The sequence below is a fragment of the Podarcis cretensis genome (genome assembly GCF_951804945.1).
Source record: "Podarcis cretensis genome assembly, chromosome: 4".
In the NCBI taxonomy this organism is placed as follows: domain Eukaryota; kingdom Metazoa; phylum Chordata; class Lepidosauria; order Squamata; family Lacertidae; genus Podarcis; species Podarcis cretensis.
In genome coordinates this window covers 4,023,364-4,167,542 of record NC_137173.1, presented here as the reverse complement: position 1 = coordinate 4,167,542, position 144,179 = coordinate 4,023,364, and the positions used below count along the sequence as shown (strand labels likewise).

The 144,179-nt window shown below is 45.1% G+C and overlaps 2 protein-coding genes across 10 annotated transcripts in view; one reads left to right on the top strand and one right to left on the bottom strand.

Moving 5' to 3' along the window:
* LOC307214694 (disintegrin and metalloproteinase domain-containing protein 21-like) overlaps positions 1–49,679 on the bottom strand; it is a 59,314-nt gene extending 9,635 nt beyond the window's left edge. Inside the window, exons 1-18 of one of the 5 annotated variants that reach the window (XR_013838249.1) lie at positions 47,695–47,976; positions 42,586–42,662; positions 40,787–40,848; positions 39,993–40,071; positions 39,439–39,515; positions 38,505–38,706; positions 37,895–37,963; positions 36,029–36,100; positions 32,018–32,190; positions 31,484–31,562; positions 29,524–29,681; positions 28,011–28,176; positions 26,223–26,300; positions 25,279–25,353; positions 23,718–23,786; positions 23,251–23,340; positions 20,391–20,583; positions 18,780–18,885 (exon numbers count right to left, since the gene is read on the bottom strand). Coding sequence is in view for 4 of the 5 variants with exons in the window: in XM_079973574.1 (XP_079829700.1) it covers positions 18,780–18,885; positions 20,391–20,583; positions 23,251–23,340; positions 23,718–23,786; positions 25,279–25,353; positions 26,223–26,300; positions 28,011–28,176; positions 29,524–29,681; positions 31,484–31,562; positions 32,018–32,190; positions 36,029–36,100; positions 37,895–37,963; positions 38,505–38,706; positions 39,439–39,515; positions 39,993–40,071; positions 40,787–40,848; positions 42,586–42,662; positions 47,695–47,824 (1,955 nt within the window). In the remaining variant the exon portion in view is untranslated. Of the gene's footprint in view, positions 1–18,779; positions 18,886–20,390; positions 20,584–23,250; positions 23,341–23,717; positions 23,787–25,278; positions 25,354–26,222; positions 26,301–28,010; positions 28,177–29,523; positions 29,682–31,483; positions 31,563–32,017; positions 32,191–36,028; positions 36,101–37,894; positions 37,964–38,504; positions 38,707–39,438; positions 39,516–39,992; positions 40,072–40,786; positions 40,849–42,585; positions 42,663–47,694; positions 47,977–49,549 lie in introns of those variants that run through there. The other 4 variants (XM_079973575.1, XM_079973574.1, XM_079973576.1 and 1 more) reach the window with 4 other exon arrangements.
* A 9,412-nt stretch (positions 49,680–59,091) lies between these two features.
* SLCO2B1 (solute carrier organic anion transporter family member 2B1) lies at positions 59,092–128,339 on the top strand. 5 transcript variants are annotated; one of them, XM_079973772.1, is made up of 18 exons: positions 59,092–59,315; positions 60,963–61,018; positions 61,106–61,281; positions 94,857–94,926; positions 96,001–96,093; positions 100,543–100,680; positions 100,795–100,957; positions 102,943–103,152; positions 104,391–104,489; positions 105,643–105,773; positions 111,051–111,159; positions 116,946–117,110; positions 118,376–118,568; positions 121,212–121,371; positions 122,601–122,770; positions 123,661–123,725; positions 126,678–126,798; positions 127,393–128,339. In XM_079973772.1, exons 5-18 carry the CDS (start codon positions 96,025–96,027, stop codon positions 127,535–127,537), a joined length of 1,938 nt encoding a protein of 645 aa, XP_079829898.1. In that variant the 5' UTR covers positions 59,092–59,315; positions 60,963–61,018; positions 61,106–61,281; positions 94,857–94,926; positions 96,001–96,024; the 3' UTR covers positions 127,538–128,339. The 5 variants fall into 5 exon arrangements, with proteins under 5 accessions (XP_079829898.1, XP_079829896.1, XP_079829895.1 ...); XM_079973770.1 differs by adding an exon at positions 64,694–64,778 and having other exon boundaries at positions 60,963–61,281; XM_079973769.1 differs by having other exon boundaries at positions 60,963–61,281.
* The last annotated feature ends 15,840 nt before the right edge of the window (positions 128,340–144,179 follow it).

Sequence of the window (144,179 nt, the reverse complement as noted above, 5' to 3'; positions counted from 1 at the left end):
GGAGAGAGTAATTTTTCACACATATCCCACTGCTGATGATTCAGATGATGAATTTGATTATTCTGATTATAGTGATATTGAAAGTGACACAGAAGCTCAGAGAGTTCTGTTGACACAGTCATTGAGAGAGGTTCTCATTTAGTATGCTGCTTCTAAATGAGAAAATAACTGAACAAGAAATTGAGGGTGCAATTCAAGATATGCAATTGGGGAAATCTCCAGGGCCAGATGGATTAACCTCCAGATACTACAAAGCTTTGAAGGACTGGATAACACAGCCGCTTAAGGAGGTTTGTAACGAGATATTAGAGGGGAAAAGGGCACCTGAGACGTGGAAAGAAGCTTTCATTACACTTATACCAAAGACTGAGGTTGATAAAAAACAGATCAAGAACTACCGCCCTATATCATTACTTAATGTGGATTATAAAATTTTTGCAGACATTTTGGCAAAAAGATTGAAGAAGGTGCTGGTGGAGGAGATCCACAAAGATCAGGCAGGCTTTCTCCCGGGTAGACATATATCTACCAATGTAAGGAATATAATTGACATTATAGAAATGTTGACGGTGAATATTAACACAAAGGCAGTTTTAATTTTTGTGGACGCGGAGAAAGCCTTTGACAATATATCTTGGAAATTTATGAAGAAGAATCTCCATGGGATGGGGGTAGGCCAAAAGTTTGAAAATGGTATAAGTGCAATTTATTCTGAGCAAAAGGCAAAGCTAATTGTAAATAATGTGGTCATGGATGAACTACCTATAGAAAAAGGGACACGTCAGGGGTGCCCAATATCCCCATTACTTTTTATATCGGTCCTGGAGGTTCTGTTAAATATGATTAGGGGGGACCAGCTGGTAAAAGGGATTCAGGTCGGAGCCAGACACTACAAATTGAAGGCCTTTGCAGATGACTTAGTATTGACCCTGCAAGAGCCAGACACTAGTACCAAAAGAGCTCTAGAATTAATTCAAGTATTTGGCCAGGTCGCAGGATTTAAGTTGAACAAACAAAAAACCAAGGTACTGGAAAAAAATTTAACAAATGTTGAAAGAGAGAGATTCCAAGAGGAAACTGGGTTTGTGGTGGCAAAGAGTGTAAAATACCTGGGGATTAACATGACATCTAAGAATGTAAACTTATTTAAGGATAACTATGATAAGTGCTGGACTGAGATAAAGAAAGATTTAGAAACATGGTCAAACCTGAAGCTTTCCTTGTTAGGTCGAATTGCAGTAATTAAAATGAATGTATTGCCTAGAATGTTATTTTTATTTCAGACATTACAAATTGTTGATAAACTGGACTGTTTCAAGAAGTGGCAGAAAGATATATCTAAATTTGTCTGGCAGGGCAAAAAGCCCAGAATTAAGTTCAAGATACTTACCGATTCTAAAGAAAGAGGGGGGTTTGCCCTGCCGGACTTAAGACTCTACTATGAATTGGCAGCTTTCTGCTGGTTAAAAGATTGGCTACTTCTTGAAAATGCAGACATTTTAGACTTGGAAGGATTTGATAATAATTTCGGTTGGCATGCGTATATTTGGTATGACAAGGTTAAAGTGTATAAGGGTTTTAAAAATCATATTGTTAGGAAAGCACTATATAACGTTTGGATTCGGTATAAAGATTTATTGGAAAATAAAACTCCCAGGTGGCTTTCACCTATGGAGGCCAAGGAGGTAAAAAAACTTAATATGAGAACTAATTGGCCGAAATATTCTGAAATTTTAGAACAAGAAGGTGGTGAACTTAAATTACAAAGTTATGAGAAAATAAAGTCCAAGGTACGAGATTGGCTCCATTATTTTCAAATAATGGAGGCTTACAAACAAGACAGGAAAATTGGTTTCCAGGTGGAGAAATCGAAACTAGAAACAGAACTGCTAGAACCCAATACTAAGAATTTATCAAGAATGTATAACTTGCTGTTGAAGTGGAATACAATAGATGAGACAGTGAAATCAGCTATGGTTAAATGGGCACAGGACATATGTCATGACATTATGTTTGCTGACTGGGAGCAGTTATGGACCACAGGCATTAAATTTACGGCATGTAATGCCCTACGAGAAAACATTATGAAAATGATTTACAGGTGGTACATGACCCCAGTCAAGCTTGCGAAGATTTACCATTTGCCCAATAACAAATGTTGGAAATGTAAAGAGACTGAAGGTACCTGTCAGGGAACTGCCATCGGAAGAACAGGTGGTGGGAGGGCTCCAGGAGGATAGAAGAGATTCAGCAGCCGAAGAGGGAACCAGTAGGGGGGGAGCAGGAGCTTCCAGGGACAGGAAGTCGGAGGGGAGGCTCTGGGACACTTCCAGCAAGAACAGTGAGGAGGTATCAAGGCTCCCTTTAGCGACCCCCACCCCTCGCCGGAAGCTGTCACGCAGGGAATCTAGGAGACGCGTTTCCGTCAAGCAGCTTTTATGCTGGAAACGTTTCCGCAAGCGCCCACTGTCGGATTCTACCAGTGACTAACGGAGCCATGTCCAAGGGCTCCGCTCAAGGCAGAGCTTTGCTAGGTTAAGCAAACTCTGAGGGACCAATCCTTTTACGCACAAGTAGCTCATTGTCCCATCACAGCAATCCGACAGTCCCTGAAAGCGCTTGTGCAAGGAGAGGCATCATGAGCAACCCAACCGGAGCCGGAGAAGGGGGAGCAGCTGCAGCCGTTCCAAGCCTGGAAGAAAGGTACAGGATGTTGGAGATGCAGTTAGCCCTGCAAACGGCTAGGCTGGAGGAGAGGAGGGCTCAAGATGCTGAGAAGGGAAAAGCCACCCAAGTCTCAAGGAAGGTGCCGGGACTGGTGCAGAAATTTGGGGGTGATCCCAGGAACTACCAAGCCTTTAGGACAGAAATGCAATATGCCCTTAATCTGCAGTTTGATGATTTTCCTGATGAGGAATCGAGGGTGGGATTTGTGATTGGCCATCTAGAAAAAGGGGCGAGAGATTGGGTGAGGCCCCTGATGGCAGCCAATAACGAGGTCCTAAAGGACACAAGGAAGTTTTTTCGCGCCATGAATCTGATGTTCTCCAGTGAGATTGAGCAGGGAGTGGCGCGCAGACAGTTAATGGCGTGTAAGCAAGGGAACCGATCTGTCCGTGAGTACTGGACTGAGTTCACCATGTTGATCCATAAATTAAATTGGGATTTGTCTGCGGAACCGATACAAATGCTGTTCGAAGAAGGATTATCTTCGGCAGTAAAAGATGAACTTTCCCGGGCGCCCAGGGCAGAGTCTATGGACCATTTGACTAAATCTGCGCTGGCCATAGGAGCACGCCAGGAAGCCAGAGCCCTGGAGAAGCGGGAAGGGAAAGAGGAGCGTTGGAGGGATTTCTGCATTCCAGAGATTCCAGAGCAGCCTTCCCAGCCAGCAGAGCCGATGGAAATCGGAACAGCGCGCGCGCGCGCAGTTTCAAACCCCAGCGAAGGGCGGAAGAAGGAGGGGAAAGGCGCCAAGAAATGTTTTCTCTGCCAACAGCCAGGTCACTTTGCCAGGGTTTGTCCACAGAGAAAGGAATGGCAAGGAATGGCGGGAGCTGTTGGGGAGGAGGCGGAGGGGGCTAAGGAGTCAGTAAAAGCCAACGCCTGGCTGGGACCATCAGGGCACAGCAGCCAGACCAAGGATCAGTGAATGTGCCCACGCCGGAACCGCCAAAACCAGCGCTAGTAATAGAGGTGTTGTTAGAGCTGGCAAACGGACACCCTCTACAAGTTAAGGCGGTATTAGACTCAGGCAGCTCCTGCAACTTTATGAGTAAGGAGTTTGCAGCCGCACACCAGATACAAACCATCCCTTTAAAAAATCCCCTGCAGGTGACCACGATTGATGGGAGGGCGCTGTTGGGAGGAGAAGTAAACCAGCAGACTGTCCCCATGACAATGAGGGTGGCAAGACACACGGAACTGATAGCGTTTAATATAGCCACTTTGGGAGGAGCGCCCATCATTTTGGGGATGAGCTGGCTAGCGCTGCATGATCCGCTTGTGGGATGGCATCAGAGAGTGGTTTCCTTTGGGTCAGCACATTGTATGGGACACTGCACGGAAAAGGGGGGCCAAGTAGGTACCCAGGCCACGTTAGCAAAGATAGAAGCAACGGATCAAGGTAGGGTACCACGACAATATGCAGATTTTGCCAACGTCTTCAGCGAAAGGGAAGCAGATAAACTACCCCCGCACAGACCCTTTGACTGCCAAATCAACTTACTCCCAGGAGCACAATTGCCAGTGGGCAAGGTGTATGCAATGTCAGACAGGGAGATGCAGGAGTTAAGGGAGTTTATTGACAAAAACCTCAAGCGTGGGTTCATCAGAGAGTCACGAGCGGTGGGGGGTAGCCCAGTGTTCTTTGTGGACAAAAAAAATTCAGACAAACCAAGATTGATTGTGGACTTCCGGGCCCTAAACGCAGTGTCCAAACCCGTGACTTTCCCTGTGCCCAGAATTGATGACATTCTGACCCGGGTGAGAAAAGGGAAGATTTTTACCAAGCTGGACCTGAGGGGGGCGTATAACCTGATACGTATGAGAAAGGGAGATGAGTGGAAAACCACTATGTTCACCCCCTTGGGGGCCTTTGAGTACTGCGTTATGCCTTTCGGCCTCCAGGGGGGATCGGCAGTATTTCAATCATTCATGAATCACGTCCTAGGACCATTGCTTTACAAGAACTGCGCTGCGTTCTTAGATGATGTACTGGTGTACTCAGAGGATGAAGAGCAGCATGTGCGAGATGTACGAGAGGTACTGAGCAAACTGCAAGAAAACCAGCTGTGGGTGAAACTGGAGAAGTGTCAGTTTCACACCAGGGAGGTGGAATTCCTAGGGTACCGGTTGTCAGACAAGGGGCTGGCCATGGATCCTAGCAAGGTGCAAGCGGTACTGGAATGGAGGCCACCGAAAACTAAGAAAGATGTGCAAAGGTTTTTGGGGTTCGGAAACTTCTATCGGAAGTTCATCAAGAACTTTGCCCACTTAACAGCCCCCATCACGGATTGTCTCAGCAGTAAGAAGAAATTTGTCTGGACGGAAGAAGCGCAGCAAGCATTCGAAAGTTTAAAGAGGGCGTTTGCTTCGGAAGAACAACTCTTACACGTGGATCTGCAGCAGCCGATGAGGGTGGAAACCGACGCGTCTGACAGAGCGGTGGGCGCCGTACTCCTACAGCCGGGACAGGATACGTCAGAATGGAGACCGTGTGCCTTCTTCTCGAGGAAATTGAACAAATCCGAGAGGAACTATACCGTGTACGACAGAGAATTACTCGCCATCCATGAAGCGTTCAAGAGATGGAGACACCTGTTGATTGGGGCGCAACACAAGGTTCAAGTGCGGACAGACCACAAAAATCTAGAATACTGGAGGACAGCCCGAGTATTGAACCAGAGACAAGTAAGATGGGCGCAAGAGTTCTCCAAGTTCAATTTTGAAATTCGCTACGTGCCAGGGGCAGAGAATGTCAGAGCGGACGCTCTCTCCAGAAAACCTGAGTACTTAGAGGGGGAAAGAGGGGCGGAAGAAAGACATATCATCTCGGAGGACCACTGGGTTTGTGGGGCGGCATTGGTGGGGCAAAGAGAACTGGTAGAGGGTATTGAGAACGATGAATATGCCCAAGAAAAGCTTAGGGAACTCAGGGAGACAGGTGAGAACACAGGGGGTTTTGAGGAAAAGAACGGAAAACTATATTACAAAGGGGCACTCTACATACCAGATGGGGAACTAAGAGGGCGGGTGCTCAAACAGTTGCATGACAGCCCCACGGCGGGGCACTTCGGACAGCACAAGACCATGTGGTTGGTTACCAGGGAGTTTTGGTGGCCCAAGGTGAGGGAAGACGTGCGGGAGTATGTCAGGGGATGCGACAGGTGCCAAAGAGCAAAGGGAGAGAGGTTGGCGCCAGCAGGGTTATTAGAACCCTTACCCACCCCAGAAAGGCCATGGGAGATGGTATCCATAGATTTTATGACCGATCTACCGAGATCCAAAGGGAAAACCGCGGTCATGGTGGTAGTAGATCTACTAACTAAGATGTGCCACTTTATAGCTTGTTCGCATGCAGTCACAGCGGAAGAAACCGCAAGGTTGTTTGTGAAGCATATTTTCAGGTTGCATGGCGCCCCCTTGAGGGTTTTGAGCGACAGAGGGAAACAATTTACTTCCAGGTTCTGGAGGAAACTAATGAGCTTGTTGCATGTGGAGGTAAGTTTTTCCACCGCCAGGCACCCAGAAACAAATGGGCAAGCAGAAAGGGCAAACGGGGTTTTGCAACAATATCTGAGGTGTTATGTAAAAGACAGAGAAACTGATTGGGTAGATAAGTTACCTCTGGCAGAATTTGCCTACAACAACGCGGAAAACGTGTCCACAGGGATGAGTCCCTTTCTGGCCAATTATGGGTGTCACCCTCGAGCCTTCCCAGCAGAAGGAGGGGAGCACTGGAGTGTACCAGCAGCGGAACGCTTTGTGGAAGAAATGGAAGCGATCCACCGGCAGCTCCAACTCAACTTGGAGAAAGCCAAAGAAGCATATAAGAAACAAGCAGACAGAAATAGGAGGGAAGGTGAAACCATAAGGGTGGGAAACCGGGTGTGGCTATCCACCCAAGGACTGCCGTTTAAGGGAGGGTGTAAGAAATTGAGACCCAAACGGTTGGGACCCTTTGAGGTCATACAACAGGTGAACCCAGTAGCCTTCAAACTTAGATTGCCCAGTCACATGAAATTGCACCCCGTATTTCACAGATCATTACTGTCACCGTACCGAGAGGGACGGGAGTGGGGGGAAAGTGAGAGGGGGGTCACCCAAACACCTGTCATTGAAGAGAGAGAACGCAACATGGAAGTGGCAGGAATAATTGATTCCAGGTGGAAGGGGAATCGGGTGGAATACTTGGTAGAATGGGAGGGGGAGGAAGAGTCAGAAAACACGTGGGTACCGGCGGAAGAAGTCCACGATGAGGTTCTCATAGAAACGTTCCATCAGCGTTTCCCAAGAAAACCGCAGCCGATGGAGCGATTTAGGAGGGAATACTTCGGTACCACTGATGAGGAAGGGGTGTTTGAAGGGTTCCCAGAGTCAGGGAGTGAGGAGGTGGCATACTCCGACGAAGAAGAGGAAGACGGGGAAGGAAATGGGAGGCAGTGGCTAGAAGTGTTTGAATCATCTGAGGACGAGGAGAGTTCCTTCCGAGGCTTTCCAGCCCCACCGCCTGTAGAAGGGGAGGCGGGAGGGGATAGAGGGGGGCCTGGAGGGGAGGTGGATGTCAGGGAACTGCCATCGGAAGAACAGGTGGTGGGAGGGCTCCAGGAGGATAGAAGAGATTCAGCAGCCGAAGAGGGAACCAGTAGGGGGGGAGCAGGAGCTTCCAGGGACAAGAAGTCGGAGGGGAGGCTCTGGGACACTTCCAGCGAGAACAGTGAGGAGGTATCAAGGCTCCCTTTAGCGACCCCCACCCCTCGCCGGAAGCTGTCACGCAGGGAATCTAGGAGACGCGTTTCCGTCAAGCAGCTTTTATGCTGGAAACGTTTCCGCAAGCGCCCACTGTCGGATTCTACCAGTGACTAACGGAGCCATGTCCAAGGGCTCCGCTCAAGGCAGAGCTTTGCTAGGTTAAGCAAACTCCGAGGGACCAATCCTTTTACGCACAAGTAGCTCATTGTCCCATCACAGTACCTTTTTCCACCTTTGGTGGACCTGCCCAAAGATTAAGGCCTTCTGGCAAATGATTTATAATGAGATTAAGAAAGTGCTTAAGTGCACCTTTAACAAGAAACCAGAGGCATTTCTCTTGGGTATGGTCGGCCAGCTGGTGCTGAAGAAGGATAAGAATTTCTTTTTGTACGCTACTACGGTAGCGTACAACTGCTGCTGCTCCTGCTTGCGTGAGTGTTGGGAGGACCGCTCCCTCTCCTGCCAACTCCATCCGGCCTAGGGGGCGGGGCCTGCACTCGCACCCACAGCATAAGAGGCCTGAGAGAGGCTTCCGGGACACGGCTGCTGCTGCTGCTGCTGCTTGCGTGAGTGTTGGGAGGACCGCTCCCTCTCCTGCCAACTCCATCCGGCCTGGGGGGCGGGGCCTGCACTCGCACCCACAGCATAAGAGGCCTGAGAGAGGCCTCCGGGACACGGCTGCTGCTGCTGCTGCTTGCGTGAGTGTTGGGAGGACCGCTCCCTCTCCTGCCAACTCCATCCGGCCTAGGGGGCGGGGCCTGCACTCGCACCCACAGCATAAGAGGCCTGAGAGAGGCCTCCGGGACACGACTGCTGCTGCTGCTGCTTGCGTGAGTGTTGGGAGGACCGCTCCCTCTCCTGCCAACTCCATCCGGCTTAGGGGGCGGGGCCTGCACTCGCACCCACAGCATAAGAGGCCTGAGAGAGGCTTCCGGGACACAACTGCTGCTGCTGCTGCTTGCGTGAGTGTTGGGAGGACCGCTCCCTCTCCTGCCAACTCCATCCGGCCTAGGGGGCGGGGCCTGCACTCGCACCCACAGCATAAGAGGCCTGAGAGAGGCCTCCGGGACACGACTGCTGCTGCTGCTGCTGCTGCTGCTTGCGTGAGTGTTGGGAGGACCGCTCCCTCTCCTGCCAACTCCATCTGGCTTAGGGGGCGGGGCCTGCACTCGCACCCACAGCATAAGAGGCCTGAGAGAGGCTTCCGGGACACAACTGCTGCTGCTGCTGCTTGCGTGAGTGTTGGGAGGACCGCTCCCTCTCCTGCCAACTCCATCCGGCCGAGGGGGCGGGGCCTGCACTCGCACCCACAGCATAAGAGGCCTGAGAGAGGCTTCCGGGACACAACTGCTGCTGCTGCTGCTTGCGTGAGTGTTGGGAAGACCGCTCCCTCTCCTGCCAACTCCATCCGGCTTAGGGGGCGGGGCCTGCACTCACTGCCACAGCATAAGAGGCCTGAGTAGCTACCGGCAGCAATGGACAAAATGGTTTTAAATGTTTTAATCGCTTTTAATTTGCAGCACTTTAAATGGTGGTTGTTGTTTTTTATAATATTATATTATTTCATTATTTTATTTTTGCTTGGGGTGGGATAAGCACTGAGTCAGCACTATTGTTCCTTGTTTTGCTTTGTTTTGTTTTGTTCTGTTCTGTTTTATTATTATTATTATTCTGTTAAATTATTATATAGTTTGTATTTTGCCTTTTAAGGGGGAGGGTCATGGCTGCCTGGGAGTGGGCCTCAGCCAATAGATTGGGTGGGGCAGGTTCCACAGGGGGAGATGTATTGGGACACCCGATCTCAGTGATCATGGGCAGGAGGAGGAGTTATGCTAAGACCAGACCATGTCATTACCGAGGAGGCAGGTTTAGTCGTTGTTTGAGGACTATCCCTGCCTCCAGGTCTGGTCCTGACCGGAAGGATACAGTAATCAGCAAGGGAAACCCACATGACCTGAAAGTGTTGCTGTGCAATGCCAGGTCAATGATGAATAAAACCACTGCCATCCACGACCTGATTGTGGATGGAGGATTTGACCTGGCATGTGTGACAGAGACCTGGTTGGATGAGGCAGATGGGCCTGTCCTTGCCGCTGCTTGCCCACCAGGTTTCTCTTACGCACAGCAACCCAGGTCATGTGGGCGGGGAGGGGGGGTTGCAGCGATTTTTAGGAAGTCATTAGTCTGCACCAGGCGTCCTATTGGGAAGACCCAGTTTTCTGAGTGCATGTTCTGGAAGTTGGGCAATAGGGGCAGTACAGGATTCCTACTGGTGTACCGACCTCCCCGCTGCACCAAGGATTCCCTGCCCGAGCTGCTTCAGGTCGTGGCGGATATACTCCTGGAGACACCTAGCTTGGTTGTCCTGGGGGATTTTAACATCCATGCCGACACGACCTTACAAGGGGCAGCTCGGGACTTCGTGGAAAGCATGGCCTCCATGGGGCTGTCCCTGAATAAGTTTGGCCCAACTCATAGCCACGGACATGCCTTAGACTTGGTGTTTACCTCTACGGATGTTGGTGATCTGACATTAACTAAAAGCGAAACAAAAGAAGTGCCATGGTCAGATCACTTCCTGGTGCAACTGGACTTCTCCGCAACCCTTCCCCTCCGCAGGGAGGTGGGACCGATTCGGATGGTCCGCCCCCGCCACTTAATGGATCCAATTGGCTTCCAGAGAGTGGTAGGGGATGCTTTATCCCAAGTTGATGGCCTTTCAGCTGATTCCCTGGTGGCACGCTGGAATGCGGAGTTAACCAGGGCTATTGACTGTCTGGCTCCGAAGCGCCCTCTCCGATTGCAAGGAGCCCGGACAGCCCCGTGGTTCTCCCCGGAGCTGAGGGTGATGAAACAATCGTTGAGACGGCTAGAGCGCCGGTGGCGGAAAACTCATTCTGAATCAGACCGGACACGGGTTAGAGCTCAACGTCGAGCCTACCAAGTGGCAATGGCGACGGCGAAGAGGGCCTTCTTCGCCGCCTCCATTGCATCTGCAGAAAACAGCAGCAGGAGACTTTTTCAGGTGGTTCGCAGTTTATCGGAACCACCTGTACCACCGGGGCCTGGTAGGGACCCCAAGATCTCCTGCAATGCTTTTGCAAAGTTTTTTGCAGATAAAATCGCTCAGATTCAGAAGGAAGTAGACTCCACAGTGGGAGCAGGGCCAGGGCGGGAGAGTGCTAGAGTTCTGTCTGGTCCTGTTATATGGGATCAATTCCAATCTGTTACCTCCGAGGATGTGGACAGGCTGCTTGGACGAGTGAAACCGACCACCTGTCTTCTTGATCCTTGCCCATCCTGGCTGATAAAAGCGAGCCGGGAAGGGCTGGGCGATGGGCTTTGCGGGGTGGTGAATGCTTCCCTCTGTGAGGGAGCCTTCCCAGACCCGCTGAAAGAGGCGGTCATTAAACCGCTTCTTAAAAAAACATCTTTAGACCCGGCCAATTTGGCCAACTATCGCCCAGTCTCAAATCTTCCATTCTTGGGCAAGGTGATTGAGCGGGTGGTTGCTGAACAACTCCAAGCACGCCTGGAGGAAACGGACCATTTGGATCCCTTCCAATCGGGATTCAGGCCTCACCATGGGACTGAAACTGCCTTGGTCGCGCTGGTTGATGATCTCCGGCGGGCTAGGGACAAAGGTGAGAGCTGTTTCCTAGTTCTGCTGGATCTCTCAGCGGCCTTTGACACCATCGACCATAACATCCTTCTGGACCGTCTAGAGGGGCTGGGAGCTGGGGGCACTGTTATACAGTGGTTCCGCTCCTTCCTCCTGGGCCGTGTTCAGAAAGTGGTGGTGGGGGATGAGTGTTCAGACCCTTGGGCCCTCACTTGTGGGGTACCTCAGGGTTCCGTCCTCTCCCCCATGCTTTTTAACATCTATATGAAGCCGCTGGGAGAGATCATCAGGGGGTTTGGACTGGGTGTTCATCAGTATGCAGATGACACCCAGCTCTACCTCTCCTTTAAATCAGAACCAGTGAAGGCGGTGAAGGTCCTGTGTGAGTGCCTGGAGGCGGTTGGAGGTTGGATGGCGGCTAACAGATTGAGGTTGAATCCTGACAAGACAGAAGTACTGTTTTTGGGGGACAGGAGGCGGGCAGGTGTGGAGGATTCCCTGGTCCTGAATGGGGTAACTGTGCCCCTGAAGGACCAGGTGCGCAGCCTGGGAGTCATTTTGGACTCACAGCTGTCCATGGAGGCGCAGGTTAACTCTGTGTCCAGGGCAGCTGTCTACCAGCTCCACCTGGTATGCAGGCTAAGACCCTACCTTCCCGCGGACTGTCTCGCCAGAGTGGTGCATGCTCTGGTTATCTCACGCTTGGACTACTGCAACGCGCTCTACGTGGGGCTACCTTTGAAGGTGACCCGGAAACTGCAATTAATCCAGAATGCGGCAGCTAGACTGGTGACTGGGAGTGGCCGCCGGGACCACATAACACCGGTTCTGAGAGATCTGCACTGGCTCCCAGTACGTTTCCGAGCACGATTCAAAGTGTTGGTGCTGACCTTTAAAGCCCTAAACGGCCTCGGTCCTGTATACCTGAAGGAGCATCTCCACCCCCATCGTTCAGCCCGGACACTGAGATCCAGCGCCGAGGGCCTTCTGGCGGTTCCCTCATTGCGAGAAGTGAGGCTACAGGGAACCAGGCAGAGGGCCTTCTCGGTAGTGGCGCCCGACCTGTGGAACGCCCTCCCATCAGATGTCAAAGAGATAAAGAATTACCTGACATTCAGAAGACATCTTAAGGCAGCCCTGTTCAGGGAAGTTTTTAATATGTAATGCTGTATTGTTTTTAACACTGATTGGGAGCCGCCCAGAGTGGCTGGGGAAACTCAGCCAGATGGGCGGGGTATAAATAATAAATTATTATTATTATTATTATTACGGCAGCAAGGATTCTTCTAGCAAAGTATTGGAAGACACAAGAGTTACCCACGCTGGAGGAATGGCAGGCAAAAGTGATTGACTTTATGGGACTGGCAGAAATGACCGGCAGAATCCGCGACCAAGAGAAAGAGACTGTGGAAGAAGACTGGAAGAAGTTTAAGACGTATCTCAAGAAATATTATAAAATCGAGGAGTGCTAAAATGCTGAGGGAAAGGAAGACGTAGAATTGCAGCGGTAAACTGTGTTTGATTTTAGGGTGGAATTGAAAAGGAGAATGAATTTATATTTAATTGGCTAAGAAGGGTTGCTGAACAATTGTTTAAAATTAAGGATGCAAAAAGGGGAAGGTATGGGGAAGTCCGGGAAAAGAGGTTTATGGAAATAAGGTAAAGAAAATATGACTTTTTGTGTTTGTTTTTTATGTTGTTTTTGTGTATGTTAAAAATTTGGAAATCAATAAAAATTTTATTTAAAAAAAAAAAGAGAGAGAGGTTCACACACAATGGCTAGACCTTCACAGGTGGAGGATGAACCACTGTTTACTATTGGAACTGGTTCTCCGAAAAGTCCTGAGACTGAACCAGTCAGCAAGGAGGATCAGCACCTCATACGCAGGTCTGAGAGAATAACAAAGGGCGTACCACCCAAGAGGTATTCAAAAGAGTTTGCTAGTTCAGCTGTTGCATGTGTTACTATTGTTGACAACTCAAGACAGGTTGAAGCTGTGTCTAAGTCAGAGACAAAGACACAACAGGGAGTTGCTAAGTGTAACACAACATTCCCTAACCAAGGTAATGCAGAAGCACTCATTCCTTGGAAATCAGACAACCAGAGAGTTACATTGGTGAAACCAGCGGCGGATAGTTCCAAGGGTGGAACTGAAACAACAGGGGATTGTTATATGTATAACAACTGTTTGTTTTCTTCTCTGGATCAAGCTTTGTCCGCAGCTAAAGATGATTCATATGGGGGAGGATGTCAGTATATGGAAGCATCACCGCTGCAGACAGCCGGATTGTTGACACAACATGATGTCCTTATCTCTGGGAAAGAATTTCCCAGGACGTTCACAGGCTGGATAAGTCTTTGTGAAGAGTGTAACTTAAAACCTTCCGAGTGCGCATGTGCAGGAAGTTTGTCAGACTTGCTGGAAGAACTGAACTGAAAGGACGTGTTTTTCTCTAGTGCTGTAATGTCAGAAATAAACTGTTGGTTTCTGCTCTCTTCACTGTGCAGCGAAAGTGCTTGTCACGAGACAGGTGTTTACATTCCACAGTCAATTGCTGTTGGGTTTTCTCACGGGAAAGGGAGACTGGATGTGACGTACACTGGTTTCCTGTTTTTTTCACTGTTCTTTGCAGTTCAGTGTCTGTTGTTTCTCTCCGTGCTTCAGAGGAGAGAGGATGCCTTTTCTGCTCCGGCAGAGGCAAGATGTTTTTCTGTAATCTACCAGCTTTGAAATGTAAATAAAGCAATGATGGAGTATGTGCCCATATTCCTCATCATTCCGCTGTGCACGGGACACTACAAATCAACATTTTTGGTTATCGGGCCCAGAAAGACGCAGTCATCTGAATGCCGGCAAAAGGATCGGAATGCAAAGGGACGGATCGGACGCTATCTCTGCGCGTCAAGATGATTGATGAGGTATGTGCTACTGCTCCGGGCAGCCTGCCAGCATCTAATTAATGGCTTTATGGCTGGACTTTGAACTTTTATGTCCGTTTGCCGGGCACAGGCAAAGGATAAAAGGATCGGATTCCTATGCTGGGGAAATCGAAAGTAACTTTTAAAAAGTGCTTTTGGGCTGAAACAGCTGCAGAAAATAGTGACGCAGCACTATTTAAGGCAGCAGAGGGAAAGCAGAGTGGCACAGGCTCACAGGCAGAGGCTGTTTTGAACTTGCCTTTGGAATGAGGCTTGAAGCAGCAGAGACGCAGCTTGTATAAAGCAGCTTGTTTAAAGCAGCAGAGATGACGCAGAAGGCTAATGCCAGAGTCATGATGGCTAGCTGCAGAAGGCTGGCTGAGGCAAGTGGGGAATCTGAAGCCAATCAGCCACATGCTCAGCTCAGAGTAGCCTGTGATACTGCCATGATTCAGAATGAAGCAAACCGCCAGGGTGATAGCTGCATGGGTAAGGGGGAGACTTCACAGTCGTCATCCCAGAGTGCAGTGGAACCACCAGATGGCGCTAAAGCTTTGAAGGCAGTGAAATGCTACTCGTGTGGACGTCTAGGCCATATGAAGAGGGAATGCAAATATCCCAGGGCCAAGACAGAGCAGCGCAGCGAAAGCTCATCGCATGGAAAAGGCAGAGGCAGAGGCAAAGGTCCGGTGTCCAGGACAACGCAGCACAAGGCAATGGTCTCACGCTTCACTCCAAAAGTTGCAGAGGTCCAGAAGACATCTAGATCTTTCTTCGTTGTTGATTCAGCTGCAACCCATCACATGTGCAATGATAAGCGGCTGTTCGTGTCTTTTACACCGCAGGAAGGTGCGATTCACCAGGCGGATGACCACACAATCCCCAGTAAAGGCTACGGAACTGTTGTTCTTCACAGTTTGGACTTATCGATACAGAATGTGCTTTATGTGCCAGATGCCAAACATAATCTGCTCAGCGTTGGACAGATGAATGAGCGGAACATTGACGTTTCCTTTAAGAACAAAAGGTGCATCATCACAAAGAAAAATGATTATGTATTGTATGCTGAATATGTTGATCGTTTATATGTTTTGTATTATGATGATGTTGTGCAGGATGACACTTGTTGCATTGCAGGTTCTAACAAAAGTTTGCATGCAGAATGTATTCATGATTTTCATCGAAAATTTGGTCATTTGCATTTTGAGGCAGTATCTAAAATGCCTGCCTTGGTTGAAGGTATGACTATTAAACCCTGCAGGTACCACATGAAGTGCAAGGCATGCGCAGCAAACAAGGTGAAAATGGCTGCGAAAGGTAAGGTGTCTAGTAGGCAAGCTACAGAACCATACCAAATTGTTCATGCTGATTTGGTTGGACCACTAGCGCCCTCTTTGGGTGGAAATAGGTACTTCATGGTTCTCATTGATGCATTTTCCAGGTATATTTATGTGTACAATCTCAAGCAGAAATCAGAGGCTTTTCCTAGGTTCAAGGAATTCTGTGCTTGGTTGGAAAATGTGCATGGTAAGAAGGTAAAGACTCTTTTCAGTGATCGCGGAGGAGAATTCACTTCTCAGCAGTTTGAAACTTTTCTGACTGAGAAAGGAATTCAACACGATTTGTCTAGTCCTCGCTCGCCATGGCAGAATGGGCTTGCGGAACGGGCAAATCAGACGTTGCTTCAAGGGTTAAAAACCTTGCTGCATGATGCCAATCTTCCAGAGAGTTATTGGGCCGAAGCTCTCTCATGTTTCACTTACAGTTATAATCGCAGGTTGTCTTCAGCAATTGGTTGTACCCCGTATGAGAAGATGTTTGGCAAAAAGCCATACATCAAACACATGAGAATTTTTGGTTCTGACATGTGGGTTCACTCACCACAAAACTCCAAGTTAGACAAGCGTGGTTTGCATGGTATCTTTCTAGGTTATCAGAAAGGTTCTTACAGAATAAGGATGACTGACTCTAAGACAATTAAGCTCACAAGAAGTGTTGAGTACAATGCCAAGTGGGGGGAGAATGTGGGAATTTTCCAATGTTATCCTGATGACAGTGATGAGACTGAGGATAGTCAAAAGCAACCACAGCAACCCACACCCACTGATGAAAGTACTGATTCTGAGTCTGAAACTGAATCAGGTGATTCAGAGGATTTCAAGAGTGCGAAAGCCTCTATGCGACCCTCTGAAAGCTCTGATCAAGAATTGGAGGAACCATTGTTCACAATAGGTCACTTTTCTCCTAAGAAGGAAGAAGAGAGTGTTGAAGACCTAAGGCTAATTCGCAGGTCACAAAGAGCCACAAAAGGCAGACCTCCAAAGAGATTTGCTGATGAGTTTGCCAAGATAGCAGTAACAGCTGTTAAAAGCTCCAAGAAGGTATTTGAACCTTCAAGTTTCCAAGAAATCCAGGATTTGGATTCAAAGGAAGCTGAGCCATGGTTAAATGCCATGAAGGCTGAGCTTGATTCCTTGGAAAGGAACAAAACATGGGAACTTGTTCCAGTAGTTCCAGGAATGAAACTGCTTGGAAGCAAATGGGTCTTCAAAGCGAAGACTGATCAAAATGGCAAGATAGTCAGACACAAAGCCAGATTGGTAGCCAGAGGTTTTGCACAGGTACCAGGTGAAGACTATCACGAGACCTACTCACCCACAGTGAGGTATGAGAGCATTAGGCTTATGCTCAAGCTAGCTGCAGAGGAGAATCTACACATTAGTCACCATGATGTGAATACAGCTTTTCTGTACGGATCTCTAGGTGAATCTCTTTATATGCTTTCACCTGATGGCGTACAGGTAAAACAGGGATATGTTTGTGCTCTGAAAAAGTCCCTTTATGGTCTCAAACAAAGTGCACGGTGTTGGCACACAAAACTCACTGAGGTATTGTTTTCTCTAGGTTTTAAGCAAGGGAAAGCTGATCCATGTGTATTTGTCAAAGAGGAGGGGCAAAAGAAACTGTATTGTTTGTTTTATGTTGATGATCTTTTATTCTTTTGGGAAGATGTCACAATGTACAATAACGCCCTAGCTCAACTGAAAGAACACTTTGACATGAAAGATCTTGGTGAGGTAAACAACTACCTATCTCTGGAAATAGAAAGAGATCAAGATGGTAACATTCTAGTACACCAGTCACGGAAAATTGCTGATGTGTTAAACAAACTAAACCTGATGGATGCTAACCCTGTAGACACACCGATGATAACAGGTTATCAGGTAGATGACACTGAAGAAGCATTTTCTGACACTACACTGTACAGAAGTGTGCTAGGCAAGCTAAACTTCATTGCCAGATGTTCAAGACCAGACATTCCTGTTAGCTGTAATTTGCTAAGCAGACAAGTCAACAATCCTACTGTTAAGGATTGGAAAGCTCTGAAACGCATAGCGCGGTATTTGAAAGGCACTATGCATTACAGACTGAGATTTAACAATCAGAAGTCTGGTGGTCTTGAGATATTTGCAGATGCAAGTTTTGGAAGTGACACTACAGACAGGAAAAGCACATCTGGAGTTTGCTATATGTACAATCAGGGTCTATTTGATTGGTCATGCAAGAAGCAAACAACAGTTAGCTTAAGTACTTGTGAAGCTGAACTGAATGCACTGTCTTATTCACTTAAAGATTGTGAATGGTTGTTACAATTGTGCAAAGACATGAAAATTCCTGTCAAATGTCCAATCCAGGTTTACCAGGACAACAAAGCATGTTTGGCTTTGCTGAATTCTGAAGGTTGTAAGCAAAGCACGAAGCACTTGCAATTGAAGTTGCAACATGCTAGGGAACGTATTCAGAAGGGACTCGTAACGGTGTCCTATATGCCAGGTAATGAAATTCCTGCTGATGTATTGTCCAAGATTGTATCAAGGGATCAACACTGTACCTATGTGCAGAAGTTGGGTTTGTACTGATATTGTACGAACACGCTGCCCAGTGATGTTCACAGAAAGGGGGAGGATGTTGGTTTCTGCTCTCTTCACTGTGCAGCGAAAGTGCTTGTCACGAGACAGGTGTTTACATTCCACAGTCAATTGCTGTTGGGTTTTCTCACGGGAAAGGGAGACTGGATGTGACGTACACTGGTTTCCTGTTTTTTTCACTGTTCTTTGCAGTTCAGTGTCTGTTGTTTCTCTCCGTGCTTCAGAGGAGAGAGGATGCCTTTTCTGCTCCGGCAGAGGCAAGATGTTTTTCTGTAATCTACCAGCTTTGAAATGTAAATAAAGCAATGATGGAGTATGTGCCCGTATTCCTCATCATTCCGCTGTGCACGGGACACTACAAATCAACATAAACATCATGTAAATATATTTCTGACTTATTTTCTTTCCCCTGCGGAAGCAGGAGGGAGAGGGGTTGTGCATTTTGCCCATGCTTGGGAAAATGTCGCCTATCAAAATCTCCCTGGTCTGTCTGGATATCAGCTAGAGGAGGTTACCGGTAAGCAAGCTCTGAGGACAGTGAGAGGGGCCAGCCTCTATGGAGGGGGCTTGCAAACCAACACATTCTCCATGGCAGCCGCTGTGCTGTAACATTCCTTCTCCACACAGGTGCATCTGGCACCTTCATAATACAGTTTTTGCCACGCACTGACGATGAGCATCTTCACCATGGCCTTTGACATTTGGGAGATACAGACACACACACATTGGGCCCATCCTATTGTGACTGCAATTTGTCCTAAACTGTTTTTAATGTTATGGAAAATGGAATGAGTAATCTAAGAAAATAAGATACCTGCCCACAGGTATAACCTACTCTTCATAACATTTCCTGTATTTTAGTCCATCCTTGCCACAGTTGCCAGCCTGGTCGCCTCGCATATTCACTTTCTTGAAACAACTCAGCGGGGCCTGTTTTGCACCTGCAGAGAGGGGAAGGAGTGAAAAAATGAGGACTGGCAAGAACTAAATTTAGGCATATAAAAGAGGCTATCTAAGTGTTTAATGTTAAGATCTTGCCACAAATGTTATTTGGAGCAGAAGTGTGTACATTTAACAGTTTTGAGGCTCCAGAATCTGTCCAAACAAAATTTCTGAGAACTGTTCTCAGCCTTCCAAGATGTGTGCCCAACAAACCTTCACAATTAGAGACTAGACAAATTTCTATTGAGTCTCAGATCTGGATATATAAGTTAAATTTCTGGTTAAAACTGTTATTCATGCCTGAAGGCCTGGCCCCCCGACCCTTACCAACCCTTACTGATACATTTCAGTAACAGTGGAAGAAGATAGTAATGAGAAGATAGTAATGAGAAAGTACTAAACCAAATGCCATTCTTGCTATGAGTTATGCAAAAGCCAAAGAAAACATATGCCAATGCATCTGAGATTTCGAGTTGCAAAATTATATTAAGTTTAGCTTCTATCTTTCCAACTTTTAGAGGGTGGGCTCTCCTTGATGATCATCTGATCAAGGTGACTATTCCAAAATTCAGGCTAAATTTAATGTGCTCCCATCTGCAGTACTGAAGGGTAGATACTACAGTGTACCATACCATGAATGCTTATACCCCTGTGAAGCAGAAAAAATAGAAATTGTAGGACATGTTTTATTGTACTGTTCTTTCTATCAGCTTTCAATGTTCACCTTAACTGTTATTAAAATGTTTACTGCAAACCTGCACTTGAGTGTGTTACACATCATCTGGGCTTTCTGCACCTGGGACCCTACAATGAGCAGAAATCTGTGAATTTGGCTGAGCTGGAAATTCAGTATCCATAAAGTTGGCTCACTGAATTTCCTCACCAACACTTGTTAGCAAGCTGGACTGAAAATTCTCAAGAAATTATTCTATTGTAAGTTTTTGGAAAACAAAACTTTTTTGAGTTCCTCCCCAACTGTTGAAGACTTTCCCTGGAGAATATTCAGGAAACCCCACACCTCCACATTTCAGCATTTGTTAATGGGGTGGGGGATTTTGAGATAACTGTGGATTCAGTTTCAGTATTATTTAATACTATTTTAATATTGTTGAAGGAATCAGGGGGCCCAGCCCCCTGCTCCTTCAAATCAACCTCTTAGCCCACCACTACTTTCAGCCACCCATATTAACCAACAACAAAGTTGCATTAATCATTATGTGGCCTGCAATTTCTCAATGGAGGCTTTTAAAAGAATGTTTCTGTTCCACCCACCCTCAAATGATTGGAGAATTTCAACTCTCTCCTCATTATGCCAACAAACAGCATGGATAAATTTGGGAGAACCCTAGAGTCTGACATCCACTAAAGAAAGGCTAAAGAGAAAAATTACTCAGGACACACAACGTAGCAGAAGATTCCCGAAGCCCTCTTCCCAGATGGCACACATGTGTTAAGGAATAAAGCAGATTTTTCCTTTTCTTCCCGAAGCAAAGGTTAATCTTGCCTTGGCCAAAAAGAGATGTGCAGTGTTTGTGGAGGTCAATGCAATTCCCCATAAAACAGCTGTTACTGTTGCTACATGGCATCCCATCTTGTTTATGGACATCTGGCGGGCAAACAGGAGAGCTCCCATTGCAGTACTCCGGAAGGTCACACTCGGAAACAGCTTCTCTGCACACTGTTCCCTCTTCTAACAACTGTTGGAAACAACAATTGAAGCTTCTCATTCTGACTCTTCAACAGAGGCGTGTCATGTTTTCCCTTCAGAAACTGAAATTACTTGTGGAGCTAAATTACACAAATTAAAGTCCCAATGTTGGTTGCATTGGCATTGACAAAGCAACTCAGGCAGGGGTGGGGGAATAAAATTCTTTCCTTATCTGCCATTTCTCTGCTATAACACTGGCTTGCCCAAGCAGCTCCCTCAATGAGGTTTAAAACTCGTGCATGTCCTTGGAAATGCATTGAAAATATTTGTGCCTGCAGTGTGCATGGGTGGACAACTTACAGAGGAATTTAAAGTATAGGAAATTGCAGGTGGGAAAAATGTCAAATGCTTCCTTCCCTGTCATAAATGTCATTTTCTATCTGCCTTGGTGAGTCTGAGCGCAAAGCACCATGTTAATGAACCGTCAGGTCTCATTTTTAGTCCTTTTCTTGAGCTCAGTGAAGCTCCTGCAATGCCTCAAATAGGCAAAACTGGACTTCCAAGATTTCCTCTTTCACCGTAGAATAAAAACCTACTCCCATGTCCCCTGGTGCTGAAGCACGGGGTTCTGTCAATAATGTACAGCTTCTGGTGGTTTGGCTGCTGTCACAAGCCCATTCTGCAATCTGCTGGAAGCCCAAGTATCAAGGGGAATTATGCTGTGTGCAAAATTGTGTGGGAAACCCAGCCAAAGACCATCTTATTAAATGGTCAGACAAAGCTGAAGTGAATTCTTGCTGTAGCCATAAATTGCTCTTGGAGCTCATGGGGCACAGTGGATAGTGACATGAGAATTCAAGGCCTAACAGCCATTCATTCACTAGGTGGCCTGGGGCAATTCACCATTGCTTTCTACTCTTCAGGATCATTGTGTGGCCAAATAAGATGACATCTAGGAAGTACTCTATGTATTCAACGTACAGCCTAAATGTCGGGGCCAGGGGTTTGGGAGTTTTCTAAAAATGACTGAATTTTTTCCTTGAAAGGGATAAAATTTCAGACAAATGGGGGGCAATGACAGGGGAGCCAAGTCCTCTCATAAATTCTGTGGGTCAGGGGACCATGTTGAGGAAAGGCAAAATTCTCCATCCTGGTATGGGGCACCTCACAGTGGCCACAGGTGAGAGCCACCATTTTCTTTCCCCCTCCCCCAATACCTGAGAATGACACTATGTGGAGAAGCTGCTGCTAGACTGCTTGCTTGCTCACGAGTAGCCTAACCAGTCATCAGCCAGGATGGCTGGATGTTGACTATGGTAGGGTTACCAGACTTCCCCGGATTTGCAAATCTGTCCCTGGACAAATTCTGTCCCTGGAATGGCCCCAGATTTGCAAATCTGTCCCCAGAAAATGTGGCAGCAGCAGCCTCAGCAGCCCGGAGCCAGCCTGGTAGCGCAGTTAGCTTTGGCTGTCTTCAGGAGCTGCTTACTGCCGCTGCCGTTGCCACAGGGGAACCGGGGACGTCCAGTGGTACAGATCTCCTGCCCCCTGCCCCCTTTGTTTTGACTGATCGGGGGAGGCGCGGGAGTTGCGGGCACCATTGTCCAGGAGGGGCGCCGTTTCTCTGCTGGGCAAGGTGCAAAGCCCTTCTTTCACACCCTGTGAAACATAAATGCGCAGAGTTTTTTAAAAACTGGGCAATGGTGCGCCACCCGCCTGTAACACTTGAGCCTCCCCCAATCTCCTGCCCCCTTCCCCCTTTGTTTTGACTGATCGGGGGAGGCTCAGGAGTCCGTTTGCCCAGGGCTTTGCACCTTTATACAATATGCATGTGTGCTTGGGCCAAGGGTCTTTTGCCTCACCACCCCCACTACTGACTCCCTGTTGCTACTCAGCTTCAAAAGAAAAAGGAGGGGTAAAAAGGTGTCCCCGGATTCATTTTTTTAAAAATCTGGTAACCATAGACCATGGGTGTGTGTGGAAAGAAGCTGCAAGACTCTAGCCTCCTGATGATTGATGGCTTATATGCTTCAGAAAGAGTAGAGTGGTACCTCGGGTACTTAATTCGTTTCAGAGGTCCGTTCTTAACCTGAAACTGTTCTTAACCTGAAGCACCACTTTAGCTAATGGGGCCTCCTGCTGCCGCCACGCTGCTGGAGCACGATTTCTGTTCTCATCCTGAAGCAAAGTTCTTAACCTGAAGCACTATTTCTGGGTTAGTGGAGTCTGTAACCTGAAGCGTATGTAACCTGAAGCGTATGTAACCTGCGGTACCACTGTAATGGAAAAGGAAGACCTAAGAAGGTAGAGGCTGGCTCCTGGGGGGGGGGGGTATAGTAACTGGTGGTAAGCGGCAGGCTGCTTTATCTATCCTCTCCCCTCTTCTCAAGCAGGGCTTTTCTGGGCTGATGGGAGTACGGAGCATGGAGAGCAGCCAGCTCCTGAACAGGAACTGGGATACAGCACAAGATGTTGGCATAGCATTCCTCTGACAAGGCTGGCTGGGGGTGGGATGGGTGGGCATAAACACCTTCATCCCAAATCCATAAGAACAATGCTATATGATGATGTAGCATTACTCTGACAGGGTAAAAAAAATTTAGTGCTCCACTTTGGGCAGAAATATCTATTGGGCTGGCCATGGGTGGGTGCGGGAGTGGAGTTCAGGGCATCCCCAGTTATTACATTTATTTGAAATATGCTGTTTTTATATTACCTTACATCTCTCGCAGCAAAGTCCATAAAGACATTCAATGCCTGGTGATAATTTACAGTCCTTTTGGCAACAGCCATTCCTTTGGCATTCCTGCAAAAGAAGGAATTATCTCTCAATACTGTACTTTAAATGCAGTCTCTTAGACTAACTATGCCACCGGGTGTATTCATTTATTACATTTGCCAAGCTGCCTTGACCACCAGATGGCCTCCATCCTCAGTCTAAACTTAAACTGCAGATTCCTTTTGAGGCAAGGGCTTGTCTTTTTTTTTTTGCTTATATGAAGTCAAGAAACTGGGGGATTGTGGCCAAAAGCAATTTTATCTGACTTCCCAGCAGGTGTACCATATTTTAATCAAGAGATTGTAAAATGTTTGGTCACCATTGCACTTGTAAGGAAAAGGAAAACGTTTTAAGGAATACAGACATTCCATATCTTAGCATTATAACATTAATCTACAACTTACACTGGGCCCTTGGAATTCTGGAAAGTTGCTATCCGTTAATGAACTGATGATCCCTGATTCACCCTCTTCCTATAAAAAATGAAAGAGTTGTGGTATGGCTCATAGTATCTACTTTCAAATATCAGAAAAACACATATTAGTTCCTGAATGCTTCATGGTATAGAAACAAGACACTGCAGTTACCTTTCTTGATCTAAACATTGAATGAAGGAGTAGGCAGTGCAATTAAGCAACTTTAGGAAGGTCACAAAACCAGGAAGGATTACAGATATTTAAAAGGATCAGCCCTAAACTAGAGGGCTGACATATCACAAGCGACACTACAAAATTCAAGACAGGCTATACTGAAGAATCTGTAAGAGCTAACAGATGAAGTGGAAGAAATAGTGGGGAGAGCGGCATGTGACTAAATGGGTCAGAGGTGCAACAAATGTACCATTGAGTTTACATTTCTTTTATTTATTAAATTTGTATACCACCCTTCATCCATAGATATCAGGGCAGTTCACAACATAAAAATACAATATAAAAAAAACAAAATATGTATGTAATATAAAAGCAAAAATTAAACACACACACACTAACCAATACCCCCCTCTCCACCCCTTCCCACAAACACATTTAAAAGGGGTATAAGGTGTTAATCAGCCCAAGGCCTGGTTAAAAAGGAACATTTTTGCGTGGCACCTAAAGGTGTATAATGAAGAGACCAGATGAACCTCCTTGGGGAGAGCATTCCCAAGTGGGGGGCCACTGCAGAAAAGGCCTGTTCTCATGTTGCTACCCTCCAGACCTCTCTCGGAGGCGGCACATGAAGAAGGGACTCAGAGTATTATTATAGTCTCCCCAGCCACTCTGGGCGGCTTCCAACAGAACACTAAAATATAATAACCTATTAAATATTAAAAGCTTCCCTAAACAGGGCTGCCTTCAGATGTCTTCTTCTAAAAGTTTGGTAGTTGTTGTTCTCTTTGACATCTGGTGGGAGGGCGTTCCACAGGGTGGGTGCCACTACTGAGAAGGCCCTCTGCCTGGTTCCCTGTAGCTTTGCTTCTTGCATGGAGGGAACTGCCAGAAGGCCCTTGGCGCTGGACCTCAGTGTCTGGGCAGAATGATGGAGGTGGAGACGCTCCTTCAGGTATACTGGACCAAGACTGAGGATGATCTCAGGGTTCGAGTCTGTTCATATGGGGAGAGGTAGTCCTTGGGGTATTGCAGTTTGTAGCTGTTTAAAGCTTTATAGGTCAAAACCAGCACTTTGAATTGGGGCTGGAAACTAACTGGCACCCAGAGAGCAGTTGGGGCAGGATTAAATACATTGTGGAGTACTGGGATATCCAAGTTCCCATACTGATGACACCCCACCACAGCTGGAATGGCTCTCTTAACCAGGCTTGCCTGATCGCAACAGAGTCCCAACATCAACGTTGTCAAGTTGTTTTAACATTTTTTTCAAAAAGCCATTTACATTACATGAGTTAACATAGTAGCAAACATTCAATGTAGCATTATGTGTGACAAGAAATGACATAATTTAAATAATATTTTACCAAAAACTTACAGACATAACTTTAGACCGTGAGTCATCAGCAAACAAATATTGGTTCTCTGATCTTTGCATCCACTGTCTAAAAAACTAAAAGGGAGTTACAAAACACTTTACTTCATTTACTCTTTTACACTGCTGTCTGGCTTCTACCACTGAATCAATTTAAATAAATCTAAATATTGCAAAACCTCTGAAACATGTATTGGCTGACTAAATCACTTTCTTTTAAATATATTAACGTAACCTTTACAAGATACAGAAACTATCATTCATTGTAAAGCCATTACTACAATTTTCATTAACTTGTGTGAAGCAGCTTCTGAGGCAAGTGCAATGCTTTTAATCTTCCAAGCAAGATCATTAAAGGCAAGGCTAATATATTTAAAATAAAGTGATTTTTTTTCCCAGTCAATGCATGTCTCCTCTCCTGTGAAGATGTTGGCTGCTGATGTAAGTCCAGCTCTGTATCTGTTATGTTAACATTGGCAGAGTCACAAAGCAGCCCCAAAGTTCATTCACAGCTTCCAGGGGTGTGTCCTGTAGAACTTCTTGGCAGTGGCTTAGTCACTCAACATGTTGACTGCTTTTTTACTGCTAAGGGAATTTTCATGAGGTTTTCATGACAAACAAATCCCATCATGAAACTTTGGAGACTGCTAGTATGGTCCACAGAGCAGCTGATATTTATGTGGAAACATGTAAATAAAGCAGAACACTTCAATATCCAGCTGGGACAAAACATCTTTTGGTTATCGCATGCTTCAAAAAGCAGCCAAACTTCCTTGTAACTTCCTTTCATACAGGGTAAAACTTAATGGCCTACCTACGTGGTGTTTAGCCAGCTGGAATTCCTCATCACACAACCAAAGACACTACTACTACTGGGAGACCCAAAGACATGTAGCAAAATTTGATGTAGGAAACAGTGTAATTCTATTAATATTTTATCCACTCACCTGAGACTGTATTTTGGCCCCTGAAAGTTTTGAAATTGGCTGCAGAAATATATTCAGGATCCCTGCCTCTTCTAGTTCCTGATAAAAGAAGAAAAAATATACTGAATGCTATAGCGTAGCAGCTCTTTCATTGTTGTTGCCTTGAGAGATTTGCAAAACAGAACTTTGTGGGGATGATGGGTGTCCTCTGTATCTGTGCTTTTCAAACCTTCCGCCTCTCAGGGACAGAATGCCACTGCAATGAACTTCTCTTTTAAAGTCACCTTAAGTTGCATATGAATATACAACCCCACACTCAAGAATCCTGTAAATTATAGCTGTGTAGGGGGTAAACTACTGGGACGCGGGTGGCACTGTGGGTTAAACCACAGAGCCTAAGACTTGCTGATCAGAAGGTCGGTGTTTCGAATCCCCACGACGGGGTGAGCTCCCGTTGCTCGGTCCCAGCTCCTGCCAACCTAGCAGTTCGAAAGCGCGTCAAAGTACAAGTAGATAAATAGGTACCGCTTCAGAGAGAAGGTAAATGGTGTTTCCGTGCGCTGTTCTGGTTCACTAGAAGCGGCTTAGTCATGCTGGCCAAATGACCCGGAAGCTGTACGCCGGCTCCCTCGGCCAGTAAAGCGAGATGAGTGCCGCAACCCCAGAGTCGGCCATGACTGGACCTAATGGTCAGGGGTCCCTTTACCTTTACCTAGGGGGTAAACTACAGATCCCAGGATTCTTGTGAAGGGTGCTTTAAAGGTATGGTGTGTACAGAGTCTTAATGTATGTACTTAATAACACACACCAACTTACTTAATACCTCTTGTAGGAATATGTGTCGCAAGGGCAACTGGAACCTGTGCTCAGCTACTTCTTGCTATCTCCCTAATTATGATTCACATCATTCCTTGCCCTATCAGCTAAAGAAAGTGGGTGTAATCCAGTAATTGTTTTTCAGGGGGAAATGTCTTGACTCAATAAAACTGAAAACTGAGGCCCCTTTCTCAGTGATGTGGGAGCCATTTTTCTATGCAGCTGTGAAGTGTGGGTGGAGTATTCAAAGACATTTTCTTGGCTCTTTCATACCTAACTGGCATGTTTTCATATAATAAATATACCCATTCTAAGAGAAAGACCTACGCTATTAGACCTGCCCATACCGTTGCAGGAGAAAGGGCTGTTATGTTTTTATAGTTATTTCTGTGTTTTGTGTTTTTTAATGGATCTTTTAATACTATCTTAATTCTGTTAGTGTCCAATTACATTTTAATGACTGTCTTTTCTATGTTTTTCACTTGTTCTATTTTATCTCTATTTTATCTGTGACAGACTGGGGAAAAGGTGGGATATAAATAAATAAAATAATAATAATAATAATACTCCCTACCCGGAAGAGATTACACCATAGAAAAACAATTCTCACCCTACTCTTGTTCTCTCTGTGTGAGAAAAGGCTCTCAGACTAGCAGTTTTAGTGAAGTAATTTGGTCCTGAAAAGTAAATGATCTAGGCTGCATTCCTATGTGCATTTCCTTGGGGAATAAGTCGCATTTAACGTAACAGGACTTATATCTGAGTAGACAGTATAAGGCTATGCTTGTCTAAATAAGCTCTGTTAACTTATTTAAGTATGAAACAACAGTAGCATTGATTTGCTAAGAATACAGAACAGAAGGTTTCGGAGCAGACTGAAAATTTAGAATCGGTCATTGTCCTCCTGAGCAATTCCACAGCTCGGAAAATATATACATCCACACTTTATTAATTCTTCTGTGCACATCTTTCAGAACAGTCTTAATGCCTAACCTCATCATGGCCGCAGTCACACTCTTCGTCATCCTCAATGACACCATTTCCACACTTCTTTTTGATAATTACGTTGCTAGGTATGTCAATAAGACATTCTTTTCCTGGTTTTCTTATTGCATCATAATATACCTTCCTGCTGCAGTTACTCAGCCTTGAGCATGTTCTGTAACAGAGGAGAAATTATTATCCAGTATGATGAAATGATTTATTAAATATATTTACTATACTAATTTGTATCTTGCCTTTCAGGGTACAAATTCTTCTAAGGTGCTGTACAACAATAGATAGAAACAAAAATAGTTAAATTATTTCAAATCCTCAAAATATTGAAACACACTAGGAGAAAATGTATAAAACCACTTATTCCTTAATACAGGTTACAGCCAGATGCTTAGACTAAGGAAGCCAGGAATAACTGCACCATGCTGCTACTCAATGAGGAATACACTGTAAGCCCCACTCACCTGCCATCTCATACCGGGCTCCTTTGTTCTAATGGCTCATTGCCCCTCACAGGAGGCTAGTCTGACTTAATTAGCTGTTAACATACCCTGATTCCAGATGATTTGGAAGTATTTAGTACACATCTCAATACACAAGGTCTAGCTATCACTTCACACAGGAGACTAGCTTAGCTTTTGACACCCCAAGCCTTAATTACCATATTTTTCGCTCTATAAGACACACCAGACCACAAGACACACCTAGTTTTTAGAGGAGGAAAACAAGAAAAAATATATTCTGAATCTCAGAAGCCAGAACAGCAAGGGGGATCGCTGCACAGTGAAAGCAGGAATCCCTCTTGCTGTTCTGGCTTCTGGGATAGCTGCGCAGCCTGCATTCTCTCCATAAGACGCACACACATTTCCCCTTACTTTTTAGGAGGGAAAAAGTGAGTCATAGAGCAAAAAATACGGTAAATTCTGTCATCTACTGGACCCAGGAATTTAAGGTGTCTAGAACCCACAAACTCATAACAATACTTTGTAAAAAAAATAGTTTTTTTATTTCATCTATCTGATAGTTAAAGAGAATTCTTATCTTGCTTATCTTCTCCAAAGAAAATCCACAAAGGAGCTTAATGTGTATGTACTGTAGAAGGTTCTTCCAGTGGGAAATCTACCAAGAAACTGTTCAGTTCTCCACAAAATTATTGAGAATGACGTACTCTAGCATAGCTCCCATTTATTTCAAGAGGGATTACAAAATAACTTTCAGGTGGAACTGCCTACAAGTTACCTGAAGCACATAATTAGCAGCTTTGTCATCATGCTTGTTGATGAAAAGGGCAATTAAGATCAGGGTTGCAGCGGGGGAATGAAAGTCGAGCACACAACACTAATGGGATACTTAATGTAATCTGTAGTTTGACTCTAAGAAGGATAGCCGAGCAGAAGGTCTTTAGTGGCAAGAAATGAACTGAGCAAAAATATAACGTGACCAGCTTTTCTTTCCAAACCCAGACAAAAACACTAGAAAGAAAGAAAGAAATCAATTAAGGACTACTCACGGATTGCCGGTTGCTGCCATTATACACCTGCCAGGCTTGGTGCAATTACAGTCACAGCCCCGAGCTTTGTTTAAGGGTGTGTCATCATGGCCAAAGCCAAGAGAATGACCCAACACATGCGCAATTGTTTCAGCATCAACTTTAGGATTTCTGTATGTCTGAGATACAATGAGGAAAAGGAAAGAAGGGACTGAGGTAATCAGAATATCAAACACTTTCAATAAATACATACTTCATTTACATCCTTTGAGTATATTTCAACTGCTTTAAAAATATGTAAATTGGGTTCTACCCTACAACTATATTTTTTTTGGAAGATGATTTCAGCATTTGTGCTATTGAAAGGAAGTTGTTTTTCTCTCCGCCACCCCCCATGTTATGCCTTAATACATTTTGTGACCTGGATTTGTTTTGTCCTCGCCACTTTCCTCTTTTTCAACAGCCCACTCTGCCCCCAGTCCCAAGTGAGTAGTTCACATGGAGGCCTGAAGAAGAGCAGCTGCTTCCTCCACTCCCTCAGTGGGATCAGCCATGAGACAGAAGACCAAAAGCCCCTGCTGACCTGCCTGTCCCATTCCCACCCCACTTCCTAGACCAGGGGTCTGCAACCTTTAAGACAAAAAGAGCCACTTGGACCCGTTTCCAAAGAAAAAACAACTAGGAGCCGCAAAACTCGTCATTATAAAAGTAACTTTTTGTCACTTTTTTATTATTTCTTTGTTTGACCCCTCAGAATTACTCCTCCTCATAGAAATAAACGTTAAATTAACAAGTTACCTTTTTGTGTGTGTGTGTTCTTCACTCCCCTTCAAAACAGTGACCAGCGTACATGCCCCCTTTCAATGCAGTGACCAGCGTACATGCCCCTTACAATGTAGCGGGCGGGCGGGCAGGAAGGTGACGTCGGGACGGTGCGTGACTAACACACGCACTGCCCCCATGCGACGTCACAGCGAGTACAGCGCCCACCACAGTGGGGAGTGTCGGGGCGCACAATGCGCCTCCTCCCCTCGCTAGTATCCGCCCCGGAGCCGCGGCAAAGGTGTAAAAGAGCCACATGCGGCTCCGGAGCCGCGGGTTGCAGACCCCTGTCCTAGACCAACAGCCACCAGATTTCATCCTCCTTCCCATCAGCATCAAGTTTGACAGAGGAGACACAAATTTAGTCATCCACCACCTCCTGTGAACCTTTCCAAACTACACAGCAGTCCCCAATGATGCCAGCTGTAGTACCAGCACAGGCCTAACCCCAAACCTGGGCTGCTCCCTTCCCAAACAATCCATGCCCAAGGTCTGATGCCAGACATGGTCCCATCCTCTCAGACAATCACTCTTTTTCCTCCCCATCACTATCACTCAGATGGAGCTAGACGGGGCCTTACCCATGGCACCGCAGCCTCATCACTTGATTAGAAGCCCCTGTGCTTGCCCATGCAGGCCACATCCATTTCCCTAACTATGGCACTGGGCCAGGTTAGATCCAGCTGCTAATGATGGATGGACATTGAAGGCTGTAACCAAGTGCCTACTCAGCAGAAGTCCAGTAAAGATGTTTTCAATGGGGTTGCACTCACCCAGAAGGATCAAGTGCACTGCTTGGGGGTAATTGTTTTTTGCCACTGGATGTAGAACTAGTCATATTGCCTTATACTAGCTTCAGCTGGTGGCCCAGCTGCAGCTCTGTCTGGATGGGAATAAACTCGCTTCAATGATCTAGGCCCAGCCAACCTCATGGCTGGATTACTGCCATGTGTTGTAGCCATAATGGCTCTGCTCTGCTTCCACAGTCAGAGGCAGTATGCTTCTGAATAACAGTTCTGCTGCTACACTCAGGTCCACTGGCTTGATCCAGCTGCCTATTCTTATATTGTCATGAGACATTTGTGTAAAGCAACTAATAAGTTAATTAAATAATAGTCAAAAATAAAAGACAAAAATAAAGATACTGATAATCACCTACATGAATAGCAGACACTGAAACTAGAGTGTAAAGACAAAACCGGTCCCCCCAAGAAAGTCCAGCAGGAAACCCTTTAGCCCTATAACATAACAGAAGATATTACTGTACATGTTATAGTTATAAAACACTGCAAAAGTTACAGAGCAGCTATCTTGCCCAAGTTCATGAGCAGAACATTTTAATCTTCCTTTAATCTACAGATTTAATGTAAGCATCCTCTCTGTATATATTTTGTAAGAAGCTGGAGTATGAATGAACAATAATAATCATGAATAAATAAGCTAAGACCAAAGACAAGGGAAGGGTCCTTGCTAGGGTTCCTACTATAAACTGATACAGGTGCAAAGGAATTTTAAAAAATGTTTTGCCCCCCATTACATGTGTATTTGCCACTCTGGGCTTCTTTAGGATAATGATAATGATGATGATGATGATGATGATGATGATGATGAGATAATGTAATAATAATCTGGCCTTTTCATATTGTTGAAAAAGAAGGCAGACAATTTCAAGAAAGAAACTGTAGAGTCTTACGTAATTATTCCTGAATGATCAAAATGAACATTTGGCTGAAGCTCAGAGATGGCATATTGGTAAAATGCAGCTAAAGTCACGCCAAGATTCTCAGTATCAATTGTTATGTAGTCTCTTTCTGTCCACAACTCCAATCCTACCAAATAAAGGTGAAGACCTAATGGCAAGTATATCTGAAAACAGAAAACACTAAATTGGGCAGTTATAATGCATAGTATTGTTGCCAAAGTGCCTCCATTTTGGCCCACCACCTCCAGTTTTCCCTTTCATAGTTGTTATGGTGTCAAGAGCCAACAGCAATGTTGCCTGGTGGTCAGGAACAGTGCCCATCCCTCGCGGCTATGATTAAGCAAAGAAACCTAGAATTGTGGAGTTGAAAGGGACCTGTTGAGGAAGAACAACTCTTACTCAAGTTACAAGAAAGGAGATTCCGACTAAACATCAGGAAGAACTTTCTGACAGTAAGAGTAGCTTGACAGTGGAACGGATTCCCTCAGGAGGTGGTGGACTCTCCTTCATTGGAAGTTTTTAAGCAGAGGTTGGATCTCCATCTGCCAGTGAATGCCCAACTACACTCAGTTTTCTCTTGCCTCTGTATAATGAAACCGAAGAGGACATTATCACTTCCTCCCAAGGTTCCCAGGACTTCCACTTTGTCCAGCAGTTCCTTCTTGTTGGTGAGGACCAGGTCCATGAGAGATTATCCCCTTGTTGCTTCTTCCACCTTCTGGGAAAGGAAATTGTCAGCAAGGCAATGGAGGAATTTGTTGGACCTTATGTTCTTGGCAGAGTCTGAGTTCCAACAGATATTGGCGTACTTGAAGTCTCCCATGACTACTATCTCTCTCCTTTTTGAATATTTGGTAATCTGCTCTAGGAAGGCATCATCTAAGTTTTAGCCTGGCTTGAGTTCTACTGCAGACACCCACAGTAACACCACGATTTCCCTCTCCTACAATTTTTACCTATGCACTCTCAATCTGCCTTCCATGCTCCAAGTCATGAATTGCTTCTCAAGTGTACACCTTTACATATAATGCTACTCTTCTTCCCTTCATGTTTGGTATATTCCTTTTAAATAAGTTAAACCCCTCAATTTCTACATCAATACAAATGTCACAGCACTTGGATGCTGCAGAACAATGTCTTGTTTGCATTTGGGTGTCAAGGAAATGGGACATTAGGGTTTGAACTAAACGACCCTTTGAGTCCCTTCCAACTCTACATTTCTTTGAAGGATCACTCTGCCAGTTTTCGATGACGTATACCAAAACCTTATACACAGCCTTTATAACAATTTTCAGAAATCATCCCTGGCACTTTCAACCCACTTGAATCCAATGGAACTTCTTTTACAGCAGACAATTTTTAATATACTTTTGTTTTCCTAAGGTTATAATTGTTTTTGGACTCCTGTATTTGATGTATTATTAAGAGCAATGTCTCTTGGAACTTCTAGCTGGGTGTACACCCTGCATTCATGCCCACTGAAAATCCTACTCTGGTTTGGGGATGCCTGCTCTCCCAGTCATCGGCATAGCTGGGGGGCAGAGGGGGGCAGCTGACCCCCTAGATCAAGTAAAACAATAAAAATATTTAACTACCGTATTTTTCGCACCATAGGATGCAGCGGACAATAGGACGCACCTTGTTTTAGAGGGGGGAGAACAAGAAAAAAAAAATCTCCCCCTCTCTGCCCAGCGCCCCTTCAGCGAAGCGGCAGGAGGCGCTGCGCAGAGAGGGGGAGAATTTCCCCCCTCTTGTTTTCCCGCTCTAAAACAAGGTGCCGTTTAAGGTGCGTTCAGGCGGCTACCTTGGAAGCCTGGAGAGCGAGAGGGGTCGGTGCACAATGACCCCTCTCGCTCTCCAGGCTTCAGGTTCCTTTCGACCTGCTCTTTGGGGCTGGCGGGGGGAAGCCCACCACCAGCCCCAAAGAGCAGGTCAGGGAGCAGTGGAAAGGCGCGGCGGAGAGGCTGCTGCCATAGTCCTGTGTCACTTCTCCAGCTGGGAGAGAGTAAGTGGGGTTTCTTTAGCCCCACGCGGCTCTCCCAGCTGGAGAGGTGACGCACAGCTATAGAGGCTCCTGCCATAGCCGCGCGTCACCTCTCCAGCTGGGAGAGGGTCGCGGGGGGCTGCTTTAGCCCCCTGCGCGAGCTCTTCCGGCTGGAGAGGTGACGCACGGCTATAGAGGCTCCTGCCGTAGCCGCGCGTCACCTCTCCAGCCGGGAGAGGGTAGCGGGGCTATGGCGTCTTTGCTCCATAGGACGCACACACATTTCCCCTTCATTTTTGAAGGGGGAAAAGTGCGTCCTATAGAGCGAAAAATACGGTAATTGACCAATCACATTGGTTCTGCCACCCCCCAACAAAGTCCTCCCCCCTAACAAAAATCCTGGCTACACCTATGCTCCCAGTCCTTCTGCTTCTGCTTCTGGTTGCCCTACTAAAGCCTGAGAACAGCTGGTCCAATTTTTGCATGTAATATGCTGCCAAGCATACTTACTGTGCTTCTTCATTTGTTTCAACAGATTAGGGACAGGTAACAATCCCCCTTATCTCTTTGTCTCTCTCCCGTCACTTTTTCGTCCTCGCTTTCCAACACATTCTCTCTCTCTGTCTGTCTCATTCACCCCCACTCTTTCAAAGATAGCTTTCCCAATTTATATTTCTAACAATGGTTCAGAGATTATTGCTTTGTAGTATTTTCCTCTTGTCTTCAAATTCCCTTTTGGGGTTAAGTTCTGTAGTCTTGTGTCTTTTTTTTCTTCTCTTCCAAAAATCCTGATAGTGGTACTCTAAATCACCCTAATCCCTCAATAATTTGAATGCTGATGCAGTTCTGTTTTTATAATGCTGTTGCTTTTTAAGTGTTTGTTTGCAGTATATTTTATGCTATTTTACTGCTATAAATTCTTTATTGTATTATGTTCTATTACATTATTTGTTATGGTCTTATTTGTAAGCTACCTTAACAGCCCTTCACGACTGAAAATTCATGGTATGAAATAAAGTGAAAAATAATAAATAGTAAGTACCCTACCTTCACAGGCTGTCTCTACAAGTGCCTCCCACTTGCACAAATGGAAGGACAAAACATTACGCTTAGAATACTGGGGCACAATAATTCAAATAGGTCATTTTTGACTGAATCTCTCAAGAAAACGAAATCACAAACAAAGGGATCAGAGACTCCCTGGTCAGTTATCATTCCGTTTCACATCTTTCTTTTGGAGAAAACAATGTAGTTAAAAGAGGTTAGCTCCAGTTTAAGGCACACCTGAATTTTCTAGTCTTCTGGAAGTGTACCTGTTTGTTATTTAGACTGGATATGGTCTGAAGCTACACTTACTATATGCAAAGAAAAACATTATTTAAAAATACTATAAAATATAAACAATAAGTTTAAGGATAAGAAATAATTCTAGGGCACCACTAAATTGATTTTAAAAAACACAAGAATATTTGCAGGGTCAGGATGCGTTAAATTAGGGCCAAACAACCATTAAGAACTCTACCTGATGAACTAGATTTCTAACTACAAATCCAGAAGAAAATCACATTTCTGTGTGTAATGAGACCTGAATTAGAAAGATCCTAAGACCCATCTTTGCTGCCAGGGGCGTAGCTAGCTGCCCCGGCACCCGGAGCGGCATTGGCGGGGCAAGTTGCGCACGGAAGTGCTGCGGTGAGTCCGCCTGGCGGACGCAAGCCCCACACTGCTGTTTCAGGCAGTGTGGGGCCCTGAGCCACCGCACCACTCCCAGAAGAGGCATGTGGCTTGGGCACGCTGCAGGCGGTAAGTGCTGCCCCCCACAGTGTGCCATTTATTCACGCCGTCAGGGATGACACCCGGGGCGGACCACACACCCCTGTTTGCTGCTACCATTTGTGTTTGGGTGGACACACCAATCAAAGCTAAACCAAAATATTGGATATCTGATTTGTTTTCTATTGGGGCAGCAATCAGTGCTCCATGAGATTCACAGAAAAGGTCTTATAAAATATACTCACGCTGTGAACATCAGAGATCATACGAAGCATTATCAACACTAACTGAGTTTCATTGCGATGATTGAGAATAAACTAAAGGAGAGAAAATGAAAGACAAAATGTTTAACTATGACATGGGTTCTTCAGATGCATTCAAATTCCCTCCTCATCATTAATACTCCTTTGGATAATTTTCATTAAAATATCGTATGTTGAGAGTTTCATAAACCTAAGATTCTAAATGAATACAAATACTCCATACTATTAGAAACTACAATCAATATAAAAAAAGGTGTGGGATATATGCATCTTTCAACAACTATTGAAATAAGTAATATAATTTCCCCCTTCAATAAACTAGGTATCCTAATTATTCCATTTAGCTAGCCAAGGATAACTATACACATCCTAATAACTCAAACTCTCAATATGTTTTAACTGGAAGTCTGTAGTCCTGAAAACAAACTTGAAAGAGACCTGTAATATTTATGTTGATTGGTGTGGGGGTGGGTGTATGTGTCAGTGTATGTATATGAACACCACAACACACACGATGTTGTTTAGTCGTTTAGTCATGTCCGACTCTTCGTGACCCCCTGGACCAGAGCACGCCAGGCACTCCTGTCTTCCACTGCCTCCCACAGTTTGGTCAAACTCACGCTGGTAGCTTCGAGAACATTGTCCAACCATCTCGTCCTCTGTCGTCCCCTTCTCCTTGTACCCTCCATCTTTCCCAACATCAGGGTCTTTTCCAAGGAGTCTTCTCTTCTCGTGAGGTGGCCTCAGTAGGTTTTTTTTCAGTAGAAAGTAGTCCTCAGGAACGCAGAAGTTGCCAGTCAAAGATGCTCAATGTCAATAACCATTAAAACTATGCTTATATAGAAGCAACCCCTAAAGCCCACTGAGGAATTTCCTGGTAACCTTGTCGCTGAAGAAGCCCAATGGGTGAAACAAGGGTGTATCCTGACAACTATTCTACTATTAGCTGCCTTTTGTTACTAATCGGTTCCGTTTGTCACACTTTCAGACATAGGATGACGCAGAAGGAAGATATCAGAATGAAATGGCGTTGCCAACAGGAACTGCATTGTAATCTTTGGACTTGACAATCCTTGGACTGTACGATACCAATAAAGTGGTACCTCGGGTTAAGAACTTAATTCGTTCCAGAGGTCTGTTCTTAATCTGAAGCTGTTCTTAACCTGAGGTACCACTTTAGCTAATGGGGCCTCCCGCTGCCACAGCGCCGCCACCACACGATTTCTGTTCTCATCCTGAAGCAAAGTTCTTAACCCGAGGTGCTATATCTGGGTTAGCGGAGCTGTAACCTGAAGCGTCTGTAACCCAAGGTACCACTGTACATATAGAAGATATGATATGTTGCCATCAGGAACTGTGCTTTTTGATATGACGATTAAAATTACAGTTTTATTACATATCATGTTTATGTTACTTTACAGCTAGTTAAGTGTGTGTTGTGGTGTTCAAAAGATGGTTCACGAAATGAGGCAATAGTGGTGTTTGTTGTCTTAGTGTATTTATATGTGCATGTGTATTACTACTATACATATGTTACTTGAAAGCCACTTTGGCATGATTTATATCATGAAAGGCAGGATATAAACAGTGGTAATAAGCCTGTCATATATTTTAAGGTGGAAAGGTCTGCTTGATATGCATTTGAACACCTCTTAATATATAACAAAATTTTGCATTAGGAGGTTTTTGTCTATGTTTAGATACAATTGGACAACATTTTGACTCAAGACAGTGGACATCAAACCTTTAAAAAGTGCATTGATTTTTTGGTCTCAGAACTCCTGAGCAGCACCAAATATGAGGCTGCTAGTAAATAAATATGGCAACATTTACTATGGCAACATTTACCGTGCTTTTGTCAACAACAGCATAATATTCTAGATATCTGATAGGCGGGTCATATTCAAGATCATCTAACTGGAAAAAAAATACACATAACAAAGTTTCATTGCAGAAATGTACCATGAATATTCCTTTAGAAGAAACCTAAACAGGCCTATCACCTAAAATTAACCTTACAATAAACAACTATACCCATTATTCAGCTAGAAGCTCTTACCCCAATAATTCTATTTCATCCATCCTTTTACCTTGTTAAATTTATTGCTTTAGTTATTTATAACCCGATAAGAGAAGTTATCTAGGTGGCTTACATAGAACCAAACTTAAGAATCACCCTTACAATAAAAGTACAATCGTATGCAACAACAAAATTGCAACAATAGATTGAAATGAATAATATTATTATTTTAATTTATTACATACCCTTAACTCAAAGTTCCCAGGGCAGGTTACAACAATTGAAAATGCAGTATTAAAAAGTTTAAACATTTAAACTGTTGTTTTAAACTGTTTTTAACTTTGTATGTTAAGGATCTTAGGCTTAGAATATTTAAGCCACATTCGGTACATAAAATCAATTTAATGTATGGATTTAGCAAAACCAAAAACTACTTACTCCTGTGGCAGAAGGAATTGAGCCATCACTGTCAACTATTCTTATTTCTCCAGCTTCACTTCCTAAATATGTTCCATCTTCAATTATTCCTCTGCACGGTTCAAGGTCCTCTGGAGTCTTTCGATAAATAAGGTGTTGAAATGTGGAAGAATTCGCAATAGGTTCAATTTCATAGCATAAAGTCCCAATTTGCACATGTCCCCTGGGGGGTTGGGGCGGAAACCCAAAAGACAGACTTAGGGTCAACAAATCAGCAAATGCATTAAGCCAGGGAAAGGCAATTGATGGTCCTGGATCATATTTATCTGGCTGGCCCAATCAAATTTTAGCTTAGGTGAGTTCCCACTCAGCATAGAACAGTAGGTTTTGTTGTATGGATTGCATTGTCTAATATATTTATCATGGCTTGTATATTATCTTTGAGAGATATTTCCCTAATAAAGCCCTTTGATGTTCATTGATGTACTGCCCTGTAACATAGTTTAATCTGTTTGCCGTTATAATTACCAAAAATTTATAATCCACATTTAAGATGGAGAACAGCCTGTGGCATTCAACTTTATGTATATTGCTATGAGGTTTCAATCCAAGTACTTGGAAGATTCATAATTTGAATCATTTCATCATATAGTTCCTTAAGAATTGATGTTATTTTGCTACTTAGAATTGAAAGTATAATATATTTAGAAGTGAAGGTATAACAAGTATGTCTTGGGTCCCAAAAACTGCCTGCTTCCCACAGTGCCTTATCATTGTGTTTTCATATACAAGAACTGAAAACTGAATTAAACTTAGACAGTTGCTTTACCCAACTCTTATGGAGGGAAGTCTGCATAAAATCTACTCTGAGAATAGCTGTAGAGGCACAATTATTCACAACTTAAGGCTCATGGTATATAGCTCTCTTTCAGTTCTACCCCAAAATCTTTATTACCAAAGCCCAAAGCAGGTAGCGAGGAAGGCCTGAGAGTCTAAGGTGTCTTCTACATATCCACCGTAATAGCAGTCATCCTGAAAGGAACAAATACACATCCTTGGGGGGGGGAAATCATATGAAGTTGAATAGAACAGCTTGGCAAAATGATTGAACCATGCTCAGCTCAGGGTTAATAACTTTGACATCCTGCACAAATCCGGGTGATTCATCATAAAACCCACACATTATTATTTCTGAATCACTTCTCATGAGGCATCTTGAAGCGATTTACAGTATGATATATATAAAACAGTTCCATATATAAAAACAGTTAAAAACAATTACGTATTAAAAAATGTAAAAGGAGCAAAATGCAGAACAGTTTGAAAAAGATATTGGGTTTCAACCAGAAGTATTGATACTCCAGACACTGAAAATAAATCTACCTGAGTTCTACATAAACTTTCAGAATTTACCATAAAAAATTACATTTTCACATGCCCATTTTTTAAAAAATGGGCACATGTCTCCTAATGCCTTAAACTATTGGGGTGCATATGAATAAAATTTACCTGAATATATGGATAATCTGCAATCCGGTCTCCCTTCACATTATATGTATAAATAGGCATATTTGCAGTTATAAAAGATCTGAAAGTTTTAAAATAAATTAAATGGCAGAATTATAGTTGGCTAGTTGCAATCTCTGAGGCATGGTAAAGTATTGCAATGGATTAAGATAGCTACTCCTCTGAAAGTTACTTTGTTCAGCAATGGGCTCAAACTTTCATTTCTATTTTCACATCTTATTCTTATATTATATCTTAATAAGAAAAAAAAAGAGAGTAGTCTTCCACATCTACAGGGAATGCCTCTTGGGTCATGTCAGGGAACTGCCATCAGGGCCGGAGGGAGAGAGCGGGCTCCGGAGGGGTTCCAGAGAGCGTCCCGGGATGGGGAGAGGCAGCCCATCTCCTGGGGAAGGAAATCAGCGTAGCACCAGTGGAGAAGGGGGGCAGATGGGGGAATCGGCGAGGCGGTCCCATGACTCCTTGCCAGGGACCAGCGGGGAGAGTAAGGGTCCTCCGCTGCCTACACCCTCCTTGCGCAGAAGACTTCCGCGCAGGGAGAGTAGGAGGAGACTAGGCGTCAAAGAGCTTCTTTGCTGGAAGAAGTTCAAGAAACACCCACTGACGGATTCTGCCAGCGATTGAGACAGCCACGGGTGAGTGGCTGTCCGGACAGAAAAGGTTCACTCAGGCAATCCAGCCAGGTGTTGCACCGGTTTACGCACGAGCAACCCCTAGAACCACTACAGGTCAGAAGTCGCACATTCAACAATTTATCAATGGATGCAGCCACTTACCTCTGTTTAAGATGAACAACTCTGTCATTTTCTTCCATTTTAATAATATAAGATATATCTGTCTAAAGTTAGACAAGGGGGGGGGGATACAGAACAGTTAATTAATTCTCATTACCATCCTCCCTGAGAATTTACTCTTAATTTATCATGTATTCAAGCTTGGAGAGGGTGGAGCTTATGAGAAAAGCTTAATCTAACAGTTATGTGCTTATTTATATAAATCAGTTGGTTGTAAACTTGATTAGACCTATTCATGTCTATCAGTGTTCTGACTATACCTCTATGTACCACATTCTGGGAGCAAATGATGTCAAAACTAGCAATAAATTTTGATAGGGAAATCAGACACCGATTATCTTTTGTTGTTACTTTTTTAAAATTAGTGTTCGTACAGAGAAGAAAAGAATTCATTTTAGTTCCCCTTTCCTTTCTCCAAACTTGTTTCAGCAAGATTATGCTATTGTGATTTAAAGAAGAACAGGCCTGGAAACAGCCAAGGCACAATTTCCCAAACTCTCCAATAAGATTTTTGAAAGGGAGGTGAAGTCATGTCAGACTAGAGACTGTGTCAGGGAGATGGGTATAGTAAATGTTAACTCACAGCCATCCAGCAATTAAAATAGAAAAATAATATTCTACAAGCAATGAACTCCATCAGTGTGTATGCATGTATGCCAGTGGTCAACAAAAGAGGTTTAAAGACTTTCTCAAGGCAAATCTTTTAAAATGTAGTATAAAGGTAAAGGGAAAGATACCCCTGCCCGTACGGGCCAGTTGTGTCCGACTCTAGGGTTGCGTGCTCATCTCGCTTAAGAGGCTGGGAGCTGGTGCCGTCCGAAGACACTTCCGGGTCACGTGGCCAGCGTGACGAAGCTGCAGCTGGCGAGACAGCACCAGCGCCGCACACGGAAACGCCGTTACCTTCCCGCTATAAAGCGGTACCTATTTATCTACTTGCACTTAAGGGTGCTTTCGAACTGCTAGGTAGGCAGGAGCTGGGACCGAACGACGGGATCTCACCCCGCCGCGGGGATTCGACCCGCCGACCTTACGATCAGCAAGTCCTAGGCACTGAGGTTTTACCCACAGCGCCACCCGCGTCCCTTAAAATGTAGTATAAACACCAACAATTGGGAAATACTTGCCTGTGAGCGCTCCAATTGGAGAACAGCCTTTACCAAAGGTGTCATGGGCTTTGAAGACACTCAAACTCAGGACGAAAGGGAGAACGTGCCAAGAGGAAGGCACGCGTGGCAAATCTACACCGTGATCAATTCCCGCCCAGAAGGACGTGTGGGTCCAGAATTGGCCTCCACAGTCACTTATGGACTCATTGTTAAAACCGTGTTTATGGAAGACAAACTTACTCGGCTATGAGTGATCACCAAAGAAGAAAGAAGATATGTATATGTGTGAGTATGAGTATAGTATATATCACACACACACCAAACTCTAGTACAGAGCTTTCCAAACTATGTGTCGCGACGCTGCAGTGTGTGTATTGTGTAGACACTCCCCATGCTCCTCCTGGAGCTCGAAAGGGTTTATTTGAACCTCCGGTTTGCTAGTAAAACTGAATTATTGAGACCCCCAGGTATAGGGCGATATATAAATTCAATAAATATTAATAATACGTAATGACTGTGTCACGATATGATGCATGTCTAAAAGTGTGTCATCAACATGAAAAGTTTTGAAAGCTCTGGTCTAGTAAGTACTAGATCACTGATTGCATTTTAAGAAATTAAGTTTTGAGAAATATCTGGAGCAACTCAAATGGTATTCAAAAGGAAAATTACTTTGCTAGCCCTTGATTCCAGCCGCTTTGGCACTATTACTTCAGAGTAAATGTATCTTTGTGTTGGTTGTACAAAACCTACAAAGAAACAGAACAGTGAAATCAACATTTGCAATCCATGGAATATCTTCTTTCCCATTCTGATGCTTTAGAGCCGAATTTAGCTGTACTTAGATCTCCAGGCAGCAAATTTTATTTAAAAGGTTCTGATGCCACCTTTCAGTGAAGGACAGCTTACAGCAGCATGATAAAACAAGAGATAGCAATTAAAGCAACAACATGAAAATCAACAAGTGAATAGATAAAAGTAAGCAGCAAAAAAATCTATTAAAAACAGCCTGTGAAATTCAGCAGAACAGATAAACCTATAGCCATCTTAGCTAGATTGTTTATTTTGTTAAAGCCAAGGCAAATAAAACTGTCTGGTGCCAACTGTAGGCATGGCACCAGAATGACACCAGAGGGGGCAAGATGGACCCGCCCAAGGAAGACTTATCACAGATGGTGTGCCCTGGCCTGCTCCAGCCACCACATGTATGACTATAGATGGTGGGATTGAGGCAAGGAAAGAAGGGCTACCCTTATGCTATTCATATAATCAGTTATCAGTAATCAATATATTCACATATGCTCACACATAATCAGGGCTTACAGTGTTTTTTATAATCCATTTTGAATCAAAGGAAAGCTTTTGCCTTAAAGGTAAAGGTAAAGGTACCCCTGCCCATACGGGCCAGTCTTGACAGACTCTGGGGTTGTGCGCCCATCTCACTCAAGAGGCCAGGGGCCAGCGCTGTCCGGAGACACGTGGCCAGCTGTCCGGAGACACGTGTCACGTGGCCAGCGTGACATCGCTGCTCTGGCGAGCCAGAGCCGCACACGGAAACGCCGTTTACCTTCCCGCTGGTAAGCGGTCCCTATTTATCTACTTGCACCGGAGGTGCTTTCGAACTGCTAGGTTGGCAGGCGCTGGGACCGAGCAGCGGGAGCGCACCCCGCCGCAGGGATTCGAACCGCCGACCTTTCGATCGGCAAGCCCTAGGCGCTGAGGCTTTAACCCACAGTGCCACCTGCGTCCCAACTGGGTCCTTATTGCTCAGCAATAAAACCTCACCTTCTTTTTCTCCAAAGCTGTGTCTGCCTGATCCTTGTTCACTCTAAGTGGGTACCTACCTTACTTTCACGTGCTTCAGGATAACAGAGAAAAGGACTAGGAATAAAGATTGGGAAGGCTGGCATGGTAGGAAGCAGTCTTTCAGCTGGCAAGCCATTTAAGGCTTATCAGAAATACTTATCAAGCCCTGATTCCTGAAATGAAGGGGCAGCTCAGTAAGAGCAGTGGCGGAGAAAGGGGGTGCAGTGTGGGCGGTCCGCCCTGGGTATCATCCCTGGGAGGGGTATGACAAAATCCCCCTTGGGCGGATCATCACTGCGCTGACTGCCCCCGTGGGTGGAACGCCACCACACCAATAGGGACACCCGGTGCCCATAAGGACGGGGCGTGGTGTGGGGCCTCAGCTGCCCTACAGCTGGGGGGGAGGCAGCGGGCAGGACGCACAGAGTGCCCAAAAGGATGGGCCATTCCTATGGGCACCACGCCATGTCCCTATTGGCACCATGCCACGTCCCTATGCCCCTATGAGTGGTTTGCCCCACCCCTATGGGTGCACCGCCCCAGGTGCCCAAGAGGCTTCCTCCGTCGCTGAGTAAGAGCTCTTTAAGAACTGGCCAAGTATCTGTTTTGGAGTTTCCAGGAAATCTTGAAAGGAAGCCCCATGTGCAAACAAATTGCAATGGCTTAATCCTCTACATGGTTGTACTGCTTCAATCCTTTTGTTCCAGCAGTCCAACTGCACAAAGGACTGCAGGGCCAGCCAGCCAAAGGTCTTCCTCAAAGGAAGGTCTCCATCTTCTGCTACTACGTTCTGTTGCCGCAAGCCTACTTTGTTCACGCCGCTTTGCCTCTAAGTGTCAGGAGTGCACGCAGGAGCCAGGCCCTGTGACCAGTAGGGCTTCGCAGGACTCGGGCTTTCCTAAGTTTGTTCTGAAGAGGCAAGGCATGGCCACACAGGTGAGGCCACTTGGTAACTCACAGCACTTGGTGGCAAGAGCCGGGAAGGGATATAAGGTCAGCATTTCCCCTTGGCTCTTTGCCACAGCAACACACTTCCTGCCTTGCTGAGTTTGGCTTCTTGACTCCTTGCTTCCTGATCCTCGGACCTTTGGCTTCTTGATTCCTTCCTTCTGGATCCTCAAACCCTTGGCTTCTTAACTCCTTGCTTCCTGATCCTCAAACCCTTGGCTTCTTCTTTTTTTTTTTAAAAAAAAAGATTTTTATTAAAATTTTAAAGGTTACATAAGTCACAACAAAAAAACACCCAATTAAACAAAAAAAAGCAATACATAAAAACAAGTCACATCAAAATAAAAAAATAAAAAATGGAAAACAGACAAAAAACAAGCAAAAAAATGCATAAAATCCTGAGAAAAAGAAAAAAAGAAAAAAAAGAACAAATCAAACCTTTACATCACTTTCCTTCTTTAACTTATTTCCTTGACCTCCTCACACCTCCCCTCTTTGTATTCTGATTCAGTTAGATATTCCAGCAAATCCTTCATCCTTGTTTTTATCCTAATAATTTATCTTAATATACTGTAGTTTGACATTCTCTTCTTTCACCAATTAATCATCCATTTTTACTTTATTTAATCTTATTTCTCATTAAAACTAATATATTGAACTTAATCTCTTAAGACATTTCCCCTAGGGTCATAAAAATTTCATTCCACGATTTTTCCATTTCTCATTAAATTTTTTTTTAAAAAAATTCCTTATATACACTTTAAATTCCCAATTTCTTTCCTCCGTCTCCCCGGTCCCGGCCCCTGCCCTCAGTTCCATCAACCTCCCAGCATCCATCAACCTGGAGATCTGATATCCGAGGCTCTTAACTCTTCTTCATTTCCCTTCAAACCCTTGGCTTCTTGACTCCTTGCTTCCTGATCCTCGGACCCTTGGCTTCTTAACTCCCGGCTCTCTGACCCTCAGACCCTTGGCTTCCGGACTCCTGTTCCTGCTCCCACCCCGCTGTCTTGCCCCCGGTCCCAACGTCCTCAGCCGGGACTTCGACCGCCCATAAACCAGATCGTGAGACTAGGCTGGCAGCTGGAGGACCGGTTAGCACACATTTGGCCCAAGGCCTTCCAGTTGCCAAAGGAAATGCTACCGGCAGCTGAAACTTGCATCTTGAGAGCACCTGAGCATTTGTTGGTTGCTCAGCTGCAAAGAATCGAGTGCCGTTGCTGAGGTGTAAAGGGAAAGCCCCATGGAGGAAGGGAGAGGAATGAAGGAAATGAAGTGTCCTAGTATTTTTAATAATAATAATAATAATACTGGATTTTTCTGTGTTTAAGACGCCCCCATGCATAAGATGCCCCCTATTTTTGGGGACTCCAAATTAAGAAAACAGTCCTCAGCACTACCTATGTATAAGATGAGCCCCAATTTTAAACCTATTTTTTTGGTAAAAAAAAACCCTAGTCTTATACACAGAAAAATACGGTAATAATACTTTATTATTTATACCTCGCCCATCCGGCTGGGTTTCCCCAGTCACTCTGGGCGGCTTCCAACAAAAGTTTTAAAATACATTTACAATTACCATATTTTCTCATGTATAACACACACCCCCCCCCCCTATTTTGGGGGACTCCAAATTGAGAAAATGGGGGGAAACTGTATCCGTGTATAAGACGACCCACAATTCTGAACATAATTTTTAAATAAAAAAACCCCTAGTCTTATACATGGAAAAGTAGGGTATAGCCTTGACTGCCCCCTATCCCAGCAGCAGCCCATTCATAAGAACATAAGAGGAGCCTGCAGGATCAGGCCAATTTCATTTCGTTTCATTTAAATTTTCTACATCAAGGTGGTTTACAAGCTGAGGAAACAAGAAAATACCCAGCAAAAGACCACACATCTTATAGCAATCAGATCCAATACCAAAAAAGTCATAATAAAAACCTAACTTTGAGATTATATCAAATAAAGCAACATTCAACAATCCATTGGGATATAATAGTGCAGAATAAAACCAACTCTCAAAATATCAGCTCTTAACAATCCACTCTTAACAATTACCGTAAATGATTAAAGGTAAAGGTAAAGGTACCCCTGCCCGTACGGGCCAGTCTTGACAGACTCTGGGGTTGTGCGCCCATCTCACTTAAGAGGCCAGGGGCCAGCGCTGTCCGGAGACACTTCCGGGTCACGTGGCCAGCGTGACATCGCTGCTCTGGCGAGCCAGAGCCGCACACGGAAACGCCGTTTACCTTCCCGCTGGTAAGCGGTCCCTATTTATCTACTTGCACCCGGAGGTGCTTTCGAACTGCTAGGTTGGCAGGCGCTGGGACCGAGCAGCGGGAGCGCACCCCGCCGCAGGGATTCGAACCGCCGACCTTTCGATCGGCAAGCCCTAGGCGCTGAGGCTTTAACCCACAGCGCCACCTGCGTCCCTACCGTAAATGATTACTAAACTATAATTCACTCTTAACAATTAACAACAAATGATGACCAAACTATAATCCACCATCTAGTCCACGATCCTGTTCTCACAGTGGCCAAGCAGGGGCCTCAGTGGGTAACCCGCAAGCAGGACTCGAACGCAAGACACGTATCCTCTCCTGCAGTTTCCTGCAAGTGGGATTCAGAAGCATTGCTGCCTTCAACCCGGGAAGCACAGCTCAGCCGTTGCGGCTAGCAGCCATCCATAGCTGTCTCCCCCTCCGCAAATTGGTCTAAAAACCCTTTCAGAAGCCGTGCAAGTTGGTGGCCCTCGCTGCCTCCTGTGGCAGGGAGTTCCACAGCTGAACTGCGCAAATCAGGAGTTTATTTCCTCTGCCCTGACTCTTCCAACATTCGGCTTCTTCCCACCTCCACAGGGCAGCAGGTGGGGAACCTGGTGCCCGCCAGATGTTGTTGGCCAGGGATGACAGGACCTGGGGCCACATCTGGAGGGCCACTCAGAGGTTCCTCATCCCTGCTTTGTAGAAGGCACCCTTTATACTGAGGGTATGGGATTTTATTCTGTTTTTAAGAAAAACACACCAGGTCCAAGGAGGAGGAGGAGGAGCAGCATCTCTAGCACCACCTCAGAGCAAAATATCCCCAGCCTCTGCGGGGAAAACCAAGTCAAGGCCTTGAGCAGTTTCTCCTCAGCCATTTCCAGCCAAAACATCCCCCTCCTCCCTCCTCAAGTGGTCCAACTGTCATTTGGTTTCAGCATCCCAAGCTCTCCGCTGCCACTCAGCCCGGAGGCCCGCCCCCTCAAAGCCCCCATTGCATCGTTTGAAACTCAAACTGCCTCCTCAGACTCAAGAGCTCCAATAGCAAGCGGGCTCAGTTTCGAGTCCCTCCCTCCCAGCTCTTTGGTTGGCTTGTTGAGCACTCGGATCCTGCCCCCTCAGAATCAATGTCAACGAAGGCACCAATCCGCTCCAGTCCTGCCAAATGCCACTCCGCCCAACAACGCAGAGTGTGCCAAATAAAACCTTAGCAACAGCTGCAGCTGCTCCAAGCCCCACCCCTTTAGAGCTCAAGCTGTCACTCGGCTCCCGACTCCGCCCCTTTCCAGGTACTTCCTGGTGTGCCCTTCATCTTTAATGTAGGACCACCATATTTCAAAAAGTAAAAACCAACAACTTGTTGAATATCCAGACATATGGCAGCCCAATTTAATGTTCAGTGTTTTACTGTTTTATATATATGCTTTCTTGGGAGAAAAGCACTGACAAACCTAGATAGTGTCTTAAAAAGCAGAGACATCACCTTGCCAAAAAAGGTCCGTATAGTTAAAGTCATGGTTTTCCCAGTAGTGATGGATGGAAGTGAGAGCTGGACCACAAAGAAGGCTGATCACTGAAGAATTGATGCTTTTGAATTCTGGTCCTGGAGGAGACTCTTGAGAGTCCCATGGACTGCAAAAAGATCCAACCGATCCATTCTGAAGGAAATCAGCCCTGAGTGCTCACTGGAAGGACAGATCCTGAAGCTGAGGCTCCAAGACTTTGGCCACCTCATGAGAAGAGAAGACTCCCTGGAGAAGACCCTGATGTTGGGAAAGATGGAGGGCACAAGGAGAAGGGGACGGCAGAGGACGATATGGTGGGACAGTGTTCTCAAAGCTACAAACATGAGTTCGACCAAACTGCGGGAGGCAGTGGAAGACAGGCGTGCCTGGCATGCTCTGGTCCAGGGGGTCACGAAGAGTGGGGCACGACTAATCAACAACAAAATATATGCTGTAAGCCACCCAGAGTGGCTGGGGAAAACCAGCCAGTTGGGTGAGGTATAATAAAATAATAATAATACCACCACCACCACTGTGATCTGCTTCATGGTGTGTGTTATAAGAAAAAAAACCCTACTCCTTTCCCTTGGGCACCCAAGGGCCCGTATAGACAGTGACAGAGCTTCATGCTCCGGCACTGGAGGGCGGAGAGCAAGCAGGGGCGGGGCTGGCGGGCATTATGGGGGCCTGGTACGCTGCCCACAGAGGCGTGGCTCATGTCTTGGGGGCGTGGTGCTCTGCCTGCAGGGCGGGGCTCCCAGCACGGGTGGGGGGAACAGCCGCAATGGCACCCTACTGGGGACGGTGCGCTCCCCCCCACACTCCTTTTCCTCCGCCAGTGTGTATAGAGTAAGATTATCAGATTTTTTTTCAAATGATCCGGGAACACTTTCTCTCTCTCTCTCTCTTTTTTTTTTTTTTTTTGGAAAGAGAAAAAAAAAGTTATTAAAAATAAATAAATAAGAAGTAATATCTTCTCTTCTGTGGTCTCCTCTGTCGCGTGGCCTTCCTCTGGGCCCCAGCCTGCTCTCTAGGGGCGCTAGCCGCCATGGAGTAGGCTCGGGTCAGGCCTGGGATCGGCCATGTGTCTTTGCCCTCCTGGTGCTCTCCTACCTCTCGTCTTCAGCGGCGACGTGGCAAGGTCAGGGCTCCCCTCTTTTTTCTCTTTCCTCTTTCTCTTCGTTCTCCTTCTCCTCTCCTCCTTCTCCTCTCCTCCTTCTCCCTGCATCGGCTCCAGGGTTTTCCTGGCCCCGGAGTCAGCCGGGTGGCCAGGTGCTCTTACTCCTGGCTCGATTTAGGTTGGGGGGGGGTCAGCAGTTCCCCCAACTGACATGCTGGGTGTCCCCGGTTCCCCATTCGGCAGTGGCGGTGGCAGCGGCAGTCTCCACAGCCCGGAGCCAGCCTGGTAGCGCAGTTGGCTCTGGCTGGTTTCAGGAGCTGCTCACTGCCGTGGCGCCCGCCATTTTGCCTCAACAGAAGTCCCCATACGATGTGTCTTGTGCCGTTGAACCAATCACGCTTCATTCCCTCCTAATAAATCTACAACAATTAAAATATAAATCCGGGGACATCAAATGAAATCCTGGGACATTCCGGGGACGGATTTTTGTCCGGGGACAGATTTGTAAATCCGGGGACTGTCCCCAGGAAACAGTTGTTGTGACGTGGGGTTTGTGATTTCAGCTCTCTTGACATAATATGCTGGAGACAGTTCTCTAGTAACACTTCTTTATCAAGCAACAAGACTGGGGCCTGAGGAGAGGAGAGCTACATTTTGGAGGGAACAATATTAGGCAATCACAGTCCTGCCTTTTGGAGGAAACCAATAAGACAGAGGATCCAAATACAGCAGCTTAAATGAACCAATAGTAGCTGTACCCTCTGGAACCAAAAGGCAGTTACTTTACCCTAATGCAAATACAGACAATAATAATACAGATATAAAATCCTTTGACTCAATACACAACAACAGGGATGTCTGGTAACCATAGTATAGAGTCCTTTGCGGGTTCTCCATTGGTCGGAGAAAATACCAGAGGCCAACCAGAGAATATTGAGAAGCAAAGCAGCTAGTAAGCCTGATCTTTATTGATCTGTTGCAACTGGGTCGCCACTCACCACACGCCGGAGGGAGGAGAGAACATTGTTATGCAAGCCCTTATATAGACTTTTGAAATTGCCTCCCCTGTAGCTCAAGACCATGCCCCCAAAACATGATACATACAGCACAGAAAGAGGTGGTCCCCAGCAGAAATTTGAGTGTATTGCTTCTTTGCTGTCTGCCAGGATACCTGATAATGCCTTATTTGACTGCCTTTTCTGGGTAGCCTGGTCATTCCTTTGAGTTGGTAAATACTTAGTTCCTGAATCTCTTACACATATCGATAGTGTGCTCGCTTGCCAGACTGTATTTACAGGGAGGTCTAAGCTCCTACAGTCCAAAGACAATTGGAAAGCTTTTCCCATTTCCTTCCTCCTTGCAGAGAAATACTTGAGGTCAATTTAGGAGAGTCAAATTGGCTTCAGGATTGTTCTCCTGTACTCTTTCAGACACGTTGTTCATATACTTCTGTATGTGTTTGCCTGTACATTTATGAACACTTTTTTATATATATATATAAGGCCTTAGAATTCATATAACTGCGTGCGAAATCTTTTTGATTAAAATAAAACTGTAAAAAAAAACAACAACGTGAAAGTTAATTTCCTAAATATGTCAGTGGTTTTCTGGAAAGCTTAAATACTGAAGCACCAATATAACGGCCACCACCAAGGAGGCTGTGTCTGTCATGCAACCCATCTTCTCTGCAGAGGCTCTTGTCCCGTCCTGGAAATGTCTCAGGCTGGGAGGAAGGCAAGTGGGCATGAGAAAGGAATACAGGAAGGTAAGTCATGAGAGGGTGGAAGGATTGGGTCGCTAGAATCACCTGCATGCCCCTTTTACTTTTAAAAGGGATTCCTCCACACCTTTCTACTATGCTTGTGGCAGTTCTGTGGTTGAGCATGCAAGATTGATGCCACTGTATTTATATATTATTTTATTTTATTTATCGGCTTTCCTAGATTGTTCTCTGGATCTATGAGCCTCTCTTTTAGAAGAGATTTTGCTAGAAGCTGCAAATCACTGACTTCATTCTCAGATGGCCATAAGGCCCAAGTGATTTGCTTCCGCTGAGCTTCCATGCAATTATGATCTTATTATTCATAGCATTATTTATATCTTGCTGCAATAACCAACTCTCCATCATTTTCTTTTGAAAGGTATGGACCATATGATGTTAAACAGGCAAGCTATTGCTTATTTAGGAAAAAAATAAAATTACTATTCCCGCTAATAATAATAATTCTTTTCAGGGATTGTGACTGAAATGAGTCAAATTTGCATTTTGTGGTTATGTTGAATTTTAATTTTTTTATATATATATAAATTTTTTATTAGTTTTCCAATTTTTAAAAGACACAACAAGAACAACATACAAACAAACACATAAATTCATAATTTCTTAACCTTATTTTCATAAGCCTCTTTTCTCGGACTTCCCCATACCTTCCCCTTTTTGCATCCCTTTTTGTTTTTAACAATTATTCAACAACCCTTTTAACCAATTAAATTTAAATTCATTCTCCTTTTCAATTTCACCCTAAATCAAACAAAGTTTACCGCTGTAATTCTACATCTTCCTCTCCCTTAGCATTTTAGCACTCCTCAATTTTATAGTAGCTCTTAAGATATATTTTAAACTTCTTCCAGTCTTCTTCCACAGTCTCTTTCTCTTGGTCACGGATTCTGCCGGTCATTTCTGCCAATCCCATAAAGTCAATCACTTTCGCCTGCCATTCCTCCAGCATGGGTAGCTCTTGTGTCTTCCAATATTTTGCTAGAAGAATCCTTGCTGCCGTAGTAGCGTACCAAAAAAAGTTTTTGTCCTTCCTCGGCACCAATTGGCCGACCATACCCAAGAGAAATGCCTCTGGTTTTTTATGAAAGGTGCATTTAAGTACTTTCTTAATCTCATTGTAAATCATTTCCCAGAAGGCCTTAATCTTTGGGCAGGTCCACCAAAGGTGGAAGAAGGTACCTTCAGTCTCTTTACATTTCCAACATTTATTATTGGGCAGATGATAAATCTTCGCAAGCTTGACTGGAGTCATGTACCACCTGTAAATCATTTTCATAATATTTTCTCTTAAGGCATTACATGCCGTGAATTTAATACCTGTGGTCCATAACTGCTCCCAGTCAGCAAACATAATGTCATGACCTATGTCCTGTGCCCATCTAATCATAGCTGGCTTCACTGTCTCATCTATTGTATTCCACTTCAACAGCAAGTTATACATTCTTGATAAATTCTTAGTATTGGGTTCTAACAGTTCTGTTTCTAATTTCGATTTCTCCACCTGGAAACCAATTTTCCTGTCTTGTTTATAGGCCTCCATTATTTGAAAATAATGGAGCCAATCTCGTACCTTGGACTTTATTTTCTCAAAACTTTGTAGTTTAAATTCACCACCTTCTTGTTCTAAAATTTCAGAATATTTTGGCCAATTAGTTCTCATGTTAAGTTTCTTTACCTCCTTAGCCTCCATCGGTGAAAGCCACCTGGGAGTTTTATTTTCCAATAAATCCTTATACCGAATCCAAACATTATACAGTGCTTTCCTAACAATATGATTTTTAAAACCCTTATACACTTTAACCTTGTCATACCAAATATATGCATGCCAACCGAAACTATTATCAAATCCTTCCAAGTCTAGAATGTCTGCATTTTCAAGAAGTAGCCAGTCTTTTAGCCAGCAGAAAGCTGCCGATTCATAATACAGTCTTAAGTCCGGCAGGGCAAACCCCCCTCTTTCTTTGGAATCAGTGAGTATCTTAAACTTTATTCTGGGCTTTTTGCCCTGCCAGACAAATTTAGATATATCTTTCTGCCACTTCTTGAAACAATCCAGTTTATCAACAATTTGTAATGTCTGAAACAAAAATAACATTCTAGGCAATACATTCATTTTAATTACTGCAATTCGACTTAACAAGGAAAGCTTCAGGTTCGACCATATTTCTAAATCTTTCTTTATCTCTGTCCAGCACTTATCGTAATTATCCTTAAATAAGTTTACGTTCTTAGATGTCATGTTAATCCCCAGGTATTTTACTCTCTTTGCCACTGTTAACCCCGTTTCTTCTTGGAATCTCTCTCTTTCAACATTTGTTAAATTTTTTTCCAGTACCTTAGTTTTTTGTTTGTTCAGCTTGAATCCTGCCACCTGGCCAAAGAATTGAATTAACTCTAAAACCCTGTTGCATTGTTTTTGCTTCCTCCCTTCTTCTTTCTTTCTCTCTTGCTTCTATGCTATTGAAATGCATGTCCTTTCTTAAATAATTAAAAGTTTTTTAAAAGTAGAAAATACACAGTGTACATTAAAAGCAAAGCTGCAAGGATAAACAGATTTGTTTATCAGGACAAACAAATCAGATGGTAGATAAGTTCCAAACACTGTTATAGCAGCCTGCTTTTAATTCCTCACAGACAACTTTATAGCCAGTGTTCCCAATCTGAATTGTCATTGAGAGTAACAGGATCAGTTAGTCACCCATAACTTATGTCTGGGGCGTTTATGCGTCATTCCCAAGCACTGCCTGCAGTGCCTGAACAGATTCCACCTTCAGCCCATGAAGGAAAAAAATCTGACGATAAGAAACTTCTTCACAGCGCTTTTCACTTCCTTATTCCTGAGGGTATGAATGAGAGGACTGACCAAAGGGGTTGAAATAGCAAAAACCGCATTGCTCATGACATGGACATCAAAGGGCATATTGGCTTTGTAGGAGAGGTACGCCATGGCAATGGAGGCGTAGTAGTAAATACTAACCATAATCAGGTGGGAGGAGCAGGCTGAAAAAGCCTTACTGCGTCCTTCTCTGGAGTTGAGGTGCATGACAGAGATAATTATGTGAGTGTAGGAAATGGAGAGAAGTAAAATGGGACGCGGGTGGCACTGTGGGTTAAACCACTGGCTAGGGCTTGCTGATTGGAAGGTCGGCAGTGGGTGAGCTCCCGTTGTTCGGTCCCAGCTCCTGCCAACCTAGCAGTTCAAAAGCACACAGTGCAAGTAGATAAATAGGTACCGCTCCGGCGGGAAGGTAAAAGGTGTTTCCGTGTGCTTCACATGATCCGGAAAAACTGTCTGTGGAAGCAGACAAACGCCGGCTCCCTCGGCCTGTGAAGCGAGATGAGCGCCGCAATCCCAGAGTTGTTCACGACTGGACTTAATTGTCAGGGGCCCCTTTACCTTTACCTAAAAGGGAGACAATCATAGCAATAGTAAATTCTAAAAAATTCTGAAATTAAGTGTAGGAATTTGGACAAGCTGCTTGGACAACAGCCAAGTGGTCACAAAAGCAATGATAAACTTTGGGCGTTCCACTAAAGTCCAGCTGGGATCGGGACCAACAACGCAGAGAACCAGGCATTTGCTGCCAACCAGATATTCACCTTCTTTGTCATTCGGACTGTGGAATGCAAAGGATTGTGGATGGCTTCATAGTGGTCATACGACATGACAGCTCAGAGGAACGTTTCAGTCACCACTCGCCCATGGAAGCAATAAATCTGCAGGAAACACCCCTGGGCATAGATATGCTTAGAACTGACCAAAAACATTTCCAACGTTTTGGGAATAGTTGTGGTGGTGAGCAGAATGTCTAAGAAGAGAGATTAGGTAAAGGTAAAGGTACCCCTGCCCGTACGGGCCAGTCTTGACAGACTCTGGGGTTGTGCGCCCATCTCATTCAAGAGGCCGGGGGCCAGCGCTGTCCGGAGACACATCCGGGTCACGTGGCCAGCGTGACAAGCTGTATCTGGCGAGCCAGCGCAGCACACGGAAACGCCGTTTACCTTCCCACCAGTAAGTGGTCCCTATTTATCTACTTGCACCCGGGGGTGCTTTCGAACTGCTAGGTTGGCAGGCGCTGGGACCGAGCAGCGGGAGCGCACCCCGCCGCAGGGATTCGAACCGCCGACCTTTCGATCGGCAAGCCCTAGGCGCTGAGGCTTTTATCCACAGCGCCACCCGCGTCCCCTAAGAAGAGAGATTAGTTAGGGAGAAATACATGGGCTTATGGTAAAATTGCATCTGTGACCACTGCCAGGATGATGGAGAAGGTACTGGCAAGGATTAAGAGGTAAAATACCAAGAAGAAGAAGAAAAAAAAGAGAGGGGTCTGATGGCCTTGAAAATTAGGAAAACCAACAATGAAGAAGTACTGAACCAAACAACAGGTAAGGAAGCAGTTCTCCATTGTTTGAATGCACAAGGTGTCTAGAAAAGAGATCATAGAGGTATACAGTGGTACCTCTGGTTAAGAACTTAATTCATTCTGGAGGTCTGTTCTTAACCTGAAACTGTTCTTAATCTGAAGCACCACTTTAGCTAATGGGGCCTCCTGCTGCTGCCGCGCCGCCGGAGCCCGATTTCTGTTCTCATCCTGAAGCAAAGTTCTTAACCTGAAGCACTATTTCTGGGTTAGTGGAGTCTGTAACCTGAAGCATATGTAACCTGAAGCGTATGTAACCTGAGGTACCACTGTAATGTCAGCTGCATCACTAAAGAACATAGGGCTGTATTTAATAATAATAATAATAATAATAATAAAAATAAAAATAAAAATAAAATAATAATAATAATAATAATAATAATAATAATAATAATAAATGTTATTAATTTCTGTGGGTCTCTGCTGAGTCGGACTACCTTTGTATACAGCCTTTAGGATTGAGGTTTCTTAAAGTCTTATTATATAATGTTGACAACTATATTTACTTATTTATAGGCGTATTCATAAAGCATCTTCATGATCTAATGACACTTGCATCTCACACCAGGTCCTTAGCGCCACTTAGTGTTAAGTCCTGGGTCACCTCCCCCCCTGGTTGGTTCTAGGGCCTCACAACTCAGATTTCCCCACATCATTGTGGTTAATGTTCAACACAACGGATGACTTCTTCTCAGCATCATCCAGTTCCTCTAGTCTAGAGTCTCAACCTTTGTAACTAGGGGAGACAAGTCAGTATTCAGTCCTAGCGTCCATCTAGAGATAATGATCCATTCACCCAGAACTGTGAGCCTCCTGCCTACCCAAATCATCCAGTCTGCCATATGGACATTATAATACAGACGTACCCTTCCAGGAATATGTGTGTGTGAAAGATACAGGAATAAAATAATGTTTCTCAAAATATATATTCTGTACCATGAAAAACAAATTAAAAAACATTATTTAAAAAGAAGAAGAAGAAGAAGAAGAAGAAGAAGAAGAAGAAGAAGAAGATAAGGTGCATGAAGAACTTATAGATGCTAAGCAATTATGGCAGCTGCTGTCAACTTCTACCAATATGTTGTATCTTACAGTAATTGCATTTTCATGCTGGCAGAGAAATGTTACTCATGCAAACACAACTGGAATAGTGATGGCAGGATCTAAAACAGGGGTCGGCAAACTTTTTCAGCGGGGGGCCTGTCCACTGTCCCTCAGACCTTGTGTGGGGCTGGACTATATTTTTTTTTGGGGGGGGGGAAATGAACGAATTCCTATGCCCCACAAATAACTCAGAGGTGCATTTTAAATACGTTTGGCCCTCAGCTGGAACTGCCATTCTGGCTTTATCACACTTTCCCCCATTTCTCCGTAGTGCTGCTACTGTGTACTGAACCTGCCTGCTGTTTGCATATGTTTGCAGAGATGTTTTGATTCATTTTCAGGCCCGCGGAGCTATACAGCCAACAGAGGCAGCCTGCGTATATCGTGCCGCTACCAGCTTTCCTTGTTTCATAGCTGTTTTTTATTTCTCTCTCTTTTTTATGTGGTGATTTTCTCTCTCTTTTATGGCCTCACCTACTTCCCAAGCCCCACTGCCTGTTCTTTATTCTCTGAATCTTATTTTTCTATCTTTCGCCTTTAACCTCTTTTCTATTCTTTCATCATCATCAACAACAGCAGCAACATCATCTTTCCTTCTTTCCCCTTCTCTATTTCCCCCCTCCCTTTTTTGTGTTTCTATTGTATCTATAGCAAAGTCTTGATTTGGTTCAAAAAGGGAGGGGGGGAGATATTAACGCTTTGTATTTTTCTTTGTCAATGGGCTACTTTTAAAATGAGGCTGCATTTTAAATTGCATTTTAACCTGTATTTCAAATTGGTTTTTTTCCTTTTCCTATTATGTTTTTACTGTAATTTTGCTGGTGTTAGCCACTCTGAGCCCAGCTCTGGCTGGAGAGGGCAGGGTATAAATAAATATTATTATTATTATTATTAGGATTTATTTATTTTTAAATAAATATTTATTAAAGTTTTTAACAAAATACAACAAAAAAAGAAAAAACAGAAAACAGAAAAATATACAAAACACAATAAATAGATAACAATAAAAAAGAAAGAAAAAATCCATTATTCTTTTTCTAACTTTGAAGCTCATATCCTTATTTTCTTGACCTCCTCCCACCTCCCCTTTTTGTATTCCCATTTACATAATCAAATCAGCAAATCCTTACCCTCTTTCCTTTTATCATCTTTAACTTGTACCTTAACATATCACAACTCCAATATTTTCATCCATAAATTCATTTTTGCATACTCTTTCTAACTTTGTCACTAATACCACTTGTTTTTAATCCAACATCATTTTAGCATTCATAAATTTTACACTGTTTCTGTAAATAGTCTTTAAGTTTCTTCCAGTCCTCTTCCACCAGCTCTTCTCCCAGGTCTCGCATTCTGCCAGTCATTTCCGCCAGTTCCATGTATTCCATTATTTTCATCTGCCATTCTTCCAGAGTGGGTAGATCCTGTGTCTTATTATTAGAATTTATTTTGGAAAATAAAGAACACATTGCAAATATAACAATGAATAAACCAGTTACAGATAGGTAGCCGTGTTGGTCTGCCATAGTTAAAACAAAATAAAAAAATTCCTTCCAGTAGCACCTTAAAGACCAACTAAGTTAGTCCTTGGTATGAGCTTTCGTGTGCATGCACACTTCTTCAGATACACTGAAACAGAAGTCACCAGACCCTTCTATATAGTGAGAAGGTGGGGAGGGGTATTATTCAGTGGGATACGTGGATTGTAGAGGGTTCTTAATTCTAAGACCCTTGGGTATAATGCCCAGGTTCTTGCATTTAGTAAGAAAGAAGATATCAGTCTGTACCTGTGCAAGTTTCTTGGTGAGGTTGATGGACTTCCATTTCAATGTGGTGCCTTCCATAGTTCCAGTTACAGATAGGTAGCCGTGTTGGTCTGCCATAGTTAAAACAAAATAAAAAAAATTCCTTCCAGTAGCACCTTAAAGACCAACTAAGTTAGTTCTTGGTATGAGCTTTCGTGTGCATGCACACTTCTTCAGATACACTGAAACAGAAGTCACCAGACCCTTCTATATAGTGAGAAGGTGGGGAGGGGTATTACTCAGAAGGGTGGTGGGAATGGGTGATTGGCAGATAGCTGTGATGAGCCTGTTGACGACTCTGAACGACTGTATGAATAAACCGACACTGAATGAATAAACATACACTGGCCCACTGTGGCCTTCTCTGTGCCAGGCTCTGAGGCTCCGCCCCTTTCCCACATCTGGCCCCTCCCACAAGGAAACAATGGCCTGGCCTTCCTCTTGCTGACATGGCCGTCGCCCGCGGCAACCGGGCCGCAGCCGAGGGAGGTGAGGCAGCGCACCAGGCCGCAGCCTGAAGCAGGGGGGCTGGCGAGACCCTTTCCCACCTCTCTTGCTCCCCTTCCTCTTCCCCCTCCGAGCCAGGATTTGTTCAGCAAACCAAAACAAAACAAAAAGAGAGAAAACAAGCCAGGAAAAGACCCTTGCGGTTGGTTTCCACCCTTCATGCGCGCCTGTGGCTTGGACCCCCCTCACGGCTGCCCTTCTCGAGGGGGCCAGAGCAGCTCCCCCCTGCAATATTGCCCCCTTGCCCTCAAGCAGCTTGAGGATCTGCATCGGAAACGGGCCTTTTGGTGAAAAAGGACGCTTCCGACCTCACAGGCTGGGCACCTCTGTGCATGTGCAGAGTTCCTGCCCTTCCGAGGAAGGCGGGGTGGCATGCATGCTTCTCTTGCTCTGGAAAGGCACGTCGGGGGCAAAGCGCCACCTGCCATGTGCAGAGGGCCTTTTCCCTTGCGAGGAAATGCTCCTTGGAGGGGTGCCATGGGGCGGCACGTCCCGGATTTCGCCCCCAGCCTGCCTGCCTAGGGTGATGGTCGCCTCCTCACAAGCACCCTGGGAGTAGCAGGGGACATGTCAGGACGAAAGAGGAAGGCATAGGCACCACTTAGGGCCGTTGGGCCCACCTGACAAAACATACCGTATTTTTCCGTGTATCACACACCCCCATGTATAAGACGCCCCTTGTTTTTGGAGACTCCAAATTGAGAAAATGGGGGGAGACTGTATCCGTCTATAAGACGACCCACAATGCTGAATATAATTTTTAAAATAAAAAAAAACAGTCTTATACATGGAAAAGCACGATACGTACGGTCTCTTGCAAAACGGTGGCGACATTGTGTTGTTTAACTGTTTCCACCGATAATTTAATTGCTTTATTCGTTTATTGTAAACGACTTTGGTGGTTGCTGTTTCCTTACAATCAGGTGCATGTAAACTCTGTGAAGTAAATACATAATGAATACATTGTAAAGGGTAGAAAATGGAGGAAATCAGAGAACGCAGCCCCACAGAATCTCTGGAATGGAAGACAATGCCCCCTTGATGGAAAAGTCTTAATTATTATTGTGTCGTTGTGCAGCTCGCATTCATTTAGGTGGTGACTGCGAAAGAGAAAATTCCCATTTTTGGGTCACCGCTCTTTAATATTCCATAGGGTACGCTGAATAGACTTTCCCACCACACATAATTTAAGTGCTCATGTAGGTCTATAGAAGGGTAGGCCTTTATTAGTAACTTGTATATACAATGGAAGTTGGTGTCTTTTCAAAAGCACTTAGACAGCTGAAACAGCAGCAGTTTATCAAAGGAAACCTAAGAAGTCCACTTTTTTTTAAAAAAAAAAAATGTAATGAAGCTAGGCCGAAATTTTTCATTCAACTCCTAAAATCTCAAATTTCCAACATCTATAGTTTTAGAGCACAATCCACTAAAATATATGAGAAAATTAATTTTCCACTAATGCCCCTTTACAATGGAATTCCCTTTCTCCTGCCCTGTGGGAAACAGCAGCCATCAGTTTCCCCAGATGTTTCATAAAAACATGCCTTTTTGCCCAGGCTTTCCTTGACCCATAATATTAATTTGTTTTTATATGCTTCATACTGCTCTTTACTGGTTTAATGTTATATTTTTGTGTTAATTATATTCTTTACTGTTTTATGCTGTATGCCACTTGGAGATTTTTAAAATACGACATTGTAAATCATTGTAGAAATGCTTTGAAATAAATATCATTAACAGGAACATTGTGATCGCTAAAAATATTTTGCTTTTGTTTTCTTCTTTTCAGGGCTGTTCTGTCCCTTTCCCTCATCTCAGGACAAGAAAATATGTTAAATGATCAAGGTAGAACCCATGTCTGAAATTGGGACCGGCTGTTAGTGGAGAGCACTTTGCCTCCCCCCCCCATTGATTCAACCCACCCTTTTCCAGAATTCTTTCACCTGTGGACTGGAGTAATTCAGCTAAGTTGGTGTGCCGAGGAAGGACTTATGCCTTTGACGTTTGGAGTAAAAAAAGTTGCTCAAGGACACCTGCCACAAGGACATGCCTCATCATCCAAGTGTAGACATAAGTAGTGGCGACACCTGAGGAGGAAGCAGCTACTGGTAGGTGACAAACCTTCATTGAGTTATGAATGTTGGGGAGGCTTTCCTATGTGTCTACATTCAGCCAAAGTGACTAAGGGTCTGTTGAGAAAGGAGGGCAGGGTTGCCTGGCCTCTCAGGGGGTGCAGCCTTTGAGACAAGGGCAAGTGCACATTGAGATGGTGGCAGGTATGGATCCAGGTTGTGGACGCAGGTGGCGCTGTGGGTTAAAGCCTCAGCACCTAGGACTTGCCGATTGAAAGGTCGGCGGTTCAAATCCCTGCGGCGGGGTGCGCTCCCGCTGCTCGGTCCCAGCGCCTGCCAACCTAGCAGTTCGAAAGCACCTCCGGGTGCAAGTAGATAAATAGGGACCGCTTACCAGCGGGAAGGTAAACAGCGTTTCCGTGTGCAGCTCTGGCTCGCCAGATGCAGCTTTGTCATGCTGGCCACGTGACCTGGAAGTGTCTCCGGACAGCGCTGGCCCCTGGCCTCTTAAGTGAGATGGGCGCACAACCCCAGAGTCTGTCAAGATTGGCCCGTACGGGCAGGGGTACCTTTACCTTTACCTTTACCTTTATGGATCCAGGTTGGAGAACCTGTGACACTCTCTGGAGTCTGGAGTGTCTGGAGGCGGTTGGAGGATGGGTGGCGGCTAACAAATTGAGGTTGAATCCTGACAAGACAGAAGTACTGTTTTGGGGGGACAGGAGGCGGGCAGGTGTGGAGGACTTCCTGGTCCTGAACGGGGTAAGTGTGCCCCTGAAGGACCAGGTGCGCAGCCTGGGAGTCATTTTGGACTCACCGCTGTCCATGGAGGCGCAGGTCAATTCTGTGTCCAGGGCAGCTGTCTACCAGCTCCATCTGGTCCGTAGGCTGAGACCCTTCCTGCCCGCAGACTGTCTTGCCAGAGTGGTGCATGCTCTAGGTATCTCTCGCTTGGACTACTGCAATGTGCTCTATGTGGGGCTACCTTTGAAGGTGACCCGGAAACTACAACTAATCCAGAATGCGGCAGCTAGACCGGTGATTGGGAGCAGCTGCCGAGACCACATAACACCGGTCTTGAAAGACCTACACTGGCTCCCAGTATGTTTCCAAGCACAATTCAAAGTGTTGGTGCTGACCTTGAAAGCTCTAAACGGCCTCGGTCCAGTATACCTGAAGGAGCGTCTCTGCCCACATCGTTTTGCCCGGACACTGAGGTCCAGTGCCGAGGGCCTTCTTCACTCTGAGAAGCCAAGTTACAGGGAACCAGGCAGAGGGCCTTCTGGGTAGTGGTGCCTGTCCTGTGGAACGCCCTCCCATCAGATGTCAAAGAGAAGAACAACTACCAAACTTTTAGAAGACATCTGAAGGCAGTCCTGTTTAGGGAAGCTTTTAATGTTTAATAGACTATTGTATTTTAATATTTTGTTGGAAGCCGCCCAGAGTGGCTGGAGAAACCCAGCCAGATGGGCGGGGTATGTATGTATGTATGTATGTATGTATGTATGTGTATATATATAAAAAATTAGATCAGGGGTCAGCAAACTTTTTCAGCAGGGGGCCGGTCCACTGTCCCTCAGACCTTGTGGAGGCCCGGACTATATTTTTTTTGGGGGGGGGAATGATGCAAGAGCACCATGAGCCCCGGTGGCTGCTTACCTGTGTCTTGTGAGCGGCAGGGGCTGGGGGGGGCGGTAGAGGGGCGATGAGTGGAGAGGGGCTGCTTAAAATGGTGGCTGCTCGAGCTCTGATGCTGCGGGCACCAACAAAGCCCAGCCCCCTTCCTCCTCTAGGCAGGGCGGGGAGAAGCCGGGAGGGAGGAGGTGCCGCAGCCATGTGAGAGAGAGGGTAAGAAGGCGCGTGCTGGCGATCCATGCGGTGATTCCCGGACTGTCCACAGGTCGGATCCAGAAGGCAATTGGGCCTGATCCAGCCCACGGGCCTTAGTTTGCCAACCCATGCACTAGATGTTGCTTCACTCCAACTCCCATCAGCTCCAGCCTACATGGCCAGTGGTCAGGGATGATGGGAGTTGTAGTCCAACATTTGTTGAGAGCCAGGGATTCCCCATCTCTGGTGTAGATCCCCAAACGGCTAGTGTTCTGCCTCAGTTTGAGCAAGATGGTACTACTGTAGTGGAGGAGCTTCTGTGACATTCTGAGCTGGAAAAAAAATTGAAAGCCCATTTTGTGCCTAAATGTCTGGTGTATAATGCTCTAGGAGATGTACTGTTGGATGTGTGCTGGGCCACAATGTACGGGTGGCCAGTAAAATGTAATTTCCCCCCTTTTTTGCTGAATGATACTGATAAGATGGTGACCTATAAAGCAGAGTTATTCTGAACAGATGAAGCCATGATTTAAGCGCAAGTTTAATGAGAATAATGAGATATTAGACTGGATTAGGAGATGGTCAGCTTCTCCTGCTGTGCAGTAAACAAAAATCACTTGAGTTAAGTGAGATGTACACCCAAGTAAGCATGTATAGGATTGCAGTCTGAAGTACTTTCTTTTATATAAGCATACACAAACACATACAATGTTTTCATATTTACAAGTTAACTTTCTTATTCATTTCATTTGTGAATCATTTACCATGAAACATCCTGAAGTGCTTAATAAGAAAAAGCATTTTCCCATCCTGGGATCTGAAAACTCCAGTTAAAAGGCTTGTTGAACAATTACCTTAACTAATTCGAATTTACTCCATATAATATATCTACCATTGTCATTTTCCCATTCTTCATTTTTCAGCAGTGAGAAAACTCTTACTTCTAAATTAAGGGCAATACCCAATGTTATACACACCTCTTTACCCTGGCATTTGCTACCTGAGATGTATATTTTCACGACCCATTGTTAGTTTTTAAACGGTTTTTAACATTGCATTTTAAATTGTTGTGACCACCTCTTGGACCTCACGGTGAAGGTCTACTGGTAAATAAATAAATATATAATCAGAGTAGACAAGTGAAATTTAATGCTGACTAAAGTGCACTGAATTCAGTGGAAACAAAATAAAAGAAAAAAAATTCCTTCCAGTAGCACCTTAAAGACCAACTAAGTTAGTTCTAGGTATGAGCTTTCGTGTGCATGCACACTTCTTCAGATACACTGAAACAGAAGTCACCAGACCCTTCTATATAGTGAGAAGGTGGGGAGGGGTATTACTCAGAAGGGTGGTGGGAATGGGTGATTGGCAGATAGCTGTGATGAGCCTGTTGACGACTCTTAATGACTGCAATAGGTCTTACAGGAAAAAGCAAGGGGTGAGAAGGTGAAAAATGGCTTTGTCATGTATAATGAGATAAGAATCCAGTGTCTTTGTTCAGACCAGGTCTCTCCATGGTTTTAAGTTTGGTGATAAGTTGCAATTCAGCAGCTTCTCTTTCCAGTCTATTTCTGTCTCATTTCTGAGTATGACTTAGCTGGCTATCATCCTAAATCAGGAGTGGGAAACAATTGACCATCCAGATGTTGCTGGACTCCAACTCCCATCAGCCCCAACCAGCATGTCTAATGGTCAGAGATGATGTGAGTTTTAGTCCAACAACATCGGCAAGGCCAAATGCTCCCTACCCAGCCTTGAATATTTGCTTTATATAATCAGCATGGTTCTTTGCCATACTCTCTTAAACGTACAAATTCTGTAAGTCTGGATATCATAGCAACATACCATTTTGCTTAAATCACTCATTTTCAGTGAGCGTGATTGGTATTTTTGCTGCTATTATTAATTTCCCAATTCAAATAGAATGTTCTAATTGTATTTCAGTTTTCAGATACCCTAAGCTATGTATAATGAGTTTGGTGTTATGGAGCAGCAAACCATATTTGCTATATTTTTTATAATTTCTTTTCAATAACTTCTGACAACCTATTTATGTTCCACCATATCTCCAACACCTACTGCTTACATTAGGATAAATATTTGCTAACTGCTGTGGAGTTAAACGATATATATTATCCTTCATATTATCCCATTGATTTCAGTGGGAGTGTTAAGCACCTGCTTAAATTTCCCTCAGTAAGAGCTGGCAACAGTTAATTTTAGATGGATCATACTCATTGTATCTTGGTCTCATATGCTATGGACTATACTATTAAATATATTATAGTGATCTACTGTATATAAAAATGGAGCAACACGGATCATGGACACAGCTCAGCAAGCATTAGGCATGCCTAAGCAGAACAAAGTACTAGAATGAGACTTAGCTACAGTACCGCTAATTTCTGTTGGAATGTGATATATCGGCTTGCCATTTTAAGGCATGGTCCAGCAGAGGGACCCAAGAACTGTCAATGACTGAGCTCAGAACAAGTTTGTTATAGAAAGTGCTAGTGAAAGGCTGTTTGTTTCACACTTTAGTTAGCCCTGGGCAAGGAGGGACTCACTGAATTAAAGGGCCAGATGGTTAAATGCACCATTCTGTTGGACATGCAGGTACTTACAAATGCAAATAGCATCAGCAGGAAAAGGGGGCTGATTATGACTGGGATCAGGGTGAGGTGGAGGGGAAATCTAACACTTTCCTCCTTGCTGTTTGCATTGGGAGGAACATCCCCATTTGTACCAATAGGGTACCCCCCCAACCCCCCTCCGCACCAATCAGTGGCGTAGCGTGGGGGGTGCAGGGGGGGCTGGCCGCACCGGGCGCAACATCTGGGGGGGCGTGCTCGCCGCCTCTGGAGTCGCCGAAGAGCCTCAGGCGTAGGCTGTAGCAGAGCCCCATGTCTCGCGGAACCGACGAGCTGTGCGCGCGTCCGTACTGAAGGCGTCCGGCAGGCAGCGGCTCTCAGCGCTCGCCGTGGTCCCCGCGCATCAGGACCGCGGAGGGCGCGCCAGGCAGCCCCTCCTCGCAGCCCCCCTGCCGCCGCTGCTGCTGCAGTGCTGGGCCATGTTGCATTTTCCTCGCCTCTCTGCCCTCCTCCTCCTCCGGGCAAGCGGCGTCGTTTGGGCGGCAGCGCCAGTGGCAACTCGCCTCAGATCACCTGACACGGATCCGCTGCAGCCATGGCTACCTTACCGTAAATACCCCAGCCCAGGCAGCAGCAAGAAGAAGCTGGCAGCGGCGGCAGGTTAGGGGTTAGGGGCGCAAATTACTTGCCTTGCCCCGGGTTAGGGGGCGTAAATTACTTGCCTTGCCCTGGGTTAGGGGGCGCAAATTACTTGCCTTGCCCCGGGTTAGGGGGCGCAAATTACTTGCCTTGCCCCGGGTGCTGACAACCCACGCTACGCCGCTGGCACCAATACCAGCTTCCATACGCTCCAACATTTATCCGATAAAAATAGGGACCCCCTAAGGAAAAGTGGGACATTTGGGGATCAAATCAGAAACTGGGACAGTTTCTGTAAATCCGGGACTGTCCCTAGAAAATTGGGACACTTAGAGGGTCTGGAATCCCCATGAGCCTAGAGACTTGGAATTCATGCTGCAAGAAGTTTAGGGTCAGTTGTTGTAAGAGACCAGCATGCTCTTCTGAGATCTGGGAGAGCCTCAAGGAGTGTGGGCTACCTTTACACGCTGAGTAACTTACAAGGGAACTGCCTGGGAAACGCAGGGTGTGTTGGTCTCAGAGTTCCTGGGTTTTAGGAAGTTTGGGGGGGTCTGCTAGGACAAAGAGAGCCCTGCTTCCCTCAGCAATTTGTGTTGGGTGGACTGAGGAGTGCTGAATGCACTGGGGGAAAAAACCTGTGAAATGCCATGTCTCTCCTGACTACCTCCCCAAATATTATCCATCTCTTTTGTTTAGTGTTTTCATCAGAACAATGTGAATAGTACCAGAAGGCTGGTTTTTAAGCATTTAATTGCAGAATATAATTTTAAGATAATTTGCATATATATAAGGAAATAATAAATGAGGAGATAATCCTTTTTTCATTATTTCTCAGATTTAAAACCTCCAATAAGAACAAAATCCAATCACATTTTTGACAATCAAACGAGCATTATTACAAATGCAAAGATATAATCTACATCTGTATCATGGGCATATTGGAGAATAAGATTCTATCACACTGCATTCTACAATCAATTGGAAATTGGCTAGCAGCAATAATTTTACTTGAGTTTTTAACAAAATAGTGCAGAAGGTTTGCTTTAGAGTGTTTAAAATAGAATATATAAGCAGAACCTTCAACATGGACCACCTGATAGAATGACAAAAAGTGAGATTAAAGAAAGATCACAGCTCTCCTAAAACAATGGCTGAATACTAGGGATGTAAGAAGGTGGTGATTCCCTTCTGACATATATTGTCACAATCAGCACTGTTTTCTTTCTGCTACAGTTCCATTTTTGTCAAATACTATGGGCAAGATTCACATTTCATGTCCTGTCAGCAGAAACCCCATGCAAGGATTTCCAATTGCACAATGGGTCTCTCCCCCCCCCACCTCCCCTGCATTAGGAGAGCTTTCAGCTTGGGTGAATAAATAAATAAATAAATCTTGATTTTGCAAAAGACCTCCACAGGCCACCAAGACCCTAGTTTCATAGAATGGAGAAGCTACACATTTTGGCCTGCGTTGATTCTTTATGAGGAATGGCTAAGGGAGCTGGGCATGTTTAGCCTGGAGAAGAGGAGGTTAAGGGGTGATATGATAGCCATGTTCAAATATATAAAAGGATGTCACATAGAGGAGGGAGAAAGGTTGTTTTCTGCTGCTCCAGAGAAGCGGACATGGAGCAATGGCTCCAAACTACAAGAAAGAAGATTCCACCTAAACATTAGGAAGAACTTCCTGACAGTAAGAGCTGTTTGACAGTGGAATTTGCTGCCAAGGAGTGTGGTGGAGTCTCCTTCTTTGGAGGTCTTTAAGCAGAGGCTTGACAACCATATGTCAGGAGTGCTCTGATGGTGTTTCCTGCTTGGCAGGGGGTTGGACTCGATGGCCCTTGTGGTCTCTTCCAACTCTTTGATTCTATGATTCTATGATTCTGTTTGCAGCAACCTGGCTGATTCCTAGTTCTTATACAACAAACACTAAAGACTAAACACATATTAGTCATTGTTTGGCAAAGAGCCTCTTCAGTGTTATACTGTTCATATGGATTGTGTAGAATGGTGTCACCCGAAAGAAATTTCTTGGGGGGGGGGGCACAGAAGCGGCAGAACATATTTATAGGTAGGTGAGTTGTATCACCTGGCCAGAGCAGCGATGTCACGCTGGCCACGTGACCCGGAAGTGTCTCCGGACAGCGCTGGCCCCTGGCCTCTTAAGTGAGATGGGCGCACAACCCCAGAGTCTGTCAAGACTGGCCCGTACGGGCAGGGGTACCTTTACCTTTACCTTTGAGTTGTATCACATATATTAGGATCTCTGAAAGAAAAATAGCAGTATATGTTCATAACAGGGGTACAGCAATGGAGGGTAAGTGGAGGAAGCAGCTTCTGGTTTTGGGGAAGGTGGTTGCCCCCCCCCCCCCCCGGAGCCACCCATGAGTGTCTACATGAATAAATGCTTTCCATAGTCCCCATCTGACCACAATCAGCTTGTGCTTCCAAGTCAGTGCGCTTTTTGGATTGGGCCCTGCAGCAGCAACCTGCTACTGTGCACGTAATCACTCCGTCCCTGGATTTTAATTATGGCACCAATACTATTGGACAAATCCGCAGCACTAAGAGACAACCAATTTGCACAGTTGTTTCCTGCCAGGATGCCCAATTGAGGCAACTGAAACAAACATGTTTTGAAACAAATGTTCCAATTACAAAATGTTTACAGCTGCAATTGTTTCCTTAATGTAGCAGGAGGACAGCAGGCTCTCGGGTGCCAAATTGTTCAATTAAAAATAGTTGAGAGTTGTTAATGGTCTCTCTCAAGTTTGATGATAGTCTCAGATCTGGTGATGTAGTAAATAATGAGAACAGAGGCTGAATGCAATGCTTACCTAGGCCTAGGCACTCTTGCTCTAAAACATTTAAATGCCGCTGTTGTAAAAGTAAAATACACATGGAGCTTTCAGATTCAGTATGCCACTTACTATTTATTCAGAAAATGTATATACCGCTTAACAAAAATCTGCATCTGATGTACAGAAAAGGAATCAAAGTACAATAAGATATGACAGAAGTTCAGAATACAATTAATACTTTTCAAATGCAACATTTAAAACAGCCACTGAAGAAGGTAACACTCTCAAACATCTCCAATGGGCCTGAGTAAACAACCAAACTTATAGGAGACATTTGAAACATCCCACAGATGGAGCTTCCCAAACCTCTTGTGGGACAGAAATGCAGAGGGTTGATGCTATAAACTAAAAACAACAAAGAGGTTTCCAGAAAGCAGTCTGCTGCCCAAGTAAAGTCTCTTCTGGTGAATGTGAAGGCTGTTGTTGTTCATTTCTATTGATCTAGTTTATAGCAGGTTGTATAAAAGGGACGCAGGTGGCGCTGTGGGTTAAAGCCTCAGCGCCTAGGGTTTGCCGATCGAAAGGTCAGCGGTTCGAATCCCTGCGGCGGGGTGCGCTCCCGCTGCTCGGTCCCAGCGCCTGCCAACCTAGCAGTTCGAAAGCACCTCCGGGTGCAAGTAGATAAATAGGGACCGCTTACCAGCGGGAAGGTAAACGGCGTTTCCGTGTGCGGCTCTGGCTCGCCAGAGCAGCGATGTCACGCTGGCCACGTGACCCGGAAGTGTCTCCGGACAGCGCTGGCCCCTGGCCTCTTAAGTGAGATGGGCGCACAACCCCAGAGTCTGTCAAGACTGGCCCGTACGGGCAGGGGTACCTTTACCTTTACCTAGTTTATAGCAGAGGAGGTAGTTTGCTTGGTATCCTGGTTCAAGTTGTTTGGGAATTCATGTGCTAATAACAAAACCTCAAATAGCCAGCCAGTGCATATCCTTGCACACCAGTATAATATGCGCACTCAGTACTCTAGTCACAGTATTCTGCAGTAACTGCAGCTTCCAAACCAAGCACAAGGGCAGCCCCATGTAAAGTACACAACAGTAATCTAAACACCAGTTGCTGGAAAGCATTGATGGGATGGTGTTATGGCTTCAAGCCCTGATTACCGTATTGGCCTGAATATAAGCCTCACTTTCCCCCCAAATTCCAATCGTGAAAAGTTAAAAGTGCGGCTTAAATTCACAACCTTACAAAAAGCGGCTTTTACCATATCACTGCTGAAATAGACATACAGTAAAACGGAACGGGTGTGAGTACCTGCAGAATTTTAAGGGAGCGGCTTATATTTGAGTATTGTCTTTTCTTCTCTCCCCCCATGAATTTTAAAGGTGCAGCTTATATACGTGCCAATTCCAAGCCATCAGCTTGGCCATTGTACAAAACAGAATGCTGGACAGGATAGCTCAGCCACTAGAGCATAAGACTCTTCATCTCTCTGTTGTGGGTTTGAGCCCAAGTTGGTTAAGAACTCCCTGAATTGCAGGGTTTTGGACTAGATGACTCCCATGGTCCCTTACAACTCTACAATTCTATGATTCTAGGTGTAGGTAGGTGAACCCTCAGTTGTATTCAGCAGGGCTCTATGTATGACACAGAGACATCTCTAAAAGCATATTTCCATAATGTAAAAGGTAAAGGTAAAGGACGCAGGTGGCGCTGTGGGTTAAAAGCCTCAGCGCCTAGGGCTTGCCGATCGAAAGGTCGGTGGTTCGAATCCCTGCGGCGGGGTGCGCTCCCGCTGCTCGGTCCCAGCGCCTGCCAACCTAGCAGTTCGAAAGCACCTCCGGGTGCAAGTAGATAAATAGGGACCGCTTACCAGCGGGAAGGTAAGCGGCGTTTCCGTGTGCGGCTCTGGCTCGCCAGAGCAGCGATGTCACGCTGGCCACGTGACCCGGAAGTGTCTCCGGACAGCGCTGGCCCCTGGCCTCTTAAGTGAGATGGGCGCACAACCCCAGAGTCTGTCAAGACTGGCCCGTACGGGCAGGGGTACCTTTACCTTTACCTTTTTAAAGGTAAAGGACCCCTGGATGGTTGTCCAGTCAAAGGCGACTATGGGGTTGTGGTGCTCATCTCGCTTTCTGGGTCATGTGGCCAGCAGGACTAAACTTCTTCTGGTGCAACGGAACACCGTGACGGAAACCAGAGTGCACGGAAATGCCTTTTACTTTCCCACCACAGCAGTGCCTATTTATCTACTTGCACTAGTGTGCTTTCGAACTGCTAGGTTGGCAGAAGCTGGGACAGAGTTCACACCATTGCACGGATTCAAGCTGCCAACCTTGCAATCAGCAAGCGTAGGAGGCTCATTTCCATACATCAACCCTAACACAATTAAACTAAAAATATTAAAATTGAATAAGCCAGCTAGCATGCCGCTATAATCCATTTCAATTTATAGTACAGTGCAGCATTAAGGGCTCTTTACAGCAGCTAACGTCCCATTAACAGAACATTGTTCAATGCAAATGTTTGTGTGGGCAGAGCATTGAAAAGCAAGGACAGCAAGTAATACTTGGTTGGCTTTTTGATATTAATGAAAATGAGCACCTGCAAGCTGCCTTGGAGGACCTTGATAGTCAGAAATGCTTTAAGTAACTGAGCCTACATTTGAGGAAGGACTCTAAAGGTTACAGTTGAAAAGGCCTCGATGCTCATCCTCATTGACACCCCCTTCCTTGGAGTCACCTTTTGGGCAGGGCTATTGAGCAAGAGAAGCTCTTCTCTAAAGTTGGCAGGGCTGAAAACAGGCTCTGAGGGATTAAATCCAAGAACGTGCGGAATTTCTCTCAGAAATGTTGCTTTTTTAAAAAAAAAAAAACAACTCTGTATCCCCACTAGAAATATTTTCGACATCTTTCCCAGGCAGGAGGGTTCCAAGTCAACTCAATATTTACCGTATGTTTGTGGGCAGCTCTAGTCCCAGATTATTGGTTTTTTTTGGCCGGTGTGTGTGTGTGTCATTGTAACAAATAAATATTGTCTTCTTTTATAAACTTTACCAACTTAACAAAGCTATTCCCATGCAATCCAACATTTCTCCAATGAAAATAGGGATGCCCTATTCCATCATCATCATCATCATCATAATTTTATTTTACCCCACCTTTCTGACTAGGTTGCCCCAGCCACTCTGGGCAGCTTCCAACATATATACAAACATAATAAAACATTTAAGATTACAATAACTGCCTTCAGATGCCTTCTAAAGGTTGGACTGTTACTTATCTCCTTGGCTTGGGGATCGCATAACTCCATACCCTCCAACATTTCTCTGATGAAAATAGGGATGTCCTAAGGAAAAGCAGGACATTCCAAGGTCAAATCAGAAACCGGGATCGCTTCTGTAAATCTGGAACTGTCCCTGGAAAATAGGGACATTTGCAGGGTCTATATTCCATGCTCGGTCCTGGTTTGTTCTAGTTTCATTACCTTTACACTACAACTCTTATTTGTTTCCAGACCCTATCACTTCCTGATGATCTCTCCACGCCCTCTTGGCCATTTTGGGAACTTAGCCTGACTCAGCTATGTCTCATCGTTTGATTATCTATGAAGGATAGATCTACCATTAAGCCCTGACAGATATTCCTGTATCTCTGAAAAATAATGGTCATTAAAGAGCAAATGGTGGAGAAGGGATGTTGCCTTCCTGCTCTGCACATGGGCTTCCCATTGGGGCATCATCCAGTTGGCTGCTGTAGAAAAGAGGATGATGCTGGTCTAGATGGCCCTTTGATCTGATTCAGGAGGGCTCTTGGGTTGTTAGATGCCTTGGCCCAAGCACACAGTGAAAGGCTAGGATACATTCAGTGGGTGAAACTGCAACAAAACAGTTTTGTTTGGTGTGTGTTTTTGGAAAAAAAGACAGTTTGCTAAAGTGTTAGGTAAATTAGCATTGAAGCAATGTATTCATTATTGCCGTGGAGTTGGAACTTATGTGTTCGCATAGGAAAAGTAAAGTGCTCTGTATTTGTCGGTCTTTCCAAAGTTGGGGGAAATTTATGGTGTGATCATCTAATTTCAGCTGAGCTTTTATCATTAGTTCTCAGATGATTTCCAGCCAGTATTATAAATCAGATGGAGATTAATGAAGAGAGGAGTAATAAGAGAGCAATTTAATATGGTTGCATGAATTATACATGTATAACTTTAAACCCAGAGTTCATAAAAATTACATCAGACACCTTAATGGTTGAAATATATCTCAATTCCCAAGCTTGTAACTAGAATGACTTGTGAGAGGTGCAGGTGGAAGATGGTACATGACAGAACAAAATGTCATGCCCCCTTTCTGCACTGAAAAACAGCTCTGATATGCGCAGAATGGCTTCTAGGCCACAGGGTGTGACTTCACTGCTACTTCTCCTCGGATGTATTATTCTTTATAGTTTTCCCTGTAGAATGACCTGCTTTATATTGGTCTCCAGACATTTCACCCCATATTGCCATGTGCTCTGGGTGCATGATAAATGGCTCTACAGAGCAGCCAACTCTCTAAAGATGCACGGTTTTAATGGAAATGTTACGCTGTAATGGGAGGAACAGGTAACTGAGAATAATCACAATCTTGCTAGTCTATAATAAGTAGCCATAATGAAGAATCACTTCTGATGCTGTCAAGAGACCTTCTTTTCTTCTTCTTTTTGACCTAATTTATAATGCAAAACTTTCTGTTGAAAGTTCTTGTGCAAGCCTAGGCAAACTCTTAGGGGTCAAGGCACTTCCACACACACACCATGTTTTTTTTTGGGGGGTGGGCCCCCTCAATGTTCAGAGGGTGTTCAGCTCTGCCCCCTGGCTCCTCTCAATGTCAGGTTGTTGCGTTTTAGCCCCCTCAGTCATCTTGAGATATTGGTGCCTCTGTGTGCAAGGATAATGTCGTTGCCCCTTATCTCAACTTCAGGAAATAATTGCTCTGTTTCAATCAATGCAGCCTGAGGATGTAGGTAAAGTGCTTGTGTTCTCAGTCCTTGCCCATTTTGTCTACTTCCATCTTGCGGGAAGGCATTGACTGCGTGTGTCCGGGAGATTATTAATACCACTTTATGGAAGGGAGTGTTCCCAAGTGCCTTGAAGAAGGCAGTTGTGCAACCGTTCCTTAATAAATCTTCTCTGGATCCAGTAGATTGCTCAGCCCAAAATATCCCCTCTTTGGACAAGGTGGTCTAGATGGTGGTAGCAGTTCAAGTCCAAACACTCTTGAATGAAGCAGATTATCTGAGCCTACTGGTATTTGCTGTAGGTCCCCCCCCCCCTCTCAACTGTAGAGTTGTAAATGTGACTCCTGGTCTTTAGGTGGCAGCATTCGTGAAAATAAAAACCGAGGAGCGCTCTCTGAGCCTGCAGTTCTTTCTCCTGCAACATTTTTCGTTTTAATTTTCTTTTCTCCTGGCAGAAGCACTGCTCTTCATTTCAACTCATTGTTTCCTGTTTTGATTTAGGAGGCTTCCCTTTTGTTTTTGGTGCAGTTTGTAACACTCGCCCTCTGGTGAATTCATTATCACTTTTGTGACCTTTCCCAAAATGCTTTATCCTCTATATCTCTGTCCTTCCTGGCCCATCAAATAAGGTTGCACAATCTCTCCCTAAGCAGACTGCAGGAAGCAGCACAGAGAAATAATGAAAAAATATAGTGGATGGTCATTGAAATCTTACTTAGGCTGATGGGAAGCACTGCACCTGCAGGAATCCCAGGTGGAATGATGTGCCTGCCAGCCATATTTTAATCATTTAGTTTGGTTGGAGAACATTAATGTGAATTTCTCCCAGTCAAGTGCAAATTCTAGTGATGAACCACAGCAGATACAACCACAGCGTTGCATTCAATGTCTTTTAGTGTTTCTATTGTACTCTGCTCGTAGCCTGTGGGCGAGATTGCTTGGGAGGATTGATTTGCTATTATAACTTTGTTTTTATAGCCTCTTAAAGCATTGTTCTGCTCTGCTATTCAGTATGAGGTTTTGCAGCAAATTGCACAGACAAGTCCAACAAACCTAACTTGTCCTAGTGCGTGTAGCTTAGCGCCTCAGCAGAGGCTGAGACAGGCAAGCAGTTGCAAGGATTTGTTCTCTTTTCCAAACAGGATCTCCCCTTTTCTCACTTGGAACTGGGTGGAATTACCTGTCAGGGTCAGCTGAGACACAAACTGGGGGCCTCCTGGTCTCTGCGTGGATGCCACTTGTCAACAATTTATTAAATTTGTTACCCCAGTTGCCAGGAAGCAACTGCTTATGGGTTTGTCCTTCTCATGGGTTTGCCAAGGGCATCTGGCTGGCTACCATGAGAAACAGAATACTGGACTGATCCTGCATGGCTTTGCTTATGTGTCTGTGGGTGACCATTCATGGCAATGTTCTCATGGAGAAGCTGCTAAAATGTGGGCTGGACGATGTAGCTGTTAGGTGGATTTGTAGCTGGTTATCTGACCAAACCCCCCAAGTGCTCATGAATGGTTCCTCATCATCCTAGAAAGAAGTGTCAAGTGGGGTGGTGCAAGGTTGTGTCCTGTGCCTGTTGTTGTTCAACGTCTTTATAAATGACTTGGATGAAGAAATTGAGTGGATGTTCATCAAATCTGTGGATGGTAAAAAAGGTACAAAGGTAAAGGCCCCCTGGACGGTTAAGTCCAATCAAAGGCCGCTATGGGGTGTGCTGCTCATCTTGCTTTCAGGCCAAGGGAGCCGGCGTTTGTCCACAGACAGTTTTCTTAGTCATGTGGCCAGCATGACTAAACCGTTATTGACGCACGGAGGACCATGACGAGTGCCAGAGCACATGGAAAGAAGACAGAACTGGAATCCAAGATGACCTGAACAAATTGGAGAATTGGGCCCAAACTAACAAAATGAATTTCAATAGGAACAGAAACATCATAGCCAGACACTGGAGAGACCTGTCAGCAGTAAGCATGTATCAATGATATCAAACAGTATAGGAAACAGCCTTATTAGAAAAACTAACCAATAAACTGAATGTGACACGGAGACAAATAGAAGAAGACGCCTTCACCCCGGTATGGCTCCCCTATATCACATACACAGCCCAACAAGACAACGACAAGAATCTGCCAACAGCATATGAATCAATATGGCTAACCTGATACAAAAACACCCACCCACCCCACTCACACATGGAAACAAAGTTCACCACAACCAATCACAAACAAACAACCACACCCTAGGCCAACCCCAACCTCTCTCACCACCAAAGTAACACAAGCGAATAGTAGCGAGAACCTGCACAAGTGACGTTGACACAAAACCCCACCCATACATTAAGTAGAATAGAAGCTTTGCCACCCAACCCCACTCATCATGCCCCCCTCCACCTCTTTTCCCCCTTTTCTTCCTAATGTAACACTAATGTCTCAAGAAATGAAACTGATCTGTAGAAAATGTAACTTGAAAAAAGAGACATTGCACATACTTTTGTAAACCAAGAAACCTTTAATAAAAAATACGTTTGAAGCTGGAAAAAAATAGGGACAAATGTAAGGTTCTGCATTTAGGCAGGAATAACCAGATGCACAAATATAAGCTGGGGGGCGGGCACCTGGAATCAGCACATGTGAAAAGGATCGAGGGGTCTTAGTAGATCACAGGCTTAACATGAGTCAACAGTGCGACGCAGCATCAAAAAGGAAGAAAGAAAAGCTAAGACTATTCTAGGCTGTATCAACAGAAGTAATAGTACCACTCTATTCCGCCTTGGTCAGACCACACCTGGAATACTGTGTCCAGTTCTGGGTGCTACAGTTTAAGAAGAATATTGACAAGCTGGAAAGTGTGCAGAGGACGGGGACCAAGACAATCAATGAGGAACGACAATCTGGAAACCAAGCCTTATGAGGAACAGTTGAGGGAGCTGGGTATGTTTAGCCTGGAAAAGAGACTGAGAGGAGATATGATAGCCATCTTCAAATATCCTAAGGGCTGTTACATGGAAGATTATACCCTTTCTCCCTTTCTAAAATGGCACAGACCATTTTAGGCAAAATGGTCTGCTTTCAGATATAGCTGTGTGAGGCTTTTTGTCTGATAAATAAAGCTCCCAGGTGCAGGTAATGTTTAGAAAGGTCTTATATTCAGAATAAGATCCAAATTATTCAACTCTCCAAAGTTTAGGAACAAACTCCAGTTCCTGTTAGGATATAAAAAGCTGCTGCTGTTGCTTTTTTACTCGTTTGCTATTTCTCCCCTGATTAGGCACTTCTAATCTCGGGAAGCTCAGAAAGCCTCCTCCAGAGGCTGTGAATGAAGAGCAGAACGGCGTGTTCCAGCAGAAAGCAACAGGGCAACCATCCACCCCTCTACCCTGCAAACTCCTTAAGAAGGGAAGGGGAAGAATCTGCTGCTAGTAGGTGTGTTAATGCTCAGAAACAAGAAGCTAGGGAGTCAGCAGGAGTCTAGTGAAGCGCTGCTAAGGAAGAAGAATTGAAAGTGTCTTGAGTGCTTTTGACCTGAAAAAAGGAAGGCGAGGCGATGAGCTTGCCTTTTGCAGGAACCAAATTGTGGCTTGTTTAGATCCACTTCGTTGAACCTCGGAGTTGTGCAATTCAAGATTGTCATTTTGTCTCTTTTCCAGAATCTAACCTAACGCTTCCAGTCTGTTGATCTCATAATAATTGTGGTTGCAGAGGCTAAAATCCTTGCAGGATCTCTCAGGGTAAACAGGTGCTAACAGCTGAGAATGCTCGAGTGGAGGAAGGAGAGATTTGGAATCAGGGCCAAAGCTAGGCCAAGACTAGGGATGGAAAGATCTGTCAGTTTTGGTTGCCGCTCTCATTTTTCCAAGTTTCCAATCTTAAATTCGGTTCTCCATATTTGTGCAGGTGACATATGCATGTAGTTGTAAACAGCACTTTTGTATTATGGCAAATGTGGCTGGTTGCTCTTAAAGGTTCAATGACCAGAGTCCACATTCATGACAGTTAATCAAGTCATGTCCTTCCTTTAAAAGGGCCTTAACTGTAAGTAAGCATTTGCTAGCACCACCACCACCTCCAAAGCCCTCCTTTTAAGCTGTGAGTCCCTGCTGTTGCTTGTCAACTTGGTGCCTGTCCTGTACCTAACTCTCCATCTTGCACCATGGTTAGTTGGTATCTAACCTTTTCCACTGCTGTTGCTCTATTAAGATGCTATCCCAATCTATGTTGGATGCTCCCAGCTCTTGTCTTGACTAGGGATGGGAGCAGGGCTCGTCACATCTATCAAATACTGTATGCACTTTCAGGAACAATATGAGAACTGAAACACAGCTATCCCGCAATATTTGCATATATCTGAATTTTGCAATGCAGTTCTCCAACCAAACACGGTGTATGAAACCATATATATTAGGGGACAGTGTGTATAAAATGGAGATAGTGAAAATAACACAGAATGCATTGTATTAGGAGAAATTGCTGTTAAAAAAATTGTAAATCAGTCAAAACAGCAAACAAAAATATATTTATTAGGAGACTTTCACAATACAATGCTGGAAATTTCTTATGGACTTTTATGTGTGAGAGAAAATTAACTTGTAATATCTGGATTTAAAGATTGAAAAAATACTGGTTTACAGAAGATAGAATGGCTGGATCTTAATTAGTTAGCTGCAGGACAGAGACCCAGAAGTCCTTTTATCTTCCCTTTATCTTTCCTCTCTCTTTCTCTTCTTTTGCTTTCTCTCTCTTTAGGTCTGTCTTTTCCCTTTTTTTGAATTCTTTCTGCCCTTGTTCTTTTTAAGATTAAGTAGCTGTTTTATTTCAGCATATTATAAAAAGATACTTTGTAATAGGTTTGTATTTCTGTATATCTTTGAGTAAACACACACACACACACACACACACACACACGAGACATCAGCATATTGTAAGTTCAAACCCAACATTGCTAGCTGTGGAAGCTGCTGTCAAAATTTAGAGCCATAAAATGAGCTGTGGGGGTGAATTATGGGATGGAGTCACAAGCAAACCAATATAGTTTATTCGTTTCTTCCTCCTGGAGTGACTAACTGCAAAGATCAGCTCCTGCTTCTTTTGCAAGATTGCCAAGTGATGGTGGGTGGATGGAGGAGCCACTGGCTGTGACAGTGGAGGCGCTGGTTCAATCTGAGCTTTGCAGTGAAGCTTGCCAGGTGACCTTGGGCATGCTGTTTCGACTTGTCCTAATCTGCTTCACACGTTCATGGTGTGAAAAATAAAGGGGACCAAGGTCTGTCTTGAGCCCTTGTGACAGAGTGACAAGACAAGAAAAGCCTTTAAACATAAAGGCTGTGAGGGGAATGAGGAGTCCTTGAGTGTGGGCACAGATCCAAAACTGAGCAGGAAAGCCTGCCTTGCCTGCTCTCTTGCCTTTAACAGCTTCTTGATGTGCAGAAATCAGCCACTGAAGCTAATTTCTCAGCATAGAGATCAATAGCATCACCTGCTAATGTCTTCTCACTGTACTTAGGGATGCCCATGTATCCGTTTGCCAAATTTCCAGGGACCAAGTGCCCTTGTTGCCCGCTCAGTGCAATGAGGGGATCCTTTCCCCTCCCCGGGCTCTGGAGGGGGCCCTCTCAAATTGTGCCAGGCTTTGGAGCAGGCAGAAGATTCTTGCACTGACACTTGGGCTGCTTCCACCTGTTTCAAAGCTCAGTGTGATATGCAGGGTGCTCCTTCCCCTCTGCCAAATTGTCCAGCAAACCAGAGGACTTGTGAGGTAGGGTGCGGGGAAGGAGACAGCGGTGACCACAAATTATGGCTGGCACATAAGCCTGAATTTGAGGAGCGCTTTCTTCTCACCAAGCTGCTGCTAAAGGACAGCCCTACAGAGTTCACGGTGGTTGCTTCAGTGCTGTGGTTTACAACCAAATAAATTAGTATAGCCTACTAACTCCACCTCTCTGAGTTCGGTTCCAAAATGTTGCTGGTAAATGGGAGGGAACTGGCTCTGCGTACTTTTATGGGGAAGAAAGGCAGTGCGGAGATCCTGTTCTAACTGGGGCTAAAGTGAACATCGAGCCATAAACTGCTGGCTGAGGCAGCTGTAAGACGGTGAAAAGCAATTGTAAGTATCAGACAGAATGCTATTCAATTTCCTGGTTCTTAACTGAAGAGCCCCACTTCCCAAACTGAAAACAAGTCCTTCTTTGGAGGTCTTTCTAGGTCTCTAATCTGCCTTAACTGGCTTTTCTTTATTATTATTTTTAATTAATTTTATTGAGAGTTTTCAACATAAGATACAATGAAAACTAAACCAAAGTAAACTAACTGGTAAAACTGGTAAATCTAACTGGCTTTTCTTTATAGCGCCTTTTAAAGCTGTTTGTGGCTTGGGTTTCTTTGCTGTCCATATGCAAGAGATCTCGCAAGCATATCTTTTCAGTCTGTGTAGACTTTCAGGGAATGTTTCTTCAACTGCTCTGTCCTATCTAGTCTGACACCCCCAAAACATTAATAGATCTGTTTTTAACATTCCCATTTGTTCTACCTTACAGAACTCACCTGGAGTGAAAAGCATATAGTGAAATAGAATAGAACCCCCCCCCTTCATCCAGTAACTATTGGACTAAAATCTACATAGGAAGGAACATAGGAAGGTGCCTTATACTAAGTCAGACCATTGGTCCATCTAGTTCAGTATTGTCTACACTGACTGGCAGAGGCTCTCCAGGTTTTCAGCAAGGAGTCTTTCCCAGTCCTACCTCGGGGTACTGAACCTGGGACTTTCTGCCTGCGAAGGAGATGCTCTGCCACTGCATTATATGGCCCTTCCCTTCTCTAATCTTTGCTTTCTGAAGTTCCACCAAGTTTCCAAAAGGCATAACCAAAAGGGAACTTCTACGGAATCTACCTTCCACTGAGCTGGGTTATTGATTCACCTTGCCTCTATTATTGGAAACTTTGTAAGGATTGTTATGGCTGATATCCATTCCATAACTTTTATTAATCTTTATTAAGATCTTTATTAAAAAGCACATGTGTTCTTACCTGCTTTGCCTGGAAATGCATTTAGAACGAGGCATGACAGCTGCTGTGCCAACACAGTCTTCAGCCCAGACTCAGCAGGGGTCAGCAAACTTTTTCAGCAGGGGGCTGGTCCACTGTCCCTCAGACCTTGTGGGGGGCTGGACTATATTTTGGAAAAAAATATGAATGAATTCCTATGCCCCACAAATAACCCAGAGATGCATTTTAAATAAAAGGACACATTCTACTCATGTAAAAACACACTGATTCCTGGACAGTCCGTGGGCCGGATTTAGAAAGCGATCTGGCCGGATCTGGCCCCCAGGCCTTAGTTTGCCTACCCATGGGCTAGATGATAGGTCTGGCAAATGACAGAGACACCAATGTACTCAAGAGCTGGTGGGGTTTGGGGCATTTAAAGGTGAGCCTACCTAATTTTCACTTTTCAGAACAATATGTGAATGGCACAACCATTCTTCTAAATCCACAATTATTCTGAATTTTGCAGTCCTGTTCTCCAGCTGAATAATGTATACAGAAATGCATATACCCAAGTAAAGTGTGCATAGAAATGCATATATTAGTGAACATAACATACCAAAAGCATTTTATTGAAGTTGCTTTGCAAATATGTTTTTTTTTTTAATTAGGTGAAATTTCATGCAAAAATGTGTATAAATTATATTATTATATTAGAAATTAGCACCAAAATGCTGGTTAATTTTCATGAGGACTTTTACAAATATGTATTCACATACTGTTATGGAGAACTAAACCTAAGGTTGGAAATCTTAGAAACTAAGAGAAACCAAAATTGACAGGTTGACCTATCCCTACTCTGAATACCAGATGCTGGGAACCACATGGGAGCAGAGCACTGCTGTGGCACTCATGTCCAACCCAAATGTTGATTTCCACTCTGGCGCTGCTCAGGCTGCTGCTCTGTGTGCACCCTAACCTTTCTCCAAATAACTTCTCAAGCCACATAAGGTAAACAAGAGAAAAGGGGACTTTCAAGGGAAATGCAAAGGGCTTTGGGTAGAGCTGAGAATAGCAGATATTTATGTAATTCTGTGCCCTCAAACATTTGTACAATGGCCTCAGCAAAATGACCACCAGCCCCCAGAGGAGGGCAAAGTGATTACATGTCAGAGAAAGCACAAATTAGCAAATACAGCAAAACCTCCAGCACTGATTTTGCTAAACTCAGGCTGTGGTGATAACAACAGCAGCTGTGTCAGCAGTTAGAGGGCAGGTGTCTATACAGTTTCCTCTACTTTTAGAAAATGACAACACTATACTGTAGACATTTTCTTCCGTTTCAGTGTTCCTATGAAGGTAGCCCTGGTTTGTAGCCAATTATCCCAGGAGCTTGTGAAATGGATAATTATTCTGTTCCTGAATGTTCCTGAAAGTGCTTCCTTTTGTAACAAGAACTCCAGTTTGTATTAGGGAAGCTTTCTGTTCTGTTAAGAACATGAATGCTTTCTTCAGTGCTGGAGGAAGTATGGCCCTGAAGAGCAGTTGCTGTTACACTTAGTTCCTGCTTTCAGATTAATTTTGGGGGCGCCTGGTTGGCTACTGAGAGAACAGGATGCTAGACTAGACAGACAAGCTACTTCTTTTTTTATTTTTCCTTGCTGCACATGCCTAATTATAATTGATTTGATATTCCATATATAATGCAAAATTTTCTTCTTTTATTATTTATGTTTCCTATTTCTGGTCGTCGGTATCACTCACTGCTAATCTATATTGGATGTTAACCTAGACGCATATTCGTAAAGGCTGCTTGCTGTTTTGCCAGAAGATTCAGTAATGTTCTTTGCAATATCTGAATGGCAAAAATCTGTTTTTAGCGCTTTTGATTACAAAGATACATATACAGTGGTACCTCGGGTTAAGAACTTAATTCATTCTGGAGGTCCATTCTTAACCTGAAACTGTTCTTAACCTGAGGTACCACTTTAGCTAATGGGGCCTCCCGCTGTTGCAGCGCCGCCGCCACACAATTTCTGTTCTCATCCTGAAGCAAAGTTCTTAACCCGAGGTGCTATTTCTGGGTTAGCAGAGTCTGTAACCTGAAGCGTCTGTAACCCGAGGTACCACTGTATTTTGTTTTTATGTAATGGGCAATGAGCCCTTGGAGTTTGTGGGAAATCATTCTTCCTGGTTCTCAGTTACCTTTCATCCAATATTCCAGAAACTGTCAACTAGTAAAGTAAATTATTGCCCTCATAAGGAGAGATGATGATTTAAGGACTAGGGAGATAATGGTGGTCTGTAGAGCAGGGAGCACAACTGTAGTCAATTTTGCAAAACTAGGAATGTTCCTCATTAGAGACAAACAGCAACTAGGACTGTGGTTTAATCAAATTCTGGTTACCAAGAGCTCTTCAATTGAGAAGATCACTAATGGCAGACAAGCTTCCCTGAAAGGCAGCCTGTCCACCACCATCAGTATCACCTTAAATTATTTTGAAATTTTAACAAATGTCAAATTTGCTCTGTAGGTCTCCCTGGAGCATGAAATATTTTGGCTGATGATAGTTCACAACATTACAAAAGCATACAAAGTGCCAGATAACACAATTCAATTGAAAAATGATTATTATTTTATTTGGCTACAGTCTTATGTTTGGCTGCCACTCTGCTGTCTCTCTTTGCCAAGGACAGCCCTTGTTTTCTGTTACCCAACTCCGGTAAATCACAATCACTGCTCCTATTTCTGTCTCCAAGGAAAGGCCATGTTGAAATTCAACTAGCAGTAATTTGCTAACATTGTCATTCTTCAGGGTTTAGTATCCCTGCCAGAGTCTCTAGAAGTTAATTCTCTGCATGGGGGATGGATGCATCTATAGGGAATCTGTTTTAAAGCTTCTTTTTGATGCTATTTTAAATGACTATTTTATACCATTTTATATAAACTCCTTAGAGGGGTTTTTAAAAAGTGATATACAAATCTTGTTAAATAAAATTTAATTTTTTAAAAAATGTGCATGAACCCTAATGCTGTAATCCTAGATATGCTTACCTGAGAGTAAGTCCAACTGAATTTTAATCTGAATACTGTATGGGGCTTTGTGCGCTGGTCCTAATGTCTTGAACTGGACACAGTAGCTCACTGGGAGCCAGTGTAGTGCTGTGAGTATCAGTGACACATAGTCCCATTAGACTTAGTATTCTACACTAGCTGCAGTTTCTGGACCATCTTCAAGGGCAGCCCCGCAGAGAGTGCATTGCGGTAGTCTAGACATGTATAAGATTGCACTGCAAAGTACCTTGCAGGGTTTAGCAGTGGCCAGAGGATTTGAGAAGATCAGTCTGCATCCCAATCCCAAAGAAGGGCAGTGCCAAAAAATGCTCCAGCTACCGCACAATTGCGCTCATTTCACACACTAGCAAGGTTATGCTTAAAATTCTACAAGGCAGGCTTAAGCAGTATGTGGACCGAGAACTCCCAGAAGTGCAAGCTGGATTTCGAAGGGGCAGAGGAACCAGAGACCAAATTGCAAATGTGTGCTGGATTATGGAGAAAGCTAGAAGCTTCCAGAAAAACACCTACTTCTGCTTCATTGACTACGCAAAAGCATTTGACTGTGTCGACCACAGCAAACTATGGCAAGTTCTTAAAGAAATGGGAGTGCTTGATCACCTCATCTGTCTCCTGAGAAATCTCTATGTGGGACAAGAAGCTACAGTTAGAACTCGATATGGAACAACTGATTGAATTCTGGTGCTGGAGGAGACTCTTGAGAGTCCCATGGACTGCAAGAAGATCAAACCTCTCCATTCTGAAGGAAATCAGCCCTGAGTGCTCACTAGAAGGACAGATCCTGAAGCTGAGGCTCCAATACTTTGGCCACCTAATGAGAAGAGAAGACTCCCTGATGTTGGGAAAGATGGAGGGCAGAAGGAGAAGGGGACAGCAGAGGACGAGATGGTTGGACAGTGTTCTTGAAGCTACCAACATGAGTTTGACCAAACTGTGGGAGGCAGTGGAAGACAGGAGTGCCTGGTGTGCTCTGGTCCAGGGGGTCACGAAGAGTCAGACATGACTAAACGACTAAACAACAGCAATGCAGCTTCCTATGTTCCTTTTGTGGAAAGCCCTTCTCACCTGCTGTATTTGTTTATTCTTTATTGTTGTTACGAGATATGCCTGAAAAATAGAGTTACTCTACGATATGTAATCAACAGTTCAATATATTCTGCAGCAGCTACGGTATGTGAAATGGCATCACACAGGGTCTAGCCGGCTGTTTTGCATTCTGCAGCTGCTGAGGAATATTTTGAGCGGTCGATCAAATCTGCCTCATATCGATCAAATCTTCCTTTAGCCCTCCAACCTTAGTATTACCTGCAGTAACTGGCAATGGCTCTCCAGGGTTTCATACAGGAGTTTTTCCCAATCCATAATATGAGTTGCAGGATACTGAGCCCCAGTAGCTCTTCAGCATGCAAATGAAATGCTCCGGCACTCAGCAAAACCCTTCCCTAATGTGTATAATAGCATATGTGTCTTGGGCAGCAATTCATGGTATCAAAATTCAGGTCCTACACAGGCATGTCCCTAGATTCATCTTTGAATAATAGGAGGGAGCAAATGTGCAAATAATTGAAAGTAAGCTCTTTTGAAAGCAGACCAAATATACATAGGATTGGCCAGTAAGGTCTGAGTATGCCTGAAAGCACATTCCTGGAGTCTAAAATTTTCTCAAGTAGGAGCTCTGCCCTCAAATGAAAGGGGATGGCCTAGATTTCTTCTTCTATAATATTTCTTAAAATTACGAAACAAGTGGACTGTGATCTGTGGTTAAGATCAAAATGTGCTTATTCCATAACATGAAACATACCACAGAGCGCCTCACTCGACATCACCTGCTTTCACTGTTCACACTGAGACTAAAGTTCCACTGTCAAGAAAAGAGTGTGTGTGTGTGTGTGTGTGTGTGTGTGTGTGTAAAACAGCATCTATACATAATTAATTAGCATTTTCTGCATCCTATTAAATAATGCTAGGAGGGCACCCATTTGTGACATGAATTAATTATGGCACCAGCAGATGAACAAATTGTTTTGCAGGAGCTGCACAATATTTCTGCCACAAACAGTACAGAGTGCCTGCCCTATCATTCATCCAGATGTCGCTGAAATCACATGGCAGAGCAAACGTCGTAGATTAAGCTGGCAGCTTCTGAAATTTGCACTACAGTTTGCAGCTCCTGCAGCAGTCCGGTTAGTGGCAAATGGGTCTCCCTGTGGAGGAAGTGGCTTGAGGATAACAGTCACTGGCAATTAGTTCTTTGCAGTTCTCCAGGTCTTGTTGTGTAATATTGTGGTTTAGTGTAAAAAAAAAAAGTTTTGGATTGGGACCCATGGGACCAGAGTTCAGATCAGCCCACATCCAGACTCATCTCTCAGTCATGGAATAAGCACAACTACCTCCAGTTCAGAAATCACCACTTCTGAGGTTGAATTGACCCAGGGGCTTATTGGACTGTGTGGTTAAAGGATCCTGGATTCAAGGTGCATTAACTGAGTTAAAACAGTTTTAAATCAATTACTTTTCTTTCCTATGCCAGTAAAAGGTTAAATGCAGAATGTACCTTAACCTTTCCCCTGATTTGTAGTGTAGCTATTCACTGCTGTTGTCTGCACTGAGCCATTGTGCCATTGAGATGAATTTCTTCACAATATATTTTATCCAGAGTTCTTAAAAGGAGTGATTTCTCCTTTCCCCAGTTAATAGCAGCACCCAAGAGCAAGTTGTACTATATGTTTCACAAAAGGTGGCTTCATTAATTGATGGAGCTGTCTGGATCACAGATAATCTGTTGAACTGGCTTCCTTCCTATAGTTTAGATTGCTTGTAGAAGCTGCAGCAGCTTTTGGGCAGGTTGACCTGATCCACGTGCAATTGCAGAGTATTTCCAGTCCACCCCCAGCGTAAGTTCAGAATATCTTGAAGGCAGACTGGAGGAAAATACTCCTGTTATGATTTCTTGCTTGCTTTTTGTTTGTTGGTCAGTGAAATTCTAAAATGAAAGGGTTGGGCTCTGTGCCTGTTTGGGTTTGACTCTGCATGCCTCTCCAAACCTGGAATATTTTCTCCCTAACCTCAGACATAAGAGACTGATTATGATTACTCTAGTGTAATATACTCTGTACAAGAGTAGAGATTATTGCTTTACATTTTTCAGGACTGAGCCACATATTACAAATGTGTTTTGCTGTGCTCTGAGGTGCCCTGACTCATATGAAACAATTTTTTTTGCCTCTTAGGTTGAATACGTCATTCTTTAATTTTAGAGAAAAGGAGGGGAAGCCCAAAGGAGAAGCATGGAGACTGGGAGAATGGATGGGTGATGGCGAATGCCCTTCCCTCCTTCGGAGGCCTTGGGCAAACTGTTGAGCTGGGCTAGAAGCAAGTCTCAAGTATCTCACAGGGGCAGTGGGCGGAGTTGCATCCTAAACACTTGGCACCTAAAATTGATTTCCTCAGAGCACATCAGCACATGTCCCACAAGGCACTGGGTGTGGATTTTTCCTTGGGGTTTGCTCCCAAAGCGTTTCTCACGAGTAAGTATAGCCACAAGCTAGCAAAAGTTTAGGACCAGTGCCAGATTTACGTATAAGCTAAACAAGCTATAGCTTAGGGCTCCACTCACTTGGGGCCCCCCAAAATATTTAAAGGAAAAAAAACCCTGGATGTACATTTCCGAAATAAAAGATAAAAAACAAATAAAATAAAACCTACTGACAACAACCGTGTTTTGTGTTGTGTAGGCTCCTATGATGTAGCCTGCTCCCTAAAATATCACTGGTTGGCTCATTTCTATATATAGGGTGCCTACATTCTGCATGGACTGGTTGCATGGCAACCTGTACAAATGGCTTTAGATACCCATTAGGTCCATAAATTGCCATATAGCATATATTCAACACAAGAAACAGTGAAAACTTGTTGTTGACAATGGACAGCTGGACATATAAAGGGCCCCATTACCTTCAGTAGCTTAGGGCCTCACCAAACCTCAATCCGGCCCTGTTTAGGACCAGAGTACAGTGGTACCTCAGGTTACATACGCTTCAGGTTACATACGCTTCAGGTTACAGACTCCGCTAGCCCAGAAATAGTGCTTCAGGTTAAGAACTTTGCTTCAGGATGAGAACAGAAATGGTGCTCTGGAGGCATGGCAGCAGCAGGAGGCCCCATTAGCTAAAGTGGTGCTTCAGGTTAAGAACAGTTTCAGGTTAAGTACGGACCTCCGGAACGAACTAAGTACTTAACCCGAGGTACCACTGTATTTCTTCTCCTAGATGGGCTGCCTTCCTAGGTTAACAAGCCCCATCAGCCCATCATTTTCCTCTACATTACAGCATGTGCAGAAACTGCCTTCTTGACTGTTTGACCCACTCTTGGTCTCATCCACTCAGTCTGCCAGAACCTGTCTTTGCATGCAGGGGAGTCCCTAACTCACCAAGGTTTTGAGAGCCATCACCTGGTTTAGCTGGCCAATTGAAGCTGCTCCTGGGGTGTGGCCCCTGTCGCATGTGGACAGCTTCTAGGAGCCACAGATGAGAGCTGAGTGGGCACCAAAGGTGGACCAACTACCCTAGAAGAAGCATGATGTGCCCCTCACCAGAGGTGCTACCCCTCCCCTAACCCCCCCCCCCACACGCATGCACACATCCACATACCCACCCGCACCTACCAGTTATGTTCAACTGTGGCAATGAAATCTATGAATGAATTATGAATGCCTTCAGGATTCTGATATGGGAAGTGCTGACAAATCCCATATAATTCACACAGGGAGTCCTTGAGGATGTTCCACACTATTTATTTGATTGTCCTGTTTTTGACAGTGTATATGCAAAATTTCTCATCTCTGCAAAGGTCGTGAATATTGGTCTAATTTAGCAGGGGGGGAAACAAATTCCTGTTCCCTAGTGATAAATAAGTTGGTAATGCAGCAAGCAACTAGCTACCTTTGCTCTGGCAATAGCAAACAAGCATCCAGTTCATTTTGATATTTGCGGATGAATGAAATTTACATGCATTCTATAAAATGTATTTTTGCTATCTGAATAAATGAAATGGTGACTGAGGTGGAGTGTGAAACCCATGTCTGAAATACTGGAATTTTACATCCTTGAAACTTCATTATTTATTTGTTATTTTGACTTTGATTGTTAATTGCTGTTACACTCCGTGGCCAAACAAATAATTTAAACTGCAGATTTGTCACTGTTATGCTCCACGGCCAAACAAATAATTTAAACTCTGTAACTTTGTTAATTATGTGTTGAAGTATATGTTGCATGACTGAGATGGAAGTTATGTTCTTCCCATAAAGAACAAACAATGGGTGCTTTGCTTATCACAGAGTCGTTGGCTTCTTTGATTGCAAAGAGGAAACCACTCACTTTTGTCCTTAAACAAGGAAACCTTGTTCTATAGAACACTTCTGAGAAGTTAAATTTGATTGCCCTTTCATGTTTTTTTTTAATGTAACTTTCTTTGCTACCGTAACCCCTATCAAAAATGTGGAAAGTCCCACTAACTTTTATGGCAGTTGAACTTTATTTCCTGGAGCTCCAGTTGACTTCAAAGCGTGTGATAAGTAAACTGTTTTCAACGTCTCTTAGAAACTTTGTCCGCTTGAAAGGTCTCTGTAATAGGGTCAATGTCTTCATTTGAAAGGAATGACCCAGCCGTTGCTGCCATTTTGATGTCTCCCACTGTGAGAGTTTCTTCCTGATTACATTTCCAAAGTGAGGCAAGGTGAGGCAAGTCCTTTTGAACATTGCAGTACCGTATTTAGTCCTTTATCCAGGGCTATGTGAACTCTATACTACAATCAAATCACCATTTTGCTATCCAAATACCGTGATACAGTGGCATAGCGTGGGTTGTCAGCACCCGGGGCAAGGCAAGTAATTTGCGCCCCCTAACCCGTGGATTTGTGCCCCCTAACCCGTGGATTTGCGCCCCCTAACCCTAACCCCCAGATGTTGCGCCCGGTGCGGCCAGCCCCCCCTGCACCCCCCACGCTACGCCACTGCCGTGGTACCTCGGCTTAAGAACTTAATTCGTTCTGGAGGTCCGTTCTTAACCTGAAACTGTTCTTAACCTGAAGCACCACTTTAGCTAATGGGGCCTCCCACTGCTGCCGCGCCGCCAGTGCGCAATTTCTGTTCTCATCCTGAAGCAAAGTTCTTAACCTGAGGTACCATTTCAGGGTTAGCGGAGTCTGTAACCTGAAGCGTCTGTAACCCAAGGTACCACTGTACTGCTCCAGAAATAGGCTTCAGAAATTAATTAGTGGACTCACAGGGTCTTTCAAGACGATCAGTTCAACACAGTGGGCAACACAGAAAAGAGCAAAGTTCTGCATTTAAGTCAAAACCGCAAAAGGAGGTGCACAGGCATCGCAAGCAAGCAGGGTACCTGACTGGGGAGTAGCATATGTAAAAAGGTTGTTGGGGAGGCAGTCAGTTTCAACCGAACATGTGTCAGCATTGTGATGAAGAGAGAGAGAATGTGATTTTGAGAACAGCTTTGACCAAAGGTTGAGGAGATTTCACCCCTCCCATATCCAAGAATCTCCTGACGAGTCTGCTGATTCTCCAGAGAGGAGGAGCAGTGTTCTGCTTTCTACTTATTCAGCTCCAGCACCAAGTCAGTCAGTGTGTCGGAGAGAGAGAGAGACTGAGTGTTAGAGATCGTGTGTAGAGATAAGGTTGCTGCTAAGAGCAGCTGCAGACACTCAGTGCAGCATTCATTTATGCTTAGACCTATTTAGCTCTGTATATAGTTTTGTATTATAGTTGTAGTTATAGAATAAAAGAAGATATTCTACAGAGCTGCTCTCCGAGTCGTGTATACACTGCCAGACTCTGCTATACTCTGCTGTGCGACGACTGTATTGTGGAAGTGAATCCGGTGCTCACAACTCTAAGCTGTGAGTCCACAGCACTTTGACCTGGTGGTCACTGGAAGTGCTACCCAGCTCGCCTAGCCCAGTCGGGGTTGAAGTGCATGAGTCCAGTTGGTGACACTGGCTCAAGGGCGATGCTGACAAAGGTGTCATGGGCTTTGAAGACACTCAAACTCGGGATGCAAGGGAGAAACGTGCTAAGAGTAAGGCATGCTTGGCAAATCCACACCGTGATCAACTCCCACCTGGAAACCAATGTCCCCACTGTGGAAAGACGTGTGGGTCCAGAATTGGCCTCCACAGTCACTTACGGACTCATTGTTAAAACCGTGTCTATGGAAGACAATCTTACTCGGCTGCGAGTGATCACCAAAGAAGAAGAGGATTCGTTCACAGAACCACGGTTTTGAAGTATCGGCTCTACTATATTCCATTTTATAACCTCATCCAGAGGTTGTGTCCAGTTCTGGGTGTCACCCTAAAAAGAGTATAGAAAAGTTGGAGTGAATTCAGATGAGGGGAACTAAGATGGCAATGGATGTGGAAAGCAAGTCCAAAGAGCAGGGATAGCTCAGTCAGTAGAGCATGGGTCTCTTCGGACTCAGCAACACAGGTCAATTTGTAATGTTAAAAACGTTTTCTAAAAATGTGACACCGGTTGGCGCTGTAGAGGAGAATCCAAAGTCAATGGCAGATTGCCTGGGAACGTCTTTTCTTCATATAGAGTTTTTAATAGCGGTTTGTTTTTTTTAAAATATATCTGTATAGATCTAGCCTTAATCTCAGGGTCATGGATTTGAGCCCCATGTTGGGCAAAAGAATCCTGCATTGCAGATGGGTTGGGCTAGATGGCCCTTATGGTTAAAGGTAAAGGTAAAGGTAAAGGTACCCCTGCCCGTACGGGCCAGTCTTGACAGACTCTGGGGTTGTGCGCCCATCTCACTTAAGAGGCCAGGGGCCAGCGCTGTCCGGAGACACTTCCGGGTCACGTGGCCAGCGTGACATCGCTGCTCTGACGAGCCAGAGCCACACACGGAAACGCCGTTTACCTTCCCGCTGGTAAGCGGTCCCTATTTATCTACTTGCACCCGGAGGTGCTTTCGAACTGCTAGGTTGGCAGGCGCTGGGACCGAGCAGCGGGAGCGCACCCCGCCGCAGGGATTCGAACCGCCGACCTTTCGATCGGCAAGCCCTAGGTGCTGAGGCTTTAACCCACAGCGCCACCTTATATGATTCTTTGAGGAAAGGTTGAAAGAACTGGGTATGTTTAAGCTGGAGAAGAGAAGACTGAGAGGGCCAAAAAAGCAGGGTTGTTGCATAGAAGAGGGCAAAGACTTGTTTTCTGTTGTCCAGAGGGTGTAAGTGTAAGGATATGGGAGGAGAGATTTCAGCTGAACATTAGGAGAAAGCTCTTGATGGCAAGAGCAGTCTGACAGTGGAACCCAGTGACCTAGGGAGATGGTGGTGGGCTGTCTGTAAAACTGCAGGTGTTGAAGTAGGCTATGGAGCCATCTACTAGGGATGATTTACAAAACAGTGAAAATCCAACAGGGAAGGGACCAAGTGACTTCCACTATCTGGGTGATGTGCCTGAAAATGTCCTTTCCTGTATCCCAGAAACTGGTCTTTGGATGGCAGTGGGAGGTGGAGCAAGACCGCCAGTGAAGAATACTGTGGGATAGCAGACTTATGAAGAAGAAGAAGGCATTATTTTGCTCCCAAATCCTTCAAAGCCTTATAGGAATAGACAGCCCAGCTCCTACTTCCTCTCTGTCATTACAGCTGAGCTGTTGTCATGCAGTTGCTGCAGGAAAGGGGATAGTGGGACGCTGCACTCAGAGCGAAGCTACGGTTCTTGCTTCTTTGAAAGGATCTGAACAATCTCTCAAGATTTATGTTCAGTTCTTGAGGAGAAGCCAGAAATTACAGGCAAGATAAATTTGCAGTGCTGTGTAGAGCATTCACCATCTGAGCGTTGCAAAGCAATTTATGTACAAACATCGAGGTAATTAAGCTTCAATGTGAACATTCTCTCCCTTTTTAATTAGCTCCATGTGAGTAATTTGTTGATACTTGCACAGTCAATTTAATTACATTAACAAGTCGGAGTTGCTTGCTGTTTTGACACTGCAGGGCAGTCCTTGGGGAACTTTCTCCCAGTGGCAAAGTATGTATATACACGCAGACCTACTGTCAGAGAAAAGGTCTGTCATTTTTGGTAGCTCTGGTGACTGAATGGTGACAAGGCTGGTCAACATTGTACTAGGTAGACTCAGCCTCTGTGTTGTCCATTGTGGGGTGCAGTAGCCAGAACTGCACAAAGCACTCCAAGCGAGGGCATAGCATTGTGTAGTGGTTAAGGTGTTGGGCTGGAACTGGCTAGGCCCGGGTTCAAATTCCCACTCAGTCATGAAGTTCATAGGTGACTTGGGGGTAGTCTTAGACCAACCCACCTTACATGCTTGTCAGGCTAAGAGAAGAACCACGTATGCTGCTTTCAGCTTTTGGTAGAAAAGAGGGGATGCAAATTTAATGAATAACACTAAAAGAAGGCTGATGGACTGACACGGTGTAACAGGGCAGCTTCATAGGCTCATACGACTGCAGGCAGTAGTTTGTGGGGAAGTGGAGTGATTAGTTAAAGCCATTTCCATTTCAGTCCCTCTTCTGGATTTCTCCTATAATTGAATAGGTTTGAAAGAGCCACAGCTCGCTATTCAGGAGTTGATGAAAACTATATACAAGTGTCAGCTGATGCCATACAGCGTGTGTTCTTGGACTGATGCCTTGTGCTCATTTTCCCTCTCCTAAGAGTTACAGAAGCATCATGGTTTAATCCAGCTCTGCTTGTCTTGACAAGATCAGGCCTGACAGCAGAAATGTGATCAAATTGCATTAGCCTCTCAATTTTCCTTATTCTTAGGGGGCAAAGAGAATTATAGAGAAATAATGAAGTATAATATATCAAATATTCCTCCTTCTACATTCACATTAGTGCTTCGGATGATGTCCTTATAGAAATAAAACAGCATTCTTTATGGGCTTCAGAGTTCTTGCAATTGTGATTATCAACAGCATTGATTTTTCCATGACACCTTAACCCATGTGAGTCTGTATTGGTGGATAAGGAAATTGCCACTGTCGTTCTACAACTGGGTGTGTGGGGTGTGTGGCCTGACCCACAAGTGCTGGAACAAATTACTCTGTCCTCATTTAATTCCACACCTTCCAACATTTCTCTGATGAAAATAGAGATGCCCCTTCCAAGGAAAAGTGGGACATTTTGGGATCAAATCAGAAACCAGGACGGCTTCTGTAAATCTGGGACTGTCCCTGAAAAATTGGGACACTTGGAGGGTCTGTAATTCATCCCTGAGGACTGAGAGATGCAATGAGAGCCAGTTGCTCAGGGATCTGTGAGGCTTCAATGTCTCTTGGACAAGCGTAAGACTAGTCTCCACCCACTTGCAGTGTAGCTGGTCCAGGCACGTCCTTCATCGTCGCAAACCAGATACCTATAGCAACTCTGCAAGCAGGGCTTCACCACAACAGCACTTTCCATACTCATGGTTCCCAGCATTTGGTACTCAGAGGCAAGGCGGTTCCGGTACTAGAACTATTACTCAATGGGAATGGATAGAAACTATTGAGATTCGAGTACTCTGCTGCTGAACGCTTTTATAGAAATGTGATTTGTCTCTTTCCAGGTTCTCTGTGCATGGTGGAGTTTGCTGTGCTTAGGGGCAAAGTGCATGTTACATGCTAGCATGTTTAACCAAAGCCCACTGCCATTTTTTTTTAAACTTAGGGCTTGGCCACACTTCTGCTTGTCCCATGCACGGGTCCGAGAGGTCTTCCATTTCTCCTTTGCTTTCTAGGTACGTCTCTGAGCGGTTTTGTGTTTGTTCTGCCACTTTCCCAGGGAAAACCCACTGTATACTGCTGAATTGGAACAAGCATCAATCCACAGAAAAACTAATTCATGATTTTTTCCCCGATTCAGCAGTAAACAGTGAGTATTCCCAGCGGGACAAGCACCCCTTAGGTAAAGGTAAAGAGACCCCTGCCCATTTCGTCCAGTCGCAGACGACTCTGGGGTTGCGGCGCTCATATCACTTTATTGGCCGAGGGAGCCGGCGTACAGCTTCTGGGTCATGTGGCCAGCATGACTAAGCCGCTTCTGGCGAACCAGAGCAGCGCACGGAAATGCCATTTACCTTCCCGCTGGAGTGGTAAAGGTAAAGGTAAAGGTACCCCTGCCCGTACGGGCCAGTCTTGACAGACTCTGGGGTTGTGCGCCCATCTCACTTAAGAGGCCAGGGGCCAGCGCTGTCCGGAGACACTTCCGGGTCACGTGGCCAGTGTGACATCGCTGCTCTGGCGAGCCAGAGCTGCACACGGAAACGCCGTTTACCTTCCCGCTGGTAAGCGGTCCCTATTTATCTACTTGCACCCGGAGGTGCTTTCAAACTGCTAGGTTGGCAGGCGCTGGGACCGAGCAGCGGGAGCGCACCCCGCCGCAGGGATTCGAACCGCCGACCTTTCGATCGGCAAGCCCTAGGCGCTGAGGCTTTAACCCACAGCGCCACCTGCGTCCCTGCTGGAGTGGTACCTATTTATCTACTTGCACTTTGACGTGCTTTTGAACTGCTAGGTTGGCAGGAGCTGGAACCAAGGAACGGGAGCTCACCCCGTTGCGGGGATTCAAACTGCCAACCTTCTGATTGGCAAGCCCTAGGCTCTGTGGTTTAACCCACAGCGCCACCCACGTCCCTAAAGCACCCATAACCCCCAGCAATTAATGGGCTCGTTCTTATTGACAAATATGTTTGTTGTGATTGCCCATGAGTCCTGTTGATGCTTACAGTCTCCCTCTGAACAATGTCATGCTGTGCTAAACCAGGTGGAGAAACTTAGGTACGACGTTTAACAGCCTGATTTCTCTTTTGCAGAGACACAAAGCACACATTTAAAAAATGCCAGACGAAGGGAGCAGTCGTCTCTTCAAACGAATATCTCATGCAGGCTCATTTTTCACTATCAAAGTAAGTACCAGGAGCCAGATTAATCCCTTCTGCCTGATCAGAGCTCCAAGGAAGAAAAGTACACTGAAGTGCAGTTTCCTTTCTGCCAGTGGGTGCTTCCAAATGGCAGCTTTGAAGGGGTGTATTGTTCTAATCCTGCAAAAGTTTTTAGAAAGGATAAGCTGAATAAAAAGGGATGCACAATGGAAACCAGCAAAGGGTGAAGGGAAGTCAAGGGATTCTGAGAATCCTAAATATAAAGGTGATTGATATGTTTAAATGGAAATACATTATGTAAAATTTAATTTATTTTTTTTTTTAAAAAAATAATAATAATGTGATTTTCATTAGAACCATAGCATGCCAGGGCAAGGTTAACCAACCCCCTCCTGTAGGATGTCTGCTGGTTATAGTTTTGTGTTTTCAAAAACATTTTTAAATGATGCACACAATTTCAAACAGCACATTTAACTTCACGACTGGTTTGGTGACCAGTCCCCAGAATTGCAGGCTTGAAAGGATTTCAGGAGGCAGGACTGGAAAGGATTCCTGCTGGGGCCCCTGGAAAGCTGCTTTCAGTCAGAGAAAGCAATATTGGGTTTAGTCGGCCTTCCCCAAGCAGGTACCCTCCAGAGGTTTTGCACTACATCTGTCAACCCCAACCGGCACATCTGCATGGTGCTATGACTGATAAAAGCACAGCCAGGCTGGCTGGGGGTGGTGGGAGTTGTAAGTACAGAACAACTGGAGGGTACCAGCTTGGGGGAAGACTAGGCAAAACATCAGTCTGGTGCAGCATGAGGCAGCTTCACATGACATGTTTTAAGTTTCTTCTCAAACTTCCAGAAGAGCTCAAAATGAGAATAAGCAGCTCATGCTGTGGCCTTTTTGTGCCTGAGCTCTCAGAGCACATCTGTTACCTGCTGGCTCACTTGACCTTCAATGCCTCTCTTGCACTTGAATCCAGAACTTGCTTCTAGGCACTTCAAAGCCATCTGCCCACCTGACCCTTTCCTGTGTCAGAGAGGACGCTTGGCTGTTCCGGCAAGCTGGCTGCAACCCCAGGAACTCTTATCTTTGCTTTTGTGAGCAAAAACATTCCAAGCAGGTTGGAAGCTGCTGCTTCCAAGATAGTGGACTTTTAAAAATAGATGTTCGTTGCATGTGTAAAAATGTAAAACACCCCGGGGTTGGCTCCCCGCTTCCCCTTTTCTTTAAACTGGGGTGTGGGGGAGAACTGTGGAGAAAATGTTATTCAGTTTGCAGTGATTATAATTAGTTTCCAATTGGTATTCAAAACTTTCCACATTTTGCACCATGTGCAGCGAGTGAGCAATGAGCGCACTGAGATAAGGAATGGGTTAAACATGGCCACCATTTTCTTTTTAAACAATTTTTATTGGTTTTTAATCAAATACAATAACCATTAAACACTTATCCAGCAGTATAGCTAATGGTGTTTGTTTTATCCATTGTCCCTAAACATACACTTGCACATTCAACATTCAAACATATTACTTAACATCACCTCTCCGCTGAGAATATCCAGCGTTTGGTATAAGAAGGTCTTGATTTTGGTCATTAATATAGTTAAAGAAAGGGGTCCACATTTCTTGGAAGGTGTCTCTATTTGTTTTGCCCTTAATTGCCCTCCTTGTGTCTGGGATACAGACATTGCTGTATCCCAGATATTGTTTCCCTATATGTTCAGGGATATTTCAGTCTGGCACCATTTTCATTTATTATAATGATAGTAGAGGTGTGTATGGCATAGGGCAAGGATCCTACTCTCGGGCAGTGCCACTGCTGGTTGCTATCTCACATCCCACCCTTCTGACTCAGTCACCATCAGGGAATTGCCAGACACCTGGGCCCACCACAGAGTAGACCATTCTGGTGGGACCCTCCCCATGCTGAAGATGAGGCCTTTGTGCAGCCCCACTCAAGTCACTGAGGCATCTAATCATAAGCCTGCATTTTTATTAAAGCTTATATGTTTAATCAGGGCTTGTATTTTAAAAATGAGTTCAAATTCATAAATGTTTCATGCCAGGCAGAAGAGCAGCTGCCTAGAAGAACCTTGGCAATGTTTTTCTCCTAGACAAGGGGCCCCCTGATTTATAGCAGAAAACAATTCTCAAAGTCGTAAAAAGGGAATTACAGGCTGAGAGCCAAGGTTACACTGACCCTACAAATTAAGAGTGGATAAATAGTAAAATGAGCCATATCTTCTTCCTAAGGTTAAGAAGGTCAAGAGCAGTGAAAAAGCAACTGGTCTGGCTGGCAGAAACAGAGCATTTTTGGGAAGTCTTTTCTAAAGCTGTTTCTTTCTTAAACTAAGATCCTTTTAAGATTTCTTTTCCTTTTAAAAGGTTATTTATGTATTAAATATATTAGCTTAAATATAATTATGCAAAGGATTTAAGAAATGCTAGATTCTTATTTCATATAGTTGTAAGAGTTGTAACTATCCTGAAATTAAGTCAGCCACCAGCCCAACCTCCTGTCAGACAGGAGACGCCATCAAGCACTCCTGATATATGGTTGTCAGGCCTTTTGTTTAGAAACCTTCAGATGAAGGAGATCTCTCAATGTTGATGTGAACTCAAAATCCTTGACATATGTTTAAGATAAAAATTCAAGATTAATCATCTGTTTTGGAAGGCAATAGGGCAAGGAGGGCAAGAGGTGAGCTGGTAATTAAGATTCCTTGTTGAGACACATGTAAGATATATTACTACTTATTTGTCATTTATAGATAGAAGAATATATAGCTTTTTGATTTCCATAAAAGGCAAGAGGAAATGGGTGTATCTTTTGTGATTGGTTCTAGCAAACAGCCAATAGGAATTTCAACCAGGCTGATTGGACAGAGGCAGCCACAGGAGGAGCAAGGGGGCTGGATTAAGGAAATATAAGTGCTGGCCAGAATGGCAAGAGGCCAGGCCAGAGCTTGGTAACCATATACCACTGTGCCTCATATTTATTTGTCTGACAAATAAATTACTATTTTAATTTCTCTATTGCTGCGTTGAATATTTCATTCCAGCTAAGCGTTAACCACAAGCAGGGTGCTACATCACCATATGGGGGTTCCCCCAGTCGATTATGGTTCCTTGTTAATGACACACACACATCCTGCCATTATTTCAAGTTGCAACAAAACAAATCTAATGATAATGGCACTTAATTGAGTGTTCGATAACCTGGCTGTTTTTAAGTCTTCCAGATTAGTGGCTCGCAACACATGCCCACAAGATAAGTGGCATGAAATTAAAACACCTCTGATCATTTTTTTTTAAAGCCATGCACACAGGTTTTAAAGTGTGTCAAATCATCTTCTAACTTTAAGAGGGTATCTAAAGTGATGTTTGTAGGGAGCCACCCTTAATTGTTGAGACTTGGTGTGTGACAGCAGAAAAGCACCGCCATTTTGAAAGGCAGCGTCAATATGTAACATTAGTGTGACTATCACACATGCAGGTTCCCATCTTGTATTTATTGCTCACAAGCAGTCTGTTTTTTGTGCATTTGCACACACAGTTAGTGGCAAAAAACAAAGACCGTACTCATTCCTTGAGCTCCCAATCCCTCTATTTTGCCTCAGACTAAGAGCCATATTAGTCATAGAATTGTAGAGTTGGAATAGACTGCAAGGGTCAACTAGCCCAACCCACATGCAGTGCCGAAATAAAATTACTCTTTGGTCAGAGAACCCAAACAGAGATTTTAAATCACAAAACATGCAGCAAAATAAAGTGTGGAAATGTAGGATGGAAGACCTTTAAAATATGCCCTTGTGAGTTCCAAAACTTCCCTTTTCCCTGAGCACAGAAAAAGGCCACACCTTTGGTAAGTTAAAAATGGTTTACTTACAAACCCTCCGAAGGTCATATTCTTGTGCTTTTCCATACAGCATTCATAAAAAGTTGCACAGGCAGTAAAACTTGGCATATTTCCAAAGTGGTGAAAGTTCCTAAATTATTGGCACAGGAACTCAAGACTGGCTTGTAAGAGCCATGCAGTCTGAGCTGCAGCAACTAGCTGAGACCTCCTCACACATTGAGCTTCTCTGGAACAAAAGCTTGATTAATCATTTCATCCCAAAGTGAGGGGAGTGGATATAGCTAAGCCAGGCAGGACAGTGTACAGTATTAACTCCTTTGTGCATTAATTAGACCTAAGCATGTTGGTTATTTGAGACTGGTTATCCCACAGTTTTAACTCTGCACAGATACATCACAAAACATGATAGTTAGAACTGGGGTTTGGGACCACAGGTATTTGTGACAGGGAAGGGAAAGGAAGCAGAGACTTGGCAGGTGGGTTGGAGAGCAGCTGCTGTGTGCCCTGCACAGAGTACCTAGTAAGGAGCGAGATAGGACTCGTTACTCCCAGTGCGGCAGAACAGCCTCAGGTTTCTCAGGTTCCATTTTGATTTTTGTTCATTCTTTTTCTCTCCTTCTGCAGTTCTTCGTTTTTTGCCAGGGGTTTCTGCAGTTCTCTCAGCTGATGACGTCTAGCCTTGTGAAAAGTTCCATTTCCACAATCGAGAAGCGCTTTGGACTGTCCAGCCAGATGGCCGGCACCGTGGTCTCCTTCAACGAGGTACCGCCTTTGCTGCTGCTGCTTCCATCTTTCCTCCCCTGCTTTTATCTTTCATAAGGATGTGGCTTCCCCAACGTCCTAAGAGGCCTCTCAACCTTTCATCTCACTACCCAGGTGGGAAACACGCTGCTGATCATCTTTGTGAGTTACATGGGCTGCAGAGTCCACAGGCCCCGCTTCATTGGCTATGGGGCTGTCCTTGTCTCCATTGCTGGTCTGGTCATGTCACTTCCTCACTTTATCTCGGGACCCTACGAATATGATCGCTCCGTTACCGGTAAGGACTTCCTATGTATGATCTCCTTGGGGACCTTTTCACCACAAAGGTTTGCAGTTGGAATTGGGGAAACTGTTGATTCATAGAATCATAGAAACGTAGAGTTGGAAACGACTCCAAGGGTCATCTAGCCCAAGCCCCTGCAATGCAGGAATCTCAACTAAAGCATCCATGACAGGTGGCCATCCAACCTCTGCTTAAAATCACCACCTCCTGAGGGAGAGCATTCCCTTGCCGAAAAACTCTTACTGTCAGATAGTTGAGGTAGGTAGCCATGCTGGTCTGACACAGTAGAAATAAATTAAAAAATTGTCCAGTAGCACCTTAGAGACCCACTGAGTTTGTTCTGGGTATAAGCTTTTGTGTGCGCACACTCAAAAGCTTATACCCAGAACAAACTTAGTGGGTCTCTAAGGTGCTACTGGACCATTTTTTATTTTGTCACATAGTTCTTCCTGATGTTTTGTTGGAATCTCCTTTCTTGTAACTTGAAGCCATTGGTTCGAGTCCTATTCTTCAGAGCAGGAGAAAACAAGCTTGTTCCATCATCCGTGAGACAGCCCTTGAGATATTTGAAGATGGCTAACATATCTCCTCACAGTCTCTACCCAAATCTCCTTGAGTAGCTTTTCAGTATGGAGGTTCACATTTGGAATTGAGGGGGGAAACTACTTTCATTTTGCATTAGAAAACCACAGATGATCAAGCCAAGAGTTGGACACTGACACACACCCAATTCCATTTTTATTTTATTTTATTTAGTTTTTCAATTATGTTTTATTATACTTACAGCTGTACAACATAAACTTAAATTCATTGTTACCAATAAACTAATACATTTAAAAACACACAAAAAACATTTTGGCAATAAATTCTCTTCCAAAGCCATACAGGAAGCTACGCTAGACTCTATTTCCAATTTCAGCTAGTCTGATGGGGTGGGGGCAATAATGAGGCTCTCAGTGCACATTCCATTAAACGAATAGCATGAGACAGTGATGAGAGTGGGTTTTCCCTTCTCTCCCGGTCCATGATTCATAAGAACATGGGAAGAATCTGCTGGATCAGGCCAGTGGCCCCTCAAGTCCGGCATCCTGTTCTCACAGTGGCCACCCAGATGCCCACTGTGGGAAACCTGCAACAGGATTCGAACACAAAAGCCCTCTCCCCTCCTATCGTTTCCAAGCAACTGGTGGAGGCAGTGCACAGCCATAAGGGCTAGTAGTCATCGATAGCTCCCTCCTCCATGAATCTGTCTAACCCTCTTTTCAAGTCATCCAAGTTGGTGGCCATCACTGCCTCCACCAAACCTTCAACAAGCCTGCTGTACCAGAACTGGATGTGGAGACTGCAGCTGAATGAGACACAGCTCTAGGCAGAATTTTGGTGCCGGCACAAGGTGTCACTGTATTTGAGACCCAAAAGTCCACCACTGCAGAGCCTTCAGGGCCAGTCTCAAAGACTTGGCAGTTTCTGAAGTACCGTATTTTTTGCTCTGTAAGACTCACTTTTCCCCTCCTAAAAAGTAAGGGGAAATGTGTGTGCGTCTTATGGAGCGAATGCAGGCTGCGCAGCTGTCCCAAAAGCCAGAACAGCAAGAGGGATCGCTGCTTTCACTGCACAGCTATCCCTCTTGCTGTTCTGGCTTCTGGCTTTTCCTCCTCCAAAAACTAGGTGCGTCTTGTGGTCTGGTGCGTCTTATAGAGCGAAAAATACGGTAACCTGGTCATAAGCCAACTATCAGAGTGCTCCTCCTTGCACGACTGTGTGCTGCTGTAGCATCCTTCCATATAGAGGCTGGGTAGGGATGGGTAAGAGAAGATGGCAAGAGAACAGAAACCAGCTTTGTGTTGTTGTTGTTGTTGTTGCTGCTGCTGCTGCTCAATAGCTCTGTTTGCTGTGCCCAGTTCCAAAGTGAGTTTCACTCAGCAGTAAAACAATAGATGGGTGTGGCAGCTTGATGGTATCTCCTTTTGCCTCTACAGGTTCTGAAAGTACCACTTCAGACATCTGCCTCCCCAACCGGAACGAGACAGAAGTATGCACTAAATCCGAAAAGAAAGAAACCCAAGTGGTAGTGATGCTGCTCTTACTTGGGCAGACCCTGCTGGGGATTGGCGGGGTCCCCATCCAGCCCTTTGGCATCTCATACATTGATGATTTTGCCAGTAAGAGCAACTCCCCTCTCTATATAGGTAAGATGCTAGAAAGAAAGGCTAGCTGCCCAGGCTAGTGCCTTATACCATATAGGCATCTTGTCTTGAGTTGTGACCTGCAACGCACCTGAGAATGGATGAAGGAGGGCCCTGAGCCAAGGAAAGAAGAGATAAAGCAGTGGTTCCCAAACAGATTGTCTGGATGGACCACAAACAAGAGGCTTATCCACTAATCCTCTTGTCCTGCTGTTTTTCCCTGGGGAAAACCGCTTTTCAGCACTCAGTCAGAGCAAATGGCAATTTGAGTTTTCCCCAGATGGATGTTTGCTCCAGTTGAGCTATAAAGAGCTGGTTTTCCCTGCGAACGGAGTGGATCAAGGGGGAAACTGAAAGCACGGGACAACTGGAAGTGTGGAGGAACCCAAAGGCCAAACTAGATGTGTTAATGTTAATGTTAATGATGTTAATGTTAATAGCTGGGAGGAGGGATTTTCATCAGGCCTGCAGTGAGTAAGGAGTTAAACTTTTTCTTCTCTTTCGCAGTCCCAACAAAAATTGCTCCCCTGTCGCAGCCCCCGCAAAATGATTTACAAAACCAGCAGTCAAAGCATAAAATAAATTTAATCATAAAATAAAACAGCTGGCAGGAAATGAACCTTGTAGTGGGAGCTACAGTTGAACATGAGGCTGCAAGAGGCCTGTCAGGAGGCTGGCTTTTGGGGTGAAATGGACCCTTATCCTCAGGCAATGGTGGTATGTGTGTGTGGCTTTTTCTAGGTGATCTCCTTTCCTTGAGTAGATGCTGACTGTTTTTGTGATTTTTTTCGTTTTACCACCAGGCCTTTACTTAGCAGGAAGCTTCCCACCACCTCCACCACCATACTAAATTTATCTTTTTAGTCAGCCAGGGCAGGAATTTGCCACCATTTGGTTGGGTGGGGGTACAGCAGCCTCTGCCTGGAAAATTTAAAACATGGCATGGACTTGCCACTGACCTGGATATGCATCTGCACATACACTGAACCATTCACAAGACTGGGATGATGCATACATACCCAAACCGAATCTCAACTAGGGTTGGAAATCCCCTGGAAAAGAGTGAGTTGTGTGAATCCACCTCATTATTCCAGCCCCACTTAGAGGACAAACAGTTTATAGATTTTACCACAATCAGGGCGGTATATACAGTAAATGTTAAATAAACTCGTTGGGACAAATTTTGAAAGATGCTTAGTGGGCTTGCTACTTGAGCAGAAGTTCTGTTTCCTTTTTTACAGGAATCCTCTTTGCTGCAACTACAGTGGGTCCTGCATTAGCATTCATCGTGGGGGCAGCTACGTTGCGCTATTTTGTTGACATCGATAAAATTCCCGCAGGTGAGTTAACAAATGTTCTGTGTGAGCATCTTTGTGAGTGAGTAAATCTCGCAGACACAGAGGGAAGGAAGTGTGGGCCAGAATTTGTGCTTCTGCTCTGATGTCTATCACTATGTCTGGTAATTGTGTTCTTCTTTGGCGATCACTCGTAGCCGAGTAAGATTGTCTTCCATAAACACGGTTTTAACAATGAGTCCGTAAGTGAAGGTGTACTTAGCTGAAGTCAGCACTACTGACCTTCCTGTGTCTCAGAGTGGAGGTTTATGATTTCAGTCCTAAGCCACCAGGGTTCAGATTTCATAGAAACAAATGTACACAAAGACGGGCGAGCAAATGGAATCTGCTAGTGTAGGAGATGGGTTTAAAAGAACCAGGACTCACTGAGCAAATGACGTCTTCACGGGAAGCCACTACAAGATGTGCGGGATTATAGGATGTCAAACACAGTTTAAAATGAAGATATTTGCGCCCTGACCCCATAGACATGCATAGCACATTTCACCAGGGATTTGATTCCCTCTAAAAGGGAAAAAAATATTGAACTGATACTCATAATTATAAAGGATATTATTTTTATTCACCAAACAAACAAAAGAAACTAAAACTTAGCTAAGCACTGCTTTTTAAATTAACAACTAAACTTTCCCTGAAAAATACCAACTTTAAAATTAGACAACAAAATATTATTTTGCTGTAGTGATATCAGGTGTTGCTGTAGTGATACAGTCAGTTTTCATGTTCTTTATCTTTAAACAGATAATGATCTAACCCAAATTGACCAAAACAGAATAAATTTTCTTCATCTTCCTGTTCTAGAGAATGAGATGTCACTTACCAGGTGTAAGCAAAATGTGGTGAGTGGTGAGATGGAGACAGAGCCATGCAACAGAGAGAGATGCAGGCAGAAGAAAAAGACCAGAATGGATCTGCAGCTTCCACCTGTGCCACTTCCAGATACAGACACAGGCAGACGCCACAGATCTATTTCAGCCTTTTTATGCCTTAGAAGGTGATGTAAAAGCAAATCTGGATGAGCCCGAGTCTATGTTCCTGGCAAAAGGGGTAGGCAGCTGTTGAGGCCTCTGAGAGTTGTGCTATCAGCCACCAAAGCACCAGCGTATCTTTGAGCTCTTCCATGTGCTTTGTGTTTCAGCGGACATTCACATTAATAACAAAGATCCACGATGGGTTGGAGCCTGGTGGCTCGGTTTCATAATTTCCGCCAGCGTGGTCGCCATTGCTTCAATACCTTATTTCTTCTTTCCAAAAGAGCTGCCCAGAGAGGTAAGGACACGCTTGAGAATAGCTATTCTCAAGGCACGATCTCTTTCCTCTTGAAATGGAAAGTAAGGCAATTCAAAACACTGGCGCATGAGCCACTTCGGCTTAGTGGGTAGGGTGCTAGGCTTGGACCAGAGACATCTGAATCCAGATTTGTGCCCTCCTGGTGCTCCAGGGCCTGTCTCAGTCTAACCTTTTTAACCCACAGGGTTGTGGACATTTTTCTTGCATTCCAAAATCTTAATAATTTCCATTACTTTCCATTTAGATATAATAATTCCTTATATAAGAGCTACAATCTTGTGATTTCATTCATGTTGGTATATTAGGTAATTTATGAAGTTCCAAGTGAGGAACTCTAACTGTAATCCTTATTCTTTATTGCGTGTGACATTTTCCTCCCCCCACCCCATGATGTTTTCCTGTCCATATGGTGTTATATCCTTCATTATTACAACTGTTTATGGTTCCCGTCATGTCTCAGGAGAAGCGGTTATCTCAGTTTCCAAAAGTCATTGCATCACTTCGTCAAGCCATCTTCACCATTTTTCCAGCCTAGGAAGAATAGTCTGAATTCAGACTGCAAATAGTTAATCCAAAAGCTTCTATTCCCGCAGCTGGTAGACTCCTTTCTTCCCTGCTGCTGATTTATGACCAATTGTCCTTATCTCAAACACATTCCTTTGTGGATAAAGGAGGTTAGAGAGGACTTTGCTCCATATTTTCGAAGCATAGTGTTTTTCCCCTCCCTTCCCTCTCAATTCCTTTCTCTCACGCATGTGCAGTTCCAGTTTTGTTAAATTCCATATTTATATTCCAATTTCTTCCTTCCACACTTGTACAGATTTTTTTTTTTTAAAAAAACCCTGCATTCAGGGGAGGGTTGCCATATCATAAATGTAGAGAAAAACTTTGATATAAGCAAAGCGTGAGCTCCTCTCCCCGCATTGTCTCTTTCACCGAATGAAATCCCCTCTCAATCTAAACCTTTTAAATCCTTGTAGCTGGGTTCATTTTCACAGTTTTTTATCTCACCATCTCTAGAAGGCGCCTGTAGTTTATTCCAATTAAGCAAACCCAATTAGCAGGATAACCTGTGCTTCCAGGAAATGGATCAGGGGGGGGGGCGTCGCAGCAGCCAGAGTACTCCATGCACTCAGTGCCTTTGCCTGCCCTCGCATTCCATGAGGAAGAGAGTGCCAGACCACCAGGCAAACTGTGGGTGAGAGCAAGGTCCCTATTCCAATCAAAGAGGAATGCAGAAAATGCAATTCCCCCATCATTTTCTGATTATCTCCGTCTGTCTCGCTCCATGGTGTCCATCCCCTGGCACACAGGAAACAGGAAGCCATTCATGAGTAGGTGCACTGTCAAACTTCAAGTCATGAAAGTGGAAGCGGGTGCGAGTCTCATGACAAAGTGTGCTGACCATGTGGCAGAAGGATGGCTGAGCTTCTATCTTTGTGTCCTGTGTGAGAGACGAGGAAGGCCCAAACCTTTTTGCTGCTTAAAGTGAAGGTGAAAATGGTGCCTCCACAAACGACGTACAGAAGACCAGTCATTGAATGTTACTTCATCACTGGCAAATAGACAGTGTCCTCCTCTACACTTGAGGGCAGCGGACTAGCTTAGGGAGCACAGAGCAGGCACTCCCTGGCCTTCAGAATCTGCCACCTGAGGTGGCCACCCCACTTTGGCTAATGGTAGGGACGTGGGTGGTGTTGATCCAGAGTCATTCTTAGAGAAGGTGAAGATGGGCTGTGAAGGGTGGCGGTAGGAGAAGTCTCATTTGTTTGCTAAGTTGCTTCCCCCTTGATTATGAGCAGTTTCTCCAAAAGATCAGATCAAGCAAACACAATCTTCTGCTGAGGCAGAAATGCTTGCTTTTGTGAGCTCTGTGGAGTGATCACTGGCAAACAGTTTGCTGCAAGAAGTGTGGAGGAGAAGCAGCGTTTTGAAATGAATTGCTCTTTTTCCAGTGAGACATAAAGCCGAGACCCTGGATGCTCCTGATTGTTAACAATCCCTTGGCATGCGCTGTAAGAGCAGCAGTGATAAGTTTTGATGTCCTGGCCACTTCCCAAGCTGGGTAATTGCTTTTTTCCTGCCTCCGCTCCACCTGCTTTTCTCAGTGGAAGCCTCAGCCCAAGTGGCCTGCAAAGTTTCATCACGATGCAAGAAGCCCCAAGAGAATGTGACGGTCATGGTTTCCTCCTCTTGAGGAGGGGTCAAACTGAAGCTGAGGCAGTGGTAGGGGGAGACAGATGCTTAACCCTTCCCTGCCCCTCTGGTTTTCTGATGCAACTGCTTTCCCCAACTGCATTCCAGACATGTGTACCCTCACAAGCCTTTGTAGGGTAAGGTTACCAGATTTCCCCCCAAAGAATCCAGGGACACTTTTTTAAAAAAGAGAGAAAGAAAGGGGGGGGGTTATTAAAAAAAAAGTTTTTTTTAAAAAAGAAGAAGAAGTAATCTCTTCTGTGGTCTCCTCTGTCGTGCAGCCTTCCTCTGTGCCCCAGCCTGCTCTCTTGGGGCGCTAGCCACCCTGGAGTAGGCTCAGGTCAGGCCTGGGCTTGGCCACGTCTCCTTGCCCTCCCAGTGCTCTCCTACCTCTGCTCCTTAGCGGCGGCAGCAGCAGTGCGGCAAGGTCGGGGCTCCCCTCTTTTTTCTCCTTCCTCTTTCTCTCTCTTCCTTCTCCTTCCCCTCTCCTCCTTCTCCCTGCATTGGCTCCAGGGTTTCCCTGGCCCCGGAGTGCCACTTGGCTGTCGGCCGGGTGGCCGGGCATTTTCACACCCGGCTTGATTTGGGTCATGGGGGGGGGGTTGAGTGGTTCCCCCTCGGCCGTGGCAGCGGCAGTCTCAGCAGCCAGGAGCCAGCCTGGTAGCACAGTTGGCTCTGGCTGGCTTCAGGAGCTGCTCGCTGCCGTGGCATCTGCCATTTTGCCTCACTGGAAGTCCCCATGTGATGTGTCTTGTGCCATTGAACCAATCACGCAACATTCATTCCCTACTAATAAATCTACAACACTTAGAATATAAATCCAGGGACGTTAAATGAAATCCAGGGACATTCCGGGGACAGATTTTGGCTAGGGACAGATTTGTAAATCCGGGGACTGTCCCTGGGCGACAGGGATGTCTGGTAACCATATTGTAGAGGTTGGGGTAAGCAGCAGTAGAGGAAAGAAGTGATTTCAGGAGTGGGGGGTTAAGCATTCCGACCTGCTGCTTCTCCAAGTCTCTTCCTCCTGACGCTGCTTCCCAGAACAAGCCATCGTCAGGGTTTATACATATACACACACTTCTGTGTAATGAGTGTTTTAGCTTTCATAGTAAACCAACTGTACTTGTACCAGCCAGATTCAGCATTCAGCTACTAAGTACCATGAAGCTGAGAGCCAGGCCAGCTAAATGTCACTTCACCAGAAAGACAATGCAGGCATTAACCTCTCCATGGAAGGATATTTAAATGGATCTTTTCTGCCTTTAAGTGGAGTGCTGACTTTGCTGCATCCATTTGATTTTATGCCATGCTATTTGCACAGAGTCAAATTGATTTGCCCCTAGGGAATCTCGGGGACAGGGCCGTCCACTGTAACAAAGTCCACAGAGGAGATCCAATAGCCTTAACAAAGAGAAGGACAAAAACTCTCTTCTAGCCTTTTTCTTGGCAAAATAGCGGATTTGAGGAGAACAAGATTACAAAAGCAGCAGAGTGATAAAAGGATGTATTATGTTAGTGACCTCACTGAGTCTTCGGATTTCAATCTCCCTTTCTTGGGCCAGGTTATTAAGCAGGTGGTTATGGACCAGGTGGAGGAAACTGATTTTCTAGATCCATTTCAATTGGGGTTTAGGCCCAGTTTTAGCACAGAAACTGCTTTGGTCATTCTATATGATGACCACTGTTGGGAGGGAGACATGGGAAATGTGTCCCTGTTAATTCTCCTTAACCTCTCAGCAACTTTTGATACCACCAACCATGATATCCTTCTGGAGTAGCTGTCTTGAGTTGGGGTGGCGGCGGCACTGCTTTGTGGTTCCAGTCCTGCTTGGATGCCTGCTTCCAGAGGGTGATGCTTGGGGAGTGCTCTTCAGCTCCACAGAGCCTTCAGTGTTGAGTTCTTCAGGCCTCAATTTTATCCCCTAGGAGGTTTAACATCTACATGAAACCACTAGGTGGGGTCATCCAGAGCTTTGGAGTACGTTGTCAGCAATGTGCTGGTGACACAACAGCATTACCTCTCCTTTACATCTGCAAGTGGGGCAGTGGAAGTGCTGGACTTTTGTCTTGCCTTGCCTCTGTAATGGACTGGATGAAACCCAACAAACTGAAGCTCAGTCCTAAGGGGGCAGTTCCTTAGACTGGGTGATTGGGAGGTTACCTGTTCTTGATGGGGTTACCCTTCCTCTGAAGCAGATTTGTAGCTTGGGGGTGGGTACTCCTGGATCCCAAGGCAAATACAACGGTGGGTGGGATTGCTGACTTTTTTTCCTGGATGCCCCCCCCCCTTTAAATATATCTTTTTTTGGTCAAATGCGTAAAGCTGAAATTGTACAGGTTAAATGGATGGAAGCTGTGGGTTGACTCTGTGCATGTGTGTGTGTGTTATACCCCTGCTGAAAATGTCTATGGAAATCTGTGGGTGGGTTTGGATCAGACTGAAGCAGAATGCAGTTAGCTAATCCAGTGGAAAATGATTTGAATCAGCCAGCTACTAAACTTATCAGATTAGTAGCTGGCTGATATAATAGTAGCTGGCCTATAATGGAAACCGATAAAATACTAAGTGTGCAGTGGGGTTGCATCACTCTGCGGAAACAGTGGGTTGCGGTCGTGTGGCAAAGGAGGCGTAGCAAAAAGGGAAACAGCAGTAGGATGCAATTCTGACTGAAGCGGGGGGGGGGGATAAAAAGTGAGGTTGAGTTCATCTGAGTTTGGGAGTGAGATTGACAAAGTGGACTATGGAGAGACCAAAGCCCAGCTTTAAGGACTCCTGGTCTTTTGTGCAGGATTCTCGCTTTGGTGGACTGATCCAGAGGTTTCCCAGGAATATTACTTTTTCTTTATTTATTGCATTTACTGGTATATTACACCCCCCCCCCCCATTTTCTCCAAGGAGCTCGCTGAGAGGCAGTACCTGGCCCAAGGCCACCTGTGAGCTTTATGGCCAAGCAGGGATTTGAAAGCTGCTCTTCCAGGTTCTAGTCTGATGCTCGGACCACACTGACTCATAGCCTTGTGTTTATGTCTAATGCAATGTCACTTGCCCATTTCTAGGAAGAGTCGCCCCAGAACAGCCCTTCAGAAACTCAAAACAACGACTTCCTACCCGAAAGAAGTAAAGAAAAAGAACTGAAAGACTACACTCTGAAACAGTTCATCGGAAGTAAGTTTGTGTTTATTTGCCCATCTAGAAGCCCTGCTCGTCTCTGCATACCCAAGTTATGAAGCCTACACATGTCTTGGTTCACACATTACACAGGCACCCATGTTTCCCCATGTAGGCATGAATCTTTGGGCTATTTGCTCCAGAGTTTGTTGCACCCCACACAGGTTGCTGCACTCACTTAATTACTTGAGAGAATTTGCAAAAACAAATAAATCCCAAGTAATATGGCTTTGCATCTTGAAGGACCGAATGCAGTTTTGGAGCAGAACAAGATTATACACAGGCTACCCTAACCCACACAACCTGAACTAACCTGAACCAAGAACTTGTACTTAAACTGTGTACACATCACCTGCTTAAAATGCAGCTAGATTGTATAACAGTTTGGATCCAAGTGAGTTTAATGTGATATTTCATAAAGAAAAGACAAGGATGGGTATCGATTGTGGCTAACGTCTTGTGTGGAAGCAAACTGGATGCAGTTTGCAGCACTAACATATTACTACTAGAGAGAGAGGTAGACAGAGATGGAGAGTCTGTTTGTTGCTGTATAAGTTACACAGAACGTGTTAGTGATGTGGCAAGGTTAAATGGGGGCATAGACAGACCAGGGGAAGGCTCAAATGCAATTAACCTGGGTTTGGACTACGTGAGGACAGAGAGATAGTGAGATCTAGGAAATGAAGATAATGGAGAGAAAAAAGAAATGGCAGGAATTAACTGTTCCAGAGAATGGAGAGAAAAGGGGTAGGTTTCCTACAGTCCCAAGTAAGCAGCCTTAGAACCCTTCCAAGGTGAATCAAAAATCCAAAACTTCATGCTCAATTACCTGGTTTCTGTTTGTTTAATTTGTTTTGTGACAGCAGGGAGCGGTGCTCCCCACAGATCTTCATTGCCCATTATGGACTGGTATAATACCCAAACACTTTTGGCCTTCTGCTTAAAAATGAATAAATTTCTTCCTTTGGACTTCTAGGTTGCTGTTTCTATACCTTACCTGTTATTGTGTCTTCTGGTTGCTTCATTTATTTGTCTGTTTGTTTGTTCTTGCACATCAACAATCAATACTGAGACTAAGTTCACTGTTGTGTTGTTTTGTTATGTATGTTGTGTTTGTTATTATGTATTTCTTATTTGTCCAAGAAAATTTCAATGGAAATCCATTTCTATTTGTATAAAAGATAGGTTTTCCAGAGAGCACACTAATGTTCCTTTAAGTTTCATGATTAAACTGCTATAACATAGAGAAGAGGCAGAGAGATGGGGAGAGGCAGTAAGGTGAAGGGAGGACTACGAGAGCTGGGGAGGTCCGCTCGCATGGGCATCCAAGCAGGAGTTATTATTGTTGTTGTTGTTGTTGTTGTTGTTGTTGTTAAACCCCAACCACCTGGCTGGGTTTCCCCAGCATATCTAAAAACATATTAAAAACATCAAACATTAAAAACCTTCTAATACAGGGCTGCCTTCAGATGTCTTCTAAAAGTTGTGTACTTCTTTGTCTCCTTGACATCTGAAGGGAAATCTGTCGGAAATCAAGCCTTTATCAGAAGAAACTGGCAACTCTCCCAGGCACCCGGCATGAATCCCTGTTGACCTCCCTGGCTGCATTCCCCAGCAAGATCCAGGCTAGGTCGCAATAGGCGATCCTTCTCAGCGTGAGAAGAACACACCCCTCTTTCCTGCCCCCCCCCCCGGCAGGGGAAAGAGATAGACAGAAACGTATTTACATGCCTTTATTTCTGTCTTTGCAGCATTACAAAAAACATGACTGCTCTCTTCAAGCTCCAGCAGTCTAGGGAAGACAAACACTTCCTGTACTTCCTGGACAGGAATAAACGGAAGAGCTCATATTACACTCTGAGCTAATTCCGGTGCTTCGTACTGTGAATAGACTGTCCCTCTGATTCCCACGGGCTGTCCCAACATTCCCATCATGTTCACTTTTCAAGCTAGCACTTTGCAGCTGCATTGCATCCATATCGTAACAGGGCACCACTACTGAGAATGCCTGCTTCTCTCTTCTCTGAAAAAAGAGAAGCAGAGGACAGACTTTTGCAGGGTGTCTTGAGCAGGAATGGATGAATGGCAATTTCAGTTCTCAGTTTCTCATTTTTCCAGTCTGAAGTTCAGTTCTAATTTCTGCAGCAACCTGCAGATTTGTGTTTTTTAAAAAATCTATTTGAAAACATTTTAGTGTAGAAAACATTTAGGGCAGATTTCTCTTAATAAACACATTTTTGTCTAGTTACAGGTAGGTAGCCGTGTTCGTCTGCCGTAGTCAAAACAAAATAAAAAAACGGCTACCTACCTGTAACTAGAACTATGGAAGGCACCACACTGAGCCGCATGAAATGGACCAATAACAAACTTAGTTTGTCTCTAAGGTGCTAAGGATTTTTTTTACATTTTTGTCTGTGCTATTGGCTAATATGCACTTTTCTGCAAGCATTTCCCCTTGCTATAATAATGCATCTCCATGTTATTTTTACTAATGTATGCATTTTATGCACATTTCACCCAATATATGCATTATTGTACATATTATTTGGTTGGGTAATTGAATCACAAATTTTTTAAAAAATGTAAATTTCTAAGGATGGCTGTGGTTTGGTTCACATATTGATCTGAGAACTGGGAATTACATAGCTTCTCAATGAAATCATAGTATCATAGAAAGTTGGAAGGGACCCCTAAGGGTCATCTAGTCCAACCCCCTGCAATGCTACAGCACCCATGACAGCTGGCCATCCAACCTCTACTTAAACACCTCCCAGGAAGAAGAGTCCACAACCTCCCGAGGGAGACGATTCCACTCTCACTGTCAGAAGGTTCTTTCTGATGCAAATAGAATTAAATTTCTCCTCCATCCCTATTCTTGAGAGGGGGAGGGGCGGGTCTCCAAGAGAAATGTTGGCTACATTCTGGATCTAGTTACATAAGAATCAGAAAACCTATCCAGGTTACCAAGTTCCCATATGGAAGAAGGTAGAGACATTTCCCGGGAAATGTATATTTAGGCTTGATCCCATCACTAGTGAAGTTGCTTTTTTCAGAATTAATACAGTAACTGGATCTGCAAACAATAGATAGAGTAAATTTTCTAATTAGGCCAGCATGTAGTAGACAATGTGAACGTTCAGACTTACCCTGCTGCTGTGGAAGGAGGTTTGGCTGAAATCACTATGGCTTCCTCCAGTTCCTTCGTAATGGCCCTGAGTCCATTTGCTCAGGGAAAAACAGGTTTGTGGAGAATTCCAACTGAATGGCTCTTCTTGGTAACACCGGGCAGATTTTAACCAGCCACCAGACTACTAATCTGCATCATGATAAAGCGATAAAGGGCCAAAGACGAGCCTATAACTTTCTCCATGTTTGCAGGGGAAATTCCAGACACGCTGTAAAACTGCAGCTTTAAAGCTCTGTCGGGATGCAGCGTACTTAAGATTGATTTAGAGATCTGTTATCAGGCAGAGTAATGGGGAACATTTGCTGTCCGGTCCAATATAGCACTCTCTTTCTCCTCCGGATTAAGCTAAATGCCCTGTTCCTACTTTTAGCCTAGCAAGTTTTATTTCCATCAGATAACAATATGCTTCCAATCTGCCACTGTGCTTCTGGACGGCCAAGAAAATGTTAATCAGCCAGGGAGACAAATTCCAGAGAGAGAGAGAGAGAGAGAGAGAGAGAGAGAGAGGGAGGGAGGGAGGGAGGGAGGGATATCACCGTGCAAAGCATTCTACTGCAATAGAGGAATCCAGCAGTTCCTGAGCTTACCACCCAGAGGGAAGGGGGTGCTTTATCAGCTGAACTGCAAAAGACTCTTGGGCTGAGGAGTTGTTGTTGGTTTTCTGTACAGTGGTACCTTGGTTTACGAACTTAATCCATTCCAGAAGTCCGTTCTTAAACCAAAGTGTTCTTAAACCAAGGTGTACTTTCCCATAGCAGCAGGGGACTCAATTTGCAATGGAACACACTCAATAGGAAGCGGAACATGTTCTGCTTCCAAGGCAAAGTTCACAAACTAAAACACCTACTTCTGGGTTTGCAGCATTCTTAATCCAAGTTGTTCATAAACTAAGCTGTTCTCAAACCAAGGTACCACTGTATCTTCGTTTTAGATCCTGTTATGATTTACGTGGAAATTGTTCAGTTTGGTTATATATTTTTTAATGCTTTGCTTCCTGTTTATGACTACTTTTGTTGAAGTTGTGTGTGTGTGTGTGTATTTCATGTTGTAGGCCGCCTTGAGCATTTGTTTGAGTTGTGGAAAGGCGGCATACAAATAAAATGATATCTGGTGAACTGCCAAGGAACAACACCTTGTACATTGGCAGAAGTCTTTGCGGGGATGTTGTTGAGCGCAAAGTCTGCTCATGTGAGGGGTGGCCTGACTCGTTGGGCCATGCCATCATCCTCTGTGGATCAAGAGTTTCTACTGGCACTACTATTCTGCCATTGGAATTTTTCCATATAAAGGAAAAAGGAGTAGGGAAGGGGGGAGTGTCTCTCTGTGTGGGTGTGGGTGTCTCTCTGTGTGACCTGGGCTTCCACCAGCTAGGTTTCAGAGCCTTCCTGGCCCAACCACCAGGGAAGTCTTTCCTCTGCAAGCCTTGCAGATCCTCCCCCCCCCCGCCCATTTCTTAGTCACCTGACAGCGTAACTTACCACATGTCCTCTGAAATGCAGGTTCCTGAAGGGCACGGTGTCAACTGCCATACAAGCCTCAAACACCTCACTTAGCACTCAGTCGGCTGACCATACTGGCTCCACTGGTCATAGAATCATAGAATTGTTGAGGTGGAAGGGATCCCCAGGGGTCATCTAGCCCAGCCCCTTACAATGCAGGAATCTCAGCTAAAGCATCCATGACAGATGCCCATCCAACTTCTGCTTCAAAACGTCCAAGGAAGGAGAGTCTGTCACCTCCCGAGGGATACCGTTCCACTGCCAAACAGCTCTTGCTGTCAGAAATTTCTTCCTAATATTTAGTCAGAAACTCCTTGTTAGTTAAATCCATTGGTTTTGGCCCTCCCTTCTAGAGCAGCAGAAAACAAGCTTGCTCCATCCTTCATGTGACAGCCCTTAAGATATTTGAAGGTGGCTCTCATATCTCAAGTCTCCTCTTTTCCATGCTAAACAGACCCTTTTAAGTCCTTTTAAGTCCCAGCTAGTTCTTTAGTCTGAGCAACAGATTTTGTTGGACAGGCTAAACTGCCATTCCTTCCTACATATACATTACGTTGCCGCCCTGTGTTGGTTGCCCTAAACTACCATAAACTACCTAAACTACCATACTTGCTGTTGCCGCCGCTTCAAGGCAAAAAAGAGTTAGCCGAGTGGCTCCCAATTTTTTCACACCACCGCCCACTTGGTTCCATAAACCTATACCCAGTTCCCTCTACCCTACCCGATAAAAAACATTATTCAGAAAAATGGTGTGCACAACCCACAAAGAAGATAATAACACAACAAAATCCAGAATTCCAAACAGTAGTTGCAAATTTATTTAAAACCCAATTAAAACTATTTAGTTTAACTAATTCAACAAAAATTGATTAACTTGATCCAGTGACACCAGCTTTTCAAAGTCTGGCACTCATTTATACTTCTGGTTTCCCCTTGCCACTTAGCACCCCTTAGGTATTCCCACTGCCCACCAGGAGCAGAAGCACCCACTTTGAGAACTACCTACTTAGTCTGTGGCAGCCAGAAACAGCAACAGAATAATGCCTATTCTTATTCTTATTATTAATTATAATTTGCTACTCTTTCTTCTCTTGCAGTGTTTCCTGTGGTTTTCATGAGGCTGATGAAGAACCCCATCTTGGTTGTGGTCATCTTAGCTATGGTCAATCTCTCTGGCATGATTGCTGGCATAGCAACCTTCATGGCCAAACTGTTGGAGAGGCAGTTCTCCCTGTCCGCATCTGTTGCCAACATGATCCTAGGTGTGTGCTACTTCCTTGTTTCCAGATCACAAGATCTCAAGGTCATTTAGATCCCATTCCTGTCGCGTTTAGTAAGGGGCAGTGTTATGCCAAATTTTGCCAGCGTTCAGTTTTTTCAGGGCAAAAATCATGAGTGGTATCCAGCTAAGAATTTGCTTTTCAATACCAGGCCTGAGCTTTTGACACAAAAAGAACTCCTGGTTTCCTCCCACCCAGATTTCTTTCAGTGGTTCAATGTGGGCGCAAGAGCCTTTTCACGGTCACTGTTCTTAAACAACTGGGAATCAGAAACCCTTGTCAATCTGTTGCTGGTTGTACGTGGAATGCCTGCTCTAAAATGGCAAATGCATGCCCAATAGAAGTGCAGGAATGTGGGTGCAACTGTGCAGGCCAACCCCCCCCCCCCCATTTACAAGGGGGTTACATCCCGAGGCACCCTGCACACCAGTGAAATCACGGATATTTGAAGCACCGTTAAAGCCTCAGCGCCTAGGACTTGCCGATCGAAAGGTCGGCGGTTCGAATCCCTGCGGCAGGGTGCGCTCCCGCTGCTCGGTCCCAGCGCCTGCCAACCTAGCAGTTCGAAAGCACCTCCGGGTGCAAGTAGATAAATAGGGACCGCTTACCAGCGGGAAGGTAAACGGCGTTTCCGTGTGCGACTCTGGCTCGCCAGAGCAGCGATGTCACGCTGGCCACGTGACCCGGAAGTGTCTCCGGACAGCGCTGGCCCCTGGCCTCTTAAGTGAGATGGGCGCACAACCCCAGAGTCTGTCAAGACTGGCCCGTACGGGCAGGGGTACCTTTACCTTTACCTTTAGGAAAAACTGCAAACACCCACCGCCACCCAGTTCCACCCCTTTTTAAAGAAGCTTCTTTAAAATAAGCAGGCTGTGGGCAGGGAAAGGTTGTTCTGCTGGTGGATCTCTGCATTGTTTATATATCTAACAAAATCCACATACCACTTGATTGCAACAAAACCCCTGCAGTTTAAAGCAGTGTTTCCCAACCTTGGGCCTCCAGCTGTTTTTGGACTACAACTCCCATCATCCCTAGCTAGCAAGACCAGTGGTCAGGGATGATGGGAATTGTAGTTCAAAAACACCTGGAGGCCCAAGGTTGGGAAACACTGGTTTAAAGAAGGAACAGGCAGGGTTATCGTTGCTTTTTAAAAATGTATTTTGTGTTCTGATTTTGTAGTTTTATGTTGCGATCTTCGTGTGAAGGTTGGTATACAAATTTAACAAATCATCACCACCATCCCACAGGAGCTGTCAACATCCCGAGTGGCATGTTCGGAATCGCCCTTGGAGGTGCCATCATAAGGAACTGCCGCCTCTCCCTCACCCAGATCGCCCTGATGAGCGTAATCAGCATGGGTCTCTGTACCATCTGTGACGTGCCGCTCTTCTTCTTGGGCTGCCAGACACAGACGGTGGCGGGACTAGACCTTTCTGGAAGGTATAGAAGCATGCCTGTTTAAAGGAAGATGTGGGGAAGTTATCCAGTTTAAGGCCATAGAAGTGTAGGTTTGAAGAAAAATGAAAGTCTTTAACTGTAGGGATTTTCAGTTGACATGCCTCGATTCCTGGCTCCTTCCTTAAGTCTTCCTTTATTCTTTGGCACTCCCTCCTCTTTGCTCTGCAGGAAACCCATTTTCTGTCTACACCTTGTTTTAGGAAAATCCTTGGGCTCACTTGCATTGCCAAACAAAGACACCAGCTAGGAATATAGGAGCAAAACAGCAGCCTGTAGGACCGATCTTTATTTAGAAGACTGTTGCAGGACTTTCAGCCACCACATGGAAAAAGCAGGAAGAAGCCCCGAACAAAGGATGGCTCCCTTTTTTTATAAGTTTCCCTTTTTACCCACAACACCCTTAGTGAAGCATCATACATACATCATATATACACCACAGCTATTTCATAACCTGGAAGGGGTCTTTTGGCAGAAACCTGAGCATCAGGTTTGCCCCTATCCATACCTTGACCTCCACTTCACACCGATTAAGTACAGTGGTACCTAGGTTCTCAAACTTAATCCATTCTGGAAGTCTGTTCCAAAACCAAAGCTTTCCAAAACCAAGGCAGCTTTCCCATGGAAAGTAATGCAAAATGGATTAATCTGTTCCAGACTTTTAATAACAACCCCTAAAACAGCAATTTAACATGAATTTTACTATCTTACGAGACCATTGATCCATAAAATGAAAGCAATAAACAATGTACTGCAGTCACACAATCAATCAGTGAATCAATCAATAGTTGAACTGGGTTCCACACAATCACAAAAACAAAACAAAAAGAGCGGCAAAAATGAAACTGCAAAATAAATAGCAAAAACAGACAGACCTCAGCATAACTCTCAAAATGGAAGTGTGGTACTCAAATCGGAGCACATTCGGCTTCCCAAAGAAGTTCGCAAACTGGAACACTTACTTCCGGGTTTGCAGTGTTTGGGTTCCAAGTTGTTTTGAGTACCAAGGCGTTTGAGAACCAAGGTACCACTGTAAAACAAAGGTGAGTATGTACATGGCCAAGTTAACCACACCTCCTTTGTCTTGACCAAGATCCTAACCAATTGAGGTTAGGATGGCTACTGTCTGGCACTCAGAGCCAGGATGCCAGCAATTATCTCCCATGCAAGAGGTTGCTGGGTACGTGATCTTGGGCTTCAGGGATTAAGACTGCCCACTTCCCAGACTCCCCCCTTGGTAGCCATTCATTTCCTGAACAGAACAAAGTTGGAATGGCACAAATCCGATATTGGAGTGATTTTATATGACTTTCTAAAGTTTTCCCATTCAGCCAATACATAGATACATTTATCAGTGAACTGTTACAGTTGGTATTGTGCAGTGGAGACCCCGTTGAATAGAGATGGGGGCGGGGACTGTGTGATGAAGTGTTTTGTGGGAACATTTGCGGGCGTGATTGTGTTGATTTTGGTAGTGGGGGTATGTATGATGTCTGCTGGAGGGGCAACCCCCCCCCAACCTTTCTCCAAATTCTGGTAACAACCTTGCGTAGCTTCTTCCATCTTGCATTCCCATCTACTCCTCCTCTCATGCTTCTCCATACTACCTCTGATTTCTGCCTTTTCTCATCGACCCCTCTTGCTTTTCTCAACACTGACCCATTCCTAAGTTTGCGTGGGTTTGGGAGTTGTTGGTATATGGGATCTAGTCCCAAGATGCTCTATAATAGGCATGGGGCCTTTGGGTGAAAGTGCAGGCTTTTCTTGGCCTTCTGTCACATCTTTTGCACACCCCTCTTTTGCACACCCCTCTTCTGCCTCCAGCCACTCCCACCACGGATAGGAAGCCCCCAGAAGGGGTTGCCTCTGAGGGGATGTGGCATTTGGACTGAAGAAGGTTCCCCAACATTGCTTTAAAGATAGTATGATTAATTAGATTTATCAGTTGTTGTCACAGAGGTAGTGAAAGGGAGGGGGGGAGAGAGAGAGAGAACTAGGAATTAAGCTTAGCAAAAATGCAAGGCCACCAGAGCAGCAAATTTAGGAATTAAAGGGTGTCTGCAGTATGGAGAAAGTCAGGGCTGAAGAAGAAGAAGACTGGAAATGAAAAGGTCCTCTAGAGCCACAGCTCAAGCAACAAGGTCGGCTCATAAAGGAAGCTAGGAATATGGAGCCAGGCCAGATCGAGAAGGTTCTAGCCTGAGGGGCTGCAATTACGCCTCTCAGCACATGTTGCAGTGCTCAGCAGTTCCTGGCACTGAGATGCCGCCCGCTGTGACACATGTAAGCATCACATACGAAGACTCTGTCATGGATGCTTTAGTTGAGATTCCAGCATTGCAGGGGGTTGGGCTAGATGACCCAACTCTCTGATTCTGGAAGGAAGGAAGGAAGGAAGGAAGGAAGGAAGGAAGGAAGGAAGGAAAGCTTTTTGTATTCAGATGTAATTCATGTGCAAAGGCAAGCCGATTTAATCAAGTAAAACTCAAACGATCAGTTGACTATGGTGTCCTGTACTGAATGACAGCCCCAATAAATATTTGCATAAGCCTTTGTGCAAGCGCATGCAAAAATGTCCCAGGGCCATGATGCTCTTGCTGACCTAATTCTGTACTCTTCCTTCTGCAGTTCTGGAATTGAGGAACACGTTTTCGATTGTAACCAAATGTGCAAATGCTCCCCGTCAGCCTATAACCCTGTGTGCGGTGCGAATGGTATTGAATACATCTCCCCTTGCTACGCTGGCTGCACGGGGCTAAATATAGAATCCGAAACACAGAAAGTTCTGGTGAGTATAGATTCTTCTAGATCTTCATAAAGAAGCCTGCAAGAGGAAAGTGGTCAGGAAAGTGGTGGGCTTGGAGTGGAGAAGCATCAGGTGGGAGGTGCCCCTACCTCTTCCGTGCCTCTGCTGCAAATTGCCCTCTTTTGTTTTGTCATCCAGAGTCCGCTACATGCTCTTGCCTGCCACACATAGTTAGGCCTTAAGGAACCACACTCAGTCCCCCCACATACAGGATATCGGGTCAATATCCCTCAGGCAGGCTTGAAAATGGGCACTGCTAATGTGAAATACACATGAGCCCCATGCTGGGCAAAAGTTTCCTGCATTGCAGAGGGTTCAGCTGGATGACCCTTGGGGTCCCTTCCAACTCTACACCAGTGTGGTGTAGTGGTTAAGAGTGGTAGACTCGTAATCTGGTAAACCGGGTTCGATTCCCTGCTTCTCCACATGCAGCTGCTGGGTGCAGTGGCATAGCGTGGGGGGTGCAGGGGGCGCCAGCTGCACCAGGCGCAACACTTGGGGGCGCGCGCTGGCACTCGCAGCTCTCTGCCCCTACCTGGCTCACTCACTCTCTCTCACTGCAGTGCTGGCTGTGCGAATCCGATCCGAGCTGCCGGGTCGCCGCCCACTGTGGAGGGGGAGGGTGCCAGGCATGCGTTGCGGTGCGGTGCGGAGCGGAGAGAGAGCGAGGGAGGGACTATCTGGGGGAGGGACAGTGCAGCGGCCGCCCAGCGCAGCGCTGAGCGTGGGAGAGGACCACACCCGACCAGCCCAGGCAGCAGCAAGAAGAAGCTGGCAGCGGCGGCAGGTTAGGGGTTAGGGGGCACAAATTACTTGCCTTGCCCCGGGTGCTGACAACCCACGCTACGCTGCTGGCTGGGTGACCTTGGGCTAGTCACACTTCTTTGAAGTCTCTCAGCCCCACTCACCTCACAGAGTGTTTGTTGTGGGGGAGGAAGGGAAAGGAGATTGTGAGCTGCTTTGAGACTCCTTAGGGTAGGGATAAAGCGGGATATCAAATCCAAACTCCTTCTCCTTCTCCTCCTCCTCCTCCTGCTCCTCCTCTTCTTCTTCTTTGATTCATGCTTTTAGATTAATGGATGCTCCTTATTCAAGATGGGGGAATGGCAATGGGGAGAAGGGAAGGAGGTGATCAGACTTAACCTTTCCTCCCACCTGCCCCTGGTACTGTTGCCATTGTTCCTTCTCTGACTTCCTGCCCCTTCCCTCAGAACTACACCAGTTGCAACTGCATTGTTGTCGACGGCGGCTATGGATATGCTACACCTGGGAGCTGCAGCTTCCACTGTTCCAAATTCCTGATGCCTTTTGTGACCATCGCCTCCTTGTCCACGTTCCTGGGGAGCCTCGCACACACGCCGGGCTTTGTGCTTGTTCTGAGGTACTTCGTGACATTTTAAAAGTACTTCCTAGGAACATTTGAGCAATGGCCTTTCTCTGTCAAGGAATCTAGATCAGATGCGTTTGTGGGCTCTGCTGTATTTGAATGCCTGTCCTTCACAAAGGGGAGGGAAGAGATGGTTCATTTAAAAAAAAAACAACCAACAGTTTATGCCCAGTTGTTTATTGATTAGTGTTCACCGGGAATTACATGGCACTGCACTGACAGACTCCTAGCTCCCAAAGAGCCTATAGTCTAAACTTTGACAATGGAAGAAATGGCAGCTATGGGGCAGGAATGGGAAAGGCAAAGGAAGCAAAAATATGAATATGAACAAATGCAGCTAAATGCTCTCTCTTGAGCTCAGTTCAGTGGGAGTAAGGAATAAGGGCATAAGCCTCCTGTGAAAAGTGAGTTTCAGGGGGGATTTTAAGGGAGAGAACGAGAAGGAAGTGCCACCACAAAGTGTTTCGAAAAGAAGTTCCAGGCATTAGGAGCAGCAAGGGAAAGAGAACAGAATCTCTTCTGAAAAATACACCTCATGTGCAGAAAGCTGGAACAAGGGCTGGAAGGATCTGTCCATTTCAATTCTCTTAGTTGATTCCCCCCTCCCCCAACTTCCAATCTTAAATTCAGTTTTCCAGATTTCTGCAGCAATTTGCATATATATGGTTATTAACCCTCATGAAAATTTACCCATGTTCTGTTGTGGATTTCTCCCAATAAGCACATTTTTTGCATGCAGTTTCAACTAACGTGCACATTTTTGCAAGCAGTTGTTTTCTAGCGTAGCAGCAGATCACCTATCCTGAAGAGTCCCCAAGGGCTCACAGCCTTCTGCAGATATGCCCCTTGGGCTCCCACCAATCCCTTTTGGCTTTCTCTTTCAGAAACGTTGACCCTGAAGATAAGTCTTTCGCCATAGGGATACAGTTCCTCATGCAGAGAGTTCTAGGTAAGGCAGAGGCAAGTGGTGCGTGTGTGTTTGGGGCACAGTCAGTTTGCTGTTGGGGGGTGAATTTCGCATCCTGAAAAGGAAATTTCCAGCCTTGGTGGTTGTACAGAAAACTTGAACACTTGTTGAGTGTGCAGGGTGAAATCTCAGAAGCCAGAGCAATCTTTGCTTTCTGTGCATTTTAACTTGTGGACACATTCAAGAAGCATTTACAGATTTGACTGGGGTCCAATAGGCCCCAATAAATTCATAGTCAAAGCACACACACACTATACTGAATAATTATTCCAAATTTAAGATACAACATAAGTTTTTTTAAAGTACAGGTGCGCAATTATGCAGGGGTGATAATGTAATGATCCCCCCAAACAATATTACCGTATTTTTCCATCCATAAGACGCACGCCCCCATGTATAAGAGGACCCCTATTTTGGGGGACTCCAATTTAAGAAAATGGGGGAGATGGCCCCTGTGTATAAGATGCCCCCACATTTTGGACATTATTTTTTAGGGGGGGAAACCTAGTCTTATACACAGAAAAATACAGTAATTCCCATTGTGCCTGGCAGACCCCTGCTTACTAATGCAATGTTTTTCTTCAACTCAAACCCTTCTTGAGAAAAAGAACCAAAATACAGTGGTACCTCTGGATGCGAACGGGATCCGTTCCGGAGCCCCGTTCGCATCATGAACGCAGTCGGCGCATGCGTGGTTCACTGTTTCTGTGCATGCGCGTGACATCATTTTGAGTGTCTGTGCATGCGCGAGCGGCGAAACCCGGAAGTAACATGCTCCGTTACTTCCAGGTCGCCGCAGAGCGCAACCCAAAAATCCTTAACCTGAAGCTACTTCAACCCGAGGTATGACTGTATATGAAATAGCTAACACCGCCTTATTTTATCTTTGAGAGCCAGTGTGGTGTAGTGGTTAAGAGCGGTAGTCTTGTAATCTGGGGAACCGGGTTCGAGTCTCCGCTCCTCCACATGCAACTGCTGGGTGACCTTGGGCCAGTCACACTTCTTTGAAGTCTCTCAGCCCCACTCACCTCACAGAGTGTTTGTTGTGGGGGAGGAAGGGAAAGGAGAATGTTAGCCGCTTTGAGACTCCTTAAAGGGAGTGAAAGGCGGGATATCAAATCCAAACTCTTCTTCTCTTCATCTGCCACATCAACATAAAGTAGGTGTTGTTGTTTTGTCTTAAAATCAAACATATGCTATCACCAGTTTTCTTAATGACAAATAAATCATAGTAAATAGTGATATACACACACACAATTCGTGAGATTATAATATATGTAATCAATAATAATATAGAAATGTCCATCTAGTTCTTAATTATAAAAAAGATAAAAAGAGGGAGAAAATAGGTGGTAAAATTAAAAAAATGAGTAGAAAGAGAAAATGTAAGCCTTAAAAACAATCATAAACACATTTCATAAAATTGAGAATTATAATAACCTCCACCTGCTTACTACCCCAAAGTTATATAAGTTGTGTCCAGTCCTGTTCAGATCTGTTTACCCTCTTTTTCTGCTTGTGGAACTGAAACAAACACAAGTAATTTAACTCAAAACAGCCATTTCCCACAATTTGATGTGACATTCCGTCAAATGGGGGCATTTCCTTTCTCCGCCAATATTTTGCATATGGAATTGGTGCTACCACTATCATCTGAAATAACAAATTTACCTCTTCACTGGGTGTTGTACTTTTCAACTACATAAACAGAAAAATTCAGAAATCTTTCTGAACCTGTAGTTTCAAAACAGAACTTGTATTGGTTGTTGTTTCTTGCCAGTTTCTTTTAGCTTCAGGCAGTTCCACCAACTGTGTCTAAAATCACTTCTGGTTGCACCTCATCCCCAAATGTGGAGATATAGCTATTGCACTGTTAAAGCAAAGTGTTAAGCATGTGTGGGATCATTTGGCTCCCACCAGTACCTTGGATAGGTGGTTGTCCTGTGAGGAGAATCAGAACTTACAGGGTTAAACAGTTCTGAGTGATGTCTCACATTCTGAGGCGTTGTTATGTTCACATACGGGAACCTTTCTCTGTGTGTGTGAGCTCTTTCGTTTTTGACGGAGAAGCGAAAGGATGCCAGCCAATTCGCCGGGCTGATTTATGATGTTGTGCTACTCATTAAAGACTGTTGGAGATTAGAAAGAAAGTCTGCATTCAGTCTGATTTATTACCCACACAAGGCAACAGTTTTCTGCCGCTGCGAAGACTCTGCTAAGGACTTAAGTAAGAGAGCCAAGGGAGCTCGTGTTTTCTATCGGCACGGACGTACAGTGGCGCAGGAAGAAACGTGCCGGACGCCATCTTATCTCACATGTCCCCCACCACACGTACATTTCCATTGCAATTTAACTTACCCCAGTACCTTTTACTGAGCCCCTCAAATTAAAGACACACACATACCAAATAATTTTATTTTATTTTTATAAAACGACACACATGAAGGGACAGGGGACCTGAAATACAATAATTGCTCTTACTACAATGGAATACAGTAAGCATGCAGTGGCATAGATATGGGGTGGAGGCATCTGTCTCTTTTATCTAGATCAGCCAGTAACAAACTGAGCTGAAGCTGCTCTTTCTATTAGTTTCAGGCATACGTAATAATGAAGTGCCTTCCTTATTTAGGCTGCTCCAAAAGAGGATGCCAGTGATTGGGGCCCCATGCATCGTGTGGTACACTGACTCTCTTCTGCCCTGCATTGAAACTGCCTGGCTACTTCCATATTTCTTACTGAGAGGCCAGCAAGCACTTTTCAAGCTGCTTGGGTGACTTCAGCGCAGTGCTTCTCTAACCCCTTTCAGTTCTCCAAAACCTGCAAAATGGCCAAGTGGTCCAGGCTGAAATCTGGCAATATCAGGGCTGCTGTTGGAAAGGTCTGGGAGAGGTCAACTTTTACGTGGCATGAACTTCTTGCTTGCTTTTCTAGCCTGGTTGCCTGCGCCAGTGGTGTACGGTAGCCTCATTGACACAGCCTGCGTCCTGTGGCAATACAAGTGCCAAAAGAGAACAGCCTGCAGATACTATAACAATGTATTGTTCCGGCACAGGTAAGCCTCCTACTGAGCCCCTCTCTTTGTCCCCATAACAGGTCACTAATTTGGGGTGTGCGTTTGTGGCATCAATACTATCTACAGACAAGGGTCAGGTTGAAAGGCAACAGCAAAAGATGGAGTTTGCTTATTTTAAAGAATGCATACCCTGCCCCTCATTGCAACTGATCTCATGGCACAGCAATTTTAAAATACAGAGAAGTGAAAACAAGACAAAGCAAAATAGATGTAAAGTCCCACAAGACTGGCCATCTGTTCAGGTGGCCAGGTGCATAACACTTGCCCTTCAACTGCTTTTGGCTTTACTGAGTTTCCTCCTTCTGTGCAGGCCATGTCTTCAGATAACGATGACTTTCAGAAGTTTCCTCTAGGTCAGAAGATAGGGTTAGTTGTATGAATCTTAATTTTAGCCACAGTAGTTCTTTCAAGCCCAAGGCAGGGCATGTGGCAGAATTTGGATTCCTGGGGAGTGGAGAAGGAGGCCTGGCATCCATTTTAAAATGGAAGGCTGGCTAGGCAGGCAGGTAGATGCTGCACTGTGGTCCCTTTGACCTCACTGATTTCTTCCTTTTAATTTTTTTGGGCCCTCAGGTTTGTTGGCCTTCAGATTTTTTTGGAAGCAAGCTGCTTTACGTTACTTTGCATTCTATACTTCATGTTAAAAAAGAAGGAGAGTGGAGCCCGCAGAGAATCCGGCACCAGCTCTCCGTCTGTGGTCCAGGAGTCAGCTGCTTGACCAATGCACCAGAGCCAATTTCTATTCCACCAAAAGAAGAGGCCGAGCTGCAGAGGTTAAGCGGGAGTCCCAGCTGCTATGCGAACAGAACGAGACTGAAGACAGAGGAGACTTCCTCGTGCTGTGTTCACTTTGGACACTTTTATCCGTTCCTTCTTTTGTACATACAACTTGGTTTTAGCTGCCCAAGAGCCATTTGGCAAAGGGCAAGATAGAAATAATTATACATAAACATATAACCCACCTGTCAGTAATAATAGGATCCCCAAGCTGACCATTAGACGCTGCGTACCACCTTGGGTGCAACGTCTTATATTTCCTTCCTGGAGAGAGAGGCCTGTGGTTCTGTTTTGCTGGTTCAAGGTGAAGAGCAGTGGGAAAATGGGCAACGGCAGCAGCAAGAAGAGGCTGCCTTGGTCTGCTACAGAGAGAAGGAGAATCCTTGTGGTTGAACCCTTCTTATCCTCATGGAGGAAGCAGCGATGCCCTACAATTTCAGCACGATATCCCCTTTACGTATAGTAACAGCACAGGGAAGTGGCACCTTAACGTGCCCATTTTACGGACAGAGAACTGAGATAACGACCTCGTCCAAGAGAGTCAGGTGGACTGGCTGTTCTAAAGCCCGACCTTGTCACTACTGGATTACATGGACTCTCAAAGAAGAGAACCAGTAAGGGCTGGAATAATTCCTTCCAGGAGTAATTGCTTTTGTATAAAAGAAAGCTTACACTGACAATAATATATCCTGTGGCATTGTGCGTTTATTAAAAGTTTGTGTCAGTTACACTGGGGCAAGTTAGTCTGACTCCAGGGGAAGTGTTGTTTGGAACATGTCATGTTATGGGGAGTCTACAGAAGTCATCACACTTTGTCCACGATTGGGTCAGGAAAGTGCAGTATGGGGTATGGGGTGCATCGTTCAACTTCTGGAGAATCTCAACTGTCCTTTCAAAAAATAAAAGCGAGCCTTGGAAGTGTGTGGGTCGAGGGATGGTCAGAAGCTGGGGTTTGGGGGTAAGCATATGAAGCTGTCTTCTCCTGAGTCAGCCCAGTGAGGTCTCCCCTGGCTCTTAGCCACTGATCAGGGTATCTCAATCCTGCAATCCTTTTGAGTCAAAATCCTGGGGAGTGAGCTGGGGAATTCTGAGTGCAAAACCGGTGAGCCGTCACCTCTCCAGATGTGGAAGGAGAAAGAACTTGCCCACGTGAAGACCACCTGGTGGAAACCCTTACACATATGGTTCTTAATTTTAAACTATATGCTGATCTCCGCCAGCAATTTCTAGATCAACTCTTTATCCCCAAATGGAAACCAGAGTTGGAGGTCATACACTTTCTATTACTGGGGAATGATCAGGAGCTCACCAAGTTAGTGGCTAAATATCTCTATTTGGTTTTTTTGTCGTCGAAATACACTGCAGACGTCTGATCTCCCTGGAGACCACGAGATGTGACGATAGACTGCTCTGCCTCCTTTCTTTTAGCAAATGTTTTGTGCCACTGGGGAAGTAGTAACTCTGTCTTGATTTGTTTTAGATGTTTGTATGTGATGCCAATAAAAGGTTTGATGATGAGATTAAGGGTAAGGATGGGAGAGAGATGTGCTAGTAGGCAAACATACCCGATCCATATCTCCCAAACCAATAAGCGAACTGAAACACCTAACCTTCAAAGTTCAAACTTCTCCAAATTTGGAGGCACAGTTCTCCAAACATAAGGTATATAAAAATGCATATCTTGATGAAAACATTGTTTTCTTTAAGTTCTGTCCAGCAGCCCTTCCTCCCAGAGGACCTCAGGGCAGCAAACAACAAGTGATACACACATATTAAAACAATTCCAGTACAGATGCAACCTGGGAAAGATCTTGACATCAACAGCTTGCTGGAAGAGGAAAGTCTTCAGCAGGTGCTGAAAAGACTACAGAGTCTGTGCCTGACTAATATTCAGGGGGAGGGAATTACAAAGGGTCAGTGCCCCCAAACTAAAGACTTGATTCCTATCCCATAGGGACTGGACCTCCTGATAACATAGTATCTAAAGGAGTTTCTCACCTGCAGGGGGCAGCGATCCATTGAGTATATAAGGGGGTGGGTGGTCTTTCAGGTCTTCTAGTCCCCAGCTGCTTTAGGGCTTTATACACACCAAAACCAGCACCTTCAACTTAGCCTGAATTTTGTATTGATAAGAAATACACTGGAAAACAATAAGGAAGAACTTGCAGCACTCAGTTTATAACATAGGACACAACTTTATAATGTGATCATGGGGCATCGAGAAAGTAAAACAAGGCAGCTACATAAGAACAGGAATCATCCTCAAAATATAATTATAAACGAACCTTTTACATATGTATCTTAAGTCAGGTGTGCCAATTGTGGGGGGAGCAGATGCATCCCCAAAAAAATTCAGTGAAGGGACTGGGAGTTCTCAAAGTTCTGTGGCAGCCATGCATGCACATCGCAGGGCATGTTTGTGTCACAGGTTCAAGCTGCACATATACAAAGTCACTGAGAGGTGTGAGCTTACTTTTGCTGGGTAATCGCATTTACCGTACTTTTCTGTCTATAAGACCCCCCCATCTATAAGACGCCCCCTATTTAAAATTTAAGAAAATGGGGGGGGGGAGATGGCTCAGAGTTGTTGAGCTTTTTTTTTTGTAGAGGATTGCCCAGAGTTTTACAGCTTTTGGGGGGAGGGAATTGCCACAAATTGCTCACATGCACCATCGACGCTGACAATCACCAGCAGCGTACAATCGCCCATTTGCCAGAGCGACAACCAACCACAAACAGACCCTTCCCCAGCAAGAAAAAAAAATCTTACCTGTCCACTGGCAGCATCAGCCAATCAACAGCAGTGTTTGCTGCAGAAGGCAATCACCAACCCAATTAGAAAAGCAGCAGCCAATCCAAAGCAGCCCTTCTATCAGCCAACAATCATCGCTGACAAGCCCCTTCTTGCAGCTGCAGCCAATCACCCGTCCACCCCATTCACTCTCCATGTATAAGACGAGGCAAGTTTTTGAACATAATTTTAGAGTACAGTGGTGCCTTGCAAGACGAAATTAATCCGATCCGTGAGGCTCTTCGTATAGTGGTTTTTTCGTCTTGCGAAGCAAGCCCATTGACAGCTTAGCGGATTAGCGCTATTAGCGGTTTAGCGGCTTTTAGCGGATCAGCTGTTAAGCGGCTTATCAGCGGATCAGCTGATAAGCGGCTTAGCTGCTTAGGAAAGGGGGGGGGAGGGAAAAAACCCCGCAGGAACCCGCAAGACATTTTCGTCTTGCAAAGCAAGCCCATAGGGAAATTCGTTTTGCGAAGCGCCTCCAAAATGGAAAACCCTTTCGTCTAGCGGGTTTTCCGTCTTGCGAGGCGTTCGTCTTGCGGGGCACCACTGTAAAAGAAACCCCCGTCTTGTACACGGAAAAGGTATGGTATATTGGGCCTAACTTGGGACAAACAAATGCTCATCTCATCAGCGCAAAGAAGCCTTGCTCTTTTCTGATCTTGCATATCTGTCAGAGTTGAAAATCCCTGATCACAACAATATGTCATAGAGAATGGTAGAAAAATATAAAAGTGCTCTTGAAGAGAGGCGTGGATACTGTTTCTGGGTGAACATCCAAACAAATTTACGATACTATGCTAAAATGTTTAAATGTTTATTTGTCCTTGAATCTTCCTGCCACCCTTGCCACGCTCTCCTGCCACATCCATGGAGAGCCACTGGAATAAGGTAAGCTATTTATTCCTGCATCGCAGGGGATTGGACTTGACCCTTGGGGTCCCTTCCAACCATGCAATTCAATTACTCTGTTTTGCATGCAGAAGGTCTCAATTTCTCTCCTTTCCACCTCCGTGTTATAAAGGTCCAGGTTGTCACCAATGATCTGGAAGACCCTCTCCCTGAGAATCAGAGGACAAAGATGTTGGCTATTTGCAGTATGGTAGCGCTGCAGAGAACTTGCTGGGGAGACCATGCATTAAAAAGGGACTCAAAAATAACTTAAACAAGGTTTTAATAAGAAAAACAAAAACTCCATTTACACTAAATACATCAACAAACCAGACCCAACCACCAACCCATCCCCCAGGGTAATAGGAGAGCTAGGTGCTGCTCCTTATATACTACACCCAATTGCTGACACAGCTTAATCAATACAACTCAGCAGCACCTGCTATGTTTCACAGCTGTAAAGCTGGGTCTCGTTATTTTGCTCTGGCCCTTGCTCTGGCCCCTTAAAGACATACACATCGGGTGGAACTGTGATGAACCTTTACATTTAAAGAAACCATTCAACACACTCTGCATAAAGTGGAAAATACCTGGCTAGAACAGAGACTGTGTGACTCTGGTGCAAGGGCTGAGCTTAGGCGCCCTCAAAACCCCACCAGGTAACTCCTGGTTAAATGCTGGAGCTCAAATCCATCAGGGAGCAAGAAGAAGCTTCAAGCAGGAGACAGTTGGATAGGCATGGGCTGAATATTGTATTGAATGGCACAGCTGTTCTTTAGTCCTGGCGATTGCCGGAAATGAGCAGGAAATGAGCCTACCTGCATTGTCTGCAAATATTCCATGCCCCCCCCCCCCCAAAAAGTAAGAGGCATCTTTTGCAATAATTTTGCTGCAGTCTGCATGATGCAATGATAAAAAGCCGGACCAATTACCCACCTCAAAATTGGGAAACTCATTTCTGACAAGGAAAGGCTGGAGTAATTTGCTAGCCATTCAAGCCAGAACAATGGGCAATCTCACTAGGCCTTGTGAAGGGGAATAATTGTGTATGTGTGTGTGTGTGTGTGTGTGTGTTGCCAGTCACGATCATGGCCTTTCTGGCTTCAGAGGCTGCTGTGTTGGGTTGGAGAAATGGGTGTGATTAAGGAAACCAGATGCATTTGGGAGGGGGCAGGGGAGCTGGTTTCACTTCCTGAGATTGCGGAAGAGAGAATTTTGGGGACTGCCAGGACTCATCTACACAGCTGCAAATAAAACATTTTAAATGTGTTCTAAAGTGCAATATACAGATGAGACACTAGATGGCGACAGTGAGCTACGCAAAATTTGATATGTTTTTCAAAACGTTTTTTAATAGAAGCTTTTTCACAACGTTTTTTATATGTGTGTAGATTCCACCCCAGTCTGATCCCTGCTGTAGCACTACAGCATGAAACATTTCAATGAGGGGAGATTTTGACACAGGTTGCATTTAAATATCAACTTACCTAATTTGCAATTCCTGAAAAAATATGCAAACTGAAACAGAGCTGCTGATTGAACGCCACACTTCTTTGAATTTTGCAGTGCAGTTCTCTAGCTAACTAATATGTGCAAAAAATGCATACAGTAGAAAGTGTGCATGCAAAAAAATGAAAATACTTGTGAAAAGCACATCCAAAAATCCATGATGTGTGGGAAAACTGCTTTATACAACAGCAAGAAAAGACAGGAAGTTTAACTTAGTTTCAAAATGGTGAATACTTCAAAATTATTTGTATAGAAACACAAAGATGGCTTGCTAAAGCCATGCGGTCTAAGCTTGGAGCATCCAGCTTAGACCTCCCTGGTAGTAGTGTTCATATGGCGGAAAAAGAGAGAGCAAAAAGTTTGGTAACCCTTCCTCCCAAGGTGAGGGGGTTTGAATTAGCAAAACATGATGGGACAGCTTACTCTATGATCTTAACCCCTTCATGTATTAACTAGAGTTAAGCATGCAGGTTATATGAGGCTGGATTCACCCTTCAAATAAAGCAATCTCAAGATAACTGGGGATGTTACTGTACCAAGATTATTTTTTGCATGGCGTTCCACAGCTTCCCATGTGTACATCTGTTGAGAAACTGCACAAAATGAACCTTGTGGCAGATATCCCCGCAGACTCAACATATATTCTTTTATGTGCTGCTTTATCCCTAAGCAAGGAATGTGGGTGGCGCTGTGGGTTAAACCACAGAGCCTAGGAATTGCCGATCAGAAGGTCAGCGGTTCGAATCCGCGCGACGGGGTGAGCTCCCGTTGCTCGGTCCCTGCTCCTGCCAACCTAGCCATTCGAAAGCACGTCAAAGTGCAAGTAGATAAATAGGTACCGCTCCGGTGGGAAGGTAAATGGCATTTCTGTGCACTGCTCTGGTTCGCCAGAAGCGGCTTAGTCATGCTGGCCACATGACCCGGAAGCTGTACGCCGGCTCCCTCGGCCAGTAAAGCGAGATGAGCGCGGCAACCCCAGAGTCGGCAACGACTGGACCTAATGGTCAGGGTGTCCCCTTTACCCTTTTTATCCCTAAGCACACCTACCATAGGGAAACAAGTGTACAGCAAACATCTTCTTTATTCTTGAATGGATTCGAAAATTCCCTTAAACCTCATTTGGTTTTTCTCCATTTGCTTGCCCACTTGGCATAATTATAGCCCATCCTTCATCTTCATCAATCACAGGGTGGGGTGAAAAACACATGTTAAAATAGCACATGAGCCCAGATCCTTAAAAGGCATCCAAACTATAAACATAGTGAGAGATGCTAAAAATGCAATGCTAAAGCTATTTGAAATTGCACAGGAGTAGTCTAATAACCTGCAAATTGTCCAGGCAAAGCAAGACATCTTTACTTGGCGCCAGAATGATGGAAGTGTCTGAGCCATGCGTGCTGCCAAGGGGAGGGGGCCACCCATTTACAATTGTGCTGCAGCCGAGAGAGAGAGAGAGAGAGAGAGAGAGAGAGAGAGAGAGAGAGGAGCCATTCTTGCTGGCCTCACAACCTCCGTCATGTCCCTGCCTGGCCGGCATGAGAACGAAACTTCCGAGGAGCCTATGGACATAGAGCAGGCTCTCCTCTTTCATAGAATCATAGACTTGCATAGTTGGAGGTAACCTAAAGGATCCTCTAGTCCAAGCGCCTGCAGTGCAGGAATCACAGCTACAGTAACCTTCTCCTGGAGGCAGGGAACATGTCTGGGGTTGCCAGACATCCAGGTCTGACCTGAAGTTTCCAGGTTGCCTAGCCTCCTCCGGGGCCAGGTGGACGGCTTCAATCTTCAGGTGGGTTTTTAAAGATGATGATGATGATTTAAGAAGACTGCCTGCAGCTTGTGTGCATCAGCCTGGAAAGAGCTGGCTGAAAATTATAGTAAAGATAAAGGTACCCCTGACCATTAGGTCCAGCCGCGAACGACTCTGGGGTTGCGGCACTCATCTCGCTCTATAGGCCAAGGGAGCCACAGACAGCTTCCAGGTCGTGGCCAGCATGACTAAGCCACTTCTGGCAAAACAAGAGAAGTGCACGGAAACGCCGTTTACCTTCCCGCCAGAGCGGTACCTATTTATCTACTTGCACCGGTGTGCTTTCGAACTGCTAGGAGGGCAGAAGCAGGGACCAAACAGCAGGAGCTCACCCCGTCGCGGGGATTTGAACCACCGACCTTCTGACTGGCAAGCCTTAAGCTCAGTGGTTTAGACCACAGCGCCACCCGTGTCCCGCAAATTATAGTACACATACCCTTTGGGGGGGGAGGGGTCTGTGTTCCTGGGCTTCCCTCTCCCAATTAACTTCCATCACCAGGGGCCTCCTCCCATGACATCAGCAGGGATTGGGGCCTTGCGCAAGTTCTGGGATGCTGCTGACCTGGCAATGCCAAGCCTTCCTGTTTGCAATGCGGCAACTGGGGCAGGTCCAGCGGGAACAGCACATTCCCCACCCAGCTGCATTTAAATTGGAGCTCGGGCAGGGATTTTGCAGGAGGAAATCCTAAAGGAGGAGAACCGGGCATGGCGGGATTCCCACATTCCTACCCTGCGCTTCACGCCTCCCTCTGCAGCTTTCATTACGACTCAAAAAACCCAAGGGGAAAAGAAATCATTTATGTTGTTTAGTCATTTAGTCGTGTCCGACTCTTTGTGACCCCATGGACCAGAGCACGCCAGGCACTCCTGTCTTCCACTGCCTCCTGCAGTTTGGTCAGACTCATATTGTGAGCCCTTTCTGTCCTTTGGTGCCAGATGAGGGGGAAACAGGGAATGCAAAGCAGGAAGCAGCCTGCAAGAGTACAGAGGGCTTGCTGGAGAGACGGAAAGAAGAAGAGACTCTACCCAGGCAGGCAGGAAGATATAGTAGTACCTCAGGTTAAGAAGTTAATTCGTTCCGGAGGTCCGTTCTTAACCTGAAACTGTTCTTAACCTGAAGCACCACTTTAGCTAATGGGGCCTCCCGCTGCCGCAGCTGCACGATTTCTGTTCTCATCCTGAAGCAAAGTTCTTAACCCAAGGTACTATTTCTGGGTTAGCAGAGTCTGTAACCTGAAGCGTCTGTAAGCCGATGTACCACTGTATATAGCTACTCCCTCTGTCAGGACCATAGCTGTCAATTCCCTTATTCCGAATAGGATTACTCGCAAGAAAAGGGAAAAGTTGACAGCTATGGTCAGGACACACTGGTAGTGTCTCTCACAGAGTTCTCTCTAGCAAAGTTACAGGAAAACTCTGTGAGCTTCAGCTCCTATCACGTGCCTATCTAGCAAGACATGAATTGTTGGTTTGACTGCATTTTAAGTACCCCACACCTAGGGGTCCTGCAAATCCAGAAACCTTCACACACAGAACAAGAAGCACCTTTTCCTCTACCAACAGAGAAGACCTTACCTAGGCCAGGTATGGCCAGATACTGCTCCACAGGTGGGATGTGGCCCTGGAAAGAATTCCCCCCTGAATCTAATTACGACCTCACCAGATTTGAATTGAGGCAACACAGCCATGCTGGGAGTTGTAGCAGAATTTTGATTTTTGCTTTCCTCTTCCCTCCCTGAGCCTTTTTCCTTGTGTGTCATGGGAGGTTTTTTAGATTATAAGCCTGGGGGTAGGGGATGTTTTGTGTAGAAATAAATGCTCAACACACACACAAAATTTTTTAAAGCGTTACTTGGTTTAAATGTTGCAAAATACAATTAAAAATACATTGTGATGTAGTGGTTAAGAGCGGTGGACTCATAATCTGGTGAACCAGGTTTGCGTCTCCACTCCTCCACATGCAGCTGCTGGGTGACCTTGGGCTAGTCAGACTTCTCTGAAGTCTCTCAGCCCCACTCACCTCACAGAGTGCTTGCTGTGGGGGAGGAAGAGAAAGGAGAATGTTAGCTGCTTTGAGACTCCTTTGGGTAGTGATAAAGCGGGATATCAAATCCAAACTCTTCTTCTTCTAAGTTGCTATTCTTACATACAATGGTGTAAGGCTCCAAAACATACCTTTTCCAAAAACCAGCTCTTTTAGCTGAGAATCCAAAGAACTCTATCTTCCCCTTTCCAGCTTGCTGCATTTTGGTCCATGCCCAGTAGTTTGATAAGAGTGCCGTTGCAGTGCTATTTTTCTGGAAAAAGATGTGCCGGAACCCACCATGAACCCCTCCTTCATTCCCTTAGAATGGCAATGGTGCCCACCTGAGAGGTGCAAGAACTGAGTTCCTGTAAGCTCCTCCTGGGAAAAAAAGCCCTTGTTCTGGGAATTGTATCTCTTTTGGTGGTAAACTATAGTTTCCAGGCTTCTTTGGGTATGGTGTGTATCCAGTCACAGACAGACACACTTTCGATATAGATGAATGGTCCAATCGGGGATTTTTAACCCAGCTTCACCTGAACCACATTCAGGTCAAAACTAAAGGATGCCTGTGGATCACCAAATCATCTCACCTGCTTTGTGCAAAGGTGAACACACCCCAGTGGTGGAGGAAGGGGGTGGGGGCGGTTTGCCCCGGGTGCCATCTCTGAGGGGGTGACGGATCGCACCGCCACGAGCGGAGGATCCCACCGCCATCTGAACAGCTGTTGAGCAGCGCCATCAGCAAGTACGGCGCATGGACATGCCCCACCAGGCAGTTTGCCCTGCCCCCGACATGCTGCTCCAGGTGCCGATTAGCCTTTGATCGCCCCTGGCGCGCCCAGTTCTGTCCAGCAGAGGACAATGTTGCACACAGTTGCTTCACTCCGGCCGGGGAGCCTGCAAGGTATTCACGCCTCTTGATTAGGTTCCCGCAGTGGGGAGAGAGCCCTGAGGTCTAGAAACCCGCGTCTTCTCAATAACTTGCCGTTGTCAATTTCTCTTCGCAGTAATTAAGGTAAGCAACGTAGCAGGGTGCTGACGACAATATCACACCTCACCTTGGGGTGCTAATGAGCGCTCTCTCCCACCATCAGGCGAACCAATAGCAAGCATACCTTACCGGCTGCAAGTTCATCATTTGGTACAGCTCTGATCACATCAGGACAAAGAACGGCCTCTCTGGGAAATGCATGCAAGGGGTATATCGGACCCTGCATTCTCTCTCCAGCAAAGGCAAGCCAGATGAGAGCTTAGGAACAGCTGCTCTGCCTTCCTGCAGTTTCCAGAATCGGGTATTCAGAAGCATTGCTGCCTCCAACTGTGGCACAGCCAGCCTACCTAGTAGCCATCCATAGCCATCACTCCTGTGGGAGTGAGTTCCATAGTCTAACAATGCTCTGTGTTAAGAAGTCCTTTCTGTCTTTCAGATACCACAGAGAAGCTCATAAAGCAAGACTTAGTTGAATCAGTGGTGTAGCAAGGGGTTGCCAGTGCCCGGGGCCGTGGGGAGAGGGCAGGAAACGGACGCAGTACGCATGCGCATTCAACTGCCTAAGAGCATCCATGACACCCAGAGATAAGAAAAGAAGAGTTGTTCCGCTGTCTGGAGAGGTCACTTCCTGGTTCACATCAAGAAGCCATTTCCAACAGAGAAGAAACGGAAGTGATCAACTGTGTTGAGGTAGCACCGGGTGTTGAAATTTTGCACTCCTAACAATTTTGCACCCAGGACAGCCACCCCTGTGCTCCCCAGGTTACACCACTGAGGAGGAGAAGAGGAGGGTGAGGAGAAGAAGAAGAAGAAGCGGAGTTTGGATTTGATATCCCGCTTTATCACTACCCGAAGGAGTCTCAAAGCGGATCACATTCTCCTTTCCCTTCCTCCCCCACAACAAACACTCTGTGAGGTGAGTGGGGCTGAGAGACTTCAAAGAAGTGTGACTGGCCCAAGGTCACCCAGCAACTGCATGTGGAGGAGCGGGGAATTGAACCCGGTTCACCAGATTACGAGTCCACCACTCTTAACCACTACACCACACTGGCTCACAGGAGGAGGAGGAGTTTGAACTTGATATCCCACATTTCACTCCCCAAAGTGGTTAACATTCTCCTTTCCCTCCCCCCGCCCCAAACAAACACTCTGTGAGGTGAGTGGGGCTGAGAGACTTCAGAGAAGTGTGACTGGCCCAAGGTCACCCAGCAGCTGCATGTGGAGGAGCGGGGAAGCAAACCCGGTTCCCCAGATTACAAGTCCACTGCTCTTAACCACTACACCACACTGGCTCCCTTGAAGCGACTTCACCCCCTTATTGCTATCTGGAGATATACTGCCATGAATAGGGAGGTTGTGTGTAGTGTTGGGCCAAGAATTTGTCTAACCCTTTGTAGAAGCTATTGAAGTTAGTACCAAATTCTGGCGCTGTGAGAGAGGAGGAAACATTTTCTCAAACTGCTTTCCCCACACCACAGTGGCTCGCTCTGGCAGAAGCGTACCTTGGCTCCAATCTAGCAGAGCTATTTTTGTGCTAAAGGCAGAGAGTCAGGCGCAATTTGAGATTTTGCAAAAGTAGGAAGGGGGGGATACGCCACCCCTACTGTTTCTTTTGCTTTGTATTTACATTTCACCCTGGAAGCGAACCGAGAACAACAGCTGAACAATGGCTCCAAAAGGCCAGGTGTTTGCACTTATTAAACCCTCCTGGCACTTCAGCACCTTAATCTTTATCGGGAAAGCAGAAATTAATCGGGAGGAAAGCCGAGCGGCAGCGGCAGGGGAAGATACATAATTCATGAAGCTGGAGTGGGATGCTTTAATTGGAACGGAGAAGGAGCAAAGGTGCCGTCTGTTCTTGGGGTCCAGGTTTGAACCAGCCGCCTTGCAATACTGCAAGTTCTCATGCACACACAACCAAGAAGCCTTAATTTTGAGGGCCTCTTTCCTTCGAGCCCCAGTGAGAGAGAACCGCCTCCATCCTGGCTAGTAGCCATCACTATCCCTATCCTCCACAAATTTGTCCAGTCCCCTTCTAAAACCATCCAAGTTGGTGGCCATCCCTGCTTCCTGTGGCAGAGAGTTCCACAGTTGAACAATGCAAAACCAGAGGCTTCACTTCATCCCTGCTCTGCTGCACTACTGCTGGCTTTCTCCATCCATTTCAAAGGATTTCAGGGAGCAGGGGATGGCAAGACCCTCACTCCGTCTGAGACCCTGGAATGTGGTTACTAGTTAGGAGAGGCAGTATTGGCCCTCATGGACCAGCAGCCTGGTTTACTGTAAGCAGGGCTTTTTGTTCAGCTGGAACTCATCGGAACTCAGTTCCAGCACCTCTCAGGTGCGCTCCACTGTCATTCTACGAGAACGAGGGAGGGGTTCATGGTAAGTTCCGGCCCCTCTTTTTCTAGAAAAAAGAGCACTGTGCCTAAGACCTCCCAGCAGAATAGGTGAGCATCAAGGACATTCCTTTGCCCTTAAAAAGCACAGCCCCATCACAAACACTTGCAAAATATTGGCATATGCCGATTTTGAATAGACAGATTCAGACCTCTTTGCAAATTAAGATGGGTGAGCAAGGTCTTGCCAGCACAGCTCTTGGAGGTCCTGTAAACAAAGTTTGTATTTTTTTAAGTTTCAGGAAAAGCAGGGAGGGGATAAGATATATGGGGACCCCAGGAAAAATGGCCAGGGTTTCATGACCCCTGGGGACCTCTTAACAATGTCCCCTTTGGATGGCCTTCTCAGATAATTTATTTTTCCCATTAACAGCACTGGGGAAAGGCAGCTCTAAGCCCTTGCGATGGACGTGCCCAAAGGTGGCAATTTTGGGGGGAACAAGTATTTAATGACTAACAACAACAACATTTAATGAAATAAGTAGGATTATACATCAGCATGTCACAAAGACTTCAGACCTTGCATTACTGAATTTGTATTTGGATGGTCTTAATAAACCAGGAATTGATGGAAAAAAACACCAATAGTATTTCTCTCAATGGCAGCACCTAGGGTTATACAGTGGTACCTCGGGTTAAGTACTTAATTCGTTCCGGAGGTCCGTTCTTAACCTGAAACTGTTCTTAACCTGAAGCACCACTTTAGCTAATGGGGCCCTCCTGCTGCAATGTTCTTAACCTGAAGCACTATTTCTGGGTTAGTGGAGTCTGTAACCTGAAGGTATGTAACCTGAAGCGTATGTAACCTGAGGTACCACTGTAGATACATTTTGGAAGGACTTAAAAAGGTGTAGACTTGAACGCCTGGTGCAAGGGAGTATTGCCCTTATGGAAAAATTGACTCACAAATTAAGGCTGGGGGGGGGGGAGCACAGAGATGCCTTTGTGGAACCTTCATTTTGTTCACAAATTCTTCAGAAAAACCAAAGACTAGTTGCAAAGGTTTGTGGAAACTTGTGAATCACTTAACAAGAATGAGTTTTACAGATGGATACTGTTTTGAGTTTTGGTGTATGTCCAGGAATACAGGCTTTCATAATGCATTTGGGGAGAATTTAAGGAACAGAAATGGAAGGTCATCTGTCGGTGATACGGAAGGAGGGGGGGGCATGTCTTCTTCACCTTCTTCTTCGCTACAATATATCAATTTATTTCCAATTGTCAATGTCAAAAGGGACTAAAATCTATAAAATTCATAGAAAATCAACGTGCCAATTTGCTCAATTTCTCTAGGACTCCATGACACCTCCCCTGTCCTCCATAATCCCTCAAGCAAGGTGTCAAGACCCCAATCCTGTCAAATCACTCAGCCAAGCCTTTCCTCCGGGCAATGCCAGGTGACAGACTATGCATACATGGACCATTGTCTTCCCATCACCGGCACTCAGGAAGCGCTTATCTGCGCATATCTCCAGCTCTGCATATTCCCCCCTCCCTCCTCCATATGTTAATTCTGTGTAACCCAACCTCTCTTTAATGTATTCATGATGTAACTGGGATGTATTTTGCACTGTATTCTGGGACATGGAGGGAAGTTTCAAAAGTTTATGTCACCCCTTTCTCGCGGTTCAATCTCACCTTGAACCTGTTGTGCAATAAACTTGGATCTTCTGCTGCTTGCTCCTGTCTCCAGCCGAGCTCATTTTCCTCCGCAGGGACCCGGGGACTTAGTCCGACGAGCTGGGTGGCAGGGTAGCTCTGCACCCGGAATTTTCCGTAACAGTCGGGAATGCTTCACTTGCGATTTCTGCATTGCAGGGGAATGGACTGTGGCCCCTTCCACCCCCACGATTCCATGACAAGTAATTTTTACAAAGAGGGAAACAATAAAAGCACTGGGAAATGCCAGCTTTCCTTGTCCACTGCCAACATTAACAGAGATTAGAAATGCTCAAGAAATACTCACTTCAGATATACAAGAGAGAGAAGGGCTGCCTTTTAAAATCCTTTCCATTCTCACTGATTGCATGCTAATTCTAATGAAATTAAAAGTGGACACTTTCCCCATTTGTACTCCCTAATGCACCCTGACGATTCGCAGCAGCTTTTCACGATGCAGCGCATGTCATTGCGAAGCAAGGGAACATGATGTGCTGGGCTCCTTGGCTCCCATTAAGGTGCCCCTGGTGGGGGTGGCTGTTTGGGCTGCGTTTGTGTGCATTTGAGTACAACTAGCGACTGGCTGCATATGATTAGATTAAATCAATTAACTGCGGACTCCTCTGTCTGCCATATGGACGGATAATTCAGTTGCGTAACTTGCCACAGGGATTTCCAATTGGCAAATGTCATTCCGGTTCACTACCCGCTCGTCAAGATGAGCCCACAGCATGAGATTTAGCTCTCCTCCCTGATCTTCCCATAGAGAAGATTCCCCCCACCCAGCAACCAACACATGCTGGCAAGATGATAAACAGCCCTGCTCGAAGGACTACCCCAACCAGAGTCAGGCTGCAGCAGAACTGTCTCTTTCCCGGCTGCACCATTTCTGTACGCCTTCACTTGTGAGCCCATTTCATCCTGTTTGGTAGAATCATAGAATTGTGGAGTTGAAAAGGACTCAGAGGTCAAAAGCCCTGCAACACAGGAATCTCAGCTAAAGCACCCAGGACAGGCAGGGCTGGCCAGTGGCGCAGCGTGGGTTGTCAGCACCTGGGGCAAGGCAAGTAATTTGCGCCCCCTAACCCTTGGATTTGCGCCCCCCTAACCCTAACCCCCAGATGTTGCGCCCGGTGCGGCCGGGCCCCCCTGCACCCCCCACGCTACGCCACTGGGGCTGGCCCACCCATGTCGAACCTGTAGAGCAGCCTTTCTCAACTCCCATCAACTACAACTCCCATCATCTCTAGCTAGCAAAGCCAAAGCTCAGGGATGATGGGAGTTGTAGTCCAACAACATCTGGGGATCCACAGGTTGAGAACCGCTGATGTAGAGATAGTTGGATGGATTTAGATGAGTAGGAAAGGATATTTTATTTAGTAATTATCCTTCCTCACTTATGTGACAATGCAAATATCTGCTTCAGCAGAGTTCAGCACCACCATCTATGCACAGCTTATCTTTGGAGGCTGTTAGGACAAATGCTGCATAATCTTCTAGAGCAAATATGATATCCAAGGATGCTTTAGGCAGACTTGGATTAACTTTTCCCTTTTATGAAGGTAAAGGTAAAGGGACCCCTGACCATTAGGTCCAGTCGTGGCCAACTCTGGGGTTGCGGTGCTCATCTCGCTTTATTGGCTGAGGGAGCCAGCATACAGCTTCTGGGTCATGTGGCCAGCATGACTAAGCCACTTCTGGTGAACCAGAGCAGCGCCCAGAAACACCGTTTACCTTCCCGCCAGAGCTGTACCTATTTATCTACTTGCACTTTGATGTGCTTTTGAACTGCTAGGTTGGCAGGAGCAGGGACCGAGCAACGGGAGCTCACCCCGTTGCAGGGATTCGAACTGCCAACCTTCTGATCAGCAATTCCTAGGCTCTGTGGTTTAACCCACAGCGCCACCCGCGTCCCTTTTTCCCTTTTATGGTTCCCTCCTAATAAAGAAACCACACTTAGACTCTTAGGCAAGCAAGAAAATGTGAGGTTTACTCACATCAAAAGTCTTGCCAGGATTCAACAAACACAGTGATAAAAATCAGATAGGCAATCATCCTTAAATGTTACAAATATCTATAAAAGGTAAAGGGACCCCTGACAGTTAAGTCCAGTCGTGACCGACTCTGGGGTTGCGGCGCTCATCTCACTTTATTGGCCGAGGGAGCCAGTGTACAGCTTCCGGGTCATGTGGCCAGCATGACTAAGCTGCTTCTGGTGAACCAGAGCAGCGCACAGAAACGCTATTTACCTTCCCACTGGAGCAGTACCTATATGCACTTTGACATGCTTGCACTCTGACATGCTTTAGAACTGCTAGGTGGGCAGGAGCTGGGACAGAGCAACAGGAACTCACCCCATCGCAGGGATTCAAACCACTGGCCTTCTGATCAGCAAGCCCAAGTGGCTCAGTGGTTCACACCACAGCGCCACCCGCGTCCCACAAATATCTATAGTTCAGTTCAATATGTAGATTGCTCTCCGGAGGAGAGGAAAGATAGTTCTTCCC

Coding starts and splice junctions, on each gene's coding strand:
- SLCO2B1 (XM_079973772.1), top strand. CDS start 96,025: ATGCCAGACGAAGGGAGCAGTCGTCTCTTCAAACGAATATCTCATGCA. Junction 96,094..100,542: donor GCTCATTTTTCACTATCAAA/GTAAGTACCAGG, acceptor CTCCTTCTGCAG/TTCTTCGTTTTTTGCCAGGG. Junction 117,111..118,375: donor TGTTGCCAACATGATCCTAG/GTGTGTGCTACT, acceptor ACCATCCCACAG/GAGCTGTCAACATCCCGAGT.